This window comes from Rattus norvegicus, chromosome 9, assembly GCF_021556685.1.
Source record: "Rattus norvegicus strain SHRSP/BbbUtx chromosome 9, alternate assembly SHRSP_T2T, whole genome shotgun sequence".
Lineage (NCBI taxonomy): Eukaryota > Metazoa > Chordata > Mammalia > Rodentia > Muridae > Rattus > Rattus norvegicus.
The window spans coordinates 90221892-90366070 of record NC_141542.1 but is presented as its reverse complement, the minus strand read 5'-3'; the positions used below and the strand labels follow the sequence as shown (position 1 = coordinate 90366070).

Below are 144179 nucleotides of genomic sequence, written 5' to 3'. Positions count from 1 at the left end.
TATTTGCTTTCAAATACTTAACTTAAACTCCTAGGGAAACAGTTCAGGTGTGAAAAAGTTCCAGTGAGGGGAACACACATGTAGGAGGTGTTCTTTGCATCTGTGTTCTTATACCTACCAATGACTTAGTGAACATCCCCACTGTCCCAAGCATGCTTCTATACCCTAGGCCACAGGGGTGTGAGAAAGAAGTCATCAAAAACTCTCCTCTTAAATGTAAAACTTTCTCAAAATTTGTGCCCCATAATCCCTGGCCCCCGAAGAACTTTTTGATCAGGCTAGAAACACTGATGACAAGCCCTCTTAAAAAAAAAAAAAGACAGAAATATCAAAAAAGTGACAGTGCAGCAAGCATTATAATCTTCAAGAGGCCTAGAAGAGACTCAAGGTGAGAGCACTCTTCAGGCAACTGCCAAGGTGAAGGCCAGAAGGAAGTACAAGGAGGGCAAAATGCCAGGGCTATGTTCAGAGAGGGGAGTGAGGAAAGACAAAACAAGATGAGACAGAGTCAGGCCAGGAGGTTGGGGGCTCACAGATCAAGGCACAGATTCTGGGGTGGGGGTGGGGGTATAGGACAAGAGGCCCTGGGGATATTTGAGAGTCTTTGTGAGGGAGGAGATTTGGAGAAAGAGTATAAACTCTGAGGTGTTTGTCAGGATCTATTTCTGGATGAACTGACTTAAATAGTCTGAGTTTTGATGTCTCCTTCGGTAAATCTGGGGCAATGGGTTTCAGAGAGTTGTACTGGCCTTTAAAGAACCAAAGAACTGGCAGGTTGTTTGGAAAACACCAGCCTTTCCATAATGACGGTTATTTTTGTGCTGCATTCTTAGGTGACATTCAGAGCATCCTGTGCAGAAGGTATTGCCTCCACCTCCTACCTGTGGAAACTGCAGAGTTAAGGACTCCTGGCAAGGACTCTTTAATAAGTAGTTAAATCACAATTCAAATCCAGGCTTGTCTGACTCCTAAATCCTCCCTTGTTTTTTTTTTTTTTTTTTCCTTCTGCCTTCCTTGGTAATTCTAAGACTGCAGTTCTCTGAGGAGGCTGGAAGAACTCAACTCTAAAAGTAATTGGAGGTAGAGCAATTAGAATCACAACACAAATGGAATACTTTAATCCTGCCCCCTCAGTGGGGATTTCACAGCGGTCAAGGTCAGGGATGGAATTGTCAGGGCAGAGTTAGGAGAGAGAGAGACAGGAAACTTCATGTAATTCGTGACGCATAATCATGTAGCCTCCTTGCTTTGACATGCAAATGTCCAAAGCAGGACATCAAACAGGCTGGCCTCTCGGCCTCAGCATGCTGTCCTGTGATGCTAAGAAAACCAGCATGTGGCTTATTAGACTAGAAAGAACTGGAGTGAATACAGGGTTTCACTTGCCAGGGCTTGCTCAAAAGCCATGACCAACTTATAGCTTGCCTCCCCAGATCCCTCAGCTGGCCTTAGCACTGTAGCTCCATGGCTGTCAGTCTAGTCAGCCCCTATACCGGTGGCAAAATGGAGGAGGGACACAGCAAGACCAACTCTAGGATAATCATCCGGGAGTTTGGCTCTGTAAGAGGGAAGCCATAGGGCTTTGTGACAGTAGGCCAGGTTCCCACGGGACACTCTTCATCTAGTGGGAAAAATCTGGAGCTAAGTCAAGTCTTATGGAGGGGGCCTCTGTTAAAGATGGCTTACAGCCTTTGCCTTCTAGAAAGCAGCAAACCAGGTGTCTGGTCAAAGCTGAGAGGTTCTGTGAATATGCTTGGGTGTTGGGATGCTGCCATGATTTTTACAGCAGGACCAATGTACCAAAGTGGTTGTGGAGCTGGGGTCCCAGAGCTCTGTAAACAGCAGAGTTGTGATTCCCAGAGACCAATGAGGCAGATCTCAGCACCACGCTGGCCATGTGCACCTGCTCACTAAATGGAAAGAGAACGGTCCTGAGGAAAGCAGGGCCTTAATCTGAGTTTGCAGTGACCTCAGGCTCGGGTATCTGTTCCTGCTCTGTTCACATCTCTCAGGAATAATTCACCCAATTTACACTTTGGGTTACCTGCAAGTGGCTAGCGTTCCTTGAGGAGACTGGTTGTACTCCACGACACACACAGGAAGGCAGATGGCATGAATAACAGCAGTGTGGCTTCTTAATACTGTTTTTTGGTGTGTTATTGTTGGTGTATTTAGAATGTAATAGACATGTGACACATGGCCAAGCTTAATTCCCAGTATTTAACAGTCACCTCACATTGAATAAATAAGGGGAGAGAGAGAAAGAGAGAGAGAGAGAGGAGAGAGAGAGAGAGAGAGAGAGAGAGAGAGAGAGAGAGAGAGAGAGAGAGAAAGGAGGAGGAGAGACTGTTCTTTGGAAATCTAGACATGTGAAGATCTACAAAGCACTAGTAGAAGCTTCCTGGAGAGAACCATGTGGAAGGTATTCTGGGAGCCAGCTCTTGGGGTATATCACCTGAGGCCTGTTTCTGTCCAACATTTCTAAGCTGCTTCAGATGGGCTGCTCACAACCCTTGGGCACATTAGAGTTCACTCTGGTTAGGTCAGGATTCGAGAACACAAAGGGCTGGCCAGAAAATGAATGATTTAGGTTATTTTTTTGGGGGGGGGGAGGGAGATGGAGGATACTAACTTTTAGACAACTTAACAGTTTTCTTTTTAAATAAAAATCTATGCTTGGGGCTTGAGTTTTATTTTAACCATGGCGTGTTTTATGAGGCTCTCACAGCTGATGCATTAGCAGGGAATAACTTAGCAGGCACAGGACAAAGTTATGCAGTGTGGTGGGGGGAGAGTTTCTCTAGTTCCTTGTTTTCAGTCCCAGAAGAATTGAACCTTCTGTGTAGGCTGCCTGACATAGACCATGGCCTTGTCAGTGGCTCCGGAATTAACAAAGGGGTTTTTATTTACCCAGTGCAAAGCTTTTCTTACCTCCCTTTTCGTCCACTAAACCAGCCATGCACAGCAGCACGTACTGAGACCTCAAAGAAATCCAGTCACTGACTTAAAAGAATCCACACAGCCAGATGAAGGGGGCTGGGGGAGTTTAATAAGCTTGGTCTCTCCTTTTCTTCTTCTAGGATTTTTTTTTTTAACAAAACTCTCCATGTGTTTGCCACAATAGAATGCTGAAGCTCTGGGAGGCCATAGAGATGGCCCCCTTCACAGAGTTGGGGACAGTGAGGGGTGCTTTAGGAAGGTGTTGGGAAGTGTGGGTTGGCCCACAGCCAAGGAGTGGACAATTCAAAACCACTGAAGCTTTTCCTCGCTCACAGAAAACCCTTGGCAAAGCCACAGCTTGAAATATAGGCGTCCTTTCCAAACCCCAGGGCTTTACTGGCCAGCACATCTATCCCTTTAGCACTACGGTCTACTTTATCTTGCTCTCTGAGTCAGAGCTTGTCACAGGAGTTGTACCTTCTTCACCTGTAGGTCTCAGCCTCTGTAAACAGTGACAAAGTCATCTTTTGTTGTCTGATGTAATGGGTTGATCCTTTCTTCTGGTAGACAGCGCTGTTCATGGCAGGCATACTTAGATTGTAAGTAAGTACTCTCTGAACATTCTGGAGAGTGAGGGATGGCCTGTGTGTGTGTGTGTGTGTGTGTGTGTGTGTGTGTGTGTGTGTGTGTGTGTGTGTGAGAGAGAGAGAGAGAGAGAGAGAGAGAGAGAGAGAGAGAGAGAGCGCCACAGAGACAGAGTACCATGAGAGATTTTCTGTGGTCTCTGTCAGCTGAGTTGCTGCAAGGGAACCAGCCACAACACATCATATTAATTGCTTCTCTTGCAGCTGTGATCGGATACCCAACAGAAGCAACTTAAGGGAGGAAGGGTTTATTTTGGCTCACTGTTTTGGCCCATCATGTCAGTGAAGGCACCATGAGCTCAGGCAGTAGAAATGTGCAGTAGAGGCTCCTCACATCTTCGTAGGCTGGGAAAAGACAGCTCAGCTTAGATTGGAACCAGACATTGACCTAACCCTTAAGGCCTACTCCAGCAACACAGACACTGGAAGATGATCTAACCTTTAAAGCCTACTCTAGCAACCCACTTTTGATCCCTAGGACATTGCTCCAAAGGTTCCACAGTACCTCTACACAGCACCATCAGCTGGGGACTGGATATTGAGACATATGAGTCTGTGGATCACTCACATTCAAACCATAACAGATACCATGACTGTGGAGTAGTGTAATCCATTGTCTGTCAGGGAAGAAGGGAAAGATAATGACCATCTCCTCCCCAAGCTTACACTGCTTCTAAGCCCCATGTCTGCCTTAGTAAAGACATAAGGAGGGAGGGAATCCAGCACTTCCAGTCAGTCACCACAGTGTGGTTATTGGGATGGCCAGCCACAGGATCCTCAGAGCAGTGGTGACCACTGATTACCTGTGTTCTGTATTTAGCTGGATTGCAGTTCATGGCTGTGGTCAGAAATGATTCTTGCCAGCTTAGAGTCTGGGTGGAGAAGGACACTACGCTACATCCACCTCCCTTTAGCCTGCTGGGGCAACCATGAAAGGCCTGTGATGAGATGGAAAGGCAATGGTTGGAGGAAAACTTCTACAAAGTCACAAAGAGTAATTGGAGAGTGGAAAATGAGCTTTGGTTGTGTTGAAACACTGAGATTAGATGTCTGTCCTGGCCCCTAATGATTCTGGTCATGATGATTAGGATGTGTTCACAGGGGCAGTCTAGAAGACTGAAAGTCCTGATGAAGGCCTGCAACTTTCTATTTTAAATTTTTTTAATCAATTAATTAACTAAGTAAGTATTAACTATGTGTCCATGTATGTGTCTATGTGTGGTTTTGTGCCGGTGAGTGTTGTATTCATAGTGGCCATAACAGGGCATCGGAAATCCTGGTTCTAGAATTAAAGGCAAGTTGGGAGTGACCTAATAAAAGTGTTTAGAAACTAAAATCAAATCCTCAACAAAAGCACTCTTAACCACTGAGCTTTTCCTCTAACCCTTACCTTCCTAATCTTATACAGTCTCCACAAGTTTGTTCCTGTGTATATATGGTGTTTACATATATGTGCACAGGCATGTGTATGCATATGAGTGTGTGTGTGTGCGTGCGTGTGTGTGTGTGTGTGTGTGTGTGTGTGTGTGTGTGTGTGTGTGTAGGTCAGAGGCAAATATTAGATATCTTCCTTTATTGTTCATGACCTTATTTACTGAGTACTGAGTTAGGGTTTCTCATTGAACCTAGAGCTCACAGATTGACTAACCTAGCTGGCCAGTGAGCATCTATAATCCTCTTGTTTCTACCCACTAGCATTGAAAATACAGGTGATGACACCTAAATTTTTAAGCAGGGACTATCATTCAAACCCAGATTCTCAGGCTTACAGTAAAAGTGCTTTACCCACTGAGCCATCTGTCCAACCCATCTCCCCTACATTTGGCCTCACAAGAGTCCTGACATCTCTTAATTGTACCCCTTTTACTCCTCCCTACTCTAGGGTGCACAGGTATTCCAATTTGCCAAAATTCTGAATGCACCAACTGCAAAAATATAGTTCTGATGCATTAGTTCACTTAACAAATAGAGGTTAGGTACTACAAAGGTCCAGGTAGTTTTATGGACACTGGGATATAATGGAGTTTGGCTTCATTCCCTACCACCAAGTCACAAGAAAGTAATTATTTAAATTGACAGATAGAAAGTGACATGGTCGGAAGCTGAGCTAGGTCCTGGCAGTTATCAGCAGCTCCTTAAGAATCACTTTAGGTAAGAATTATTTTCCTGTATTTTCTTACTGATAAGGTGGTGAATAACCAGAGACCTCTGGGTCATGTGAGCAGGAATAGCAGAACCTGCTCAACTGCCTGATTCCATAGATCCTACACCCCTTTTATTATACAGGTATTCTAATATTCCTTCCCAGAGGGTCCCTTCATGGTCAGCTTTGGTCAGTAAGGAAAGACCTTCTCATTGGTCACAAAGTCTACTGATCAGAATTACAGGGCAGAATATGTTTTCCAAAGGACCATATATCAAATATTTATTTCTTTGTATCTGTTTTATCTGTGTATACATGTTTATGCACATTTTCTCTCTCTGTCTCTCTTTCTCTGTCTGTCTCTCTGTCTCTCTCTGTCCCCCCTCTCTCTGTGCGTGCTCTTTTGTGTGAAGAATGCTAGAAGCCAATGTCAGGTGTCTTCCCCTGTTACTCCCCACCTTATATTTTGAGACATGGTCTCTCACTGAACCTGGAACTTGGTGACTTAGCTAGGCTGGCTGACCAGCAAGCTCCAGTGAGATCCGCTGTGTCTGTCTCCCTAGTACTGGGATTTCTGACACACTTTTTCCTTGCCTGGCTTTTATGTGCATACTAGGGAATCTGGCTCAGGTTCTCACACTTGTATAGCATGAGCTTTATCCACTCAGTCATCTTCCCCAAATACTTGTTTCTAAGAGAATGGATGTGTGCTTCATTGCCAGGAGTTGGAGGAAAGTTAGGCTGGCTTTTGGCTTCTTCTGGAGCCATGCCATGTCTTCCTGTTATGACTACGCCTCTCCTGGTAGACTGTATAGGAGGAAATGGAATGTGTCTTTATACGTTTATTTGTCATAGGTTCCTCCGTGTTGAATGGCAGATAGATTTTGCTCTTCATTAAAGGTGACTTTCTTTTAATTTAGACTTTAGAGAGTAGCCATGAACTAACCCATCAAAGGAATGCTGTGAAATAGATCTGTGACCTATTTCTGGTGTGAGGTTTTAGTAATGATGATTACTAGAGTGTAGATGGGGAGAAAATGGGGATTAAAGGAAGCTGTCCAAAGCCAAAGTGTGTTCTTTAAGTCAGTATTGGAGAGAACAAACAGTCACGTGAAGAAGGCTGTGGAGTCATCCTGTTGCGTGGCCAAAGGAATTGCCGACTCAGTAGAATATTGCCTTTGATGCTCCTGCTCCAGGGACTTTCTCTTTAATGGAGGGTAATTAATTATCATCATCCACTCTTACTTAGTAATAATCTTTTTACAAGCACTTGGGCATTCCATATGCATGCTGTTGTCTAATATCCAAGCTGGAGGGAAGTGGTTCTTAGGAGGATGAGAACTACATCCCTGGAGAGCTTCTGCCTTGGGACATACCTCCCTCAAGACTCTGTCACTCACTAGCTGTGTGGATCACTGAGATCCAGATGTTAGCAGCAAGTATGGGGAATCCTGGACACACATGTGCAGAGTGACAGATGGAGACAGCCTAGCTCTTTGCAGAATCCTGGCTGTGGTTGAAGGGGGGATATTGTGAGTTGTGCCAGTCTTACTTCTGGCACATGAATGGCCATGAGGCAACCATTCACCTTCTTAAGGTGCAGCTCTTCAGTGTCAGTCGGGCTGTTGCTCTTAACCTCACCTAGCTGGTCCTGGAGAAGTCTGACGCCATCAACCTTAAAGGCAGAGAGCACTTCAGCAACTAGTGCAAAGTCAAAGCCAGCTATTAAGGCTGGGTTCATGTAGGCACCTTGAACTAGTGTTGCAGGAACTTGCTCCTATGCCTATGGCTTTACCCTTGACATTTTGCTTTTTAAAGCTGAAAGGACATTCTGTTTCATGAAGGTAAGTGAGGAGAAACAGGAAGGGAAGTGGAACTTGTGTTTGGAGAACATTGAACTCTTTGGGGCCTCTGCTAAGACACATCCCTGTACCATTCAGTTTAAGTCTTACTCTGGATCTTTGAGGCTGTACTTTATAGATAAAGAAAGTAAGGCTCAACAAAATCATGAGAAGTTAAGCCATAGGGGCCAAGGGCTTGGTCCACTCTATAAGACCCTTTTTGAAGTATGAAACTTAGAGGTAAGAGTGTGCCCAAAGTTAGACTAGTTCTGCCTGTTATGTCATTCTTCGGATGCCACCCATCTTTCTTTCTTTTTTTTCTCAAGTTGTTTTCAAATAAAGAAAAAAGAAAAAAATTTTTAGGTGTGCCCTCCTCTAACCTCCTGCCATTCTTGCCACAATACCCCTACTCTTCTTTCTCCCATCCTTCCTTCTGGGTGTTGTTCAGCTCCTTGCTGCAACCTTGGAGCACACTTCTCTTCTCCTCACAACTCCACCACAGCCAAGCTCCTGGTGACAGGAAGATTAGAGGAGGAGCCAGGCTGTGTCAGGTACCTGAGATCCATGTGGGGAAAGATGAAAGGCATGCCCTGCCCTGTTAGTCTCTTGGCTACTGCTAAAGTAAAATCCCAGAGATAAAGTCCTTGTCTTCTTGCCATCCGCTCTTCCTTACTGAGAGAGCCTGCTGGTTTCAGTCTCCAGGGTAGAGAAGAGAGTTCTTCAGGATGGCATTGACCTGGATGCTCTCTTACTAGACTAATGGTACTTGGTTCTAGAAGATACTTCCCTTCCCTCCACTGCCCAAACACACATTCTCTCTCTCTCTCTCTCTCATTACTGGTTTACCTCAATCATTCCTCATGCAAGGCAATGTCTTAAGTTGGAGTGTGAAAGAAGAGGGAGGCAAGGAAGGAAGAGGAGGGTGGGGGAGATAAAGGCAGAGAGAAAGATGAAGACAGGGATAGGGAGGTAGGACAGGAATTTTCACTTGGGAGGTAGGACAGATACTAAGGCTAATGATGGAAGTCAAGTGTCATTTCATAGCTTCTGGAACTGGTGCCACGGTGTGAGCAGCAAAGAGATAGAGGGCACAGAGATTCCAGACATTTGGAACCATTACACAGAGCATTATGGAACTGACATCCTTTTCCTTTTGTTAGTCCAACATCATCACCATCATCTGAAGAGGCAGGCTGTTTCAGCTCCTCTACCATGCAGGCAGATTTACACACTATGTGGCAATCTCTTAAGCAGAGGTGGAGTTGATATGGCAAGCCATCTCTCTAAATCTGAACCATTTATTATCTCTAAAGTCTAGCCTGCCAGAAGTTCTGTCATCAAAAGCCACTTTCATAAGCACACTGTGTCCATGGCCATGCCCCAAGATTTGCAGAGTGGATGGCATGTATGGCTGCCTCATTTTGATGTGTTTCCTTCAGACTTTCCTGAGTCAAGAACTCTGCTTAGGATTTCACAAACACTGTGCCATTGCCACAACAAGAATCCCATTTTGCAGAAGTCAAAGAGGTTAGGCATCTCATTTGAAGGCAGAGAACCACCGTGGTACAAACCTGAGCATGGAGCTCAAAGACCCATTCTTTTCACCTGGCTTCTCCATCTCTACATCTGATGTCTTGGCTGGGGTAGTGTCACTTAGAACATTTATTTGTGATGTCTTTGGAATGACAGTTGCAGCATAGTGGGACCTCTGACATGAACGTCCACTTTCCAAGAGGGAGACAGTGAATGACTTGGGTCTGCATGACTTTTTATGACCTGGCTTTGAGCATCATCAAGCCACATGTTCCCAATAATTACATACTGCTCATTTTATAGGAAAGGGACATTCTCCATCCCCAACTCAATAGCGCATTGTCAAAGACTTTGGACATATTTAAAAGCCACCAGATGTGATAAAATTGTGGGTCAGTAAATAAATGGGCTGGATGGATTGAGATCCTGATGTATGCTGAAGACTATGCTTGTTTGATTCTCATTTAAAGAGTTAAAAAGCCTAGGATGGCAATTTGTGCCTTCATTTGACTGAAGTCATTTAATCCCTCTGTGGGCAAGGTGATGGGTGGAAAAGTAGGTACCAGCTCAGGGCAGAAGGGCAGCTGGATATCACCCACCAATGGGATGTTGTCCGAAAGGCTCTCAAAATGCTCTGCCACATGAGATGTCATTCTGAGTCAGGGTCAGTTCACTGAATCTCAGTCTTTCACTTTATAGTTGGCAAGGCTGAAGCGACTGGAAGAGTCTTATCCAAGGTGATGCCATCCAGCCTGGTGGCCTGTAGCTCTGTGTATCTATAGGAGTAGAGTGTGTCTCTAGAAGCAGAAATAAACAGAGGTGGAGAGTTTATCTCTCAGTCACACTGGCTGCCTTTTAGGGCCCAAGTGCTACTTGTGGCTGGTGGGGACTCCACCCAGTAAAGTAGATAATAGTCAGACCCGCAGCAGCACTGATCTACTGGCACACAAGCTGCTGGATTTGGAGGGAACTCTAGGCAGGAAGGCCCAGTCCTCTGTTGACCAGGCCTTGGAACTTTCCCCAGGGACGCTGTGGGTAGCTGGGAACTGGCTGTCAGAAGAGGTTCAGAACTTCTCTAAAGCCCTAAGCCTGCCTTCTCCATTTGCATGTCCACTTTGGTCTGGCTCACTCTCATTAGATTTGTAGCAAGAGGCTAAAGGCTTGGCTGACTAGAGAGAGCCTGGCTGAATCTTTGGGGAGGGACCCTGTTTAGGGATTCAAAGGACCTAGGAGAGAAGCTCTCTGACAACAGCACTGTAGAGGCTGATAAGACCCCTGCCAGGAGAGGGAGGCTGCCTAGAGATCTACACATTCGCCACTTCTGACTACAGTCCTGGATCTCAGAAGAATACTACCCTGCTTCAGCCCCTCACCCTCTGTATTGTACCTCAGCTTGGATAAGAGACCAAAAGCCAGTGCAGTCCCTTCACAGTCTTCATGGAGGCCTTTGACATTAGCATTACCTCCCTTTTATTGGATTAGGGGCAAACACTATTTCTCCTTTCATCTGTAGTTGCATGGAGGGGATGCTAGCACCCACCTTCCCCATTCTACTTTCAGGCGTTACCAAGGCTGCTTTGGCCCCGTGCCTACTCTGGAGCAGGGCAGCAGAGGTTAGAGTCTTGGCTACTTACCCTGAGTCCTCTTCCAACCCCACAAGTGATTTAGCCAAGTTGTTCATCATTTTGGACTTCAGTTTCTCATCTGCAAAACGAAGAGGAAGTGACTAAGCCAGTGTTTCTCACAGACCACGTGATCAGGAGCCTCCCGAGGAGCATGCTGAAGGGCAGGTGTGACCGACTAGGTCTGAGAGCAACCTGAGACTCTGTGTTTCTTAGAATCCCGGGGCTGCTTTTGTTGCTTATCTATAGTGGCAAGGGTGTAGTACTGTGTGTGGGATGCTTCCTATATAAATAGGAACATCCTGTTTGTGCTCTTTAGTAGGGAAACCACCTACTGCAGGAGACTGCCGAGCACTTAAAGCCTAGCTGGTGAGTTCAAGGAGCTAGCTTTTCGGTTTTTACCTTGTCTTAATGAATTAGGGTATCCAGCGGCTACCATGTTGGATGGCACAGCGTGGGTATCCTCTAAGACATTTTACTGACCAGCTGTGTGGAGTTAGATAGGTGGTTTAATTTCTCAGACTCACAGCTTTACCACGAGTACAAGTAAAAACAAAAAGGTAACGTTTCCTGTTTATCAGGGAGGCTGGTCGGCTGGTAAGAATAGTCTGTAGTCTGAGCAGACATGTGCTATGTAGTTATGGTACTATTATTACTGTTACTACTCTTGGTATCTTACAGTGGAGCAGTGGGAAGAAAACGGTATTGAAGTTAGACAAACTGTATTAAAATCTCAGATCCAACTAGCTCTTGTTGTTTTGGGCTTCTGCAAACTTTGGTGGCAGCAGCTCTAAATAGCAGCTTTCCAGGATGGAGACTCTTAAACGCATCAAAAGTTAAGCAGCTACAGGTACAATGTGCAGGATACAGGAGGTAATCAATATGTTCGGTCAAACACTATCCTACCACTCTTAGATGCCAGGGTTCAAATCCTGGCCCTTCCTAGCCATGTGTTCTTGGGAACCTATTAGATCTCCTTTCCTTAGTTTTATTGTCTGCTAGAGGAAGATCAGGATCATATCCAGGAAAGTCTGGCTACTGATGTTGCCATTTGACAAGTGGTGAGTGAGTTCTCTCCGTATTCTGTTAGGAATCTGATAAAGAATGACAAATAAAACTGGAAACTCACCCGGCTCCTCCCATCTGTATGATTCTGTGCTAAGTCAGATTCATATGATGCTGAGGGTGGGTGGTGGTGTAACTGGGAGGACAGACAAGGCCTTGTGAAAAGAGGCATTTCAAGGGAGCCAACACACAGTTGATGACTGGATGTTGGGAGGGAGGTAGAGTCTGGGCTGCAGATGTGAGTGTATACCTTGTCTGTTCACAAGGTTGTTAAGAATCAGTAGGAGGTCATGTGCAAATGACCAAGGTGGCATGTTTGGGAGGAGCTTAGCACATGGGTGTCTCTTCTCCTCTGTGGTGCTGCAGAGCCATACCCCATGCTGGCTGGGCAGTCTCAGGCCCTGCACGGGAACTCGTCCTTCTTGTAGTTCAGGTCTCCCTAAATTAGGAACATTTCCCTGTTATGGTTGAACAGATATCACCGTAGGGCATACCCAGTTTACTATTTGATGGATATTGCATTGAGCCCCAAAAGAATAAAACATTAGCACAAATAGCCTATGACATTGGAGAATGAGATCTCTTTTTAACAAGGATTTTATTTATGATCAGTGTGTGTGTGTGTGTGTGTGTGTGTGTGTGTGTGTGTGTACATGCGTAGCTGCAGTCTTTGTGTGAAGACCATACACAGAACAACTTTCAGAAGTTTGTTCTGTCAATCCCATGTGTTGAGACTAAGACCAAACTTGCCAAATTTGAAGCAAGCTTTAATTAAATACTGGCCAGGTCCATACTCAGGTTCTTAGGAAAGGGCCATGAGTCACATTTTGCTGAGGCTTAAAATGGCAAAACCATCTGGATGGTGGTGGCCCACGCCTTTTATCCCAGCACTTGGGGGACAGAGGCAGGTGAATCTCTGAGGGTTCCAGGTCAGCCTCTTATACAGACCAAGTTCTAGGCCAGCCAGGCCTATAGAGAGAAACCCTGCTCAAAACAAACAAACAAACAAACAAACAAACAAACAAACAAAGACAAAGCCCAGAATTCACCACATTTCCCCTCAGATCCAATCATGGACGAGCATGCATCCTGACTATGTCCTGCCCATGTACCTCCCACCCACATGTGATCAAGCACATCCCAAGCACATGGGTCAAATAAGCTTGTTTAGGGGAGCAAAAACACGAACAATAGCCTCCATTTTGTCACGAGTGCTCTCAGGTCTCTCCTGCTGTTCGGTGGGTAAATACCTTTACCCATGGAGCTTCTCACTGGCCCTGGAAATGAGACCTGAGTAGGTTCTCTGTCTGGGAGGTTCTGCAGCTTGAGTGTAGTTGCTGGTTTATAGCTCCTTTGAGTTTCTCCTTTTACATTCTGTATTGATCATTGTCCCTATGCTATCAGCCCTGTCAATGAGAGAGCTTATTATGGTGGTGCCGTTTGATAGTTGTTATTATTTCAAATATCTAATTTCCTTCCCCAGGAGAGCGTTTGGGGTGGGGAACTTGTCTTGCACCCCTGTATCAGCACAGTTGACTTGCTGCTCATGTGTGATGTTAAAGCTAAGCCGTGTGACCGTCTTCAGGAGGAGTACCACAGGGAAGCAGCATCTGGCTCAGTCAGAAAGAACACCATTCTGAACGGTAATCTCCTCTCAGATGCAGACGCTCTTGGACTCTGTTAGGTGGGCAATTTGCAAAGTAACTGGTTAACAGTGGCGTACTGTGTCCCAAACCAGATACTTTGTCATATTTTCTCAGAGTGTTTAGCTGCTTCTTTGAGAACCTTGTAATAATTTAGTGGGGGTGGGGAGTGTCTCCTTTTTGTTACTCCTCCTTATAGCACACGATGAAACCCATTTTCCTCATTAGCATCAGAGTTTCAGTGGTTTAGCAGTAACCTTGAAGTTTCTGTTCCTAAGCATGGGGAGCTCTTCCCCTGATGGGTGCTTCTGGTTTCCTTCCCATACTCTGGGATACAAATGCTAGTTGAGTCTAATCCCAAACGAGGTTACTTTGTCTTCGAATTTAAATGTAAATGTCTGATTTTTCTTAATAGTGAAGATTTACTTTAAATTTACTTTGAAGTTCTAGAATGTTTCCAGTGCCTTTGAATATAAATGTAAAATTTAGTTTAAATGTCATCTTGCCAGGAATGGGTGATTAAGGCAGATGTGCTGTTTGGAGAACTGACAAATGCTATTAAAAAGAGCTTAATGTTTTTGAGAATGAAAAATGGCAATTTAAGCACCATAAAAAGCCAGAAATGACTAAAATGATAATTTCCATTACCAGCAACATGCCAATTTGAAAAGGAGCAATGGGGACTTATTGACTTGGTAGGTATTATCAGAAAAACCTTTATTCTACAACAAAAGTGAATTGTTCCTTTTTAATAGATCAGCAAAGCAATTATCATTTTTTAAAAAATTTCTATTAAAAAAATTAAGGCCTGGCATGGTCCACATGTCTTTAATCCCAGGCTTGGGAGGCAGAGGCAAGTAGATCTCTGAGTTTGAGGCCAGCCTGGTGTACAAAGGGGGTTCCAGGATAATGTCGGCTACACAGAAAAATCCTGACTTAAAAGCAAACAAATAAACAAATAAACAGCCAAAAAATAAGATAAAATAAATAAATTTTAAAAAGATTTGGATTTGGATTATAATAAAATTTTATAATTTCTTCCTTCCCTTTCTTCTCTCGACACTTTCCTATATACTCACATCTTTCTTTTAAATCCTTTCTTTAATTGTTGTTCACACAAAATGCACAAAATACACACACACACACACACACACACACACACACACACACACACACTCCTAAATACATAAAAACAACCCACTCAGGCTCTATAATGTTACTAGTATGTATGTTTTTAGTACTGACCATTCGGTATTGGATAACCAATTAGTGTGGGAAGATGATCTCTTCCCATGGCATCATTCCTTGACTGCCTGTGGCTCTTTGTCTAGGGTTGAGGCTTTCCCTATCCACATCAGCACGTCTATTGGTGCTGTCCTGTTTGGCACATGTTTAGACAGCCATGTTGGTGAGACGTCATGAGCATAGCTTCTGAGATTTCTAAGAGTCCCAGTCTCAAGGCAAATTCCTTATTCCTTTGGCTTACAATCTCCCCACCCTCATTACCCCAATTTGTCCTGAGCCTTAGGTGCAGGACTTGTATTACAGATGTATCGTCTGGTACTGGCACCCTCTGCATTTTGTTGCTTGTGTTTTTCTGTCTGTTGCAAAGTGAAACTTCCTTCATGAGGGGTGAAAAGGGAGTATACTTACCGGTGGGTGTAAGAACAAATATTTAGAATGTAGTTAGGGATTAGCATCACTGAGCTTGGTGGATTTTTAGTATTCTTTCTCAATACCACTCTACCCTGGTTTATTATACTAGTCATGTTTTAAAAGCAACTCTGCTTGTCTCTCCGATTTCTAATGGGCTCTCCCTCAGTGTGGAGACTCTCTTCTGGGCATGCTCAGATCCCATTCTCATTTTGGTTCTGCCATTTCCTGCTGCGAAGTTGATAAATATTTCCAATTAGCTCTTAGTTTAACTAAAATAAATTACTTTTAAACAACTACTCAAAATAAAGCAGAACTATAAACGATATTCATTGAAAATGTAATTTAAAATTTAATTTCCATTCAAGGTACCTAAAAGAAATCAGAATTAGTGAGAGAGGAGAAAATCCCCCTTTGAAAACTAGAATATACCAATGAGCTTTTGCGGAAGACATGCAGAACAATCAAAAGGCTTGCTGTTCTCATTAGCTGCTGGGATACTGGATTCTAAAAGCTTGGTGAATTGGTGACTTAGCAAAGTGGCCTTGAGAACTTCTTTCCTGGGAACTGGAAAACTGGCCTTTCAGAGAATTTGTTTTTTAAAACTGGGCATTCTTTGAAATTGTTTTTCACTGAGCTAAAGGATTCCACTCAGTCTCACCTTTTCTTCTGGGCCTCTCTAGAATCTCCATCCCTGGAACACTCCAGATGGTTCCATTTCTTGGATCCAGATTCACCTTGAAAGTCCAGATATGGGTGTAGGATATAGAGGTCAGATTCATGTCCTCCTTTCCAGGCTCTACCGTGTCAAAGGGGAGGGCTTTGAAAAGGTCCTAGAGACATGTAGCATCCTTGTTGCCCCTGTGACCCTGCTCTGAGAAACATTGGGTGACAAACTTAAATCCTATCTGTGAGTAAAAAAGAGACAAATCTAGGCCTCCAATTCTCACTCTGTAGGGACCTTAAGACCACCAAGGCCAGGGTTTCTTGGCCTCAGGACTGTGCATATTCTATGCCCAATGATGCCTTAACATGAGGGTGGTCCTGTGTTGGGGGAGATTTCCGGCAGCATCTCTAGTTTTGCCAATTAGATTGTTTTTCCTTTTCCATCCCTCCTTCTTCCCATTCTAATTCCTCCTGTGTCTCTGTCCACTGGCTATCAAATTCATGGTCTCTTCTTTAGCTATTATAGCTACACATGCATTACATACATGCGCACACACCTTCATGTACACACAGAGGCAAGTACGACCTATTGAGTCTATTTAGTGTTGCTTGTATGTACATGCGTTTAGGTTTGACCACTAAGCATTGGATAACCTACTGGTGAGCTCATTCCTAGTGAAGGTAAATCCCTGTTGCTGAAGATACTAAATATTTCATGTTGTGTTTATAAAAAGATAAGGGAGAGAGGGAATATCTTTGGTGGACGTGTAGTCAGATATGGGGAAAGGGGGTTACTCTGCAAGCCCATGCTGAAGCATTCCTTCCCCCTGAGGGATGATATAGTATAGAACAGAGTTTATTCAGGGCATGGGAGTAGAGAGGGTAGTGGAGACAGGGACAGAGAGAGAGAGAGAGAGAGAGAGAGAGAGAGAGAGAGAGAGAGAGAAGAAGGAGGAGGAGGAGGAGGAGGAGGAGGAGGAGGAGGAGGAGGAGGAGGAGGAGGAAGGACGTTGAGGCCAGCCATGAGAGGGGGAAAGGGAATGGGAAGAGAGAGGGATGAGAGGGACAGAGTAAGAGCAAGAAGGCAAACGAGCAAGAGAGAGCAGAGAGGGCGAGGAGGCCCTTTTATAGAGAGTCAGGCACACCTGGCTGTTGCCAGGTAACTGTGGGGCGGAGCTTAGACAAAAGGCTAACACTTCAGACATGGGACTTAGAAAAATAGAGCTGGAATGGACCTGGTAGCCTCTTCACTGAGACTGGCTGTCATAGTATATGAAGGTGCTGTGCCGCTAAAGGAGAAAAGCAGTCAATAGTCCTCCAGCTGTAAAGCCAGTGAACCACAGAGACCAGCACGGGAAGATAGCCTTCAGGCTACAATAGTGATATATCTTGGAGGTAACCAACAGTTAGCTAACTTGACTCTCCATTAGATTCAAACATGACTCCCTGATTCGTGACAATCAGCAGTCTCCAGATATGATCGTATATTTCTTGGAGGAAAAAGTAATTCGTGGGTGAAAGTCATCGATCCACTTTCCATGGAATCTAGACCTTACCTCTACATTGCACACCACACACCTTGGAAATACTTCAGGAGCCTTAGAACTCACCTCACTTCAATTGGTGGTCCTGGGAATAGTGCCACTGGTGCCACAAGACAGGCATTGGCCTGGATGTATGGACTTCAGGTCTTGTTTCTGTGTTTCAGCAGGTGTGACCTGGATAAATTTAGAAAGGTTCTTCAGCTTGTTTCTGACTGAATCCTAAACCCCATTTCACAGCTTTGCCAGGAGGACGCAGTGAACACGTATAGAAAACACCTAGCCCTTCAGTGTGTTTATTAGCTGTTATCAATTTATGGATCTCAGATTTATCAGCCTCCTCTCCTTGGTTGCAGTTCTCTGAGTCATACAGCTAGTTGGCTCCTTGGATCTCACTACTGCTCAGAATCTAGCCTCCCCTCCCCCATGGTTCCCTTCTACCCTTCCTCCTTCTCAGCAGATGAAACCCTATAGACCTCAATGCCTTCCTGGCCAGTTCCAAGATGAAAAAACATGACATGTTCAGGGGTGTTCACCATTAGGTCAGTGTGAAGATAGGTGGAAATAAAACTCGGGACTGGTACCACAATGAGGCTAGAGGCATCCTCACAGGCTTCATCAGCGAGCTTTGCTCCTATAGATGCTGCTGTGGCACTGCAGCAAGGTAGCCATGTTAGAAGTGGCAGATGAATGGTCGAAAACTGTGCTTTTCTTTTGCAGAGACACTCTATCACTGGGCACCCCAGGAAGGTCAGGCTGAAAGATGGAGGCCACACTGTACTTGACGTCTTTCTGTTTGCCAGTTGCTCTTTGGAATCAGTTCCTCACACTTTCCAGGAAGTATAAATGAGACACAAACCCTTGAGTCTCGAGATCTGAGATGCCACCTGACTGTTCAGAATAGCCTGGGTCTTCTGAACAGTTAAAAAAGGGCACTGGTGTCAGGGAGCTGGCTGGTGTCCCTGTGAGACTTTCTAACCTCTCCCTCCTTGCAGAGGTCAAGAGCTGGGCTTCCCTCGGATGCCTCAACTTGATACAGCTCAATTGCCCCTGAAGGTTTTATGCCTGGAAAAATTGAGGCCCCAAGGATTGCCACCTTATATTTGGGGGAGATATTATGAGTCAAAAAGCTGGGCAACCATCTGTCTGGTCCCAGAAAAATCTAAGACATTGATATCATGTTTTCCAGGGTGACAAGACCTAGGGAATTTTCTTCAGTAGACTTATATAGTTAACTTTAAAAAAAAAAAATAAGTGACAGAGCTGACTCTTGCTTCTTCTTGGGATAATGTAGAAGAAATGAGATCAAAATGGCTCTAATTTGAAACATCAGCCTCCTAGAGTCCTACTCAGGATCAATTGAAGCACTGGGCAGTGTTGTGACTTGCACACTAGGCAGCCCCGGCTGCCATTTCCCAGGCAGGAGGGCCTGTTAGCCAAGGGGATTAGAGAAGATTGTTTAAACATGGGGCTCTTGCATCTGGCCTAAGGCTCCTTGCAATTTAATTTTAGACAGTCTCTTGATTTATGGCTCTAAATTGTACCGAGTGCCCTGAATCACCAGTGCCTGTCCTTTGCAAGGTTTGTGAGATAAGAACTTCATGGGAGGCTTCTCAAGTCCAGAGACAAAGAGCAAGTCTGTATTTTCTAGTCTATGAAAAGGTGGGTAATGGCCCTGGGGGCCATCCCTGGGAAGCTTGGGATGTACGAAGGTGAGAGCAAAGACTCTTCTAAGGTCTGCTCTGTGCTCTGGCTCTGGGATTGAGGAGAAAGGAAAAGGAGGGAGTGGCTAGGCTGTTGTAGTTTGAGGTGGCCAGGGGTAGTCTCTACTTTCTCTGGAAGGTCACCTTTGTACTAAAACCCCTTCAGACAAAATGTGATCATTCTAGAATTGAGTCTTGGTTGGAGAGGATGTCCTACTGGCTTGTCTGTTACAGTGACTTGATCACACTATAGAGTGTAACCAAACATTTCCTCAAAAAGTGTTTGGATTTGTGGATATCCCCAGGGAGTACTGGAGGACTAAAGAAATCCAGAGGCAGGACAGCCCTCTTAGCCACCCTGAAGTCAGAACACTAGGAAACTGATTTTAACCTTTAATATTGATTGTGAGCTACGCAGAACAGTAATCATCTGTGATTCATGACCCCGAAAACTATAGGTAATGACTCCGTTTTAGGTCATGTAACCAAATGTGGGGATTGTGGGGTACACTTGACAATAAGTGTTTTTGAATGATCAACATCCAAAAATTCTTTGAAATTTAAACTACCAAATGGGAGGCATTTCTGGGGATGGTGGTTAATATGTGTGTGACCCCCTCTGTAGCTGTGGTTCTGAACATATAGCATGTACTTTGTTTTACATATGTCCTCATGTTATCCATTGCCTGCCTGAAACACTGTATGTTATGAATTGTGGTATTTTCACTGTACATATGAAGTTTGTGGTTCCCATGGAAACAAGATGCTTTAGGTACAGCAGGTAAATGAATGCTGGTAATATTTTCTTAGTATCACGCCTCAGCCCATATCAAATCAGTATTGCTTCATATTATATCCTGGCTGATTTTAAAGCTTTCTCTTAGAGTTGTTAACTTTTTAATATAAATTTGTTAAATAAATTTTAACTTGGGCTTTGGATAGAATTTCCAATGTTTCTAAAACGGCCCTAGAAAATTTGCTGTTTTCTACTACACGTTTATGTGAAGTGGTGTTTTCAATATTGATGATTATAAGACCTAAATACTGAGCCACTCTGGAAAAATGCTGATGATGCTGTACATCATGCAGTATCAAATATCTAGCCAAGACTTTGTTCTTTATGTAAAAACAAACAGGCAATCCATTCCACTAGTGTGCAAATTTGCACTAATCTTTGGTAAATCGTAAAATTATACGCATCCCAAAGAACAGTTTTAAAATAAATTTACTTATGACTTTGAACAAAGTGAATGCTTAGTTTTTATATGTGCCATGTGTACATATGTACGTACACACGCCTGAGGTCTCATAACATTTCTGTAATGAAAGGGGGTCACGAGTAGAAAAAGTTTAATAAGTCTGATGTATGTTTTCCTTTGGGTTTAATAATACTGGATTAATTACTCATCATTCATAACATTGACTGAATCACATTCGCTGAGTTATTCGCTCAGCAACAATGACTGAAGACTAAGATCCATCTGCCCAGGTAGGTGCTCAGAATTCCATATGAGAAATCCTCAAAGCCACACTTCGGGCTCTTTGTGCAAACAAGAGTAGAGTCTTGCAGAGATGATCTATCAGCCAGGTTAGACTTGCATTCAAATCCTCTTCCCTTGGTTTCCTATGGTTACCTGTCCTATTGACATTGACTATGATGTGCAACATTGTATTCTTCTGCCTAAGTCCAAAGTAGCTACGTCATGAGCTCGAACTAGCTCTAAGGTCATGAGTGGTTTCTGTACCTTCTATAGGCCAGCTGCTTGCAGACTGGCTTTTCAAAGTTTCACATTCTCAACACTATTCCTCTCCCCATCAGAACTTTCCCTCTTTAGTATCCCATGGGAGGTAGCAGCATGCCTATCTTCAACCAAACAGTCACTAATATTGTGTGTCGCATGAAGCTATCGGAATTCCACTTTAGAGAGAGATAAAAAGACAACAGTTAAAGGTGGGATGTTCTTATAAATCCCTGGGACTCGTAATGTAGGAAACATCCCCAGGCTTGTGGCATATGATAAGTACTCTAGGTACCAAAACTGGAGACCTCAGAGGACAAAGGCCACAGTGGTTCATGAAGTTTAGCATTCCACATATTCCTTGATGAGGTCCCACCTTACTTCTTTGCTGACAGTATCCCATCCATCTTCCTACACGTGTGCTTAACAGAAGCATTCACGTCCCATACACTATTGTCCACAAAGATTTTTAGTCTCTATGTCTCTTTGGGGTCTTGAATGTCACCCTCACTGTGGAGCTTTGCCCGGGCACAGTTTTTCCCCTCTCATTGCTTTGGAAGGATATTCTTTTAATTTGTTATCACACTCGGCATATCCCACTAGGTAGCCTCATATCTTTGTTTGATTGGCTTAGAAATTGGATGTTCATGCAGAATGTTAAGCCAGAGAAAAAGAGCTCTTTGAATTTTGGTGTTGGCCATTTTCCAGGCCAACAGGTAGCTGGAGAAAACTGGATGGAATCAGGAATCTGTATTGAACTTGAACTGGTGGGGGGTGATGAGTCTTGGTGAGGAAACCACCATATTTGGGCATCCTCGGAGGCTTACCTGTCTGATATTTGTCTCTTGTTTTTCAGTCATTTTAGCACATCTTCTTTCTACTACCACTCTACCAGATATGTTCATCTCTGTGTATGTGTGTCTCTAGGTTTGTGCTGACCTGGCACTGCTTCCCCGAGCTTTCTGGATGCAAATGCAGAGAGATGGAGAGCCTGCGAGCAAGTGTTGGCTGCAGTTTGGAAATACATAGTTTTAGAGCTGAATGCTCCTAAAGGAAGCCCATTTCCACTTGAGTTGGTGGGTGTTATAGTGCTGGGGACCATGAGCAGGTGGCTGAAGAAGCAGATTGGTCTCCCAACCTTGATGCCTTAAAAGTGTGTGAGTTTCTTTATCCACTAAAAACATGGATCTGTTTAAAATTGGGCGAGTACCCTTTCGATGCAAAGCAAAAACATTGCCAAAAGTGGTAAAGGACCTTCTGGAATTAATCGTCTGTGGTATTGTGTTTTCAGCCACTCCTTTAGCCACATGAGAACTAAGGATGTAACATAAATACACATTGTTAAATGAGAAAGCCCTGAGTGCTTTCGCATTTAGCTCTAAAGTTCTGACTCTTTACCGTTTTATTTTAAATTATGGTCTCCTCTAGGAAAGAGAGATTTCAATATAGTAGGAGTTGTTTTTGAGGCTGGACCCTGAGCCCGGAGGGCCATGGAAAAGAGGGAGGAGGTCGAAGCCATGGGTTTCTCCTTGGACTTGGTGCATATTGGGAGTTTGAAAGGGAACGTTCTGACCTTGTAAAAGAAATCTAACGCAGAGGAGTGACAACTCTTAACTGAACTCTCCCTGGTTAAAGGCTGCAAACAGAACCAACAGAGACCCCAGTCTTCTTTAAAAGACTTGGCAAGCTAGTCTATATTTATATTTTCCTAAGACTGTGTTAAGACAAGGCACATTTTCTTTCAATATTTTCTTATCGAGTTATGAATGCAAGCTAATTTCCTTTGTGTGCATGGGGTGGAAAGCAGAGGCAAGGACTGGTGAGAATGGAAGACTGGGTCCTGCTGCATTACCTGAAAGATACAAGTGCTCTTTTATTAAAAGAGAAAATGGATGTCTGGAGGAGTTAAATGATGGACTCAAGGAGATTTGAAATATTAAGGATAAAACTGGCTGGACACTGAAGGCCATGGCTATAGGCTTTAATAGTTAGTAACCTTAAATGCTACTTTTTCTTGTGTTCAAAACAGTTTCGAGAATTCTCTGAATCCTCTTTTTGTTCACTTATCTTTCCTGCTCTTCCTCTCTTCCCTGTCCTTTCTCTCTACCCCCACCCCTTCCCTCCACGTGCTCATGGCCGGCCTTTCCTCTCCTCTCCTCTTCTTCTCTCATTAAACCTCTCACGTTGGAAAAAAAAAAAGAATTCTCTGAATCAAAAATAGACTTCCAGATATTCATTTAAACCCTCCTCTCCTCCCAAATATATACACTCATATTACAATACAATAAAAGTAACCTCAGATTACAATTACATGCAAATAGAAACATGAACATAAGGTCCCATGGCATCAGAATGTGGAGAGAAGAATTGGGTAGAATGCTGGATAGAAAGCTAAAGAGAGGTATCTCTGGAGACATCACTGTGGCAAAACTTCAGATAAATGAAATCTTGGAAAATCAAGTTTCATACCTGAATGAAAAGTAACGTGTTGGGACCTGGTCACCCAAGAGCTGTGATTCTAGGGTACTGAACAAGAGAATGCTGTGTGTCATATAAGAAAGGTACCCTTTATGTGAGAGAGGAGGTCACGTGAGAGAAGGTCACATGGCAGAGGTGCAGCTGGGGGCTTCTTAGTGAAGAACAACAAAGAAGTGTCCAACCAAACAAAAGCGAACCTCAAAATTGGAAGACTAACTGCCAACCCCCCTCCACTCCACCCTAGGTGTTGTCAATAAAAGTAACGCAACGTTTTCACACCAGAAGAGGGCGCACTTGAACCAGGAAATGTCTCAGGCCCTTGGCTGCACAGCTGTACAGTCATTTGTGTTAAATTCTTACAGGTACATAGAAAATGGCAGTCAGCATCCATGCAGAGTCACTAAGAAGACAAACTGGAGCATCAAAGCCATCCAGAAAGTAAAAATATTTTGACTTGGATCACACAGAGAAGGCAGGAGAAAGCTTTTAACATGCATCCTGGCTGAATCAGTGTCTAAAAGCAGCATTTGAAAATATAAGACAAGAACATTAGTCCTAAGTTACAAAGTAAAGAACAAAAATAGCCCCCACCCCCTTATATATTCAAGAAAAACATGAAATAAGAATTGTATGAACACCAGAAAGCAGTAGAAGGAAAAATAAATAAAATAAATACAAAGAAATGCTATATCAGGAACAATGGGGCAGCAAATCTCATTGGGTGTAAGATCTTGAAGAAAATGAGAGAGGTTAAGAGAACAGAGATAAAGCAAAGGTAAGAACAAAAGTCATATAGAGACCACGTGCTGAAAGGTAGTCTCGGAAGAGTCTAAAATAGAAAACACACAGTAAGAAATAACACATACCTAAAACTACAAGCTACAATGAATTCTATCAGGAAACGAGGACCTGAAGCTATATCTTTAAAGATCCACAGGATACTTGCACAGAGAGTCCTGGTGTGGTGATGCCCAAGACTGGATTAGGAAAATACTGAAAGAGAAACAACGACAGAAACCCAGATCTCCAGGCAAAAAAATACCCCAAATATGCTGCAGGGGAAAGAAAATGAAGATTCACAGAACAAAAGGAAACGGGGATATAAGGAGTTTCGCAAGTACAGACCATAGAGGATGCTGTACTCATGGTCCCTCTGCAGGGCTCAAGGGTAGTTTTTTTCTATTGGGGACCATTTGTCAAGTTTAACTAGAACCCTAACAAAAACTGACCACTAAAAACTGACCACATGTCTTAGTGTGTTCAAGTTTAAACAAAGAAAAACACTGTAGACTGAGTAGGCTACAAACATGGGAAATTACATTCTCACAGACATGGAGACGGCTAAATCCAACATGGAGGTGCTACTGGATCCAATGCATTGTGAGGGGTCCCCTCCTGGTTGTATCTTTGTATGGAGCCAAAGACTAGCTATCTTCCTGGAAGCCCCCTTTGTAAGGGCAGAGCCTTAGAAACCTAGTCATCTCCTAAAGGCTTCCTCTCCTAGTGTTAGCACCTTGGGGTTAAGACATCAACTGCTTGATTTTTCTGGGACATGAGAATTTGGTAAATACTGAGAAATAGCTATTAGTGAGAAAAACTGTTTTTAATACTCCAACCTCAAAATTACCAAATACAGCATTTCTTTGTCTAACAACCTTTGCAAGGAGACATAAGCAGAAACTACAGGCAGTTCTGTCAAGGCAAGGATAGAACGAAAAGGTTCCTACCAGAATTTGTGGCATACAATTACAACAGTGATCTGAGGAGAAACCAAGCCCAACAAGAAATAGTTAAACAACCTTAGCTCAAAATTCAAAGATGTAGAATTATGAAGGGAATCAGAAGAGAGCACAAGAGCTAACAAAGTTAAGAGGAGAAAATTCTGTGCTAAGAGACAGGAAAAAGAACAGAATTAGGAAAGAAAACTCTCATGATATGGACAGAAGGAATGAAGTGTAGTTGAGCATTGCAGAGAGCAAAGCAAACTGCAAAACTATGACCATTGAGAGACCAGAGGAACATAACCCTGCACAGAGGAATGCCAGCCACAAGCGGGCACTTTACAAATGCAAGCAGACATCCTGAAATTCATTCTGTTTCATGAGAATGGACTTTTCTAAAATGAACAGCTTTCGATTTAGAGTTTAGGCAGGCCACTCTGCAGGGTGGAAAGAAGACAGAGGGGCTGGGGATTTAGCTCAGTGGTAGAGCGCTTACCTAGGAAGTGCAAGGCCCTGGGTTCGGTCCCCAGCTCCGAAAAAAAGAACCAAAAAAAAAAAAAAAAAAAAAGAAGACAGAGAAAATTCCTAACTTATGAACCCACATAGAAACTGAAGATCCTTCAGAGAGAAACTCTGCAGATGACTTCGTAAGCTGCTTCCTCAGTGTTCCAGACTATAGACATAAAGACCACGAAGACCCTTTATAAATGTAATACTGGAGTCCTAGAAGACTGATAGCACGAACAATGACTCTAGGTGTTGTTATATGAAATTATAAGCTAGTGCCCTTTGTAAACATATATGCAACAACGTTTGGTTTGCTTGCATTGTAAAGTGCCCACTCTCACGCTATACACAGTTACATAGAAATTTAGCAACTTGCCAAGAGATACCATTTCCATATGTAGACGGAATGATAGTATAGATTGAAAACCCAAGTGAGTTGGTAATGAAGTGAATTGGAATTAAGTAAGGAATCCAGTAAGTCCATGGGATGTACATTAACTTAATACAAGCTAACAACCTTCCTGAATACAAGATCATTAGCAAGTCCGATCTATAACGGAGAAAGAAAAACTCACTTATAATCTCAGGTAAAAAAGGAGAAGATTAAAAGGAAATACACAAATTCTCAATGAGGCTAATAATTGAAGTATTCCCCGAAGACATTCAAGCTGATTGGAGTCAATAACAAGATGTGTCAGTGTTGGACAATTCACAGCACCATTCAAGTGTCACTTCCTTTTGCTTCAATCCGTATTAAATGCAACGGCAATAAAAATGTCAGCAAGCTTCTAGATTTTGTGCTAAACAAATTAATTCTTAAAATCATGCTGAGAAGGGAACATATAAGAGCAGCAGGGAGATCCTGGGCAAGGAGGAGAGGAAAGCAAGAAACACAGACATAGCAGACATTACAGTATACTAAAACCTCTCTGTGGCTGACACAGCGTGGCAAGAAAGAACAGTGTAGAGACTGGCCCTAGATCCAAGCACAAAAGCATTGCTTGATAAAGTGCATTTCAAAACACTGGGAAAGTTGACTTTTTTTTTCCATAAATATTTGTGGGACAGTTAGGTAGCTACCTGGAAAAAGGTAAAACTAGATGCTCATTTTATACTAAAAATAACAACAATCTAATAGGTGATGACAAAATAAAACAGTTGTACACATCCTAGAGGGAAATGTGGAGGTGTGGATGAGTGTTTTATAAGTTAAATGTAGGGAAGGTTTTCTAAATATGATTATTCTAAACTCATAGACACTGAGAAAAAGACCAATTATTCTATATAAAATTAAGACTGAATTGTGTGATGAACATAGTCAGATAAATAGTGGCTCTGTGGAAGGTATCAGAGACCAATGATTAACTCTTTAAAGTGCAGAGTTTTAAAAATTGAGAAAATGATAAAAACCACACATTTCTTTAAAATTCCAAGAGCATTATTTTTAAATATAGGGGAGCATGTTCATTTATCCTTAATTAACAGTTATATAGACCAACACTATACTTTTGTCACTGATTAAGTTGGCAAATATTTTTTTTAAAAAAATGACAATACTTCTTGTTGATATTGTGGGAGAGACAGATTGCATTATTTTCCTTGGGTTTGTACAACACACGCTAGGCATTTGTGTTTACACTCTAGAGCCTCCCAGTACAAGGCATCTGAACCTACCCGTCAAGGATCATCTCCAAACACTACTAAACTCTGAAATACCTTTAGTTGTAAGTTCAACATGTGAAATTGTAAGGGACACAGTAGTACAAGCATATTCTACCTTACTTTGGAAGTTTAAATGGTTATGAGTCATTTGGATGGAATTCTGAATAGTCAAAAATTTTATATGGAGTGTTTGTCTTTTGACTCAGTGTTCTGGTTGTTTTCTGTCAACTTGACATAAAACTAGACATATCTGGGAAGAAGAAATCTTAATTTAGAAAACACATCTATAAGATTGGCTTAAAAGAAAATCTGTGGGCCTCGTTTTTGACTAACGACTGATATGGGAGGGTCTACCTCCTTGGAGGCGGTGCTGCCCCTATGAAAGGAGGTTCTGGATGGAGTAAGAAGTGGGCCGAACATGCCATGCGGAGTAGGCTGGTAGGCAGGACTCCTCTGTGGCTATAATGTGGAAGGATAAACTCAGTAAGCCTCTCTTCCCCAAGTTGCTTTTGTCCCAGGTGCTTTATCGCAGCAGTAGAATCCCTAGCTACGACACTCAAGAGTCTAACTTCCATGTTTATTCTGAAGCTAAACTTCAAAAACCAAACAAGTAAACAAAGCAAACAAAAACACGCAGTCAAGATCATCCATCAGATTTGTGGGAAGGAACCAACCGTGTTCTGAGTGCACTTTTCTAATACAGTTTGACGTTTAATGTCTGCTAGAATTATACGAAAATGCAAAATAAAATCAAATAAGCAAAGAGCTATAAGAAAAAAAGGCCTCAACTTCAACATAAAGAGAAATAAAAGAATTCTACCACTCAGTCAATTAATAGCACAGACCATGGAAGAGTTTAGTATGACATGTGGTTCTAACTGGTATATATTTAGTGGCATACAGTCAAAGGGGAAAAGCAACATGAAAAGAAATTTACACTTTGCTCCGGTTGGTGTTTGTATAATAATTTACGCAGAACTTGGAGAAAATTGTAGGATAGAAAATGAAAGACTGTTAGCTATTTTCAGCCTCTCTGAGAGACAGAAGCTATTATGAATAGGGACGGGGGAGGCAGGAAGAGCCTTCTGTATGGAATTCAAAGGTACTAGAATGTATTCATGGTTTAAGCACTTGCATGACTTGGCTGTGGTCAAGGTCTGAGGAAAGGAAAATATGTTTAATGTAATAAGGAAGAGTTTAAAAATTAGGGTGGACATACCATATAAAGAGAAGAATAATTGAAATCAATTCCCACTGGCTGAATTATGAACAGATTAAGCATAAAAATGGGTAGGAAGCACTTCAGAACACAGAGTTGTAAAACCAAGATAAGAAAGCCAACTAAACAAGTTCAAGCAGGAGGGAAGAGAAAGGTTCTGGTAGAATGGAAAAGGGACGACAAAATTAGAAAACAATAATTATGCCGCCATTGAAGTGAGGAGGTGGGGCATGAATCTGTAATATGTCAGTAGAGCAATGTGTGTGTGCGTGCGTGCGTGTGTGTGTGTGTGTGTGTGTGTGTGTGTGTGTGCAGATGTGACCAAAATGCATTGTATGACATTCCCAATAAATTCATATAAATATCATACAAAAACTCATTCTAAAGAAAAGGGAAAGAATTCTTAACTAGGAATGAAGAATCATGCCAACGAACAGGTAAAATGTATAATAGTGAAAGATTCTAGAATAATATAAAAAAATAAAAATACACCATTTTATAATTGTGAGAGTTTGAGTGTTAATTGATTTCTGGATTTAATTAATACTTACTTATATATTATTTATATATTTATTTCTGATGACATATTAGTCAATAAATATTGGTTATATACTTTTGGTAGTATTGGAACATTAATAAGAAGCTGTTGAGTAGTAATAATACTGTGAACAGGTGAGAGCAGGGCCTTGCTCTCAGGAGATAAATGATGGGAAATTTAGAGAAGAGGGGTCAGGATAACTGTAACTTTCATCCCAGTGGTTAAAAATGAAAAACGAATCCAAACACACGACTGGCAAAGTGTTCAAAACAAATGAAGAAGAGCGGTGGAAAGAGTGAATCTAAACTCTCACAGGGAGGGGCTCGCACGCCTTTGACAGTAAGAACCCACAGACAAGCATCCCACAAATGCTCATAGGAGACTCCCCAGATTTATGGGTGTCCATGTTTCATTGTAAAGATTGAACTTCAGATGAAAACGAGACCCAGTGAAGACTTGTTTTTCATAGCCAAGTGGCTCAATAGTGAGTCAGTCAATGGAACAAAGAAGCCATTAGCACAGTTTCTTGTGACATACATTCCCTTGGAAAATAGAGATCTGTCTGCTTAAAAGAGGGAGCGAAAGCTTTTGGTACCAGTGGAAACACTTAGGACTATTGCCGCCATTATCTTCAGGGTAATTTTCAAGTCATCATTTTGTCTAAATTGTTTATTTCATTTATTTATTCATTCGGTCATCCCTTGTGCACACACTCTTCATCTATGTCAGACCGAAAACGTTGCCTGCCGTTGAAGATTAAAATATAACCTAGTCTCTGTTTCCAATTCTACTGGGACAGACATGATAAAACATAAATACAGGACTGTGGGAGCCAAGGGAGAACAAGTAACCCTCGCCTGGGGGATTTCAGAGGGCTTCAGAGAGGACCCGATGGAGCACCCTATAATTTTCCTTCGTGGTCCTTATTTACAATTATGGCTATGGAGCAATTTAAAAGATTATTGAGTTAACATTCATTTCCCCATTAGACACTGGGTCCTGTGGAAGCAGAGACTAAGTCTGTCCTGTTCACCATTATATGCCCAACATAGTGCTTAGCACATTTTGTGTTGTCAATAATGATTTGTTGAATGAATGAATGAATGGTTTCAGACCTGGAGGATGAATATTTTTTGGGATTAAAGAGCAACATTGGTACTTTTATTTGCAGAAGCCATGGTGGGAATAAAATTACAAAGGCAGAAAAAGAAAGAAACACTATATGGCTAGAGAGTTGTACTCAGGGTGTATGAAGGCCAGTGAGTGGAGAGTGAGAAAGATGAGCTGTAGTCTGATTGGGAGGGTATTGTGTGGCATTGACAGGTCCAGAATTTAACTCTAGAGACAGAGAGGAAGTAAAGAATGTTTTGGAGAGGGGACAATATGATAAATTTCTTCAAAAGATGGAAGAAACATAAAGACAGTCTGGGTCAAGAAGAAATCAGGAGTAAAAATATTTTTTCAAAGGATGGATGAAAGAAAAGACCTGGGAATAGGAAAAGCTGTGCCTTGAGAGTCTCCCTGAAGTTAAAGAAGGCTTTGAAGTTCTTTTGGACAGTGAGAGAGTAAATTTGAAGTTAATGTTGGGGAGTCGAATTTGGCCAAATGCATGAATTCAGTACAAAGTAGAAGAAACCACTGGCACTGAGTTATGTATTAGACACTCACTGGAAAACCTTAAGCACATTGTTTCAAAGGTTTGTCTAGGGCATAGAAATCCATTTAGAGCTAAAAGTCTCAAGTTGAAGGAGTCGAAGAGTTGGCTTAGTGGTTAAGAGCACTTGGACCAGTGTTTAGTTCCCACCATCTACATGGTGACCATCTATTAACTCCAGCTGTAGAGGATCAAATGCTTTTGCCTAACTCTACAGCACAAGGCACACATGTGGTACACATACATGCATGCAGGCAAAGCTAAACATAAAATAAAACAACTCCAAGAAAAATTAAAACTCCATATAGAGTAATAGGCACAGAAAGGAACATCTGAAGTTTACATAATAAAATTCACTATTCTAAAGTTACAATTCAGTGGCTTTTAGTGTGCTTACTGTGTAGTACCACCAGCATGACTCCACAATTCCGGAGCAGTTTCATCATCCCCAGAGTCAGCTTGCAAAAGCTTTGGATGCCTTGCTAAGGAGTTGGGGATTTATCTGCAGGCAGAGAGGAGGCAATGGAAGGTTTGAATGGAGAAGAAGCAGAATCAGATAGGCTTCTCAAAAACAAAAAAACAACAAACAAACAAACAAACAGAAACAAAAACAAAACAAAACAAAATAAAAAACCAACATAGGGAACACTCAGGGCCAAGCAAACATCCAGAGCTCTAAGAAACCTTTTCATTGTCTCCTTTCAGCTCTTGGAAATCACCATTTCTGCATCTGTGCATTTGCCATTCTGAACTATAGGCTTTGATCTTTTTTAAAACCTACTTTAATAAGGGTTCTTAAATGCTTTAACATCCCTTCTGGCCCACCACCCACCTGAGGTAGTAGAAAGGAAAGGTTAATAGGGCAAAGAGGGATGTGGACCTATTTGTAAATAAATAGTTCTTTGGGGTGATTCTGATCTTTGTTGTCAGGATATCAGCAGTGCAGCTCACATGAATCGTTTGGTCCACTTGCAAACACCAATCATGAATCAGCAACTACAACTCGATCCAGGAAAAACACCAGGAGGCTTTGCCAATTGACCCGAGTCTGCGAAAGTGGCAAGAAGCCACCAGAATATCATGAGAAATTCTTTGGTGCACTTCTCTCTACAAAGTCACAATAAGTGGTGATCAATGAAGACCAGCAAAGAGTGGCAAGGTGAACCAATGCCAGAGTGTCTGTTGTTCAATGTCTGTTGCGTTATACTTATACCCTTTCCAACCATTACATGTCCTCTCGAGTGTCCACCCCAACAAATCATCCTCTCATGTGTCTGCTTCAGCAAAATATCTTCTCATAGGACAGTTTCTAGAAAAATATCACATGACACAACTGAGTCTCTGAAGAAACTTGAAATTTCCACCTCACTGAATATTTCATATCCATTGATTATACAACTTGTGTGTTTCTCTTTTTAGTTAGTGTAGTGTTTTTAAAGTTAACCTATGAGCACTTCATTTCTTTTGAGGATGAATAATACTCTATTATATAAATGTGCCACATTCCTTGTGTATATGGCTATGTGTGTGAGTGTACATGTCAGAGGACAACCTCGGGTGTCTTTACATCTCAGACATTGGCCATCATTTTTTCAGTATTTCTCTTATTTTTGAGACTGGCATATATTTTTATTATTTCCTCCCTTTCCTACCTCCAAAACATTCTGTAGTACACCAGTGTTTTCTTTCAAATCTATGCCCCTTTGTTCATTCATTTTGTTATATAATACATAGTCTGAAATATATAAATAACTGTAACATGCCCAGTCGGTATAATGTTGTTTCCATGTATACTTTTAGAGCTGATGATTCAGTACTGGATAACCAGTTGGTGAGTGCTTCCCTGGGGAAGACTATTTCTCCTGCTCTCAGCATTCCTTAGTTGCTAGTAGTTCTTTGTGTAGGGTTAAGTCCTCATTGGCTTGCCCCTATCCTCTTACTTAGGGTTTCTATTGCTGTGAAAAGACACCGTGACCACAGCAACTCTTATAAAAGAAAACATTTAACTGGGGCTGGCTTACAGTCAGAGGTTTAGTCTGTTATCATCGTTGTGGAAATTGTTACAGCACACAGGCAGACTTGACGCTGGAGAGGTAGCTGAGAGTTCTACACGTGGATCAGCCAGCATCAGGAAGAGAGAGTGACACTGAGCATGGTTTGAGCAATTGAAACCATGTAGCACTCCAGTAGCACACTTCCTCCAGGAAAGCTGCACCTACTTCAACAAAGCCACACCTCCTAATAGTGCCACTCCCTATGGGGGCCATTTTCATTCAAACCAACATACCCATTTACACTAGCAAAATAGCCCTTTTTTAGCTCATGTTTATGCTGTCCTGTTGTTGAAAGTTTTGGGGTATAACTTCTGACATTCCTACGAGACACGATTTCACAGCAGATGCTGTTTTTCTGGCTTTTGTAATCTTTTTGTGCCCTCTTCTATAATGACCCTAAGATTTACGGATGAGAGTTGTATTGTAGATACAATTTTTTGAGGTTGGGTTCCACAATTTATACTTGGCTGTGGTTTCTATATTGCTCTCTGTATGCTGCAAAGTTTCCTTGCAAGAGAGATAAGGTCTACACTGACCTGTGGACATAGGAGAAATATTTAGGATATAAATAAAGATTGTGCTACTACCTTGGTGTTCTCTTTGTCAAATTTGGCTATCCAGTGAGCACCAGGCATCAACTTGTCTCTGTCTATTGGCATCTGCAATTATGAATGTATGACACTGCCTTTTTATGTGGATTCTGGGACTCAAGCTCATGTCCTCAAGCTTGTGTGACAAGAACTTTAGTGTCTGAGACATCACCCCAGTCACATATGACTTACTCCTTAATCTTTCACTGGTATTCAGGTTGTTTCCATTTATTTATTGATGAGAACCTCTGGGGAATCCAGAATCTTCTTAGGTTTTTCCCAAGTATGCGACACAATTCCAAGCACAGGTATGAACTTCTTGGTTTCCAGGAATGTGTTAGGACCTTCTCAAGCTTATGTGGGTGGGTTATTGCTCAAAGTTTCCTTCTAAACTCTTTGGCTAGTTAATTGTTTCTAGTTACTATGGGACATTGCCTTAGGAAATATTTATGTAAAAACACAGGTAAATGTTTTCAATAAATGCTTCCTTCTCCAGGGCTTTTAGCACTATGTAAACCCTGAGACAGAGAGAGCCTTGATGTGGTCAAAAAATTAATCAGGTTTCAGAAAATAGTCACTAAGGTACTATTTATCCAAGCATTTTAATCTCCCTTTATCCCACTGCCACCCCTGTCTTCCAATCCATGTGAAGCAGATGGGTAGAAAAATGTCCATCATTTAGGTAATGAAGTTCAACTAATCATTTTGCATTTTGGAGACCACTACTCTGTATCTACTATAGAATAGTACAAAGATGCTACTTGAATGGTGTCTGTTGAAGATGTCTGGCATTTCTGTTAGGTTCTTGGATCATCAAATCCCATTTGTTTTCCTCCTATACATTGCTCACAAAGAGACTTTGCTCCATGAGGAGGTCTAGAATAAGACATGTCTTTGTGGAGGTGACATATCAGTGTTCCAAGCATAAATAGAAGGTTACAGGCTTTTTAACTGTTTTATGGACTCCAGGAAAAGTTGTCAAGTTGCCCTTATTTGGAGATTCTTGTCTCTTCTGCATTCTTCTCCTACAGCATCCTGCGTGACTTCCCCAAGCTTCAACAGTTAGTATCCACACAAAATGACTTTTCCTACACACTGAGTTCCATGCTCCCATTTCTTTATCATTGTGGAAACTTACTCTTCTTGTGTCTACATTATATCTGAATGCTAAGCTACTCACTAACACCTATATGTGGAGATCAGGCTATGCCCTGCATAAAGTAACTGGGTGTCATAAAACAGCGGTGTTCAGATTGTGTGCCTCTGTTTTGTAAAGCAGGAGCTGGTTCCAATTTGAGCACAAAGGAAGAAGAATTACTACATTTCATTTGTGCATATCGACTCCAGGACCTGCCAAGCACTAACCACAGGCAGAGACTGATAAACAACATGCATACAAGTAAAAAGTACCACATACAAACTACCAAAGCAGACTAGGACACAGGAACACACAAGTGGGTTAAAACCATGCCATAAAAATCAGGCTTGAGAACTTGAACATATTGGACCAAAGAACTGTGTAACATCCTCCCCTTGACCTCATAAATCTAACATCACATTGGAATGGCCCAATTGAACTTGTGCTCTGACCATCCAATGCATGCATCAGGGGACTCTGACTGACAGGTAGAGTGCTCTCAACTGACTTCAGAACTTCAGCTCAGCAAGGTCCTCATTGCTTGATGTAGTCTGCTAAGACTACCATATTTCTATCCATTGGTTTGTCTGACCTACTGAACCAGTTCTACACTTTATCTGGATAGTTCTGGCCTCCTTGACTCTTCCCCAAACCCTGCCTCCAGTAGCTCTCTAACTGGCTTCATGAATCACTCTTCTAACAGCCTGCAGTGACTCTGCATTAGCTTCTGCACTCAATAGGGTCTGATGACCTCTGTGGCCCTCAGCAGTCCTTGTAGTCATTCTATAACCCATGCATGTGGTAAGTTAAAATGTGTGATTTGAGAATTAACATTAGTAATCAAGATTAGAACAAAAGAAACTGTGATTAAAAATGGCCATACTCTCAAGGGAAATTAGGACTACTTGGTAAGTTACAGTTAATGAAGCAAATATAGTTTAGCAATTTATTAGTATTAGATTCCAACTTTGTGAAAAGACAGTGTTGTCTTTGCTTATGATATTTGGTGCTTATGACAATATAAAAAAGGTGATAGATTCTATTTTTTTCTAGGTCCTATATCCAACTTTTAATAGTAACTTTAGATCACTAACTACACAGAGCAGCCAATGAAAATCCCAGGAAAGACAGAGAGCAAGGTCTGGTCCGGGCATTTCACAACTCCATGTCCTTATCTTTCACTCTGTTGTTTTACACGAAGCATTTTCAATCTATCCTCCACTGGGTTTTCACAACAATTCTATGAAGATCTTCCACACTTCATATATAAAAATTTTCTCCTGTAGACAGGAGAAAATACAAATTGCAAAGGTGGAGTTGTCTGAACCCAAGTCCATGTGATTTCATAGCTGTCATAGTCTTGTCATAGTTCTTAGTCTGACATAAGTTCTTGGAACTCATCAGCAAGGATTCCATTAACCATCTAATCTGATAAAGTAGCCTCTTCCAAGTCAGGCATGTTCTTCTTTAATTTTCATTTATCTCTCCATATTTCAAATTAATGTCTGTTTTGTGGGCTTGACACATGAAAATTTGACCTTTCTTTGTAAATGATCCAGATTAATCAAATTAGTCAAATTCTACATATTCCCATAATGCATGCCCTCAGGCTCTAAATTATAATACTCTCTTCTCCTTCACTTGATTCCCTTTCTCTTAATCACTTTCTATTTTTTCATTCTTCTCCACTAAATTTTTTGAATGACAATAAATTTAAAATCTTAATTTGTGCATTTTTTGAAACAATTTTTTGAAATTTTATACATACATACATACATACATACATACATACATACATACATACATAATCTTTGGTTACAATTACTTTCCTTTCTTATACCCATCACTGCTGACAACTCTATTCTCTTCCCAATAAGTCCCCCACTCCTACATTATCATATCTTTGAGTTTAACTTGGGTTGCTTTTATGAGATTCTCCACTACCCTTTACATACAAACAAAACCAAAACCCAACTGTAGTGAGGGGTAGGGGAGGGTTGTCTCACCAGCACTGTAGGCACTGAGACCTAAAGCCAAGGGCCCACACAGAGCTCAGCATTTATTGGGAGCTGGGTCTCAGTCTGGATTTGTTGGCTTTTCACATAAACTGATCCTCAAACCTCAGGTTATTGGCAAGAACTAAAGATAAGTCATGGCGATGTGGTTCAACATAGAATGTGTTGGCTATGGCAAAATTATGGGAGAAAATTGAGCTCACGTCTTGTCCCACTGACTATATCCACTAAAAATAGCTCCCCATTGTGGTTTGTGAGACTCAAAGAAAGGGGGGGGTGTCTAAGTGGTTTATTTCAGAACACTTGAGAGCATCAGTTCCCACCAAGATAGATTTTGATGGGTTAAATGCAAGTGAATTAAGAGCATAAGGATTAAATTTCCTTTCCCGTAACATAGTTTTAAGTGAGAGGGAAAGTTGCATAGGGCATAATGCATTTACTTTTCCAAAGTCAAAGCATAAAAAAGAAAAAAAAAAACACCTAAAAATGCTCAAGATGTCTCAGCAAATCCAGGCAACTTCACTATTTTCCTTCTCTCTGGAATTGATTGACTACTTATGCAAGAAAATAAGTATATGACTAGGTTTCTGAACTTCTGATATTCAAGGTTTAGATCTCCTTTTGTCTGATATACATTACTCTAAATTCCTAGATAGTGAGATAGTGAGAGTGTTACTGGTCTTTCCCTCAAATATGATGCAATGTCTCCTCAACATGTCTAACCTCATCCAATATCTTATCAAATACGTATCTTCATGAGGTAGTTTTAAAACCGTGAATTGCTTTATCAAATTAGGCCAAAGGCATTCACTTTACATGTCTCCTCCAGTTTACATGTGGTAACATATTTATCATTATCTGTTGGTTTGAGGTGAGACCTATAAATAAGGAAAGTGGGGATCAATTTTTCTGGAATGTCAGTAAATTAAAGAGGCTGAAGTGTAAAGGAAGGGAAGAAAGATGTAAGCAAGGAGGTTCTTTTGGGCTCCTGGGGTGAAGAAATGAGAGAAATAGGACTTGGAGTTAGAAATAAGATAAAACCTTAAGAGATTTTGCTTGTGTCTACCTCTATGAGGTCAAACAGATGGTGACAAATGATGCCACCAATCTAGTTTGTTTTGGGTAATTTGGATAGGGAGGAGTGAAGGTGGGAATTTAACCTTCATTAGTTGCATGTCAAAAACCTTAGGCTAAATGTGGGCCACTGAAGCATGCAGATCAGATCTGACTCTACTGTAGTAATCCTTTCTTAGTGGGCTAGCAGGGTTTAGATATGGAGTGGAGGTGGTGGTGAAGGAGGGAAAAGATTCTTTTAAGTTACAGTCTGATATTAGGCATACAGATGTGTCCTTGGACACAGACAAAGATACCATGTAATTGAGGCCGTAGAGAGGTTTGCCACAGTATTAGCACCACAGATGTAGTCTGGAATGATCTGCACTGTAGATATGTAAAATCTAATGTAATATAAGTTATACAAATAGTTGAATATGTCTTTAATTCCTATCCCACTTTCTAAGAAAATAATACCACTTTTTCTATGATCTGGGTAGTGCTGGGACAATCTCAGTGAGTTCTTTATTAAGGATTTACATCATCTTTTTTATTTTTATGCGTATGAATGTTTTGCTTGCATGTATGTAAGGTCATCACACATAAGCAGAACCTACAGAGGCCAGAATAAGGTGTTCTTGAACCTGGTGTTACAGATGGTTGTAAGCTGCCATGTAGGTGCTAAGAAACCAAACCTGAGTCCTCTATAAGAGCAACAAATACTCCTAACCACTGGGCCATTGCTCCAGATCCAAGTTAGTTGTTAAGAGAAAATTTAGCAGACTTTTGCATATATATATAAGGGGCACAGTAACAATTTGATACATGTCTGCATTAGTGTACAAGGGTCAAATCAGGCTGATTAACACTTTAATTTTCTTAAAAATATTTTTAGATCTTAGGAGACAGACCTAAAAAATTTCTAGTTATTTTTAAATATATTTAAAAATTTTAAATATTATTAGTCATTAGGGAAATGTACACAAAAGCCCATATTTTTTTTTTACTTTACCCTCATATGCCATGAAACACTAAGCCCAATTCCTCCTGTCTACTCTTTGGCACCTTATCCCCATGATTCCACCCCTGCTCCATCTTCACTAGAGAAGCTCCCTCCTTTCTTCCTTCCAATGATGATTTTCTTATGTTTTGCTTCAATGAAGTCAACTTTTCAAATTTCCATGAATGGTAAAAACTGCGCCTCATTTGGCTTTCTGTGATTGGTTTATTTCACTTAATGTGATATCTTCTAGTCATGTGGCTACAGATGACAAGGCTTGATCTCTTTTATGATTGTATAAGCCCTCCCCCTCTCTCTGTCTTTGTCTCCCTCTCTCTCTCTCTCTCTCTCTCTCTCTCTCTCTCACTCACACACACACACACACACCACACACACACACACACCACACACACACACACACTACACACACACACCACACACACCACACACACACACACACCCCCACACACAAACACACTTCTTTGTCCACCCATCCATTGATTGACACTTCGGTGGCTATGCTACTTGAGGTATTGTGAATAGTGCAATAAACGTAAGAGAGTGGGCATCTTTTGGTATGATGACTCCTTGTCCCTTAGATACCCTCAGTAGTAGAATTGCTATGTTATACAGTAGATTTTCAGTGTCTTGAGGCGCCTCCCAATTCTTATCCATAACAACTTCACTAATTCATACCAACATTGTACAAGATTTCTCCTGACTTCACATCCTTCCTAGAGTGTTTTTTTCTTCTTTTTTATATCAGCCATTCTAACTTGGACAAAATGATATATCACTGTGGTTTTAATGTACTTTTCCCTGTTGGTCAGTATATTAGAATGTTAAAAATCTACTTGTTGTCCATTTAAATGCCTTTTAAAAGTAATGTCTATTCAGATAACTTATCTTTTAATTGGATTATTATTCATTTTGTGGGCGAGCTGCTTCTGAACATTAATTCTTTGCTAAATAAATAGATTGCAAGTGTTTTATTTTTCTGTTTAATTCTGTCAATCATTTCCTTTCAGATCATCTCATTTGTTTTTGATGTCTGTGCCTTGGGATCTTATTAAAATACAATTGCGATGTCTTTAAGAGTTTCCCTTGTGTTCCTTCTAGTATTTTCTTAGGATGATTTTCTTAGGTCTTTTATTTAATTCTTCGATCAATTTTAAGTTGATTTTTGTACATGGTGAGCGATTAGGGTCAAGCTACATTTGTCTTTATATGACATTTTCCCAGTACTATTTTTTTTAAAGAGATTACCACCAGTATAATAAATGCTTGTGCCTTTATAATTATAATTTTATGATTTTAATTGTTATATGTGTGTGGATTAGCGTCTAGATTCTGTTCTGTTCCACATGTTGTTTTTTTTTTTTTATGTTGGTACCATGTTGTTTTGGTAATGGTAATTTTGTTGTCTGTTCTCAAGTCCAGTATAATGTCTCTAACTTTGTTCCTTTTGCTCAGGAAGCAACTGGCAATTCTGTAGTTCTTGCTAGTTATTTCTCTGTTTCTTGGAATTTCCTTTATCATCTATGTATTCACTGAAATGTAACTTTTTACTTTTTCTTTAATTTTAGAAGCAATAATGAAAATTTTATGTTAGATATTTTTCTCCCCTAAATTGCCATAGAATCTTCTGCCTGTAAAGAATGCTTGGTGCTTCATGCCTGTAATCCAAGCCTTTAGTGGAGGAAGAAGGACCATCAGTTCAAGGCTAGCAATAACTGGTATAGCAAGTTAGAAGCCACACTGGGCTACACAATACCCTGCCTAGTTAAACTCCTTTGCTCCCTGGCCTCCCTTCCTCCCACCCACACCAAAAAATTTTTGGAAGACATTTTTCTCTTGTGACTATTCAGGTCTCCGCTTTATTTTACAAGTTGAATACTCACCCATAGTGATTACTTTCAAAAGACCTGACTAAGTTCCTTAGTGAGATGCCCTACTATATCCTTCTGCAAATAGATAGAAGTTACTCAGTCATTATTGTAGTCACAAAAATTACAGTAGATAGATATTATAGGTAGATTTTGAACATAGGCAATTCAATAGACTCAATACTGAGAGGAAGTAGAGAAGTTGGAGGACATTTCTTTGTTGTTAATGAACAGAAGTTAGGAGATTGAGTATATGGCTGTTGTTTTGCTTCAAGGCTCTTCTAACTGCCTCTTCTTACTGTTGTTTCTATGCTCTGAACCCCTCTTGGGTCCATGTGGAGGACCCTTGATCATTCATTTCCACTCAGGTCATACCCTAAGAATGTGTCACATGGATGTGCAGTGTTTCCCTTTTTCTGGAACCCTTATTAATAGCTGGCACTCACAGAAATTAAAGATGAAGGACCAGTCAGTGCAAGGTTAATATGTCATCTTGACTACTGCAGACAACAATGGACTTGACAACATGGTTACAGGGAAAACTGGCATCTTCAAGAGAAGAATTCAAAGCAAGCCTAAGCTTGAATCAAAAGTAGGCGAGGAAGTCAGCAGCTTGGTGGGAACACCACAGCTGGGTCTCTGGGTGCAATCCACCATGCTGTACCACTGGTTGCTGAGCGTGACCACTCTGCTTTGTGTGATCATCATCTTTGGGCCTCCACACCCAACCCATCATTTGAAGGAAGGTGATGGATGTGGCTTGCAGGCAGAGCAGCTGCAGACTATCATGGCTTTGCTCGTGATTTGTGTCATCTTTAGAAGTTACATCATTTCTCTCAGACTTAGTTTTCTCATCTATCAAATAGACTTGTCTTGAGATTATGTCAGATGGTTTTTGCAAAGCATCCACCAACATGCCTGTCATGCAATGGATAGTCTGGAGTGGCAAAAGCACAGAGTCGGGGACAGACACCCCGAGTCTGAGACTCCTACCTTGCATTTGCTCTGGGAATACAAGGCATATTCTTCAACTTCTTGTGTCTTGGCTTCCTCAACTACAGTGTGGGACTAATAAATACACTAATCATCATGGAATGGTCAAGTTAAAATGTGGTGGAATATGTACAAATGAATAGAAAATCACCTTGTAAGTGATCCAAACTGTCAAGATGATGGTGCTTGCCTCTGTCACTCAGTGGACTGGAAAGAGATGGATCATTTAATTTTCAAATTTAGTCTACACTTAGATTCAAAGTTTATTATGATAATCAAATTCCTTCAAAAAAAAGAAGAGAAAATAAACACTAGCCAATGGCTGGATGTTCTTTGCTTCCATACGCTGTCAGGGGCATGGGAGAAAGGCTGACTAACTTCTATCCCTTCATGAGACTGGGTAATCCTGGAGCTGCCCTCCTTTTACATTTGTAGGGCCCAGGAGGGAGGGAAGGTCCAAATGAGTTTGCTGTCTGCTTTTCCAGCATCCACATTGATTAGCCTCATAGCTCTGTAGTGACCATGCAGCTCCTGGGCTGAACTGAAGGCATCTGAGGTGGGAGAACCTGGTTCCCAAGTGCAAGTCAGCAACTTTGAGATACTGGCTTCTGGAAGAAGGTCTGTGGTCTGAAACACTGGAGACTCAATAGCTAAATGGGGTGAGAAGCAGAAGAAACCACAGTTAACTATGTAAAGATTGCCTGCCGACATCAAGCTGCTACAAGGTACTGCAGGAAAGGTAGGTGAAGTGGTGTGTGTGCAGGGGCACACATACATTGCACATGCATGTGCCCATGGGCTCTATAATGACTTCCACAGAAAACTCCTCCACCATCCTTCCCATCCACAGTGTTGGGAGCAATTAGGTAGACTTGGGCAGAATGATTCATGCTTCAATAAATTCAATTTCAACAAAACATAATTATGGTGAGTCACCTAATCGCAGCTATAATCACGGCACGCCCCTTCAGAAGTCAAAACAGTTGAGGGCATTCAGGAAGGGTGTCTGATCCCTCACCATGACAAGTCTCCATCTTTTGCCAAAGAGAGGTATTTGGAACTTCAGCTCTTTTCTAAGTTCTTGGATAATAGGATATTTCACACATACATAGCGGAATACTTACTCAGATGTATCATCAATCCTGAAAGTAGACATTGCAGACAGGATGGAGATGTGGTCTTTGCAGAGGCATCTTTAGCCTATCCTGGTTTCTCAGGAGAGATGATGATGTTTCATTATTTACCGTTCTCATCTCTTTCTTATTACATAGCTACTCTCTTCTGTATCCTTAAGATTACATAGCTTTTATTTTTAAAATATTTACATATTAAAATTTAATTAATTAATTAATTAATTTACCCAAGACAGGATTTCTGTGCCCATTCCTGGCTGACCTGGAACTCTCTGTGGAATAGGTTGTCCTCAGACTCAAGAGATCTGCCTGCCTCTGCCTCTGGAGTGCCTGGATTAAAGAGCTATGCCACCACACCTAGCTACATATCACACACACACACACACACACACACACACACACACACACACACACACCTACTGGAATATTAAGTACATGATCTTATATGTCTATCTTTCTGTGACTTAGTTTTCTTTGCTTAACTTTTAAAGATTTATTTATGTAGAGCATATACCTTTGAGTTTTATCATACTAACATGATTTTAGAATCTCACAGATGACTAGATCAAGATGTGTGTGTGTGTGTGTGTATGTGTGTATGTGTGTGTGTGTGTGTGTGTGTGTGTTTAATTTAGAATCATTGTAATTAGGTCCATGCAAAAGGGGGGAGTAGAGGGATGGGACTCATGAAAGGGACAAGGACATGGCCAACGGTAGGGCTCTTGATATCTAGAAGAGGAATAAGAAAGGATGAGGGACAGAGCTGGTGTGGAAGAGGAACCATCACATGATTCCTGCACGTACCAGTGAGTTTCCTTAGGCAGAAGCTGGAAGTCGAGTTACTGGGCTATCACTTCACTATAGTTTATTAGGTCTTCTATTTCTTTATTTTTCCTATTTTGGTTCCTCTGGTCTTACTTTGGGATACTTGAATATGTTTAGTACTCAGCTTCAGCTCATATTGTATTAAAGCTGTATATTGTTATCTCTAAGTGATATATTGTCCTTCATCAATCATCTTTCTATTCTACTTTCACAGTGTAGGAGGGAGTAGTATGACTCATTTAACTCACCAACTCAACGGGCTTCTTTACCGTCTTTTATCTCATAGTTGTCTTATATATAACATTTTCATGCATCGAATAGCTCACCACTGTTGAACCTTTTAGTGTAAACAATTGTGGCTGTTTTAAAGAGTTTAAGAAAGGAAAGTACCATTAGAACCCAGGTATAATGGGGTTCTAATCTGTTCACATGGTTGAGTTGATAACCATCCCCGTTAGTCAATCAAAACAGATTCAGATCTTATTAGATGGAATTTTATAGATGCTGTTAAAGTCTCTAGTCATGACTGGTTACTCCAATGAATCAAAAGAGAGACATTTAAAAGAGAGAACTCAGGTTTTTCCTGATTTCAGAGGCTACAAATCTGGGATTGTAGCTTATTTGCTTTCCCTTCCTTGCTGATCACCTGCCTCTGTCAGACCCCATAATTATGTAAACCAAATTCCCCTGTGATAATCGAAACTCTCTAGCCATGCCCCTCCCCTGATACTTACTTCTTGGTTGAACTATGACTTACATACTAAATATTTAGTTTCCATATTTTATTTTTTCCTCAAGGATATAAGATTTACAGTAGTGTCTTGTTTTGTCCATACATTTTTAAAGAGTCTCTCTCTCTCTCTCTCTCTCTCTCTCTCTCTCTCTCTCTCTCTCTTTCTCTCTCTCTCTCTCATAGTGTACTTGTTAACCATGAAGTCATATATTTTCTTTACCTGAAAATACTTTTATTTTACTTTTGTTCATGGAGAATATTTTTTGCTGACTATGAAATTTTGAATTGATTGATTTTTTTCCTTCTTAGAGCTTGAATGATGCTGTTCTGTGCTCTCCACAAATCCTGATGGAAAACCACTGTCACATGCATCAGAAGCTCCCAACCTGTGGGTTGTAACCCGTTTGTGGGAGCGATGGAACAGCCCTTTCACAGGGGTCACCTATGAACATTGGGAAACACAGACGTTCACATTACGATTCATAACAGCAGCAAAGTATAGTTTTGAAGTAGTTAATCTTTGCCTCATTGTATGATTTCAGTATTTTCGTTAGATTATTTCTTCTCATTTTTGTTTTTATAGTGTCCTTTATTCTATATAATTGACATTTACTTTGATGTACATAATTTTACCAATCTTCTTTAAAGATTTTGTTTTGGAAAATTTCATTTTTGTTGTAGATCTTGAAGCCCTTTTAACACCAAAACTTAAAAAAATATGCTCTGGATTCTTTATAAGGACTGTTTTGGATAGATTGCTTTCATGCCTATGCAGTTTGCTGACATTAAATACATTTTGCCAAGGAGTAGTACACAGATGTAATTAGAATGTTTTTAAATATTAATAAATAATTATTTCAGCATATATTCTCCCTCCCATCCAGTTATATTTTCGGATATAGCTAGAAATGTCTTCACCATCAGAGAAAAGAAACACTCTATGTTGGAGGACTTTCTGGCATTCAAACAAAATCAAAACGGTGGGTGCATAATACACCACTGTGTGCTTTAAGACTTATAGGTTCTAGGATGATCCTCAAAGGGTTGGTCTGTTCTTGTCAGAACCAAGTGACACTTGTGTCAATGGATGGTGCCATTGATCCTGGCCAGCCTGTGGCAGCCGGTTTTTGCCTTAGAGAGCAAGTGCTCACGTTGTGTTACCTTCAGGTTCAACTTACTGCTTTTTCCTAGCTTGTGACAAGTCATGATTGTCACAGAGTTGGTACTTTTCCTGACAATCAGTCATGTTTTTAGAGACACAAATAATTAAATCATTTGTATACTGATACTAATGAACTCCTTTAACCATTTCATAAGAAATAAACTTGCCTTTTCTTTAAAAAAACAAACTGACTTTTGATTTGAATGGCCTCTTGTAATCATCCGTTTTGCAAATTTTGTGTTTTTTTTTTTTTTTTTGGATAGGCAAAACTCTCTCTCCTACACTCCCTTCATATTTTCTGTGAGTCCCTTCTTCATGTTCTCTGGCCTTCCCTCCAGAGTTATAAACGAGCATGCCACCTTTGTCCACTTTGTTCTAGATGAAAAACATTGAAACAAACCCAGAGACAAATTACACACATCCAGGCACAAATGCATCCCCATCTTGTCATAAAAATGATGCTAGGTCTTCAAAACCTTGGCCCTGTGTCCTAGATCAGTCAATTATCTTCCCTGATTATCTTCCTTCACATTTTGTAGCAGACAGTTCTATAAATACCCTGCTGAGTTGACCCAGGCGCTACCAAGAACTATGAGACCACGGCAATCGATCGTAGGCTTTGGCTTTTCTGATGTCCCCTCCCTGCTTTGTGTTATTTTATTCCCTTAGCTTGTCCAGGTCAGCACAGAGAGCGCTGAAGAAGTGTTTCTCATAGGTCAGGAGGCCTGCTGAGGGTGTGCTGGTCATTTCAGGTCATAGCTGCCAAGAGCACCTAGTTATTTAGGGTCAATAGAGTCAGCTGACCCGGTCTGCTCTGTGGTAAATTGGGAAGTTCATTTTTTTCCCTTACAACTCCAATCTGAAGAGCGCTCCAGTGTGTACATGGCTGCCAAACTGGGATCATGCCGGTTCCAGGTCTTGCGGGTTCTCTAGAGATATCAACCATATGTGATTTTTAAAGAAGAAACTGTTTTGATATTTAGATATTAGCAACTAATAAGAAAAACAAAACAAAACACTGAGAACTAAACTTTCTATGGCCCTGGTAAAATATGTCTCAATCTCCGGGTCACTAGTGGTGACCTCCAGACGAAATGGTATTTAAAACCCCTTCCAGGACTGAAATGTTACACTTTAATTACCCAAATGTTCTGGATGGAGGAAAGAACTTGTGTTTGAAAATGAGGAAGATTTTCCTGGCATTCGGCTCTTATATTTTGAAACAGGTGACCAAGGAGAATTGCAAAATACCCTCCAAATAACCTTGAAGAATAAGGCACCTCATTGCGTCTGGGATTTGTTATAAACTGTTTCCGGGTGGGGGATGGGAGATACATCCCCTTGCTATTCTTTTCAGTTGGGACATGATGAAAATGGTCGTTTATGAGTTTCATTTCTGATGTTCTCAGAGCCTTTTAGGGGAAGAAGGGGGTGGTAGTTTGGTTTCTAATTCCCAGGACCCTCCCAACTCAGTTCCTGGAATCATCCTGGGGGACTCTGTAAACTGAAATTTAAAGTTCCAGCTTGCAGCCTCCTCTCTAAGGTTTAGATTGGGTTTCATAACTTGGAACTGAAGTCAGGGCAGCAGCAGTTGGAGTGTGGGTGAAAACGTCTGCAGCTCTGCTTGTCAGCACACTAATGCAAACCAGAGAGGCAGTAAATACAGAAGATGAGTGACGGACAGTGGCAGACTTGCAACCTCACTTGATCTTCCATGAGGAGTCTCTCCTTAAGAAAATTGCCTGGGATAAATGACCCAGATTCATTTTGCTTGTGGATTAAAAACACCTAGGAAACCTGCAAACATCTTTTATATGCGATGTGTGCTCAAGGCCGGAGTCGACAGTTCAACAAGCAGAGAGAATCCAGTTTAGTTACTGACTGTATCAGGATAAATACTAGGTCTCTTACTTCAAAGTAACCATAGCAAAGTAAACACATCGCCACCCCTAGAAAGACAGAACACAAAGGCCGGAATGCCAGACAGAAATGTATTTGCTAATTAATCAGAACTATTCCAACCGTCACTAGCATGCATATTAATGGGCAAGAACAGGTATGGAACTTCAGGAAAGCCAAGCTAGAAAGACAATCTACTTTTGTGTTTAAATAAATACTTTGGGTCATGATCAACGAACACAAATGCTTCTGCAGGTTAGATGGGAAAGCAGAGCTGTCTGGGATTGGATGAATCTCTACCACCATTATAAGTAAGCAGAACACCAACCTTGATTAGATGGTTGAGGATAGAAAGATCCAGTTATGTCTCATCTATGGAGCCATCTGTTCAGGCTGCCTCTCCACCATCACTTCTCCATTCTGTAACAGCAGCTTGAATTTCCCTTAGGGTACCACTCCTATGGCATTGGTATACGGTACATGGTTTCATTGGGTCTCTCTAAGCTAACTGACAGCATTGCCAAAGGCTGTACCTAATTAAGGGACAACAATTTTCTCTCAAAGGAGTTTGGATCTGAGAGAAGCTTCACAAGGGGAAGCCTACCCACCATCCTCTTACAGACCATTGGTAAGTCTCCCACTGGCCTTCTGGGTCTTGTCTTTTTCTGAGGTCTGATATTCTTTCCTGTGATGTGCAGAGGTATCTAATGTCTTCTACTTACATCTGTTATGTGAGAGTTAGCCAGTGGCTTCCACAGAGTTTAATCTCAATGACAAGTGGCCTGGGGGTAGCAATAGGAAGCCTGGGAACAGAAGGAAGTTCTTCACTGGAGTTCCTTCTGTCACTTGCAACCTAAAAAACCTAAGATTATATGCTAAACATCTTCCTGGTGATGTCACTAGCTGAAACCTGACAGTGAGAAGACATATTGATACTATATACAAAAATTACTCAAATTCCTAAGTGTGTTTGGTGAGGTTACTATATAAAATTTAATATATAAAAATTGATTTTACTTCTACCTACAGACATAGTTAAAAACTAAATTCAAAATACATCTTTTAAGTATATCAGAAATATCAAATAATTTGCTTATATCTATTAATGAAGTCATATATAACCATATAATATATACAATCTCTCCAGTTATATATACACAATTATCTAAAATAACAGTGAAATAAATGAAAGATCCAAGCGAGTTGACAGTTGCCATAAGTTATTAAGTTAAGTTACTATATGAGTTACTACAAGTTGTTAAGCTTAGGGTGGCAAGTAAGAACATGTGTCTAGAAGAATAGAATAGACTACACAAGTTGCCCATTAATTTTACCTGTAGCTAGGGCTAGACCCATTTCCAATCTCCTAGAACAATGTTTATACATTACAGACCATGAGCTGGCTCTGCCATTTTCTCAAGGCATCCTAGTACCATGAAAGTCAACAGGCTGGGCTCACTGTCTAGTGGAGTCTCTGCCTTGAATTCAATGTATTAATGTGTGTTGATTTCTCAGGTCAGTAACCTGCCTATTTCTGACTCTGGAAGCAGCAGGATCTTGCTGGGAGATTGATCCACTGCTACTCAAAGGGTCTCATTCAAACAGGAGACATCTTTATGTTACATTTTTCCAGTGTTTGCTCACAGACATGGTGTAAACTTCCACCACTTCTCTTCCTTCTGGGATAACCAGACTTTATTAACCAAACTCAGACAGAGAATTGCAGAATTCCAACCTACCCCCACCCTTGATTTTTCCCTCTGCTGTTTTTTCCTTTCTTCCACGGGTTATTTTTTCCAACTAGGGAGACAAGGAGAATGTGTATCCCAGGTAAAGTGAGGAGGGAGGGGGCGGGGCAATGGCACAGACACATCAAAAGGGCCCTTTGTGCTCTGGGCACATTATTCCTGGAATCCAATCAAGTGCCCAAAAAATCTAACCAAGCTTTTCAGACAGCCCAGAAACCAGTCATGCAGGCCTCTTGGGCTCTGCTTTTTATAAAGCTTTATAGGGTACACTGAATTATTTGGTTGGGTCTTTTCAACCGTGTGACATTTGGGTTTTCAATGGCACAAATGGAGCTGATCATTAATTATTTGGACGCTTTAATTAAAAACAACAACTCATTGTGGATTTATGAGGGTCTGCGGGGGGGCAAGGACAGGGACCCCTTTAGTGAATCTCTCATTTGAATGAGAGTGAGTGTTGGGAAGGTCTAGAAAGGGAGGCTATAGAATCATCTTCCAAGAGGGTCTTAAACTCAAGTTAAGGTTTATTTGAGGGAGGGGGGTTATAATGAAGAAAAAGGGAAGGAACATGAGGGAACAGAGCTCCGACCTGCCAAATGCCCAGAGAGGCGGGGCCTTGGATAAGAATCAGTGGTCTAGTGGGGAGCCATCAAGAGTTCTTGAATCAACACCTTTCACATCAAACTAGTAAGGCCTCTGGGCCAGGAAGGGAGAAGGGCTGGTTTCTGGAACCTTTTGTTAACTGAAGACAGAGAGGGTCTCCAGGGCGAGAAGTTTGTAGATGGAATGCTGAATGCCCAAGTGAACAGGGGCCATGCCTTCCTGCTTAAGTTTAGAGAGTAGAATATCTATTCTCTTCCATTTCTGGTGCACTCTGCGACCTCAGCCTTTCATCCCTTGATTGTGTGTCCCTCTTGAGCCCGACACACTCTCTACTTCCTGACATCCCCCCCCAAATTCCCATGTCCCCAGGGAATATGACTTTTGGGTGTCCTTCCACAAGGGTTAATCTCAGGGACAGCTGGTGTGGAAGTAGGGACAGGACACCAGGGGAAGAGAGGGAGTTCTCTGGAGACAATGGGAAATTCCATCTGCTCAATCTCCTGAATCCGGGAGTCTCAGGAAACACACGGCACATTTAGAAAATATGGAACACCATGTGTCTTTGGTCTAACAGTGCATAGTCTTTCAGTGCACGTGAAACATGTTAATGTTACGTGTACAGATCTGGATTTGGACTTTACAGACCCATTGCCTCTAGTTGGACAAATTTAATATGGAAAATAAAAATAACACAAACTCTTGGGTTTCCCTTGGACTTGATCCTTCCAAACTGCACAAAACTATTTCAGGAATTGTTGTTATGGTGCCGGTAGATAGGATGGTATTATCTAGCCTACTTTATAAAAGAGAGAAACCGAGTCTGAAGGACCTCAAATATGCACTCCTCCCAAGCAATAAGATCTTAGCCAGCTGGGATTCTGGCAAAGGGCATTTCACACAAAGTACGCCTAAGGTTCATGCACAGGATTGCAGTTCTAATGGGCTGTCTGGATGATGCTTCAGAGAAACGTTCAGGCCATTTACAAATGGACTGTTTTTTCTTCCTTTTGGCCAACTCTTTCCAAAGCCAGCCTGCATGCATCCAATTTAGAGAGGAGGAAAATGAAATTTATCCTGGTTTTTATAGCCAATTCATCTGGGATGTTTGGTGGTGGCTGCTGTGTCTAAAGTCTGGCCAGGTCATGTAACTCTGAAGATAAACAGGTTCTAATTATCTGGCACTAGAATAACAGGACTGCAAGACCAAGAGGCATGGTATGATGGATTCACTCAACATGAAAGCAATAGTAAGTTTTCATGTCCCCTCCCAGCTTCAATAGATCAGGTTGGATTTGGTTTGGGATTTCAAATCTGAAGGGGATGAAGGACATGTATCATGGCTGTAACAGATAGACAGGAGAGAGGACAATCATCTCAGAACAGGTGGGCTCCATAGGACGGTGCTATCTGCTTCAATCATCTGAAAAAGGCATCAGGATATGGTTAGTAGGTTTTAGCAGAAAAAGGTACATTCTCAGGGGCTGGAGAGATGGCTCAGTTGGTGAAGTATGTGCCATACAAGCCTGAGAAACCAAAGTTAGATCCCTGGAGCTTATAGCAATCACCCATAATCCTAGCACCAAACAGGCAGAGGCAGGAGGATGCCCAGGGCTTTTGTGGACAGCTGATCTGACTGAATTTGTGAGCTCCTGGATCAGTATAAAGCTGCGTTTCAAAAGTAAGGTAGCGATCAGTAGAGGGTGACACAACCCCATGTGTTCAAATGTGAACATGACATTTCATATAAGCACACACAGAGACACGCCCCAACCCATTACCAAGAAAGTACACGGAATAGAGAAGGATGTTCCTTTACCTTTGCTTTCTCTGCAGTGAGAAGCACAGTCTCTACCTGAGATGGCTACCACTGAGGGAGATGAGTAATAGCTAACCACACGCTCATAATTTGCACCTAAATTCAAGATAGGATGTTTTAACAGTTTCATCATCTTGCAAGGTTCAGGGGCCAACAAATTTGAGGCTGTCTAGTGATGAAAGAAGATACTCTATTATTATTATTATTATTATTATTATTATTATTATTATTATTATTATCATTATTATTGAGATAGAACAAACCTAGCCTCTTAAGTGTCTTTGTCTAGGACCCACCTTCTCTACAACTTCACCCAGTGAGTTTCCTCCTTACATCTTGTCTCATCTCAGCGTCAGAGTTCAGAAGTGTTTTCTTGTACCTCCCCATCTAAATTATGTCTTTACATATAGGTCAATGCACCCTACACATTCCCTTTATAGTACTTAACTGCAAGAAAAAAATGGTTGCAAAGTGTGACAAGCTATTTAATATTTTCTTCCATTAGACAGTAAGGATTCTAAGGACCAGGACCATGTCATGTTTACAGTGATTTCCAGTGTCACAGAGTATAGAAAGTGACTGAATGAGCAGCCTAGATAGAAAACTCCAGTTTTACTCTGTGTTCTTCAATGATGCAGCTGAGTAGGTAGGCCTGGCCTTTCTGAGACCCAGTTTCTTCATCCGTTAACATACTCTAGATCCTTTGGAAGCCCCTTGTGCGTAAATCTTTTTTCCCCAGTAGTTACATCATTCTTCAATTCACCCTTCAGATGGCCTGACTTTTCATTCCATCACTAGTAAGAGCCCTTATTACCATTGGTTCCATAGCTCCCTTGGAAGGAGCCATCACTCTTGTCTGTCCATTTCGCTTGCCAAATTCTTAGTTGTTGCCATTTCTTCCTCTTTTGTCTTTTTGGTTCTCTGGGGCTTCCTCTTTCCTACTCTGGTTCTCTGCAGCCTCTGAAAGCTCTCTGTTTTAGACAGAATGAAGCAGCATGTTCCCAAATGCCCTTCTATGTTTAGTTGCTCCAGGGCATCTAATTGTAGATGCTCAGATATTCAGTAAGCTGACAGGATTGCTTAAGTTCACTGTATGTTTATTTCCAAATCCACATTTGGTGACATCATGTTGGGAGCTTGAATTCAACCATGGTGAGAATATTTATACTATGAAAATTGGAAAGTGCTAGAAACTGGGAGTGGTTTTTCTTTTCTCTTGAAGAACCAAATGTTGAATATTTATCTACGCACTGCAATCTAAGTTCCTTTCCCAGCAAGGCTGTGACTTAGTGTATCAAGCTGGTTAGACTAATTCTTTCATCCTTAAACATCACTAAGTAGTGCCTTTCTAATGAGAATTTCTGTGGGAAAATAGATCCAAAAGCCAGGTAAATAAATTGAGAAAGAAGTACATAAAATTCCAACTGTACTTTTCAAATTTATGCCAAGAAAATAGAATCTGTGCTAGGTAAGCTAGAGAAAGGATGCTGGTGTCAGAAACTTGCTAGAAAAGTGATAGAGTTTAAAGGTCAAATGGGAGAAGGAAGCCCTGGGTTACCAGGAAACCACTACTGTTCTTGCACTGGAGTACCCAAGAGGTGTGGAGACCAGGAATGAGGCCAGCAGAAGGAAAGACCTTGTAGAAATGGAACTTCTGCAACAGATTGCTGCTTCTTCTTTATCTCTAAAACCAGGGGCAAGCAAAGAAATAGCTTGGCTTTTTTCTTTTCCCAGTGGTCTGCTGAGAACTTCCATTGGAAACCAGAATCAGAAGCCGAACAGAATAGGTGTTTGGGAAGTACAGCTAGTGGGGTTCAGTCCCTCTGAGACAGAGGGGACCAAACAAGAACTGGCAAGGAAATGGATGATCAGTGTTGCTGTAAAATTATAAAAAAAAATTGCTGTCTTTTACTCCACACTAGGTCTGGCACCATAGTGTCACACTATGTCACACTAGGTCTGGCACCAGTCAGCAAAGCCTCTCACCTGCTTTGCTCCCCCCCCCCCATATCACATTGCCGATGTCTTTTCTCTGAGCCTGGCAATAATCTCTCTACACATTTAGTTCCCAAAGCAGGTTTCCACCATGCCAGAAAATATACATCCCAATTCCGTGGTGGCCTCGTGTCTCAGCCACCACGTACACTCTTGAACATAATTCATCACATGAAATAACACACAACACAATAACCTCTGATCCAATTGATAAGATATAATTTCCCACCTAGACATACAAAGCCCTGTACATATCCATCCCTTAAGAATATTTGTAACAACCTGTAAATGTGCAGAGAGGAATCTTAACATCAGCCTCCATGTTCTCTCTGCTGCTTTTCCCCTCTTGCTCCAGTCTCCTCCTCTCTCTAAAACTTTTCTCCCACCCATCCTTCCTTCTCGTCCAATGACAGGCCTCATTCTATCTTGTACCTGCCTTCACCTGTATGATATCATCCTACAGATCAGTAGGTAAATCAGCATCAAATAATGACAATTCCCAAATTAACTCTTGAAGGCCTTTAAGAGACCACCAGCCACTAGTTTCACAGCATCCAGAAGCAAGCCCTATTCTAGGACCTTAAACAATCACCTTGGGTTTAGTTCCCCAAATCCATTTTACAGTGAACTCTGATAAACATCCAAAAATTTAACATATTGACAACTTTGTAAAGGTGAATTCAAGAGTTTTGCCAAAATATAGAAGCTTTCTTAAGTTTTATCCTGGCCCATAACTAACAATAATTATACATTTTTTTGTCTCTGTTCTTGTTTTCCCCTTCCCTGCCTCCTCTAACTATTTTAAGAGAATCTGGGTAGGATTTTAGAAGACAGGATTACAGAGATGTCTTGGAATTCGCCCACATGAACTTAGTACTGCACAGGAAGTGGGGGATCATAGGTTGGCCATAGTAGGTATGATAAATGTAATATTCACAGATTAATTCTAATGGAATAAAAATGGTGCTTGCTGCAGGGGCAGATCAAGGTAGATGAGCTCTCTCTGATAGCTTCAGTGGTTCTATCACACAAGTGCGTGGGACACTTAGGGGTTTAACCTCATTTATTTAAGACTCTTCTCTTTTATTGATATATATGGACATTTCCATAGATATAGTTGTCATTAAATATCTGTGAGAGGAGGTTGATCTATACTCAAGAAACCAAACTCTAAGGATGCTCAACTAAATATCTTATCATTAAATGCTCAGATGAATATTCACCGGTGTTCGTGTACAATCTATATAGCATCTCATAAATTCTAAGTTATCTCTGTGGACATATGTTATCCTGTTTTCATTGGGAAATCATGTTTAATACAGATACAGTTTGAACAATACCTTTTTCTATCGGTGGCCAATCTCTTGGATAAAGAGCTCAATGGATATTGAAGGCTGGTTGCATTTTCTCCCCTTCATGTGCTCATCTCCAACACAGGGTACTTGTTTTAGAATTTCACACTATCTACTATGCCTTGTAAACATAGGAAGTATATCAGGATTTGTTCTGGTTCGAGAAGGTCAGTCTATATTTTAGACCTGGTTGAACCCAGTTCCAGTGATTTGATTAGAGTGCGTGTTCACAGCAGCACTGTCCTGTGACCGTGTGTCTGGCATTTACACATTGTCAAGGGATGCCAGCATCACCCGGCACTTCCAAAAACTCAGGTTTTCATCTGCTGCTCAGGGGTGAGGGTGTGAACAATGGATAGTATGGAATGTGTGTCTGCAAAGGGCACAGGAGTCAGGGGAGGAAGACAGATGGTTTGGGAATCATTTTTTGCTGTCATGAACAGCTGTGGCAAATGCTGGTGAGGGAGGAGATAGCTACAGAGGTCTCCGAGGCTGTCCCCTTGTATTAAAGACTTACTTACTTTTATCAATTAGAAGATGGAATGCATCTTTATTCATTTTTATTGATCAATGATAAGATACCCTGCCTAAAACAACCTGAGGGAGAAAGGGTTTATTCTGGCTTACAGTTTAAGAGTACACTCAGTCATTGCAGGGACTCAAGGTGGCAAGAGTTTGAAGCAGTTGGTCCTATGACCTCACAATCAGGAAACAGAGGAATACACGTGTGTTAGGGCTCAGCTTTACTCTCTTACTTATGCAGTCCAGGATCCCTGCCAACACCATTGGTCGGGTCTTTCCACTTCAATTAATGCAATCAAGATAACACACTGGTGGGCATTCTCAGAAGTCTGTCTCCCTGGTAATTCTTCATTTTATAGACTGGGCAATTAACACTAATCATCCCAGGGATGCTTTGCTTTGCTGGGGAGGGATTCCTAAGTATCCACTTTCATTCAAGTCAAAGGGAGCTTGTACTTCAGTAGGTCTGCCATATTATCTGATGTTCTGATTCTGAGGAACTGTGAGTTTCTGCAGAAATCGGATGCAGACACTGAAACATGCATAGAAGCCTGTGGAGGGTACATGGTGACCTCAGCTCGTCCCAGAGTCACTGATGAGTACAGCTGTAGCTTTCTCATCTGCACACATCTACTGCATTGGTAGGCTAGTCAACTCCGAGGGCTTATTATGAATCCCTCATAAGTCAGCCTACTGAAAGCATTTTATGAATTGGCCATATTTCAACCACATGAAGAAAATGACATTTCTTGGTAGGATTCAGTTGCCTCTCCCAAAGGAGAGGTCAGCTTACCAATGCCGCCCTCAGTGCTGAAAGAGTCCCACACACATTTTTTCTTCTTGCCTTGGCTAAATTGGAAACAACCCCCTCATTGCATATAAGTGGGAATTACTAAATGCTGTATCTACCTGAGAAATGCCTATAAAACTTCTGTTCGAGTTGGTTTGAATTGTCTCCAGTGTGGAGGAGGAAGCTATAAAGAGTTTCTCCAGGAGCCAGCTTATGACCTAGGCCTTGTGGGCTGTGGGGTTTTGAGACCACAGAACCCTCCAGAAATCATGGGTGTGCTCTATAGCACTGCTACTGCGTGCTTGTGTGTACTTGCGTCTCAGTGCAAGGGAGTGCGTTTATGAGAGGATGTGGTGGTGGCAAGAGCAGGGTGGCTTCCACTGCCAACAGACTTCCCGCTTTTTAGAAAGAATGGAGTTTTCCTTGGCTCCACTGCCAGCTGCTTTATCTGTTTTCGTTTTAAAGATGTGTTTCCAATGCACTCTCCTGAAATCCCCTGGCTCAAGCCAGGTATGCGATTCTCAGGTGCAGGTCCAGGGAGAATGGAAATTGCCAGCAGAGGCCTGTGAGAAGGAGGGCTGTTAAGCAGAAAGCCAGCTGAGGTCTCACCATGGGGTGGAGAAAGATCTGGAACCAAGGACCCTCCATGGGAAAAGTTCTCCCTCCAGCTCTGGCAGAAACTCCTGTCTAAGAATTTTGATTTACTTGGCTAAACTAAGTTCTTGTGATGAAGAGGGAATGTTGAGCCCAAGTTGAATAGAATACAAGTTGAGGCAAAGCCTTTCGTAGGGAGGCTTTTTATCAACTCACTTCACGATGTTTCCCCATGGACAGTAGCCACCATGGCTTATCTTGCTTTTTGCATGTTTATGCTCACCTCATCTGCCTCAACAGAATTTGAGCTTTGAGTTCAAATCAAGCGATGTGCCAACTGTCTAACCTGTCACAGCACATAGGTGGTGCTTAATAAATCCTGGTTATGTGTATGATCAAATGACAAAATTCTATAGTTACTAGCAAGGATCAAATTAAGGATTCCTTCTTCCTATATGGATTTACTGAGCATCAGATATAGGCTAAGCCTGTTATAAGTGTTAAAGCTGACAGGTAATGATGCAGGTAGAGATAATAGGGCTCAGAGTAGGAAGGATGGGTAACATTAGTTACATGTTCGTGCGTGTTCATATGTGTGTTTGAAGATGTGATTTCAACAATTCTGCTAGGCTACCCAGTGAGCCCCAGGAGTCTGCCTGTCTTGTCTCCCTAGCACTGGATTACAGATGTCAGCTGCCATGTTTAGCTTTTCATCCGGGTGCTGGGGATCCAAACTCAGGTCCTCATGCTTATGTGGCCACCACTTTGCCAATCAGGCCAATCTCTCCTATCCCTTTGCTACTTCATTATGCTTTTGACTGTTGGGAGCTTCTCATCTGTGTTTTGGTCCTAGACCTAGACTTTCCACATTTATGGCCACTTTCACATCTTTAAAGCCCATCCTCAAATGGCCTTCTGAAGGCATTGAAATGACTCCAGGCTACTCAAGAAAGTGGGTTTCTCCCATTTGTTTGTCAGTTCTCTTCTCTGACCTACATATTCAGTAACAGCATTTCTGTCCCCACTTCTTCCCTCCCACATGTGGCCTCAGGCTTTACCAATGCAGGTTCCCAAGGGGTAACTTTGATCTTAACTTGATGGAAAACATTTTAAAGATGTTTCAGGACCATGGAAATTTTCAAGAAAAAGGTCAACTTTCACAAGAAGGAAGTTTCTAATGACAGCCTTAATGGATGCTTGAGGTGTGAAAGAGACTTCTAACCTTGATGAGCAAAGAGATCTCAGCACTACCCTGTGCCCTTTGAATCTGAGGGGAAACATGTTCATGCATCCCAATCTCTGATCAGGTCCTGGTAATTGATATGACCTCAGATCAATTTATGACATCACCCTCAAGATATCAGAGAAGCTCTTAGGCTCTTCTCTAGCTTCTGCATGATGGCTCTGAATTTGACAAGTTCAAACTACTAGATGGCATAAACTCAACTTACCTGCCAGCCAGTCAACAGTGGCATCTTTTGGAGGCCACTGTGGAAGGCATTCTGAGGTAGCATGGGAGTTAGTGGTCACTTAGCTGGCAGCTGATCAATGTGAATCACTTTCCAGTCTCCTTGTCTTTTGCTTCCCTGAATATCATAAAGGATGCTTTTTGTTCTAGCCATGACTCTTTTCCCTCTTTTGCTCTCTCCTAAGGGTTCTCAAACATTGCTTCCTTTTCCTCTATAAATGAGACTTCTCTAAGGAGCGTACTGTTCAGATATGTTACCTCCATAGGCCTTGGGTGGTGAGAAAGATAAAAGTGTCTAAGAAAAGACAATTCTTTCTTTTGTCTTTCTTTTCTTCTACCAGTTGACTGGGTAATGAAGCTGTTGGGGTCTTATTAAAATGTTAAAACTCACAAATTCCAAGTAACAAGGCAATTCAGATTGTGGCACATCTGTTTTGATCCTTTCCTGTGACTACACAGGATCTTGGGTCTGAAAATTGAGAAGAAAGAGATAGGGTTTAGGGTCTTGCTACTGAGCTGAAAGGGTGCTGTGTGGCTACATGGGCAGTTGGATCCACAGGTCTGAATACCCTTCCAGATGAAAGGAGACTTGGCGATCAAGACTGAGTTCCTTGTTGGGGAAATCAGTGATTGAAGTGAGGAATAGACATTCCCAAAGACACAGGTGAGAGAAACACCTTCATTCAGCTCACCTTTGGAACTCCCAGGTGTTTTGAAGTGGGACATCTCTGAAGGAAGCAACTTTCTTGAGGCTGGAACACTGGCCAGGTGATTTTTTTTCTGTCATTTTATAGAGTAAAAGAGCATCATTGAGCATCAGGCCACTGGAACCATATCAAGGCTTAACCAGACCCCTTTCCTTTCATGGTTAACATATTTGGAGAACCATTAATAAATAATAATTTCTTACATAGAAATCTTGTGAGTTCCTCTATCATACATTTTCTCTGGCCCTGATCTTCAACAGTACTATTGGTAGATTGCCTACCACAAAGTTGGTACCCCTAAATGCTTTAAAAGTAGGATGAATATTGACTGTTTTCAGTTGTGGATTTTTGTATATGGAGGAAGAGAGAGAGAGAGAGAGAGAGAGAGAGAGAGAGAGAGAGAGAGAGAGATTGACAGATAGAGACACAGACTGAGAGATACAGACACAGAGACAGAGAGACACAGAAAGAGACAGAGAGACATAGAGAGACACAGGAAGACCCAGAGACACACATAAAGGCAGAGAAGAACTTATATACTAGTTTGTGGATTCCTTGGACAGCTTATACCTCAACTTCACAGACATAATGTAATGGGCAGATGTTGGGCTGTTAGCTCCCTTTCCAAGGGTTCAGTGAAAGAGTAGGTAAGCGTCTTTCTCTGAGACTAAAATTTTCCTGTGTAGCCACATTATCATAGGGAAAAAAAAAACACAAAAGGCCCAAACTGGTGCTATACTCTCTTTCCTTTTCAGGGAGATTGTCAATGTATTTTTCAACACTTTTAAATTCCCAGTTGTTTATGGTAACTGGAGATGGTAGAACCTGGCTGAAGTGGAAGGCTGAGTTTTATCTAACCTCTAATTTATTTCTCTCAAGTTTGTCCAAGTTCCTGAGACGCCTTTACCCTGTAAGTTAAACCATTGTTTGTCGAGGGAAATATAAATTAAGAGCTCTGTTTCTGAGTTAAATGGAAACTTGGGCTGAGGAAGCAAAATTTCACTCTGCTCCTCAGATCCTCAATGTAATATAGGAGTTGGAATCCATGCAAGACTTAGATGTGATGGATTCTGGAGGAGTACTAAACTCTGAGAATGTGGGAGGTGAATAGAGCCAGAAGCCTCGCCGAAGTTTGACTCACTAGAGCTCTTAATAATCAGTTTGGAAATTCCACGGCATTATTGAAAGGGGGGAATTTTCCTTACCTCCACACAAAATGGAGTCTGAAACCATCCATATTCTCTAATTGGAATCCCTATTGTATGAGTCAAAAGCTGTGCCCAGACCCACAGCGGTGACGCCATGGTCATCCCCGTGTTTATTGTTATAAGACAGTTAACCTTCTAGTACTACATGAGCTGTCCAATTATGGATCTCCAGATTGTATGATTTGGAAGACACACAATTAAGGAGTACCTCTGGCCAAAACTGAGTTTGCCAAGCTGGTCTGGAGCCAATGAGAAGCAACACGAATGTCCTTTGGTTTTTCTCCGCAGTGCTAGAAATAATGATTGCAAGTTTGAAGCCTTTACTGTGAAAGACAAAGGTAGATGGGAACCCTGTTCTATAATAGACACTCACCAGGTACTAAAGTCCATCTTTCAGCATCTACCTTGTCTGACGGCCATCAACCTGCTTCCTGTGGAACTTCATATATCTACCTTCACAGACTCCAGAAGATATTAAAGAGAGATGCTGAGCACAGATAGTACAAAGGACCAACAGCTAAGACATGACAGTCCCATCTAACTGAATTATGAAGCATCACTAGTACGCAGAAAGGCAATTCAAAGGAGACCCCATGCACGATGTTTCATGAACACATCAGAGTTGCAGTGCAGACTCCACACTCCACTTCCATCTCCACTGGGTCAGAATTTCTCAGAGGGGAACTCAGGAAGCGTCATTTTGATCAACTTATTACATAAACTGTAACATAGCATTATGTATAATGATATTTATATATAATACATAAATTATATAAATATACAGTAAGTTTTTAAGCATAGTAGATGCCTTCATGATTAGTATATGTAGGTCTCATTCAAGGGGTATAAAATTTATATATCTTTAGGTTCTGATGTACTAGCTTTATATGATAAGGACAGTAGTTCATAAAATTGCTTGATTTTGAAAATGGTATTTGTGTGTGTATGTGTGTGTGTGCGTGTGTGTGTGTGTGTGTGTGTGTGCAAGTACATGTGCACTGCACATGTGCAGGTAAACAGACACCTTTGAGGAACTGATTCTTTCCCTTGTGGATTCAGGGCCCTGGTGGTCAGGCTTGCACAGCAAGTGCTTCTACCTGCTGAGGCATCTCACCTACCTGGAACTCACACTTTGAAATGAAGCTGTCTGCTATGCTCTACAGCATGTGAGCATTCAAGTTGTGAATCACTGGTAGAATCTTCCCGGGATCATAGATGGATCTAAAGTAACAGGAGGGCTCCCTCCACTTGTAATGAGGATTCTCAGAACTGTCCAGTGACGGACAAGGCTACAGCTCCAAATTAGGTCTCAAGGTTCCTAGTTCATTTTCTTGGTTACCATTAAGGATGAGAATAAAAATGTCTTGGCCCTATGGCAAGAGAAAATACCAGAAGGGAATATTGAGAAGATGCTAGAAGCTGGAGACCTGGACTGGTAACATGCAGATTAAAGGTGAGGGACACAGAACAAAGAAAACTGTGCTTGTAAGAATGAGTTTTAGAAAAACTCTCCATGGCTGAGATGGGGAAAGTGTGGAACAGGTACAAGATGAGAATTTACCTTTCATAAGAAAGAGAGGCCCTACTTTCAACTCAGAATCCTGAGAGGAAATGTCTGTGCGGTGACTCTCCAATAATGGAATGTTGTGCAGAGACTAATTCTGCCTGCAGACCAATTTAGCAAGTGGTATTGTGGGGGTGTCCTGGAGCTAATAGAGATGGAGGAAACCTTGGGCTGGTTAACTTGAGTGATTGGAGAACTCAAGGTGTATGACGTATAGATGAGGTAGAAATTGGCATCTCATACCTTGATGAAGTTATTTGACTTATGCCTTTTCTTTCTGGATGCCAAATTGAGAGATTGGTGGTAGCTTTGGGGGTGGGACTTGCTTCTTTGGAAAGCAGGAAAGTCCTTAATGTTCCAGTATCACTGGGCCTTCCCCACTTCCCTCTTGCTTGTTGGCCACCCAACCTGCCGGCACACACCACCTACTGCTCCCAAAACAATGACATGGCTTGAGTCGCACAATGAAGGGCTGAGAAGTCCTCGATAGAACCTCCTCTGAGGTTACTTCAGTGTAAGCCTCTTCAGTCCTGTACTTGGGGGACTGCAGGAGAAAATTCAGGACCTTTCCAACTCTGCCTCTACTTAGTTTACCAAACACATAGATGTGCCATAGCTTCACGAGGAGCTATGTTAGAGAAACAAAACATATTTCCTTCCTAGATTCATCTTCATCTTCCTCTTGTCCCCCTCAAAGCTTGTGATAACTTTCTACAGTTGTTGAGTCATTGTCTCGATGTTAGGAGTATGGGGGTTGTTCCTTGCTCCCTCTCGTATATTTGTCAGTATAAGAATTTGAAGTTAGTAACTGGTTTTTAGTAATAGTTTATCCAGCTTCTGGTATCCCTAGGTGTGAGATTGTATTCTCAACACTGCAGTGTTCTTGGGGGAGGGTCAAGGTAATGCCAGATAAGAGAAACAAAAGGCTATTTGTAGCTGTTGATCTTTAAAGTCAGCAAACTTAGGGAGACGAGGGGGACACAGAACAAAGAAAACTATGCTTGTAAGAATGATTTTTAGAAATACTCTCCATGGCTGAGATGTAGAAAGAGTGGAACAGGCACATGATGAGAATTTACCTTTCATAAGAAAGAGAGGCCCTACTTTCAACTCAGAATCCTGGGAAGAAATGTCTGTGAGTGTCCAATGATGGTGTCTTACTGAGACTTCCATGCCTTGGTGGAGTCCCAGAGACAGCAGGATGGGTACTGTATGTATGAAACCAGTAAAGGAGTTCTCTGAGGCTGTACAGCAATGCGATCTTTTGGCAAATCAATAGTAGTCTCTTTGGGTTGAGGGCCACTGATGATCAAAATGTTAAAGGGCAGCAGAGTGAACATTCATGTGGATGTTTGGCCTAAGGTCCATGTGGGTGTTGGCCTTTTGTGAGTACCTAGACTCAGTCTCTACCTTTGGTAAGGTGAAGGATCTCTCAGAGTCAAGTTATGATCCTATCAGACTAGTACCTCAAACTGTAAAGTTAGCTGTTTCCATTTTTCTCTTCTTTATACTTCTGCACCCCCAAATAGCAAAATTTCTGTATACGGTGAGGGTGACTGTCACACACTACACAGGAAAAGCTACTGAGTCAGGAATGCTGGTGGCCACTCAGGCGTCTCATCCATGTGTGTTAGACACCTGAAAGGCATCCACTAACCTTCTGGTTTCTTGGGGCTTTGTGTTGTTTGTTATTCAAAGGTTCAGAGGTGGGTCCACAGAAAGGGAGCAATTATGTTCTCCAACACAGTATTTGCTCCTGATTCTTCATGATATGGGAATGGGTCAGAACACATGAAAAAAAATGGAAAGGAATATAATATTGGAAAACTTCTAGGTTCACTCATTCTGGAGTAAATCCTCAGCCCCACAAATGAGCATTTATTTCAATTCTTTTATTTTTAGTTTGATATGTTCCCTTTGAAAGCCATTTCAAAGATGGAGAGGGGTAATCAATTTGTGCTGTACTAGGGCAGATCCCCACCTCAGACGTCTAAGAAATTGCTTAGGAATTTCAAAGTCTTTTTAACCTTTCCCGACACTTAAAACTGGAGATTGTCAGATGCAGGTGAACTGAAAACAAGGAGCAAGCTGACGTCCAATGGGAAAGAGGTTGAATCTTCCAAATTCCTTCACTATTATACACTAGACTTTATAAAATGGTTGAACACGAATACACCTCCCCCACAAACTCATACTCACACCAACTCCTGGATTGTCATGGCTGAAAATGAGCCCAGGGCAAACTATCAGGAACATGTCCAGATAACATTTTATTTTCTTCACTATCATTAAGGTTTTAATGGTTGGATTCCACACTGGAAGGATTAAAGCTGAGCTGTTGGGAAATTTATAGCCTGTCTTAGACTCTGACTTTCTTTTCTCTCTCTCTTCTCTCTCTCTCTCTCTCTCTCTCTCTCTCTCTCTCTCTCTCTCTCTCTCCCTCCCTCCCTCCTCCCTCCCTCTTCCTCTCCCCCCTTCTCCTCCCCTCCTCCTGCCCCTCCCCTCCTCTCCTTCCCCCTCCCACTTCTCTCTAGCAAGTTAGCAGCATGTGTTTTGCTCTTGTTCCAGAAACGATTATTAAAATAAAAAGCACCTTTGACCATAAACACGAGTGAAAATTGAAGCACGCTTATGAAAGTTTATTATTTTTTGCTTCAGTAACTTCACCCTACATGGAGAACTTTATTTGCCTCAGGAGGTCCTTGGGTTGGGTAATGAAAGTGTGTAGGGGTGGGCATTCCCAAATAATCAGGATCAGGAGGCAGCTGAGGGCCTGTATGCATCTTGGCCTTGGGCCTGCAGAGCTGCTCAAGTGTGAGGCCCACAATCTCTCCTCTCTTTCCTTAGGGCTGCCCTTCCATTAGGGTCATTTAAAGGAAACTGGGTATTGAATTGGTTTCAAGCCAACTGCTCCTCTGCTGACTTGGCCGATGTTCCTGGAGCTTTGCTCTGACTTTAGGCATTTTGAGCCTCTGTCTGGGATCTTCTGTCCTCAACAAAACATGAAGGAGAGGGAGAGGGAGTGGGAGAGGGAGAGGGTGTAGCTGAAAGAAGAGATGGAAGGAAATGGTGAGGAGATCCACTGTGGGAAAGGAGTCCTGCTATAGCAGACGGGTGGTCTCACTGGAACAAGGTATTTTTGGAAAAGAGAGGATTGACTGTGTTATCTGATAATGGCCCTTATTTCTAGAGAAAGAGGGGAAAGGTATGAAATACAAAGATTTTTATAAGAACTAAATAATACATTTCTATACCATTTATGTGACAGTTATATGAAGAATCCTCCCCTTCTCTTTTTCTTCTGTCAGTCTGTCTTTCTCTCTCTGTCCCTTTCTGTCTCTCTCTCTCTCTCTCTCTCTCTCTCTCTCTCTCTTTCTCTCTCTCTCTGTGTGTGTGTGTGTTTCTGCATTTGCAGGCAAAGATGGTTGCACATCTACAAGACACTCACTCTAGGGAGTAGCTCAAAGGGAAAACCTAGGGTTTGGAGATGAATTTCTTGAACTGGTGTAAAAATTCTGATGTATGGATCTGTATAAGAGTCTCCCTCTCAAAAAAACTACTTAAAAATAGAACGACCATATGACCCATTTATATCGCTTGAGTTTATATGCCTGAAGGACTCTAAGTCAACATTCCACAAAGATACTTGCATGTCCATGTCTACTTTCCTGTTGGCAACAACCCCGGAATGCAAACACACTAGATGTCCATAAACAAATAAAATAAACAAATAAATACAGAAAATGTGGTTTAAATACACAATGGAATTTTATACAGGTGTGAAGAAGAATGAAATCACAGTTCCAGAAAACTGGATATAACTTGTTATGACCATATTAAACAAAATTGAAATAAGCTAGATTCAGAAACACAAAAGGTGCATATTTGGTTTTATATGCAGAACCTAACTTTACAATTATTTCTGGCTGTGTGTGTGTGTGTGTGTGTGTGTGTGTGTGTGTGTCTATGTATGGATGCCTATGGGGGATATTTATGTGTGTTTGTAGGTCATTAAAATAGAAAGGGGTTCATGAGAGAGGAGGAAGCAATCTTAAGGGTAGTGGGAAATAGAGCAAAGGCATCCATCTGATAGGAAGGCAGAAAGAGAGAATAATGGGTAAAGAACGGGAATTTGCCAGAGGAGGCCCAAGAGGGAGAGCAGTGAGGAGGAGAATGAGTGAGAACAAGGTACAATGGCACAGAGATATTAAGATACTGTGATGAAACCCATTACATTGTATCTATAATAAGAAGAATAAAATTTCAAAATAATAAATATATTTTAGAATAATAAAAATTTAAATAAAACATTCTTAGTAACCAAGACTTCATAGAGTTAATCACTACACCATCCCTGGGATGTGGCCCTTGTTATCAAGTCCAAGATGGTACCACCTGTGTTTAAGCAGCAGGTAGAGAGTGGGCTGATGACCACACTGAGGAATCATGTCGTTTATCTCACATGTGAGTGTTTTTGACCAGCAAGAAATTAGCCCTTTGACCACACATACTGCAAAGAAAGATGGAAAATTCATTTGAAGTGGGGACGTCTAGTTTCTTTGGAAAGATAGTTATGTCAAATAATGTTTTGCCAAAGCAGACATAGGTGAAAGGACGTCTTATTAAAACAGACAGCTGAAAGAATGTTTTCCTGAAGTGGACACAGGTGAAAGGATGTTTTGATATAGCAAACATGTGAAAGGACGTGGGATGAAGAGTATAAATACGACCCCACAGTCAGTGGGAGATGAGCACGGAGCATTGGTTTGCTTTGCTCTGCCTTGCTATTCTTTGCTAAAGACATGCATGCATTGGTTCGAGATGTATTGGTTTGCCTTACATAGCATTGTTGAGCTCAACTTGTGGCAATGCAACTGTTGAGAGAAACTTGTCTAAAAACTGCTTGTAAGGCTCCTGTGGCAGCTTGCTGTTTCGGTAGCCTTACCTCAGACTGGTTGGTGTTCATGCCTGGTGTCTTCTGCCTGGTGAAAGGACTGGTCTGTAGCTGCTAGTTTCTGTGTGCTGTCTGCCTGCTTAGAGCACTGGTCTTCAGCTACTGAGTTGCATTTGGTGTTTGTTATGGTACTGAACTGCTGTCAAAAAAGATCGAGCTTAAAAAAAAAAATCGAGCTTGTCCCCAAAGAACTATTGCTGAGCAAGTCCACTTCTCCCATATCCCAATAACTTTTCTCTTCCACTACCTATCCTGGGTGATGGGTTAGAGGAGAGGTTGGACTCTTATTAAAAGTAGGTTGCAAAAAAATTTATGCCCACACTCATTTCTTCATTATTAGTCACTCAACTAAGCTTTTTTTTTTATTATTGAAGGGCAAGAGAAAAGATTATATGGGATGATGAGAAGTATCTGTTATAGCAGTCAGTGGGATCTATGGCCCAGACTGTGATGTGTTGGCCTGTGTTCGGTTGGCCATTCTGTTCTCCAATGTTCCTCCATAGAGAGAGACACACTCATCATTTCCTTGTTCATCTAGCCTTTTCTCTGTGCTTTCCCCATGAATTCTTGTCTTATACCCCATCAACATTGTCCTTGAATTAACTTTATACAAACCCCACCAGCATCATATTATAGATTTAAAACTCAGCTATATGACAGACCCCAATTATAAGTTTATCACATTATTTTAAAATTGAGGACCTGAGCATAAGACTGTACTATTTTCCATAAGTTATTTTGTGCTTGTTTGTGGGGAAATAAACCCAGTCATTTCCCCAAAGCCTTCCTCGTAAAGGATTAGGGTTATAATTGTCTTTGGATACTATCTGGCTCAGGAATTGTGTTTTTTTTTCCCCCACTAGGGACCTAACGTGGCTTCAGTCTCTCACCCTGGGACAATGACTAAGAAGCATCAATTCTTGCATTTTCTTTCCCCCCACTGCTTCTCATCTGAGCCATGTAAGATGTTTCTGGTTACTGTCTTTCCAGCATAATTAAATCCAGTTGGCCTTCTGGTTGACCTCAGGAGTGTCAGTTAAGCCTATTTATTAAACATGAAATGATTCCAAATGCTCATGATCCAACTTTCCCAAGGGGATGCAAAAACAGATCATACGCTGAGAGCATCCTGCTGGAAATGCCAGAGAGAAGGCAGATGTGGTATCTCTGGAGTTAGCATCACCATCCATGGACGGAACTCTCAGTTCTGTGATGATCCTCAGTGATCCCAGAGAGTCTTCTTTTACCTCCTTCTTTTACTCCTTTTTCCACTTAAGAGGACTTGTTCTTGTTCGGAATGCATCAGGAAGACTAAGATAAATGACATGTCATAGTGGGCTAATATTTATTTTGATTGGTGACTTGGGAGCAGAGATTCCCAGACGTAGGATAGGGCTACTTCTATCCATTATTCATGATTCTCTTGGTTAGAAGAGGATATTGAGGTGTGTGTGAAGGACTCATGACAAATCCGCTTCATATAGGAAACAGAGGGCAAGGGGCTTGCTGTTTTTGTGAGGTATTGTACATAGGGATAGTCAGGAAACATATTGGTATTGGTAGATATCCATAATTCTGCTTTTTTCACTTCTGTATAAAAGGAGGAATATTCAGTTTATCCATTGGGAGGGAAGAGAACTAGAGAAATATTTTGGGGTCCATATTTCTTTGTATGTATAAATGATGTATACATATGTTCATTTGGGTATACAACATGGTGTGTGTGTGTGTGTGTGTGTGTGTGTGTGTGTGTGTGCGTGTCACTGGTCAATGTTGTGTGTATTCCTCTATTACCTTCCTTCCTATTTTTTGTGACACAGTCTCTTTTGGCATTAATTATACCACTGCTCTCTGAGCCCCAGGGATTACTTCAACTTCTATCCAGTTCTGGAGTTTTAAGTGCTCCTCCCCCTGCCTGAATTTTATGGGAGCTGATCTCTCTCTCTCTCTCTCTCTCTCTCTCTCTCTCTCTCTCTCTCTCTCTCTCTCTCTCCTTGGTCTCCAACCATGCCAGCCTCTCATGCAAAAAAGAATAACTCACCACCTTTGGGAGACATCATTGGTGGCCCTTCTTTTACAGTAAGGGTCTAAGATGGGTCTTTTTCCAAGACACGCCCATTCGTATAACTGATGTTTGGTATGTGGGAGATGGGCTGGATCTTTCTGGATGAAAGAAGGTTTAGCCTTCTAACCCAGTTTTGTTTTTGTTTTAAGAACCCTTATATTTTGGGGTTGGGAGACTAAACCTAATGACCTAATGCTTACTTTGATCTTTCTCTGGGTCTTGGTTTCTATTTTTCAGACACCTGATGATCAGATAGGGGAGGAGAAGGAAGGCAAGGCATTAAACATGCTTGGCTCTTCTTTTCTGTTCACTTTTTATGAAGCATTCTTAGAGTTCTTTCTCCATTGGTTTTTCAGATCCCTGGTCATCTTTGCCCTTCCCTATTAGGCCACATGATACTGTGACTAAAGAGGGTACAGGATAGAGGTAGCCAGGAGACAGAGAAAATCAAAAGAGGCAACTCAGTAAGGATGCCATGTGTGCCAAAACAGTGATATACTAAAATGCACGGTAGTATGCTCTGGAAATCAGCTGCTTTTTGGGTCTTCTGCCTGTCCTAGAGTTGAAGCCCATTTCCAGAACCTTCTAGCAACATGAACTTATACAACTTCCATGACATCTGTGTGCTCAAATTAAATTATAATAATGCTTGTCCCATAGGGATATTTTGAGGGTTAAATAAGCTCTTACGTAACACCACAACAGTGAATATTGAGTGGGTAGTAATTATCACCACTCCTACCAGGATCGCCACCATCTTCAACCTCCTTCTCTCTTCCTCCTTCTCTGTACCACAATCAACATAGACTTATTAGAAGCAGCTTCACTTCAGGGCTTGCATAGATGATAGATAGGATTAGTCCTCATTTGTGCTCTGAGGGTAATTGTAAGCAGAGTGAGAAGGGTCTGGACCCAGCAGTCAGGTGTCTGACAAAGCACTGTCTCAGACAAGCAGGGGGAATCATCTCCAGCTTCCTGTTCCCAACACTTCCATATCCTTTGCTTCATTTGATTAACCAGAATCTATGGTGACAAAAACAGAAAAGAGAATCCATCTTGTTGCCCTAAGATAGGCTGAGGCTGTTTTTCAGCTGTCCCATCTTTGAGTCTCTGTCCTTGGCATACAAGTTGCCTTTGCTACAGTCCCACGGTACGTCTTTCTCCCTCCAAAGAATGAAGCAGAAAAACAAAACAGTTCCTTCTACCATATAAAACTGGAACTTTTTTCATGCCCTGAATGACATGGTTTCTCGCTTCTTCCCTTCACCATGGGGACAGGGTGGAGCCCACATTCCCACAAGGAACCAAAGGTCACAACATTCATGGGCAACCACAGCTACTACAATGCATTTTCAATTCACACACACAGAGTACTTCCTCCTATCTCTTAAATTATGGTCCTATATTTATCACTGACAGCACACCCCTCCTTCCCACCCCAGCTCCCCAACCCTTCATCCCTGCTCCCCCTTTCATCAAGGTTCCATTCTTCTTCTTTTCATTTACAGAGCCAATTTTGTGATAAGAAAAATGTGATCGTTGCTAACATTGATTTCCCTGCCTACTGAGATTTACATGATGCGGAAGGCTGAGATTTGTGGTATAATTCTGCCTTTGCTTCCAATTTTTCTCCTGCTGGAAGCAGAGTTTTATTACTAGTTGATTTGCTGTATTCACAACAGGAGAGATTTTTTAATGTCAACTTTTTCCTCACTCCATTTTTTCACTCTGCTATTTTCACTTTCAATATATACATTGAGTTACACACACACACGCATACACATGCATGCACACACACGTGCACACACATGCACATACACAGAGGTATGTGTATAGATGTTTTCTTTCTCTCTTTCCAGCTCTGCTCCACTTATTTCTACATCCTATCTTTTCTTGCCTTGGTAAGTTGGCACCTTGGCTTTGCCCTCTGAAAGGGAAGGGATCATCCTCTCTTGGGAGAGGCATATTGGGGATCTGGGTACTATATTCAAAATTCCTCTCCAGTTCTGAGACTGTGAATTGCAGACTGGGTCTGGCCCCAATTCTTCTGGAAATTGACAGGATACATCAGCTTCCCAAGAGACCAGCCAGAGTCAAGGCAATCTACATGACATGATTTTTATATAATATTTTCATAATTAGATATCCAAAATGTATATAATCTGTGTGTGTATGTGGTGTGTGTGTGTGTGTGTGTGTGTGTGTGTGTGTGTGTGTGATGGACAAGGCAGGGATTCATGTGAGATCAGGAGTGAGACTTTTCCCTTGCTCATTTAACTTATTTCCTAGTGTGTGTGTGTGTGTGTGTGTGTGTGTGTGTGTGTGTGTGTGTAAAAGAGTTTAAATGGAGTTATTCCATAATGGGTGGTCAATAGCCCAACTGAGCACTACATCCTAGCAAATAGATTCTCATGTACTAGGAATGAGTTACTTGTTTTTGAATTGTTGGCCAAAAGGTTTCTATAGACCAAACATTACTGGCTATTGCCAATGCTAATAATTATCCTCCAGAACTTGAAAGAATAACTGAAGATACTTGAGTCATGGAACAGAAAACAATCCCTACTGGCTAGCTCTCATAATGCTAGAAGGTACTATGCATTCTGCCAGATGAGAAAAATAATTAGCAATCTCACCCAGCTGTGAACTCTGCAAGCTACAGTAACAACCCACCTGGCAAGATATGCAATAGTGGCACACAATCTTTTTTTATTGGATATTTTATGTATTTACATTTCAAATATTATCCCCTTTCTGGATTCCCCCTCTACCATTCCCCCTAACTTTGCTTCTATGAGGATGCTTCCCTTCCCACCTACCCACTCTCATCTTACTGCCCTTACATTTTCCTACACTGGGGAATTGAGCCTTGACAGGACCAAGGGCTTCTCCTGCTATTGATTGATGCCAGACAATGCCATCCTCTGCTACATATGCAGCTGGAGCCACGGGTCCCTCCATGTGTACTCTTTGGTTTGTAGTTTAGTCCCTGGGAGCTCTGAGGGGTGGGATATTGTTGGTTGTTATTGTTGTTCTTCCTGTGGAGTTGCAAACCCCTTCAGCTCCTTCAGTCCTTTTTCTAACTCCTTCTTTGGGGTCACCATGCTCAGTCTGATGGTTAGCTGTAAGCATTCTCATCGGTATTGGTAAGGCTCTGGAAGAGCCTCTCAGGAGACATTCATATCAGGCTCCTGTCAGCAAGCACTTCTTGGCATCAGCAATAGTGACTGGGTTTGGTGGTTGCATATGGGATGGATCTCCACATGGGGCAGTCTCTGGATGGTCTTTCCTTCAGTCTCTCCTCCACTCTTTGTCTCTGTATTCCTCTGGACAGGAGCAATTCGTGGTTAAAAATTTGAGAAGGGTGGGTGGCCCCATTCCCTTAACAGAGGCCTTCCCTAACCTCTGGATATGGTCTCTACTGGTTTTCCCTCCCCTTTGTTGGACATTTCAGCTAATCTCATCCCTGATGGGTCCTGGGAGGCTCTTGCTTTCCTGGCATCTGAGACTTGCTGGTGGCTACCCCTAATTCCCAATCCCCCATTACTACACACCTCTGGTCAAATTCCTGACCCCTGTATATCATCCCTGTCTCCTCTCATACCTGATCCTGTCCCCATTCCCCCCCTTCCCTTCTCTCTTTCTCCCAAGTCCCTCCCACCTTCTACCTCCCATGAGTATTTTGTTCCCCCTTTTAAGAAGGACTGAAGCATCCACATTTTGGTCTTTCTTCTTCTTGAGTTTTATACGGTCTGAATTGTATCTTGGGTATTCTGAGCTTTTGGGCTAATATCCATTTATCAGTGAGTACATACCATGTGTGTTCTTTTGTGACTGGGTTACCTCACTCAGGATATTTTTAGTTCCATCTATTTGCCTAAGAATTTTATGAAGTCATTGTTTTTAATAGCTGAGTAGTACTCTATTGTGTAAATGTACCACATTTTCTGTATCCATTCCTCTGTTGAAGGACATCTGGGTTCTTTCCAGCTTCTGACTATTATAAATAAGGCTGCTATCTATGAACATAGTGGAGCATGTATCTTTGTTATATGTTGGAGCATCTTTTGGGTATATGCCCAGGAGTGCTATAGCTGGCTCCTCAGGTAGTACTATGTCCAATTTTCTGAGGAAGCTCTAGACTGATTTCCAGAGTGGTTGTACCAGCTTGCAGTCCTACCAACAATGGAGAAGTGTTCCTCTTTCTCCACATCCACTCCACAATCTGCTGTCACCTGAGATTTTGATCTTAGCCATTCTGCCTGGTGTGAGGTGGAATCTCAGGATTGTTTTGATTTGCATTTCCCTGATGACAAAGGATGTTGAACATTTCTTTAGGTGCTTCTCGGCCATTTGATATTCCTCAGTTGAGAAATCTTTGTTTTGTTCTGTACTCCATTTTTAATAGAGTGGTAAACAACTTCAGCAAAATTGATGGACATAAAATTAACTCAAACTAATCGGTAGCCTTCCTTTACTCAAAGGATAAACAGGCTGAGAAAGAAATTAGTCACAAATAATATAAAATATTTTGATGTAACTCTAATCAAGCAAGTGAGAGATCTGTATGACAAGAACTTTAAGTCTCTGAAGAAAGATATGGAAGAAGATCAAAGGAGATGGAAAGATCTCTCATGCTCATGGATTGGCAGGATTAATATAATAAAAATGACCATCTTGCCAAAAGCAATCTATAGATTCAATGCAATCCCAATCAAGATTCCAACTCAATTATCATAGAGTTAGAAAGAGAAATTTACAAATTCATTTGGAATAACAAAAGACCCAGGATAGTAAAAACTATTCTCAACAATACAAGAACTTCTGGGGAAATCACCATCCATGACCTCAAACTGTACTACAAAGCATGGTATTGGCACAGAGACAGGCAGGTAGATCAGTGGAATAGAATTGAAGACCCAGAAATGTGAACCCACACACCTATGGTTACTTGATCTTTGACAAAGGAGCTAAAACCATCCAATGGAAAAAAGACAGCATTTTCATCAAATGGTGCTGGTTCAACTGGAGGTCAGCATGTAGAAGAGTGCAAATCAACCCATTTCTATTGCCCTGTACAAAGCTTAAGTCCAAGTGGATCAAGGACCTTTACATAAAGCCAGATACGCTTAAACTAATAGAAAAAAGGTAGGAAAGAGCCTCGAACACATGGGCACCGGGGAAAATTTCCTGAACAGAACACCAATGGCTTATGCTCTAACATCAAGAATTGACAAATGGGACCTCATAAGATTGCAAAGCTTCTGTAAGGACACTGTCACTAGCACACAGTCTTTAAAATTGGATTTTAGATGTCTTTGTGAGATGGAGTCTATACCTGGTACTGTCAACAAAGCCAAGAACCAGTGTCTAGACAGGAAACAGGTCCTAATAGATAACCTATTACTTTTATTCTCCTAAAAGTACAAAGCATCAAAATGACTCCTAATGATTTCTCCTTATACTTATAGATCAATGTATCTCTCAACCCTCATCAAATAAGCTTCTTGCAGTAAGCAGTGGTTAACACAGAAATGAACACCAGTATGCAGAGATTTTGGGGTGCTCAGCACTAAATGGGGGTATCCATATCACACCAGTCAAGGCCCAGGGATCTTTGCAGAGCTGGGGATGGTGTAAGAGCCAGAGGTGGTGGGTTATTCCCAATAAAATTAGAGCTGGGCTTTCCATGGATTAAAGCTGGACTTCAACACCAGAAAACACAGAGAGCCTACATATTCACTGAAATGGAACAACTCTCTACTCAGTGGTTACTGGGTCAGGGAAGAAATAAAGAAATTAAAGACTTTCTAAAATTCAATGAAAATGAGGGCACTACATACCCAGATTTATGGGACAGAATGAAACCACTGCTAAGAGGAAAGCTCATAGCACTAAGTCTCTTCAAGAAGAAAATGGAGAAATTTCATTCTAATGAATTAAAAGGACATCGGAAGGCTCTAGAGAAAAAGGAAGCAAACACACCCAAGAAGAGTAGATGGCAGGAAGTCAAACTCAGAGCTGAAACCAATCAATCACAAACAAAGAGAACAATGCAAAGAATCAATGAAACCAAGAGTGGGTTCTTTGAAAAAATCAACAACATAGGCAAGTGTTGTGGTTTGCCCTGAAGTTATCTGTATTTTGATGCTAATTCCACTGCCCAAAGGACAGCTGCCTAGTCATGTACTCAGAACTAAGGTGACTTCACCAGAACCACCTCCCCATTGAATTTGTAAAGTACAGGTGAGGGGCAGGTACAGGATAGAAGGAGGCCTGTCATTGGAGGAGAAGGAAGGATGGGCAGGAGAGAAGTTTGAAGAAAGAGGAGGAGACAGAAGAGGAGAGAGGGGAGAAGCCATGGCAGGTGGATGTTAAGACTCCGCTCTGTGTATTTACAGGTTGTTATCAATGTTCATAAGGGATGGATGGTACCAGGCTTTGTATGTTTAAGTGGGCAATTATATCTTACCAATTGGGTCAAAGATTATTGTGTTACGTGTTCTTTTATGTGAGGGTTTGAGTATAGGAAAGTGTGCAGCGGCAAGAGACACTGGGCCGCTGCGGAGCAGATATCTTGGGACGCCATGGTGCTGGACCAGCGAGGTAAAAGACCAACAATACCCATTTTTTATTTTTTTTTACTTTCACAACAACAAGCAAGCCCTTAGCCAAACTAGCTAAGAGAAAGACAGTACCCAATTTAACAAAATCAAAAATGAAAAGGAAGACATAACTGACACCGGGGAAATTCAAAGAATAATTAGGTCTTCAAAGGCCTGTACACCACAAAATTGGAAAATCTAAATGAAATACTAATTACCAAAGCTAAATCAACAGATAAACCAGCTAAATAGTTCTCTAACACCTAAGGAAATAGAAGAAGTCATTTAAAATCTTCCAAACAGAGCTGGAGAAATAGCTCAGTGGTTAATAGTACTGACTACTCTTCCAGAAGCCATGAGTTCAGTTCCCAGCAATCACCTGGCAGTTCATAACCATCTGTAATGGGATTTGATGCCCTCTTCTGGTGTGTCCAACGACAAGCTATAGTGTACTCATATAACAAAATAAATGAATAAGTCTTTTAAAAAATCCCCCAACAAATAAAAAGCCCTGGGCCAGATGATTTTAGTGCAGAATACTACCAGACTTTCAAAGAAGAGCTAATGACAATATTCTTCAAACTATTCTACAAAATAGAATTAGAAGGAACTCTGCCAAACCCTGATGCCTAAACCATACAAAGACTCAACAAAGAGAATTTCATACCAATTCCCCTTATGAACACTGATGCAAAAATACTCACAAGCCAAGAACACATCAAAGACATCTTCTACCATGATTAAGTAGACTTCATTCTAGCGATGCAGAGGTGGTTTAATATATAGAAATCTATCAATGTAATCTACCATATAAACAAACTGAAAGGAAAAACCTACATAATCATCTCACTAGATGCTGAAAAAGCATTTGACAAAATCCAACATCCCTTCATGATAAAAACCCTGGAAAGAGCAGGGATACAATGGGCATGTCTAAACACAATAAAGACAATATACAGCTAGCCAATAGACAATATCAAATTAAATGAAGAGAAACTTAAAGCATTTCCACTAAAATTGGGAACAAGACGAGACTATCCAATCTCCTCATATGGCTGGAACAATAAGATAACTAAAGTATATCAAGGAGATATAAATTGGAAAAGAATAAGTCAAAGTATTGCTATTGACAGATGATATGATAGTATACATAAGTGACCCCAAAAATCTTACCAGAAAACTCCTCAGCTGATAAATACCTTTACCAAAGTAGCTGGATACAAAATTACTTAGACATCAGTTGCTTCTACACAAGCAATGAATGGGTTGAGAAAGAAGTTAGGGAAACAGTACCTTTCTCAATAGCTACAAATAACAAAATACTTTGGTGTAACTCTAACCAAGCACATGAAAGACCTGTATGACAAGAACCTCAAGTTCCTGAAGAAAGAAATTGAGGAAGATATCAGAATATGGGAAAATCTCCCTTGCTCATAGAGCAGTTGGATTAACATAGTGAAAATGGCCATCTTACCAAAAGCAATCTACAGATTCAATGCAATCCCTACCAAGACTTTAACATAATTCTTCACAGATCTTGAATGAACAATTCTCAACTTCATATGGAAAAACAAAGAAACCAAGATAGCCAAAAATGATCCTGAACAGTAAAAGAACTTCTGGAGGTATCATCATCCCTGACCTAGAGTTGGACTACAGAGAAATAGTAAAAAAAAAAAAAAACAAAAAAACAAAAAACAAAAAAAAACCCCAAAACAACAACAACAACAACAACAAAACCAGTGTGATATCTGTGTAAAAACAAACAGGTGATTCAATAGAATCAAATCAAAGACTCAAATAAACTCATATACCTATGGATACTTGATTTTTGACAAATAAGCCAAAACCATACAAAGAAACAGGGAGAGCATCTTCAACAAATGGTGCTGGTCTAACTGGATATCTGCATGTAGAAGAATGTAAATAGATCCATATTTATCACCTTGCACAAAACTCAAGTCCAAATGAATCAAAAACCTCAATGTAAAACTAGACACACTGAATCTAATAGAAGAGAAAGTGAGAAGCAGCCTTGAATGCACTGACATAGGAGAAAATTTCCTGAACAGAACACCAATGGCTTAGGCACTAAGGTCAAGAATTAATAAATGGGACCTCACGGAACTGAAAAGCTTCTGTAAGGTTAATAAGACAAAATGGCAGCCTACAGATTAGAAAAAGTATTTTACTAGTCCTTCATCTGATAGAGGGCTAATATCCAAAATATATAAATAATCCAAGAAGTTACATGCTGAAATACCCAAATAACAATCAAAAATTGGGTACAGAATTAAACAGAGAATTCTTAACAGAGGAATGGCTGAGAAGTAGTTAAAGAAATGTTGAATATCCTTAGTCATCAGGGAAATGCAAATCAAAATGACCCTGAGATTCCACCTTATACTAATGAGAATGGCTAAGATCAAAAACTCAAATGATAGCACATGCTGGTGAGTATGTAGAGAAAGAGGAACACTCATTGCTGGTGGGATTGCAAACATGTACAACCACTCTGGGAATCAATCTGGTGGTTCCTCAGAAAATTGGGAATAATTCTACCTGAAGACCCAGCTATATCATTCCTGGGCATATATGGTGCCCATTATGGGCAAAAGATGCTCTACTATACCCCAAGGACATGAAATATCCAGAAACTGAGAGCAACCCAGATATCCTTCAACTAAAGAATGGATACAGAAAATGTGGTACATTTACACAATGGAATACTATTCAGCTATTAAAAAGAAAGACATCATGAATTTTGCAGTCAAATGGATAGAATTAGAAAATATCATTCTCTTTTTTTTTTTTTTTTTTGGTTCTTTTTTTTTTTTCGGAGCTGGGGACCGAACCCAGGGCCTTGCGCTTCCTAGGTAAGCGCTCTACCACTGAGCTAAATCCCCAGCCCCCAGAAAATATCATTCTCAGTGGGGTAACTCAGACTCAAAAGGACATGAATAGTATGTACTTTCTTGTAAGTGGATGTTAACCAAAAATTTCAGAATACTCACAATACAACCCACAGACTCAAAGAAGTTAAACAAAAGGGAAGACCCAAGGGGGGTGCTTGAATCCCATTTAGAAGTGGGAACAAAATAGTCATGGGAGGCAGAGGGATGGAGGGGAGGGCTAGGGGAACAGGGAGGCAGGATCAGGCATGGAGACAGGAGAGAGTCCCAGAGAACCAGGAGAATAAATGGAAATCTTCCAGGGGTTGGGGGTGGGAAAATTCTCTAGCAAGTCCAAGAGACCCAGGATAGGGAGGCTCCTAGGAGTCAATGCCGGTGACCTTAGCAGAAATGCCCAACAATTGGGATATGGAACCTGAAGAGACCTCCCTGTAGCCAGACAGGACCCCAAGTGGATGGATGAGGACACCAACCTTCCTACAACACTTTTGACTCAAGATTGGTCCTATCTTCAGGGACAAAGATGGAGCAGAGATTGAAAGAATGGCTCACCAGTGACCGGCCCATTTTGAGAGTCATTCCATGGGCAGGCACCAACCCCTTACACTATTAATGATGCTATGTTTTGCTTGCAGACAAGAGCCTAGCATAGCAGCCCTCTGAGAGGCTCTGACTGAGACAGATGCAGATACCCACAGACAAACATTGGACAGTTAGGGACACTTCTAGAAGAGCTAGGGGGAAGGATTGAAGGCTCTTAAGGAGATGACAACTGCACAAGAAGACCAAATCACCTGAACCCTTGGGAGCTCCCAGAGACTGAGTCCCCAACCAAAAAGTATACACTGGCTGATCTGAGGGCCTGGACACACATGTAGCAGAGGGCTGTTGTGTCTGGCCTCGGTGGGAAAGGATGAGCCTAATTTCGTAGATACTTTATGCTCCAGGGTGGAGGTACCCTCTCAGAGGCAAAGGGGAGGAGAAACTCTGTGAGGGGGGCAACATTTCAGATGTAAATAAAAAAATTTAACTGGAAAAGGAATTATCCTGAGATTTCTATCCAAAATCTTCATTTCTTTGCGACCCAGGTCTAAAATGGCACACTTCTACGTATGGTTTCTGTGGAGTACTCCCTGGTGTGGAAGTTCTTTGGTCCTGCTCTTTGGTCATCAGTTCTGCATATCCAGTAGTAGCTCTGAGATGCAGTATTCTTAGCTTAAGCTTGGTAATCCCTGACACATCTTCTGGGTCAGTTGATATCTCTTTTCCTACGAGTCTTCTCTGGATTCAAGGGTGAGGCTACTTTCAGGAAAATCAGCAGCAAATGACGGAGATGGGTTTGTCTCACATGACCTCTCTTCAGTCATTGTCAATGCTGTCCTCCAGTGGGATGAGTGATTGGACTCAGGCACTGCACTTGGCTTAGGGAACCACTCCATCTGTGTTGGATGTGAGTGGGATGAGGGAATAGTCTATCGGTTTACCACATATTCAAGAGCGAGCCATTCATGGCCACCCCAGTCTCTTACATGTAGACTGAGATAAGTGAAGCAAAATAGTTTCTGCTTGGCCATTGAGGACCCTGAGCTATAAGGACCTGAAAGCAGTATGGTTCTCCACCCTGTCAGTAGGTCATTCTCTAATCCCATCCCCCAAATTCTGAGCCTCTTTCTGGCCTGATTCAGGGATCTGGGTGATATTTCTCTCCTTGTGTAGGATCCAAAGAGAACTTGTTACCGAGTGAGGAAAATCATAAGAAGGATTCCCATCCAGCCAGGGAATGCTTAGTCAGTCAGTTTCTCCTGAGAAACAATTAATTGACTCCAAGAGAGAGGAAGCAGGCCAAAGTATGTTGTGAAACCAAAAGCAAAAGGAGAATAAAAAGACGATGGAAAAATTCATAAAAAGAGTTGGAACTTTTATAAAAGCCCAGCCCATAAGTAGGAATTCTAAAAGAGACGTCTCCAATGCCACAGTTTCAGCCGTTTGAGCTGAGTGCGCATGGGCACAGGGACACACACACACACACACACACACACACACACACACACACAGACACACACACAGACACAGACACAGACACACACACAGACACACACAGACACACACACAAACACACACAGACACACACAGACACACACACAGAGACACACACACAAACACACACAGAAACACACACACACGAACACACACAGACACACACACACAAACACACACACACACACAGACACACACACAGACAGACACACACACAGACACACACAAACACACACAGACACACACACACAAACACACACAGACATACACACACACGAATACACACAGACACACACAGCGAGACAGACACACACACAGAGTTATGTTAATGTCTTTTATACTTAAAAAATTATACTTAAAAATTAATATATATTGATTTTTCCTGTTATTCATTTGGGTTTTTTTGTTTCTTTGTTTGTTTTGCTGTTGCTGTTCCTCTAAAAAAATTCTTTATCATTCAAAACAATTCATAAGGTATAGACATCCAGAGAATAAAAGTAGAAGAATCAGACAACTTGCGTGCCCCCAAAAGCCAAAGAAACACAGACAGTTCCACAAAAGATAAGGCCAGTCTGCAGCTGGTAATAGTACTTAGGTCAAGGAAGATCTGCAGAGCAAGACTCTTGATAAGAAACATTTACATGGCGAGCTAAGGGGGATTATCTGAGGGCTAGTAGGTTGAGACCTGCTTGGTCTTGGAGCCATTACCATAAAGGAAAGACTCTAGATTCAAGGAGGGACCTGAAGGGCTCATTACTCTCTGTGACTATTTTCTACTTGGGGAAACTGAGGTAGTAGAGAACATTTACGTGTCAGGGCATGCTCAGGCCTGAACTCCTTCTGATACTATGGCATTGGAGCCTACACTTTCAGAATTCCTTCTGGTGGGCTGTTTATGAGTTCTATCTATTTTTCTGATCCATTTGGATCTAATTGTTGCACAGAGTGATAGATAAGGATCTAAATTAATTCCTCTGCATGTGGACATGTGCACACACATGCGCATGCCCCCCCCCCCACACACACAGCCTCTTTGTCAAGTATCAGGTGGCTGTAGTTATGAGTATTCATGTTTGATTCTTCTGTTTTATTTTGTTGATCTACATGTCTGCTTCTGTGCCAGTACTGCATTGCTATTATTACTATAGATTTATGATATATTTGAAGTCTGGAATAACAATCCCTCCAGCATTCTTTTTGCTCAGGACTGCTTTGACCATTTGGGGGTCATTTATGGTTCCCTTTGAATTCTAGATTTTTTCCCTATTTTTGTGCAGAATGCTATGCATATTTTGACTGGGATTATATGAAATCTGTACAGTCCTTTTGGTAGGATAGTGATTTCCTCATTAATAACTCTATTAATTCATGAACATGGCATATCTTTCCACTTTCTAGTGTCTTCCACAATCTTTCTTCAGAGATTGGAGGTTTTCATCAGAGAGACCTTTCACCCCCTAGCTTAGGTTTTATTTAAAGATATTTCATTGCAGTTGATGCTATGGTAAGTGGGAGTATGTTCATTATTGGTATATAGAAAGGCTACTGATTTTTCTACGTTGATTTTTGTACCCCACCACTTTGCTGAAATCACTGATTGTTTCTAGTCTTCTGGTGAAATATTGGGTATATATATTGTATATATATATATATATATATATATATATATATATATATATATGAGATATATGGCAAGGAGGGATAACTTGACTTCTTCTTTTCCTATTTATATTCCTTTAGTTTTTTCCCCTGTAACTCTTTTTACTCCAGCTAGTACCTCCAGCCCAGTATTGAAAAAGAGTGGAGATAGTGTGCAGTCCTGTCTTATTCCTGATTTTAATGACATTTCTGTAAGATTTTCTCCATGTAGGATAATGTTTGCTATTAGCTCATCATACATAACTTTATTATCTTGCAGCATTTTCCCTCCAGTCCACTGGCTCTAGGACTTTGGTATTCAAAGTGTGTTGGGTTTTGACATGGGGTTTTTCTACATCTATTGAGACAATCATATAATTTTTGTCTTTTAGTTCACTTATACGATTTATTCTATTTATTGATTTGCATATGTTGAACCAATCCTGCACTACTGGGATAAAGCCACCTTGATGATGTGAATGATCTTCTTGATATGTTCTTGTACTTGGTTTAAAAGCATTTTATTAAGGACTTTTATATCCATGTTCATCAGAGACTTATGTTTTTATTTATTTCTTTTCATATCTTTATCAGGTCTGGGTATGAGAGCTATACTGGGTTCATAGAATGAGTTTGGGAGTGATTCCTGTGTGTCTTTCTGTGTCTCTGCCTCTCTCTCCCTCTCTTCCTCCCTCCCTTTTACTGCCCCTCATTCCCTTCCTTTTACTTTTTCCACAAGAGTTTACGATGGATTGGCCCTGAACTTTTATTGTTTTCTAGGAAGGAGGTCTTTCATTATAGTGACAATCTTGTTATGAGTCTGTTTAAGTGGTTAGTATCCTCTTGGTTTAACTTTGGTATTTTGGATTAATCTAGAAATTCATCCATTTCTTTTACATTTTTTAAACTTAATGAGGCATAGGTTTTGAAAGTATTGCTGTATAATATTCTGTATTTCTTTGGTGCTTGCTGTAATGTTTATCGGATCATTTCTACATCCGTTAATATGGGTCGTCTCTTTTCTGTTTTGGTCAGTTGGGCCAAGAGTCTGTCAATCCTCTTTATCTTCTCAAAGAACCATCTTTAAAATCTGATGATTTTTAGTATTGTTTTCTTTGTTTTTATTTCATGACTTTATGTTTTGATTCTTATTATTTCTTGCCATCTACTTGGGTTGGGTTTGGTCCATCTTTATTTTTCCAGTCTTGAGTTGCATCATTTATTTGTTCTCCTTCTGATTGTTAAATGTAGGCACGTAGGACTATAAACTTCCCTCTTAGAACTGCTTTTAATGTGCCCCAGAGGTTTTGTTGTGTTGTGTTTTTCATAGTTCCAGGAACGTTTTGATTTTTTTCCCTTGATTTTGTCTTTGACCTATTCATCATTCTGTGATGAGTGGTTCAATGTCTGTGAATTTATCGGACTTTGCTGTGATTTTAAGTTTTATTGCATAATGATCCAATGGGATATATGGGACTATTTCAATTTTTCTGTTTTTTGCTAAAGTTTTCCTTCTGGCCTAGCATGTGATATATTTGAGAGGAGCTTCCATATGCTATTGAATAGAATTCATATCCTTTGACAATTGGGTAGAATACCTATAGAAATCTGTAAGGTCCTTTTGATGTAAGATGTCAAGGTCCTTTTGATTTGATGTCATTTAATTCTGTTTTTCTACTGAAGAAAATAGGGTGTTAAAATCACCTACTGTTATTGGGTTTGTGTTAAGCTATATCTTCAATCCCATGAGTATGTTCATTTATGAATTGAGTTCACTAGCGTTTAGTGAGTATATGTTTAACATTATATTTTATTGATTTAATTAATCTCTTGTTTAGAACGAAGTGTCCTTCTTTGTCCCTTCTGATTAGTATTAGCTTGCAGTCAATTTTGCAAATATTAAGATGGCAATGGCTGCTTGCTTCTTGATCCCATTGACTGGACATTTCCCCTTATCTTCACTTTAAGGTCATATCTGTCTTTAAAGCTGTTTTTGTTTGTTTTGTACACAACAGATAGATGGGTTTTGTTCGTAATCCATTCAAATAGCTTGTGTCTTTTGGTTGGAGAGTTGAGACCATTCATGTTTAGAGTATTGAAAAGAATGTGAAGCTTGCAGTCATTTAGATGCTTTGTGGTTTATGCTTGTAATTTTGGTTCGTTTTCATTAAATCATAGCATCCTTTGTTTTCCTTTGGCTATCTTTTGATCATGTGTATTCTCTTCAGCTTGAAGTATTATTTCCAATACTTGCTTTATTATTATCTGTTGTTGTTTTAATCATGTTTGGATCATGGACAGTTTTCTTTTCCCTTAAAGTATGAAAGATAGTTTTGCTGGGTATAGTACTATAGCCTGGCAGATGTGATCATTTAGAATTTGGAGTGTATTTCTCCAGGCTCCTGGCTTTCATAGTTTTCTATGTGCATCTTGCACTTGTATGGCTATGCCTTTTCTTAGTTTGGGGAGAGAATGTTCTTCTATGGTCTTGTTACAGATCTGGCCTATGCTACTGTCTTGAGAGTCATCTACCTCTTCTCTGCCTTTAATTCAGAGAGTTGGTCTTTGATGATATCCCACACTTCCTGCTTGCTTCTGTCCTGTGCTTTTTAAACATTTTCATTTTCTTTGCTTATTTCATCTTAAAGAAATTCTCTAGTTCAAGTCCTTATATTCTTTCTTCAGCTTGATTCACTCTACTTATAAGGCTTTCCCCTGAATGTTCTAACAGGATGTTGAGTCTTTAACCTCATTTTCATTTGGGTGTGTGTTTCCTTCAATGTTCCTATCTTTTCATTGAATTCAGTTTTCAAATTCTAAGTTGACTTTAGTTATTTCATTAAAGTATGCATTTGTGTTTATTTTGGTCATCACTTGAGGAATCATTGTTATCCTCAGAGTTCAGTGAAATATTGACCCTTGTCTTCTTTAAGTTTCTTGAATTCTTTGATAAAATTTGTTTTGGTTATTATTTTTTTTGTTTGTTTTGTTTTTTGACCTCCATGTCTTGAGGTTTGTCTAGGTGGTTCGCATTAGAGAACCATTCTATGAGACTTGTGGGTTTGAGGGGAGACATGCTGTTTTGGCCACTCATGTGGGTTTTGTTTTGGTGTTATGACCTGGGCATTTGCACTTCTTTCTTTAGTTGCTCGTCTGGGGTGATAATCTGGTCTTCCTTAGATGTATCAGTACAGGGATACATGACCTGAACTAGGACAGGTAAAGCTTGTGGAGAAGCTCTTTAATTGGCCTGGGGAAAGATGGTTCCCAACTAGTCTGTGGCAGGCCATGACAAGGGCATTGACAAATTCATGGCAGATCTGGAACCTGGCTTCTCTCTGCTTCTTGATTGCAGCTCGAAGTGTTAGCTCTAAGCTATTTCTGCCTCTATGTCTGTTGCCTGCTGCCTTGGTTTCTCACCATTTCTCACCCATATCCCTCCGGAATCAGAAGCCCAAAGAAACTCTTCCCTATAGAGGTTGCCTTGGACATGGTGTTTTAGCATGTTAATGTTAATGGCTGTGCTTATTTTATTGTGTGAGAATATCACTCTTCAGTCTGTAATTGCTGGACTTTTGGGGTGTTTCTGTGTTTCATTTACAGCAAATTATAAAGGTGTTCCTTACTCTAGTCCTTATCCATAATCCGGGTTAGTCTTTCTTTTTATCTCCACCAACCTGCAGCAAAGACAGGGGGTACCATCAGACCACTAGTTTTGGGGTGACTATTTAACATTGCTCTATCAACTGGATCTGGCTAGCCAAAAGTTGCACTTTCCTGCAAAGGTAATTTTACAGCAACCTCTAGGGGCTCATCAAAATGAATTCTTGACATTGAATTCTAACAGAATCAGAATCTTGCTAAAAGGGGGGCTTTTTAATCTGCAGAGAGTTCTACAAGAAAAAGGCCACCTCCTTGGCACTCTCTGAGTAAGTACAGACCAACATTTTGAACAGAGCAGAGGAACTGACCTATGTTTCCATTTTACTTCTTTGTGTCAGTTCATGAACTATTCGTATGCTAAGTCTTGGCAAAAGCCTTAGAGGTTTGGGCAAGCTTCATTTTGTGGTTAGGAAGCTTGAAGGAGGGGAGAGTAAAATAGTAGGGGTGTGATTTTAATTACTAAAACACCTCAGCTACTACACAGCTCATCTCCACCATACTCATGTGCTGAAATACTCAGAGACCACTGAGCAGCACATAGGACTTCTAGTCCTAGAGCTGTGACTACAGGCATGGGGAAACATCTGAGAGATTTCCAACTTTCCTCTTCTCCAAAATCTGATAGCACTTTCCATTCCTGTCATTTGAGATCATATGAATTCCTACCATGAAGAGCTTTCATTTATGGGCATCTGCCTTATTTCTTTGAATATTGGGGGAGGAGGAGGGAGGAGGAGGAAAAGGAGGAGAAGGAGAAGGAGGAAGAGGAGGAGAAGGAGGAGGAGGAAGAGGAGGAGGAGGAGGAAAAGGAGGAGAAGAAGAGGAGGAAGGAGGAGGAGGAGGAGGAGGAGGAGGAGGAGGAGGAGGAGGAGGACAGAGTAATATCGCTGAGTGCTGTACCACATCTTTGTGAGCCATGGGACCTAGACATACAATCTTTCCTTATGCTTATTATTGTTTGAACACTTTCCTTGCATATATGTTGATATCCCAGTCTTCATTAGTTTCTCTCCTTTCTATCTCCTTGGTCTTCAGAGCCTTTTCTTCCACTCTCTATGTCCTCTTGGTTTTCTATTGTTATATCTAAGAATGGTTGATGTACGCCCTACAGCACTTGAGCTCTAGCCCTTGGTTACTGCAGATTTTCATCTCTTGGTCTTGAGATCAACTTGTTTGTATGGAGTTCTCGGTGATGCTATCTGTAACTCCAAATCTGAGTTCTTCTTTAGATAGAAGTGGGCAGAGATCTGCCACAGGCCTGGATCTTCCTATCTGTAGTTCTCACCATCTTCATACTGGTATACTTGTCTCCAGGTTGTTTAAGCACACATACCCAGCTGAGTCTCTTTACAGGATCTGTCTCTTAACAGCACACCCAGTGACTCTGTTCTGAGCCTGAATGCTTCTATAGGAGCTCTGTTCTTCTTGTTCTGGCCACTGCTGTGGGTTCCATTTTCACAAGTGGCCCTGTGTGTCATAGATGCCCTCACTCTCATGTATCCAATCCCCACTTCCTGTCTCCTGTGAAATACTCTTTAGTCTTTGGGACTCACATCAACTGTAGACTTCTCTATGAAGGCTTTCTCATAGAGAAAGAAATATATGTATAGAAATGTACAAAGTGAAAAGAATTCTCCCCATATCAGCCCCTTTCCTCAGAGGTAAACACCTAGGGCTATTTCCATTTTTAGAGCTTCTGTGGGTATCTTTATGACTATTTAAAAATACTTTGCCTTCATTTAAAAATTTCAAACCTGAAACAGCATCTTCTGACACTATTTATGCAGGTACTACTTATAGTCAGGATTATTCTTGGTATCCCATTCATTAGATCTATTTATTACTTCAATGAATATATTAAATTCAGTTTTGTCACTGAAAACACTTTGGACATAGGATATACCATGGTACCCCAGTATTTAAGAATGGACTTATTGTCCAATCATTTCCCTTTACCCGTCTCACCTTCCAGTATCACCATCCCTTTAGAATTTAAAAGTTTGTAGCATTTATGGACTACTTCAGTGGCCATAAAGCCTTGTCAACAGATTTTATGACTACTCAGAACCCATAAACAGAATATTGTTTATTTCAGACCTCACTATGTATTTGGATCTGAGAGAAAAGGTGGATGTCTGGTACTGTCATTTAAAAGAAACACTTCAAAGGTTAGCATGAATAGATGTTCCTTGTACACTCCCTTAACTGTTCAAAATTTTGCCACAAGATATGATATAAAGGGAAGAACGCAGAAGAGTCCTATGTTATCTCTGAGATGAGTAGAGAATGTAGCAGGATACAACCATCACAAAAGACACCTATGTACTCTAGGGTATTGTGGGGAAAGAGATGAAGACTAAGGAAGAAGAAAAGGTTGAGTGGGAGTTGGGGCAGAATGTGGGAATAAGCAATTAAACACCACATTTCCAGATACTGGAGTTAAAAGCCTCTGGACTGTTTCTCTCCCTCTTAGAGGAGGTCATCTGAGGAACAGCCTGCTGATGATAAGCCCCAGAACTGGGAGAAGGAAGAATGAGTGTTCCCTCAAAGAGGTCAAGATTTCTGTGAGTTGGCTAAAATGCTGAACAGGACCTCCCTGAGGTAGTATGAGTAGACTTCTGGGTAAGGCTAATGAAGTCTCAGTAGCCATGGGATTATCAGAAGACTCAGTCAGCTCTGAATATAGTGACCACAGGAGTCTGGGTAAGCTGTGTCATACATGGGATGGGATGCCAGACAATACAAAAAAAATCTCATGGGTTCTATCAGTTAAAATAGCCAATATTAGGAGAGTTGCCAGGAAAGATGTATTTCATAAAGGTCCTAACCTATAGTACTGAATAGAGGGCACTGTGAGCATGGAAGGGTCTCCTCTCCCCACACTGTGCAGAGGACGTTGGAAGCTATCCTCATGTGACTAGAAACCATACCAACAACAGAAAGAGTAGCGGAGTGATGAGGTATGAAAACATGAGCATCTATAGACATCATTTGTTGCATTTAGCTGAAATTGTATGATAGAATCATATCAGTTTTTCCTCGTCCAGTACATGTGGACATCTGGAGAGAATCATACCAGTTATAGAGATGTGGAGAAGTCACATTATCTTTGTGAATCTGGGTATGCATGAGTTTTCATCCCCAAGAGGAGTAAGAACATGGCTATTATCATTTTTTAATTGTGCAGAGTTTGAACATCTGACAAACAAGCTCTGGTCTAAGAAAGCCTGAGTGTCCCATAAAGGCTGAGATTATTCATAGTCATGGGGGACAGGGAGAGGCTTGGTCTTCGTGATTTCTCACAATAATTCAAGAGTTTCATTTGGGCTAAATATTGACCATTGATCAAAATTTCCAGTTGCTCAGAGATTACCAAGTGAACTGTGTCTCTTTGTGTGGGCCCTATCAGAGGGATGGTGGTTATTATTAAATATGATTTTCATTCCCTGTTGGTGCAGAGACTGGGCATGGGGATGGCATGAGAATGAACTAAATCTCTGAGTCAGTCTAGTATAGCTCTAAGCTTTATCTCAAGGTATCTCAAGGCCTTCCTATGGTACCTTTCTCTTCAGTACCTAGCCTCCCAATGCCCTGGGAATACAAACTTCCTCTCCAGGCTCTAGGACTTGCATGGTCTTGTTGACCTTTGTCATTCTTTCTCAATTCTGTCTACTTTCATCTTGTACCTTGCTCAGTAAACACCAGTTTTATGTTACATGTAAGCTAAAAAAAATTTATGAAAATCTTAAAACAAAACAGCCTCTTTTCTTTTGCTTGAAGACATAAACATGTTTGCTGCCCAGTACCTTCCTCTTCCCATTCCTTTAGTAGCTACCCACCTGCCATGGTTAATTTCTCAATTTAAATATCTTTTTGACAGAATGTCCCTTTGATCTTATATACTCTTCTGTGACTTCTCATCATAACCTTTCATGAACCCTTAGTTTGCTGACTTATTACAAGTTGTGACTTTAGCTATTGATTAGTTCCTGTATTGTCTCTCACTTTGTAGTGTAAGCTTTAAGAGGGCCATGCATGTCTTGGTGATTGTTGTGTCTCCCTAACTGGTAGAGGTCTTATCAATGGTCTTCACTCTCAGGGAGGAAGGGTTGGATGTATGAAGTAGATAGGCACTGAATGCTCTGACCTCTGTTCAGATACACGGTATCCAGTGGGAAGAAGAGGGACACAAGGCCTTCATATAGTCTGTAAGCCAGATAGTGTCCATTCCTCAAGGGGGCTGTGCCTTGGTTGTCAACAGGGAATCACCCATTCTAACATACAAACTTGAGACTGTCCTTCAAGGAGACTGTGGTTTCATTACCCCTGGGGATGTGAAGGAACAAGCTTCCTTATGGCGCAGTGAGAATTAAAATGGAGGAGAATAAAAAAGAAAGACAAAAGAAGCCTGTTCAAAGTCAAACAGATGTTTTACCTCAAGTCCACTGTGTTTCATGAAGAAAAGGAGGAGTAGGAACAGCTGGGGAGATAATAAGGAATATTTGCCTGGCTTCCTTCCTGAATTGCCCAGTCACTGGTGACCTGGGACACTTTCATAGCTCCCTCCTCCCCATGTCCCCTTGCAGTCCAATGAGTCATTGGTGATATGCTTGTGGAAACAAACAAACAAACAAACAAACAAACAAACAAACTAGCAATTGGCAGAGAGGAGGGGCTTGGAGAAGAAACACAGAGCTGACATTTGGGAGATCCTATAACCATTCAGACTCTACGAAGCATTTGTGGTTGTCTTCTGGGCCACCAGGAAAGCAGTATGCCAGAACTTTAGCATTCGTGGATGCTGACTATGATGTCTATGGATACACAAGTTCAATAAGTTATGGTCATGGGGTCAGGAATGGGGGCAGAGCTAACCTCCTAACCTCAGGTGGACAGAAATTTTACTTGAGCATGAAAGGGTCAATACAGCTGGCCTCTGGCAGGCTGTTGGTGGCTAGGAAAGGATGCTGCCTGTGTCACTCTGGAGTGCACTACAAATTCTCCTGCTGCTCATGTTTACATGCAAGAAGAGAGTATTAGGTACCTACATGTGGCAGAAATTTGTCTTGTTGAAAATCAATGGAATGAACACATAGTGAAGATTTTTGCCTAGTCTGTATAAAGATTATATGGATTTATGAAAAATTATGTTGTATGTACCTATATTTTAGGAACACTTCAAGGCAAGAGCAAAACTGCCCTATCCAGAAACCTCTTGAATTTGATAATAGTGGTGACATTCAATAATGACAGTCAACAGAGAGAAAAACAGAAAGGAGGAATGAATTAAATTTACCACAGGAGACTGGCATCCAAGAGCTTCTAATGAGCAAAATGACAATGGTCATCAGGGTCAGGAAGACTCTGGGAAGGGGAGGGGCAGCCCTGGGTGGTTTGCAAGTCCTCGGTAGACATGGGCATGCTCTCCTAGGCCTCACTCTCTATTTCTGCCTGCTTGCCATATCTTCCTTTGCCTTCCATCCTCTGGCTCCTTTTCTTTCCTGGCTCTCCCACCTGAGGCACAATGTTCCTGAAGGCCATGCTGCCCTGCTCTCACCACTTCTGTTTCTTCTCTTCTAGCATTCTAGTTGAGATGTATCTGGTAAAGAAGGAGGAGGTGGGAGCCTCTAGGGGATGCTGAGAAAGGACCAAAGTACAGTCATTATTTTCCTTGCTCTACTTCCACAGCCTCGGGGTCACACTGAAGGTGTATTCCTGCTCCCCAAGGTCCTCATAACCCTTGACAGCCTCGGGGTCACACTCAAGGTGTGTTTAGTGCTTCCCAAAGTCCTCATAATCCCCTGGACAATGACAGTTCTTTCCTCAGCTCTTCCTCCCTTGTTTGCAATAGAAACACCTGGTGTAGTCATTTTCTTATCCTTCAAGCCAATGTCCCCATAGTCATCTATTCTCATTTCTTTTAAACTCAGCATAGACCATGAGTTACAACATTTTAGTTTATCCGTATAAGAGAAAATAACATTTTCACTTAAAGTACTGTTTGCTACAGTTTTAGTAACTTGTGGCCAAATAATTGATTAAGCGTATACCAGAACTCCATGGTCCATTTGACCAATTAAATTTTATCCTTTATTTTATTTTGTATTGTATCTTATCAAAATGAAATGTTTTATATCTTTATACAGCATATATACTGTATATTATTAGTATGCATATATGTATTATTAATATATATCTATATATATGTATATACTTATAATCAAAACAGGGTTATAAGCATTTCCATCTCTTCATTGGCAAATTTTGTATGTCAAGAATCTCAGACAATTTTAGTAATTCTGATATATATCTATATTGTCTGGATCTATTGTGACCTCATTGTTCAAGAAGGACCAGAAGCTCCCTATCCCCAGTCTACTGCTCTTGACTCAATTTCTCTCTTCCCCCTCCCACACCTTCCTGCTCTAGAGTCTGTTGTTCTCCTCTATTCTATACTACTCCAGTAACAAGGCTGACTCCACTAGTTTCCACAAATGAGTGAACATTGTCTTTCTGAACCTGACTAACTTCAGTTCATTGTAAGAACCTCCAGCTTCATCCATGTCCCCACAAATGACAGCTTCTCATTCTTTACTATAACTAGGTGATTAGGCCATCATGTAAAGCTACAGGATATGAAATCAACATGCGTAAAACAGTCATATCTTCATGCATCAATGGTAAGTTTTCTACAAAAGAAATTAAGGAATATATTCACGAGAGCCATAGAATGAAATTAACCAAGGAAGTGAAATATCTCTACAGTGAAAATTACAAAGTGCACCAAGAGGACATAGTAAATGGAGAGATACCCTGTGTCCATAGATTAGAAAAATTGATATTATTAAAACAACCACATTACAGTTATCTGCAGATTCAATAGCATTCCAGTTTGATTACCTGCATTGTCATGCTCTGGCTGATCTTACCCCATACTTCTCCTGTAATGGGGAAAATAAAATCCACAGTTTCACAGACGGAAAGTAATAGGGCAATCACTGGGGCAGGCACCTCAAAAACGAGCCCAGTATGAGAACCTTTCTATCTCTTTGATCTGAAATAATAACAAAAGGTAGAGGTGGGAGAAAGAACCACTGTGACCACAGAGGATGCACACTGGCTCTGATCCCATGGGCTCACGGTCCCCCCCAGGCTCTGATCATCTTGTACAGACACAGACTCTGAAAACAGGGGCAGCCCTCACTGCCTGGGAGAGCTGTGCAGCCCTCGGCACCTGCTCCTGGAGTTTTTCTGTTTGCTTCTCTAAATTGCTTGCCTGGAGACAGATTCAGCCTCTGCTCATTGGCCCAGAGCATCATTCAGACTGGAGCTGTTGGCAGCACACTCATGAATGCATGCTAATTAGCTACAAGAGGCACACACAGGAATCATCGCCGCTCAAGGCCGCCCAGCCCTCTTTGTGTGCCTCCTTAATATTGGCCTCTGTTGAGTCCCATTGAAACCCTCAGCAGTTGCTTTCCTTATCTCCGTTTTTTATCTCAGCACAAAGCATGGTAGTCACAGTCTTCACTCTGAGCACCAAATACTTTAATTCCCTTTTCTTTTTCTTTTCTTTTTTTTTTCCGGAGCTGGGGATCGAACCCAGGGCCTTGCGCTTGCTAGGCAAGTGCTCTACGGCTGAGCTAAATCCCCAACCCCAATTCCCTTTTCTTAAACCTCAGCAGCAGATCAAATCTCAGGATGTACTTTCCCTTGTTCCCGTTCTGGCCTCACTGCACACCCCAGCTCCTCTGCGAGGCCCCGTGGGATTTGCCACCCAGGCACATGCCTTCATTTCCAGCATGGCTTGAATATGGCTTGACCTTCCAATGGTATCGGGCACTAACTAAGCAATCACATTTGTATGTTTGTTGGATTAGTTTCCGTGTTTTTCTCACTAGAAGTCAGATATCTCTTCTAGAGCAGAAACATTCAATTTTGTGGGCACTCATGAAATCCATACCTGGCTTGAAATAGACATTGAAAAATCACGTGTTGAACAGAGGTGGCTTGAAGATGGGCCTTTGTTTGGTCTCTGTCTTGTGAGGACGGAGAATATAAAACAGCATGAATAAGCCTTCCCATTGGCTCCCAGGTTCATATGCCCAGGATAATGAAGGAGAGCCACCCAATGACTGACCTTTGTGGCACTCGCCAAGGTCTATCCCACATTCTTGATCCAACAGTGAGTTTATTCCATTACTGCTAAATCGGGCTCCTTTATATCCACTCCAAAGCAGAGTGGCTGCCTTCCTCCTGAGTCACTTAGTGAGAGGTTCATGCCTGCCTGCTAATCCCCTAGTCCTGCCTTCTGAGTTCCTGGGTGAGTATTTCTCTTTTTCTGATCTCTCAGCCCTGGAATTCCAGAGGCATCAGAGAGGGTCAAGAGTCTCCTGGAGAGCCAAGAGAGAGGGTGACTTATTTCATGTTTTTATAAATGTTGGGGTGGGTTTCCAGTTTGGATCTTTTGTCCCACTCGAATGTATTTGTTCTCATCTGCACATGTTAAATTTCAAGGCTCCCTGCCACACCCCCCATCTTAGCCATATCCCCACTTCCTGTGCCCACTTCCTGTTATTTGCTAGTTCTCATAAATGTTTCCCAGATCCTTTTCCACATGTCTCAGCCCTGCCCCCTGCATTCAATCCTTGAGGCCACCTGTAAAGACCTGTACCTGTCTCTCTTTGTTCCAAAATTCCTCTGCACCCACCAATAATTACTCAAAGCTTTTCCTGTAAGGGAATATTCTGGGTTTTTTTTTCTACCAGACTTATTCCAGTCATCCTCTGACATACTGTCTGTCTGTCTGTCTGACTGTCTGCACGAACCCACCTTTAGGAGAACCTAACATGTCCAGATATGATTAGGCATCATGTTTTTGAGCCTCCCTCTAAACTTCCCATTTGGTGAAAAATGGGAAAAAGAGGGTGTCTATATTTTGTTTATTTGCTTAGATTTTAAAATTTTATTTTACGTGTTAATATTTTGCCTGCACGTGTGTATGCACACCACATGTGTAGTGTGCCTGGTACCCGTAGAGGTCAGAAGAGGGCATTGGATCCCGTGGAACTGGAGTTGTAATTCCAGTTGTGAGTCTCTATGTGGGTTTTGGGAAGCTAACTTGAGTACTTTGTGTAAGAACTACAGGCGTTCCTAACTACTGAGCCATCTTTCCAGTTCCTATTCTTTGTTTAAATAGTTTCTTTTCCCTTTCTGGGGCATGCACGTAGAGTAGAAATTGAAAGGCCTTATTGAAGTATCATGGCCCTGTACTAATTCCCAGTTGCCCCCTCCCCACTCTGACTTCTGTGCCTCCTTTCCATAGCCAGGCGGCTAACACGGTTACAACTCAGAGAAATGACCTCCAAACCCCTTCTGCTGCACAGCGTGGCTGAGGGAACAGGAGGTGGCAGAGCAGAGGAGAAAGAGCCTCTGCCCTCAGGGGTCTTACAGTTTATTAGAGAAGCAGACGTAAAGGAAAACACAGCAAGGTGGTGGAAAGAAATGACTTGGCAGGTCGGAGTCTTGGCTCTTGGGTCTTTGTTTCACCCACCACTGACTCTCCTGGCAACTGTCTAGGAATATTTCAGAATTGCTTGGGTAGAGCCTGAGAATGAATCAAACTTCATCGACCCACCAGGGCTGGCTGAGAGCTATGACGGTCATTCTGTCCATTCCTGGCCCCTAGGCCAGACCACATCAATTCAGCCTGCTCAGCCAGGGCTAACTCCTGTTTCCAAACCTCACCGGAGATGGTCCTGCCCAGTACTGTCTACTTTTCCTGCTCTGGTGGTTTTTGAGCCTTGGAAATGAATGGCTAAGCCCGGCTGCATTCCTTGGACGGCCTGAAGCCTTGCATAGTTTTCAAGCCCTCTTGGAGAGGGAATTCAAGGGGATCTAGAGGCAAAGGCTTATGTGGGGAGGTGCAGCCAGAGTCAGCTTTTTCCACTGGGCCATTCAGCTACATCCTGACTGTGCTCCAATGAAGGAAAGTGGTTCCCATTTGCAAAAAGATGAATGTCGGTGTTTGACTTCTTGCTGTATTGGGGCCCAGAAGCCCTGGCAGAGAAAACCTAATTTAATTTGGAAAAAAAAGCCTTTGAATTCCACCTGCCTGTTCAATCGTCAGCACTTTTTCCTCTTCCACCTACCTCTCTGTGTGGGATCACAGCCTGCCAGGACCGGCTTCATGGAGAGAACTGTCTCTGCTTGGGTCCCCAGGTTCTACTGTTTGTCCTGCTGAATGAAATGCTGACAGCTGATATCACTCACTGCTGCTGTACACTAAGGCTTTATAGGGAAGGGGCAGTGGTCTTGGGTGAAGTGGTCGTGTCAAGGGTGTGCATGGAAGGCTAAGGTTTAAGCATCTTTAAAAGAGATCCTTTGATATCTTTTTTTAGATATCTTTGTTGTGGAAAATTCCATTCCTTCCAGATTATTTTAGTGCCTCCAATTCTGAATGGAGGAACTTTGCGGAGCTTGATGACCAACCATCATGGAAAGCGTGTAAGAACGGGGTCAGCACATGATGTTGTGTCTTCAACCCGGGGAACTGGTCCTCTGCAATACTGGCTGTGCCGTCTCAGGCACTGGGAGTAAGAAAACAAGTGCCTGTGCCTTGGCAAGGCTCCTAAGGATCCGAAAGCTTGTGCTGGGCTTGTACGTATCAGGAAGTCTGTCACTTCTCGGGGAGAACTTCCAGGAAGGTTGTAAAACCAGAAACTAGACAGCAAATGCCTAGAGCGTACATGAGAATGAAGAGTGGACAGTAGGTATATCCAGACGATGTCGGCAAGAAATATGTACCTCAAAAACAAAAACGGCAGGAAGTTATCAGCTAAGGAGACACGGAGTGAGAAGGGAGGATAGCTTCTGCGTATGTTTCAAGACGGAAGGAGCCTGACTTGGCATGTCCATGCTCTGGGTCTTCTTCTACTGAGGTCCACTGTTGCCTTCTACTTTCCTGGCAGGCTGACATTTCTTGATTGTGCTGAGTGGTCCCTAGCTTCCAGTTGGGTTTGGCTCATAGGGGTTGGTGAGGACGGGGGCGGGGGGAGTTCTGGATGCCTTCCTCCTCTCCTTTCCCAGTTTGGGGCTCAGCCGTGTGCCATGTTGTTTTGTCAAATGCTGGGATCCTGCAGCACAGATGGAGTGCTCTACAGTTCTGTTCCTTGTTTTCTTTCTAGCTGTTTCTTTGGTCCTAGGGGTATTAAGGGATCCCCACTCTTGTTAGTCTTGCGACACCATGCTTTTCTGATTTCCCTTGACCCAGTCCACATCCTGGCAAGCCCCTCCTATTGTTAAACTCTTCTCCCCCGCACCTAAGTGTGTCATCTGCTTCTTACTGGGGACCTGAAGGGAAATGAGGGACAATTAAAGATTGTGGTTTCATCTCAAGGCTCCAGAGAATGTCAAGAATATTGAGCCAACACATTAGAAAAAAAAATACAACATTTTTGTGGAAATAGGGGAGTTTCGTGTTATTAGTTCTTATCCTGAGATTTTTTTTTTCTGCTTCTGAAATACTGTAGCAACCAAGAGAAGACTGGACATGCAGATGTGGCTGAATCTCAAACACAACAGAACCATAGGTGGAAAAGCAAGCAGAGAGAGTAGTGGGCTCAATCAACTCTGCCTTTGTAAATGGGTGGAGCCGAACCATACCTATCAAGTCATGAACAGGCCAAGGGATGATGCTACAACCTACATCCCTGGTTATTAGAAAACTGATGCCGGGGGCTGGAAAGATGACTCAGCGGTTAAGAGCACTGACTGTGCTTCCAGAGGTCCTGAGTTCAATTGCCAGCAACCACATGGTGGCTCACAACCATCTGTAGTGGGCTCTAATGCCTTCTTCTAGTGTATCTACAGTGTACTCACATGCATTAAATAAACAAAATCATTTAAAAATCTATAAAAAAAAAAGAAAAAGAAAACTGATGTCTAGGAGAGGGGAAGAAGGCAGAACTCAGTTCTGGAGCAATGCCCCCGGTTAAGATGCCTGCTGCCTTAGACACTGAATGTGTGATATTCCTCATATCACAGGATGGAAATTCCAAGCTTGTCTCATTTAATCTAAGATCAAGTCACATAAAGTGGGGCATGAAAAGCAAAATTCTGAAACACTTGGAGAATATTAACAAGCCAGACATCTAGTGAAAAAATTTTTAATGGGGACAAACTTTACCTCAGATGAAATTAAAATGATAGAACAACTTGAAACTGATTTGGATTTGATTAGGATTACTGTTAATTAAATGATACAAGGAATGATGGTGTAAAGGAACAAAAAATGAAACCCACATAAAAGTAACAGCAATAAAAGAAATTGTGGCACTAAAATACGGCTATTAGGGGGAAAAATCACATACCAAGTAGAATACATTTTTAAGGCATAGAGTCAAGTAGTAAATAAAGAGGTAGATGTGGAGATCAGTTATATGTCAGATTGATCAGGCCTGCGGTGAGTAACATCTGGTCAGATTTCACCCTGAAAAATTCTGCATGGATATTTGGGATTAAAATGAATATTTTAACCAAAGCGGATTGTTCTCCCTGGTCATATAATTAAGTTACTATTTGGATAGTACTAAAGAAATAGTCAACTTGAAATTTTAAGCTACTTAAATTAATGATTCTGAGTCCAAAACGAAGATACATTTTTGTACATAACACTATGGATATTTACCATGCACAGAACCCTTGTATTAATTCAGGTGAAGGCCTAAAGACAGTTTTAAAAAAAAAATCACAGACTCTCTACTTAAGAATTCTCTGACAGGCCTGCCCCACATGTGGCCCCTACATGTACAGCCACCCAATTAGACAAGGTGGATGAAGCAAAGAAGTGCAGGCCGACAGGAGCCGGATGTAGATCGCTCCTGAGAGACACAGCCAGAATACAGCAAATACAGAGGCGAATGCCAGCAGCAAACCACTGAACTGAGAACAGGACCCCCGTTGAAGGAATCAGAGAAAGAACTGGAAGAGCTTGAAGGGGCTCGAGACCCCATATGAACAACAATGTCAAGCAACCAGAGCTTCCAGGGACTAAGCCACTACCTAGAGACTATACATGGACTGACCCTGGACTCTGACCCCATAGGTAGCAATGAATATCCTAGTAAGATCACCAGTGGAAGGGGAAGCCCTGGGTCCTGCTAAGACTGAACCCCAGTGAACGTGATTGTTGGGGGGAAGGCGGCAATGGGGGGAGGATGGGGAGGGGAACACCCATAAGGAAGGGGAGGGGGAGGTTTTAGGGGGATGTTTACCCGGAAACCAGGAAAGGGAACAACACTCGAAATGTAAATAAGAAATACTCAAGTTAATAATAATAATAATAATAATAATAATAATAATAATAATAAAAGAATTCTCTGACAGATTATCTTCACATCCCTTCTGTATAATTAGAAATCTAGGTCCTGCCGGTCTACACTGCGGATTTGGATTTGACAACACCTTGTGTTTTTACATAGTTCCCTCTCACTGCCTCCTCACACGGAAGCAGGGCCAGGTCGCACCCGGGACTCATTTAATAAGGATCTTCTATTCATGACCTATTGAATTCGCAGACCTCCATCCCCTGAACTCTTGGTTGTGAGCCTTAGCCTTCAATGGCTCAGCCACCTCTCTATCCCTCTATTGCTTAATATCATCACCCACTGCTTCCGTGTGTGAACTTGGCACAGAACAAACATTAACAACCAGTAAGTAAGACTGTGGTAGCTATTTTTATGCCAGTAGGTGAACTAGCCCACAGAGAGTGAGTTGACAGACAAAAAAGAACATGGGATCTGTTGATCTTAGTGGGCTCTGAGCTGATCATGCCTGGAGTTGCTCTACCCCAGGACTTTTGTTCTAGGGATAATCTGCTTTCTTAATTGGTTAACTCAGTTCAGATGCTTAAGTTTCCTGTTACTTGAAGCCCAGGGCATTCAAATCCATTCAACTACCAAATCAAATTCTTGCCATCAAGGGAGAAGAAGGACCATGCAGTTTCTGATCTATGGTTTTCTCCTGAGAGTGGGGAGCAGTGGGATAGGGCAGCCAGGGATGGCAGCTGGTCTTGGTTTCTCATATTATGTTGGAGAGGGGGAAAGGCATTCTGTGAGGAGGGTCATGGGTGGCTGGGAAAGCAGGGCTTTCAACTGAGACACTCTCCTACCAACCAAACAGGCAGGAATCCAGCAGGGCAGATGACAAGGCTCTTGGAGCTTCTTGCTACTCAGATTAGATGCATGGAGGTAATAAAAAACCACCCAAAAGAAACTGTAAAAGGAGGCCTTGGGAGGCGCATCCGAAGGAGTGAAAAGAAAGGAGAACAGAAGGAACCCGTGGAAAGAAAATCTTCCAGACCAAAGGACGATCCAAAAATAATGAGACCAAAGTTCAAAGAAGTAATTTAAACCAAATAAGGCAGGGAAGACCTAGCCAGCAAGGGGCGGGCTGGCTCTGCAGGGAGTGGGTGAGCATCAGGCAGTAGGATGGGGCTAAGCAGAGTTCAGTTTAGGACAACCAGTGGGTCAGAGGGAAGGGAGACAGGCCGCCACAGCTGCCAAGGTCAGAGAAGCAGGACTAAATAGTACTTTTCACCATCCCGGCCCCACCATACCTGGGGCACTGCCTCCACCCTCACCATTAGCAGAACTGCTCCAATTAGCAAAGCATGTCAGACCACTGGACCAGACCAATAAAGCAAGCCTCGCTGGCTTATAACCTGTTTAGGCATTCATTTATATTTGATTGCAGCAAAGAATTACAGGGCCATTCCCCATGCCTAGGAAGATGGAAGTTAAGTCTATTAACTGCCCACTCTGTGTGGACTGAGGCTCTTCATGGTCTTAAAACTCAGGTAATGGCCCAAAGACGTAAACGTAGACTATACAACTGGCTCACTTTTGCATTCTGTGTGTGTGCATGTGCATTTACCCATAAAAACACCTTCCTATTCACTTTTCCATTTACCACAAGCACTATTCCAAACGTGTGTGCTCTATCATCTACCACAACTTCTTAAGTCACAAGAATGAGCATTTCATGTGTGCTTGTGGATGTGCACATATGTGTATGTGTGTGTGAATGCATATATATGTGTGCACTTGTATTTATCTGTGTGTATGTGTGCACATGAATGTGTGTGTGTGTGTGTGTGTGTGTGTGTGTGTATGCTTTTATTGTTGTTGTAGTTGGACCAGGATTTCAGCATTTAATGAGGTATTGATATTTGAGGAGAAGTTCTAAAAAACTATCACTCTGGGTCCTTCATTCAGTTGTGATGCCCAACACTTATTTCCTTGACAGAGGATGAAACCAAATGGAGCACCATGCTCACCAATTGACTCCTATTGTACTCAGAAACACAAAGAAAATGTTCTTCTTGCCTTTGAGTCTTTCCTCTGACCACTCTAACATGAGTCCTAGCAGCACTAGCTAGGAGGTGACACTGTTCATTAGTATCCCAATCTCACGTAGCTAGGTAACAGTGCGTCTTACATGACTCTGAATTGGCTAGAAATTTCTTTCTTTTCTTGCTCCTTTATGAAGATACTATCTGAAAGCATGTCCTGTGGGAAGAAGAGAAAGATAGACCAAGGCAACATGTACTATAAAGCTTCCCATTTGTCTCCATTGGGATGGAAGTTTGGTCTTTAGTACCAATGACCCTTAGGGGCAATACAATTTCTTCTTAATCTGGGGCCCTATCAATGCCATTTTGGCCATTCTATGGCGCAAATTGAGCTTCTGGGTTCATTGTTAATCTCTAAGGTCTTACAGAGTACAGGAAGTAAGATTCTAAGATACGGAGGTGTGAGCTTAGGCTTCCCTCCCTGCTCACGCACCTTTGAGCATGCAGTCATGTGTTGATTGTGCCTTTCTCTGGGACTCTTCCTAGAGGCTCACATTTTGTGCAAGTTTGGCTGTTTAACCTCACTGCTGGTGACCTCCAACAAATATTTCCAGTTCCAGTTCTATACCTACTTGGAGATTAAACTTAATTATTTATTAATTCTTGTTCTTTTGGATCCATTCAAGCGGGAGGAGATAAAGTCAGGTGAGTTTAATCTCTTTGATCTACAACTGACTGCTTCCTTTAGTCTCTCGTGTCAGCCAGGCCATTTTTCTGGCAGTCTGATCTACAGGTGTGTGTGTGTGTGTGTGTGTGTGTGTGTGTGTGTCTGTGTGTGTGTGTGTGTCTGTGTGTTGTGTGTGTGTGTCTGTGTGTTGTGTGTCTGTGTGTTGTGTGTGTGTCTGTGTGTCTGTGTGTTGTGTGTGTGTCTGTGTGTCTGTGTGTCTGTGTGTTGTGTGTGTGTGTCTGTGTGTGTGTGTCTGTGTGTGTGTCTGTGTGTCTGTGTGTCTGTGTGTTGTGTGTCTGTGTGTTGTGTGTGTGTGTGTCTGTGTGTCTGTGTGTTGTGTGTAGGAGCATCCCTTTTCAACTGAGATAGGGTTTTCCTTTCCTAATTTCCTGAAACTGAAAGGCTAACTCTGCAAAGGACTTGCCTTCAATGAAGTAATGCATAGTTTTGAAGTATTTAAAACTACAGCCATTACATTAGCATATGCAGCCCCTGAGGCTGAGCAGAGACCCTGTGTAGAAAAGAACCTCTATTAAAGGCTGCCCAACTTTACCAAGGTTCCACATATTCTTTTGGAAATATGGGACCATTGATTTCTTTTTCTTTCTTTTTTTTTAAAAAAAGTATTATAAAACCTTCGTCTGTCATTGCTCTGTATCACCCTACAATGGCACTACAGGTCAATCTCTAGCAACCATATGGACCCTACTGAGTTGTGTGTTAATAAGTACATATCCCTAGACAGTTGTGGATTGCATATCCATGGACCCATTTTTAAGTCAGTTTACTTATCTGGAAAATGGATCTATACTTTTATTCTTTCTCCTCAGGCTGTTCTAGGGGATTCTAGTGAAGCAGGTAGTCAAGATGAAGCAAATAGCAAGCCCTCTTTATAACAGGCATACACAGTAATTAATATCCTGTGTAGAATCCCGAGTCTCTGGCCAGTTTGCTCTAAGTGAATCTAACCGGGTTAACTCTGTTTCTCAGAGCTTGTCTCTAAGAATTTAGAATTTAGACTGTGCCATGCGGGCTCATGCAGATGCAGTCCACTGGCAGAGGAAGCTCTAACCAGGATGTAAAATGGCAAACTAGGAAGCTCAGACTTCAGGACTCACAGGTCCTGTTGGTTGGCAGGGCCTGTGGATGTTCAGAGTGTGACTTTGCAAGGCCTGCAGGGACCTGCCACAGTTCTGTGCCTGCCGGATCACAGCACAGAGCATTTACCATAGGCTCATCCTTTGCTCGGTTCTGCCCAGAGCTCTGTTGCTATGCTCCCTCTCTCTGACTCCGGTCACAGCTAACACACTGTTTGCAGACCTCTCTTTGCTGCTGTTCAGACTGATGTTCAAACACTGAATGCATACTTTCCTTGTCGTGCCCCCTGCTTCCCCACCATTCAGCCTTGGAGACCAACAGCCAGGCACACAGGCACACACAGAAATCAGACTCAGAATTATTAACCAAGAGGCCTTGGCTCAAGACAGAAAACGATATCTATAAAGATCCTTATCCCAAGCTATGCAATGCTGAGAGAATCTGCTGCACTGGTATTTGGGGACACTCATTAAAAGGGTGCCATGGCTACAAGTTCAACTTTATGTTCTTTTCTGCTTTCAGAAGTAAAGAAATCAGTAGAGGAGAGATAAGTACTCAGTGGGCCTGGCCTCAAAGCTAGTGTGACCATTCACAAGGTGTCAGTGAACTGGGGCCTCTCTGCCTTCCTCCTCTTTTGCAGAACATCTGGATTTTGTTTGCTCATCTCCACCCCACCCCAGCCCCATCTCACAAGAGACAGGATAAAAGCCAGGCAAGCATGTACTTGAGAGAGTGATACTTGCTGCCAGAGTTCAGGACAATGCCAGAGCACACTGGGAAGGGAGAAATGGTGGACAAGGATAGCTGAGTGGCCAAGACAGTCAAACACCATGAAAGAAAGGAGAGTGCCACTGGAATAGGGTCACACAGCAGCTTAGGAAGTTTAGGATTCTAAAGGAGTGTGTGTGTTGTATGTACACATGGGTGAGTACCTACAAAGGCCAGAGGTCATCCACTGTAGCTCTTTAGGAGCCATTCACCTTGGTTTTTGAGATAGGTTCACTCACTGGCTTGGTGGTGCTGATGAGTCTAGGCTGGCTGTCCAGTGAGCCCCAGGCCATCTTCTGTCTGTTTCTCCAGCATAGAGCTGTCAAATGCATAGCCCCATATCCATCTTTCTATTTAGATGATGGGGGATGAATTAATGTCCTCATACTGAGGCAGCAAGCATTGGCTGAGTTAGCTCTCTAACCCTGAAGATAAAGGTATTAACAGGCAGCTTTGGCCTGTTGGTTGAACTTCCTGAAATATTGAAGGAGCCATGTGAGCACTGGGTTAGAACAGCAGTGCAGCCAGAACCAATGGCTCTTGGGGATAATACAATTTCTTCTTAATCTCGGATCCTATCAATGCCATTTTGGCCATTCTATGGAGCAAATTGAGCTTCTGGGTCCATTATTAATCTTGAAGATCCTACAGAGTACAGGAAGTAGAATTCTAAAATACATAGGTGTGAGCTATAGGCTTGGACTTGCTCTGTCACAATATATCCCATGGCTTCTATGCATTGTGCTTGCTTGTGGATAGTATTTTCTACAGCTTTATAAGAACATGCATAAGTCAGGAATCTTAGTAAGGGTCACAATGGAATAGAGCAAGTTGTGGTAAGAATATGGATTTACTACAGACCTTTAGTAAATAGTACTCTACTATTTACTAAAGTTACTTAAGCTACTTTGTAAACTGCAACTGCTTAAAGGAGTTAAAGAGAAAGATAAATTATTTTCCTTTGGATGGGTTTCTCCAGGAGGTTGATCCCCTTCCTTCTCATTGATCTCCCTCAGCTTCTCCAAATTGTCTCCCTTTCAAGACAGTTGGTCTAGTTGGAGGGAAAGAAGGCTATATACATACATACACACATACACATCACATGCACACACACACACACACACACACACACACATACACAGACACAGACATACATAGACACACACAGACACAGACACACACCCCAAATGCATACACAGACACACCCATACCACATACACAGACACAGACACACACACACCACATACACAGACACAGACACACACACATACACATCACATGCACACACACACACATACACAGACACACACACAGATGCACAGACATACAAACCCACACTGCATACACAGACACAAACATACAGACACACATAGACACAGACACACACCCCAAATACATACACAGACACACCCACACCACATACACAGACACAGACACACACATACAGACACAGATATACAAACACACCCACACCACATACACAGACACACACATACACAGACAAGGACACAGACACAGACACACCCATTCCACACCCACACAGACACACAGACACACAGACACACCCACACCACACACACACACACAAACACATCAGGATGTAAAGAATAATGGAAACATCTAGTGAGTCTGATCTTATTTTTGAAGCATGGAGTGTAAAAATACAAGCCGTGCTCTTAACACTCAATACTAAAGTTTAAAAAAGACTTAAAAAGTAATCGTCACATCTTAAGGTTTTCGGCAAGGATAATTCTTTCAATATTTAATATCTGAATCAGTAAATAAATATTTTTCAACTATTAGGAATTCTGTATGGTCATAATAGCCTTTCTTTTAAAAAAAAAGCCAAGCAAACATTACTTTTAATTTTTATAAAGTAAAACCTAAGATCTCAATTTTGTAAAATCACACACACACACACACAAAGATGACACCTAAAGGTGATAAAGGCTATGTTAATAATAGAATACTGTATTCTTTCCCTTTTTTTTGTACTTTGAAGCTTTGTATGTTTTTTAAATACCATTTTAAAACAATACTATATCATGAATTACAGATACAATGCAGTTTCCTTTAAAAGCAAAGGACTCCAGGATGTATCTTGAGAAGTAACTCAATGGTGTTTACTGTCAATCTGTGAATCTCTTGAGGTGTGCCTATATTATTGTGCATATGTGTGATGAGAATTGTAGTGTCTCAGTCACTCTGGTCTATGGGGACACTGTATGAAACTGAAATTCAAGGGGACCACAAATATGGGATGTGACTTAGCAAAAACATACTATAGCATATTCAGAAAGCTCAAAATCCTTGCAGCTTCAACATAGAATAGTCTTGGTCTTTCCAAGTTCAGGTGGTGCTTCAGCTTCAGCTGCATTGGTGTTGAGAGGAAGGTGGGGAAGAAGAATGAAGGGAACGTGCCAGCTTGGCTGGCTCTTCTCCCAGCAGGCAGACCGGTGGGTGGGCTGTCCATTAAGACATAAGCAGGAACAAGGTCCTTTCTGTAGCTAGATTGCACTGAGGGAGATCAGAGGCCTGGAGGAACTTCTCAGTTGCCAGCAGTTCCCAGAAACACAGTGGAAGTCTCTCAGACAAGGTAGACAGGTTGGCATAGTCAGAAGAGCGGGAGAGGTGAGGCAGGCCAACATACCAGGAACAGTGGTGAAATCTTGGGTGTCTGGGGGTCTGCCAGCTGTGCTTTCATAGCAGCTCCAGTCCAGCTTTCAATACCCATTCCTGGAAAACAGATCGGAATTGGCTGTCAGACCATGTAGGGTCAACTCTGGCCTGGAAGACCCAACAGTGCCTGAATTCACTTCCTGGCACCAGCTCTTAATTGTAAGGATCTGCGTCCATCTGGGTCTTTTGTTTGTTTGTGAGACTCTTATAGGTCCAGTCTTATACTGTCAATTCTATGTTACCTACTGCTTTGCTGTTTCCTTGTGCATCGCTGGGCACCATCCATTTCTTACCTATTACTAGACACATCTGGTGTAGCTAAGTGCTCAAGAACAGGGTTGAAATCCTGTTCCTGTACTCTCAGGGTCAATAGCCTCTCTCTTTTACCTCAACTCTTCATAATTCACAAAGAAGAGAACAACAGAACATAAATAAACAAAAGTTAATACAAAACAGAAAGGCAATTTCCTGGCATCGGAATGGGAGGCACAGCACGAAGCCGTAGCCGCACAAACTTTTCTCCATGACCAAAGAATCATATGTCATGACCTCAGGTTGAGCAACTACAATGTAATACCAGGGTGCCGAAGTGCTGAAATCTCTTGCCCTCCAGTAGGTTGGTTCTTAGCTATAATATAATTTTAGAACTGTAATATAATTTTACAAATGGAAAATTCCAGAGAGAAAATGATTTGCCCTGTGCTACAAAGAAGACGTTAGTCAATTGAAAAGAAACAGCCTAGGCCTATTCCCAGTTGTTTGATATCCTCAGATCTTCTCTAAAGTGGCTTGGCTGAGATGAGCAAACAGCAAGTTTTTATGATGGGAAGCAAGACTGTCTTTATCTGCCTCCATTACACCGACCTTTTCTATCCTATTACATGATATTGGGCTAGAAAAGGAGAAAGGCCTGTTGGGTTGAAGTAAACAGAAGATGCTCTTTTCAACACTGCTGCCCCTTCTATCATATATAAACCTAGTTAATTCACATGTCTCAGCAGTAGTCTAATGGATACTCTACTTGACAAGCTTTGCTCCATCACAAAATAAGGTTTTCATCGGAATCCCCAAAGCAAAATGAAAACCCAAAAGTGTGTGGTGAGGTCTTTAGGATGGTGGGAGCTGGCTCTAGGCATGACAGCCCAGAGGTTGTCCACTTACATACTAAGAGAGCAAGAGTCTCATCCAATCTCTTGCTCAGTGCTTGTGGGATGCACCCTGGCTATTCTCTCTTCAATCTGTGTGACCTTGGTCAGGGATGAGAAGTTCTAGACTAGACATGCAATTGTTTATCTGGAACTTTGCTGTGTACATTCTAGGCCCCCAACCAAGAAATAAGGTTGTGCTTAAATGATAGCTCTCCACATTTCTTTTCATTTGATGTATAGTTATGTACTGAAATATACTGCTTCCTAATTCAATGAGAGGAATGGGAAATAACTGATTTGTGAACTTTGGATCCAAAGGGTATAGGGCTCATTGAGTTGTGTCTCAGTGCCCTAAAGTTGATGGAAAAATACCCCATGAAACTCAGTCAAGAACCACTTATAGAATACATATCAGTGCTGATTCAACTGAGCTACTCCTCTTTCGATTGGACTTCTCACCCTGGGTGAGGGATATGGTCTCTGCCCTCAATTTGCCAATATAGAAATATAATCCTTAGAAGTCAGATTCCAGATGAATTCTCAGGAGCGAACGAATGATAGAAGCAGAGACACTATCTCATCCTACTTTTCAGACATTTGATCTTGACCCCACTGTCATACATCATGGTATAGAGGAAATATGGTCCTTATGGGACAAATGTAGATCTATCTTTGTCTAGTACTCAAGAAGAAAGTAGACTGTGAATAGACCTTTCTTTGTTTTCCCAGGTAGCCGCCACAGACTGAGTGAGCTGAATCAGAAGGACAAGAAGCAACATAAAGTATTTGACTCTCCCTCTTCCTTGAGACTGCATGGTATTCATGCTTGGCATAAGCATCCTGCCAAAGCCCAGGAGATCCTTTGAGGGATGCAGTGTTGGGATGCAGGGTAAGTCCTACCAGTCCTTGGCAGTGCGCAGATCGGAGGTCCAGACTGCAATCTTATTTTCCAGGCCTCCTGAGGAGCTGGTTTGGCATGAAATGGAATAAATACGAAGATGACTGAGCCCCATCCAACCCATCTTGGAACTTTCGTTGGAAAACCAGGGTGAGGGGCAAGTATGTTGGGATAGTCCCTATTTCTGGAGATCAATGGCTACTTGGGTGCTTTTCTACACTTTTGGCACTTTTAATTTAGAAAAAAAGAGGAACAGGTAATGTTAAGAATGACTGCTCATTCTTAAAATGCTTTGGGGAATGAAAACTTTGGGAAAACCAAAGCAAGAGATGGTGGAGGCTGCCAGGATTGAATAGCATTGGAATGAAGAATCCAAGAGCTTGGCATTGTTTTCTCATACCTGTTTACTAAATATCCAGGTGTCTTGTGCTTGGTTTTTTTGTGACAGCCGTCTTTAGGACCTTTGAATGCACCCTATCCTACTTGACATCAAACACGGGAAAAATGAGAAAGATATGACCTTTGCACTTTAAACAATCTTAAAAACAGTATGAATTGTTGGGACAACCTTGTAATGCAATTTTTAAAAAGTAGCACAGAGAACTGTTTGCCTGGGTTCAAATCCCCAGCACCACAGTAACACAAATACTTTAAAAAAAATGAAAGGACAGGTGTGGTGTGCATACTTGGGATCCTAGCACTTGGTGAACAGCAGAAGGGTTCTTGGAGCTCACTGGCCAGTCTTTCTGAATCAGGGAGGTTGAGGTTTACTGAGAAATCTTATCTCAAAGATAAGGTGGGAAGTGGTAGAGGAAGACACCTGACATCAACCATGGGCTTCCACATTTACATTTACATACACACACGTGCAGCGCGCGCGCGCGCGCGCGCGCGCACGCACGCACACACACACACACACACACACACACACACACACACACACACACACACACACACAGGCCTGCCAAATTCTCCCATTATGGCTTTTTCCTCTCGTGAGAACCTAGTTTTTCTCCATTTTCCCCATCTAGTTAAACGTTGAACAGCGTGTCCACATAGGCTGGAGTCTTGTGATAGCAGTTAGCTCGGGCTCTCTCTCAAGGTGATGAAAACAAAGTCCGTAGACAGCGAGGGGCTGAAGCAGCCAACTTGGTGGCCTCCCAGTTTCTCTCATCTCTCCTTTTGCTGAGTTAGCAGCACCAAACATGATCTGACCTTTACAAAGGCAGATTTCCCTCTATTCATGGGGTAGAGCCTGCCCTGGCTTCCCCAAGTGCTCAGTCTGCTCAGCTTTTTTTTACCCATCTCCAGCTTCCGGGTCTCTTCCTGTGACCACGTGTTCCCACCTGATGGTGAAAATGAAAGCTCAGACCTTTCTGCCATCTTGCTCCTTTCCCTGCACGTTGCCTGAGGTGACAGTTACATAACGACACATCTTAAAACGTATGTTCATCTTCTCAACCCTGCTCTTCCTTCTTCCCACCTCTCTTTCCCTCTGTTCATTCAGCTCTCTTGTTTTGTCATGCAGGGCTTTCTTCTCACTAGCCATGGTATCTCACTTGCTGTTCAACTCTAACAGTCTTGGCCGAACTTTCACTTAGGACATTTTTTTTCAGTGGGGACACTCCAGGGTTCACTACAGTCAGGACCAGGATTAGGTTTCAGATCTCATTACTTTGAGCCCAGTGGTTTTTATTTTCCCCCTTTTGTATTGGATATTTTATGTATTTACATTTCAAATGTTATTCCCTCTCCAGGTTCCCACCTTTCCCATCCCCCCTCCCCCTGCTTCTATGAGGATGCTCCTCCTCCCACCCACCCACTCCCATCTCACCACCCTGGCATTTCCCTACAGTGGGCCTCCAGCCTTCACAGGACCAAGGGCTTCTCCTCCTATTGATGCCAAACAATGCGATCCTTTGCTACATAGGTGGCTAAATCCATGGGTTTCCCCCATGTCTACTCTTTGGTTGGTGGTTTAGTCCCTGGGAGCTCTGAGGGCTCTGATTGGTTGATATTGCTGTTCTTCCTATGGGGTTGCAAACCCCTTCAGCTCCTTCAGTCCTTATCTAACTCCTCCATTGGGGTCCCCGTGCTCAGTCCAATGCTTGACTGTGAGCATCAAGTCCCTCTTCCTCTGACTCTTCAGTTTGCAGAGCTCATCTGAAGTCCTGACCCTGTTTGCTTCACAGTCACGAGTTATACCTTTCCTCAGAGCTTCAACGTGTCTGAGGAAACACACAGTTTCCCTTGTTAATTGAGCTGAGGTGTAGAGCAGAGCAGAAGCACACTGCCTATTTGCTTTTGTCAAGTTGAGAAAGAAACTGGTGCTTTGAAAACACAGTGGTGTCTACTCAGGTATTTGCTGGAAGTGTCCCTTCCTTGCTTTTCCTTGTTCTTTTCCTGTAGATATTTGTGATTTAATAAACATCAGCATATCTACCAGCCTGAAGAGACACACCTGCATGTCAGGATCTTAGTGGAGGACGCTGAGGCTGGGGTGGATGGAGTGTATGGGGGAGCCAAGTGATGGGGTGTCCACGGTGGTTTCCAGCTGAATACACTGACTTCTCAGATCTCATAGCCTCACACTGGGGCTGAGCAGAGCAGTGCCGGACAAGAGGACTGGAGATGTTTCTGCCTCATTCGGACCAGGGGAGAGTTATACTCCAAAGTGTGGGCAAGCTAGCATGGCCTCCTGTCTCTGCATCCTGGAAGAATGGCTTCCCTTGGCTCTACATGCCATGCTGTAGGTTGTCCCCAACTCCTTTGTGACCCTTCAGCTTCCCCAGTTCACTTTCACTCTGTTTCTCAAGCACCTGTGTGCTCTGTTCTCCATTCTCCTGTATAATTCCTTTCTGTAAGGCTTTCATTCACTCCCAGAGCTTTGATAATCACTACACATTGTTTTGAGCCCTTTTTCTTAATGAAACATACTTAATTACTCATTGGACATTGTAACTGAACTTTCCTCTGAAATAAGATGTGGAGTCTCAAACTATTGACCTATTTCCTCTCCAGTGTCATTTTAACAAATGACATCAACATATACCCAGGCCTGACAACCTCCATTTAACAGGCACCAAACTCATAAATAATTGGTGTCCAATAATACAATGGCCTATGTTCTCTGATAGCCTCCTTTGCCCTGCCAGCCACCCTGCCAATGAGGTTTTAACCAGGGTTCAGAACCACTATGTGTTCATGCTGGGGTGAATGCATCCATTCACCTAAAAGTGCTATTTCCTTGTCTAAAACAGGGAGGTCTTGAACTATATGAGTCCTTCTGTTTCTGAGATATATATATGTGACTTATATAGATCACAGTCCCCAAAGGGGGAGGCGACTTGTAAAGTTCTTCTGATCCAATAGGCCAAAAGATTTTTGTTTGGATTACAACAGCCCTCAGACCTAAACCTATAGCTAACATATAATTCCTCAGGGATTCCCCAGGAAGACAGGCTCCTGTCCTTTGCTTTTGCCACCACAGCAGGGAAGGGAGCTAGCTGCTTGGAGGCATGGCTCAACTGAGTGGTCATTATTTTCCAGTTTCCCTGCTTGTTCTACTGAGACAGAGGCAGGCACACAGATGGAAAATTCTCAGGTGTTTGTTCCCTCCGAAAATTAACTAGAGGGCAAAAGTAACTCCTGTCCCTGCTCAGTCCTCACCACTGTCTGTCCTCACCACTGTCTGTCCCAGCAGACAGGACAATGAATTTAATGAGGTTGCTCCTAAGGCCCCAGAATTCCCTAAAGACCAAGGCTCCTTAGTCCTTAGTCCTCACTGAAGGGCACCAAGGAGAGGAGTTCGAGATTCTATGAGCAGATGGACTGAACAAATGTCCCTGAGCTAGCACTGCTCTAAGTGTAAGTACTTTCTGCTCTTGACAGCACAGTGGCTCAGAGGAAAGAAACAGCCAGGAGCCATATTCCTTAAGTACCAAAGTTCTTCACATGTCACTGAAGTGAGCAATTTGTCTTTGATACTTCTAACCTGCGTGTGTATGTGTGTGTGTGTGTGTGTGTGTGTGTGTGTGTGTGTTTCTTTTATTCGATGTCTACATCCAATTGTCTTAGACTTAGATGAGAGGGGGGGGGGGGAGAGAGAGAGAGAGAGAGAGAGAGAGAGAGAGAGAGAGAGAGAGAGAGAGAGAAATATCCAATTGTACATTTGTACACATGACAATGCTCACTACATTTCTGGTAAGAAGTTGGCAAAGTCTCTTCAAGAGATGTTAAGATATCTTTGTGCTTTCTAACACAATCCAACCAGAATAGGAATGTGAAATTATCTCTACCCTCATCAGTCTGGCTGGGTCTTTTTATAGGTATGGAAAACCAGACTTTCTGTAAATCAGTAATGTATTTTGGTTTCCCAATCCTGTGTACTTTCCATTACTGTCAGCTTCCTCATTGCATTCGGATTTCCTTTTTCTCCAGAGCCAAGGAACAGCAACATTTTGCTAAAAATGCTGCTAAATCCTGAATAAATACAAGTCAGCAAGGTATCACGTGAGGTCTTTTATTCCTAATTTCAGACGAAGGCTTGCATGAAACTCTGGCTCCAGGCCATTCTAGTACATTGTGACCTTGAAGAACTGTGGGCACACTAGACATATGCTACTACCCAAGGCCCCATGCTGATCCTTGAGAAGAGAGGTGAGATTGTGTTGTTGTTGTTTGTTTGTTTCCATGTGGAACAAGGAAAGAATTTCCTAAGTTTTGGTTAGCAGAGATTGATCTAGTCTAAGTAGTAGGAACTTCTTAGGGAAAACTGTGAAGGCTCTCATTTCCTCAGCTATTATTGCATGGTGGCTTAACAGTAAATTATAATTATATTAATATTACATTATTAGAATTCCATAAAGATAAAGTTTTGGGCAATGCATCAGGTTTGGAACCATTGTGACTGGTTTCCATGCCTGGCTGTGCTCCTGTGCCTCTTTACTGGACTCATATTCATCTGATCAGGAAACCAGGCAGTCACTGAGTCAAAATCTCCAGGAACTACTCTAGATATAGAGTAGTTAGTGTGGAAAATGCAACAGTCCGGTTGTCATAATGATTGGCAAGTAGATATAATGATAGGAATGTTATACTGAAAACACAAATTGAAGAAGGCAGTAGAGAGTACCAGACAAGGGAATGTGTTTATGTGAAGTGTGTTGTCAGGTTCTAAACTGGGCTTCCCAAGAATTTTTTTAACCCTCCCCTTGGAAAGTAGGTCCTAAACGCTGTCCCCTGGAGAGCAGTGGCTGCGTTTAGTGACTTCTATAAAAAGGTAGAGGAAGAGTGATACTTAACTCTGGGATCTAGGAGAGTAAAAGTGCCATCTTTTACATCTTTTCTTTGGGTTGTTTGCAGTAGGGCAAGTTAGCTATTCTGTTGTGAGGATACACAAGCAATTTATAAAGAGGCCCATGTGGCAATAATGGAGAACTCTTGCCAACCCCATGGAATGGAGCCATTCAGGAAACAGAGCTCAAGTCCAACTGTCAGATGCCTGAAGCTCCTGCCAACACCTTGAGCTTACCACAGTGGAATGAGAACCTGGACCGGGCCACCCAGGTAAGCTGACGCCAGGTCCCTGGGCTAAATAAAAACTGAGACAATACCTATTTTTTTTTTGTTTAAAGCCACAGATTTTTCAGGATATGTTGTTAAATAACAATAGATAGCATATACGTCTGTGCAGACGGAACTAGTTAGCTGTTTTCAAACTACCATGATGAGGTGTCTGACAGAGGAAATGTGAGGAAAATATCTTGGCTCACAATTTCAGATCTTATGGTCCATCATGGTGGCGAAGACACCATCATGTCATCATGTCACAGGAGCATATGTTGGGACTCCTTGTGTGGTGGCAGACTAGGAAGCAGAGAGAACAGCTAGAACCAGAATCAGATCATCCTTCAAGCCCTGCCCATGGGGGCCAAGCTCTACCAATGAGGGCCCTCACTTTAGAAGTTCTCCAACCTTTGAAAAACAGTGCCAACAGCTGTGAGCAAGGGTTCAAACACATGAGCCTTGGGATGACATTTCACATCGGAATCCTGGCAGAGAAGTTATATTTAGATGGTGGTTGTTAGGCAGAAACAAAGTAAAAGGAGGGAAGAGGCCTTGAGGTGGGAGAGAGGTGGCAAGATTGCCGTGGGGGGAGACATGCTTGAACACTGAAGGCATCCAAGACCTATACACCAAAGTAAACCAGCCTTTCAAAGGACAGCTAGCACAACAGACACCCCCACCCTGAACCACCTCACTGTATTGAGATGTTCCCCTTAGGGAGCATATATCTATTGTTTCAGTAACTTGATATTCTCAAGAGTTAGAGTTCAACTCATGGTAAGACAATTGATCTTTCCCAAAGAAATGAAAGGACACATAACTGAATTCTATCCCATAGAAAAGATGGCCTCCAACAACACATTTTAAATAGTCTATTAAAATCAAATTCACACCACACACACACACACACACACACACACACACACACACACACACACACACACACTTCATTCAAAGTTGACAATTCAGTATCTTTCAGAAAATTCATAGGATAATAAAAATAGGGACACGATCCAAGCATAGACTATTTTTGTTCCCACCCTCTATCTACAAAGATCCCACAATTATCACCATTTGCTTTTACCATCTCTTCCACCAACGTGCCTTAGGCAACCACTAATCTGCTTTCTGTCGCAGATTTCATAGACATATTATCCTATGTGTCCACTTTTGGACTGCTGCCTTTCCTTTGTATAATGTTTTAAGTGTTTCTCCATGTTGCACCATGCTCTAGAAGTACAGTCTACATAGTCAGGTATTGTTGACTTGTGTAGATATGCCTCGTGGTCAGTTGTCCATCACTTGATAGATGACATGATGCTTTTTATTTTCTGGATATCAGGAGCCCTGTTGTAGGCATACATTTTTTGCACACATGCGTATCACAACTTCAGTTAAAGAAAACTGAATCACTAGCCGGTAAGTCAGGGTCCATGTTTAATAACTTGAAGGGGAATTTTAAATATTGTTTTTCTTCCAAGTGGCTTCACCAGACCGCACACCTGTTGGCAAGGCAGGAATGGTCTAATTTCTCTTTACATTTATCAGCACTTACTATTGTTAAGTGTCAAACCTGGGACAGGTGGCTGAAGTGTCTCTTTACAAGTTGTCACCCATCACAGAGTGGAGCCATTTCAGTGGTGTGGGTAATTTCCTGGTTTGCTCTTCATTTGCATCCCCTTCATGAGTAACAGCAGAGAACATTCTTGCATGAGCCCAATTGACCATTTTTAGATTTCAATTTCCTTTTAGAACAATGACTATTTACATTCTTTGATGCTTTAAAATGTTTCTCTCATTCTTACATCTTAAGAATTATTTATATATCCTGAATAGAAGCCCTTGATTAAATCGATGCTCACAACTATTTATTACCATCTCAAAGCTTTTATTCCACAGTGTGTGTGTGTGTGATTACTTGAGAACCAAAATTTCAATTATATAAAATAATTTATATATTTATACCACATATAAAATACATATTTTTTGTTACTTATGCCTTCAAAGAAAATATGAAAGGAAATCATCAAAGAACATGCTGCTTTGAAGGAAAAAATAACACAGGATCACTTACTAGGTTTTTTTCTCTGAGTTTTTGTTAGTCAGTTCTTCTCAGAGTCTTTTTGTGTTTGTAAATCTTGTGTGTCTAACGGGGCGGGGGGGGGGGTGGTCGGGGGCACTGCTGGAGCAGAGCAAGGGGCTGTGAAACAGAAGCTTAGGGGTGTTAGAAAGCAGCAAGGAGTAAACACAGGTGCACAGCGTCACAAAGGAACAGAGGGACAAAGGAAAAGTAGCTCTTCTGGATAATTACTTCTTGTAAAAAGGATGTTCCAGAACCCAAACTGGGCTAGAAAGCAAACTGGTGCAGGAAAGTCATTTGGTCTTTATTCTAACACAGGTCATAAATTGTGTCTTTACCCCCAAACTCAGTGTTTCGCAACTGGTTGGTTCTTAAAGAACCAGAGCAAAGGAAAGAGCGGAAGAGGTCCACAGCTCCAGGCTGTGAAGTTTCAGAAACGCGAGTGTAAACAAAAGTTTTACCAGTTAGTAATGACTAAGATTATTTAGTCATTGTTCTGTTGCTGTGAAGAGACACCATGACCACGAAACTCTTATAAGGAAAACATTTAACTGGAGCTGGTTTACAATTCAGAGATTTAGTCCATTAACAGCATTTAACTGGAGCTGGTTTACAATTCAGAGATTTAGTCCATTAACAGCATGGCGGAGACGCAGCCGTGTGCAGGCAGACAAATGGTGGCGAAGAAGCTGAGAGTTCTACATCCTCACAAGCAAGCATCAGGAGTAGAGAGACACTGGGTCTGTCCTGAGTTTTTTGAAATCCTAAAACCCACCCCGACAGCAACTCACTTCCTCTGATAAGGCCACACCCACCCTAAGAAGGCCACACCTCCTACTAGTGCCACTCCCTGGTACCCAAGCATTCAGATCTCTGAGCCTATGGGGACCATTCCTATTCAAACCATCACATTGGGGGAGATTAAAATATCTCCATGGTAGTTTTATGAGGTGGTGAAGATAGAAGAAATTCACCAGATGCTCTCTGCAGGCAAGCTACCTTTCATAGGAATAAAAAAAAAAAAAAAAAAAAAAAAAAAAAAAAAAGGAAAAAAGAAAAAAGAAAAAAAAAACATTTCTTACAGGAGGATGATCAATGAAGACAAAGAATGAGCAAATGTGGCCCAGTAGACCCATTTCTCTATGTGCTCATTATAAAAACCAATAAAAGAAAATTCTTGCATGTACTAGTTGGCAAGAGTTCAAATTCACTCTTTTTCATGTGGAGATCCAGATGTCTCTCTGCCCAGAAGGGTTTTCTTTCTTTCCCTACTGAATTAGCTTTGCACCTTTGTTGCAGGAAATTGTTGATAAATGCATGGTCTTATTTGCTGAGTCTTGATTTTATCTCATTGATCTCTGGGTCTGTCTTTGTGTGAGCACTATGGTGGTTTGTTATTATATATTCATAGGAAATTCTGAAACTGGGGAGTCTGGGTTCTCAAAAAAAAGAGTACGGATAATTTTCATGATTTTAGTTTTGCCTGAGACTTTTGTACTTCTACCTGAGTTCAAGGATCAGCTGACATCCTGATGATTTCATGTCTGTAAATGTAGCTAAGCAGCATGGTCATCTGAAGTCTTCTGATTTATGGACATCCATAATCATTCTGCTCTCTTAGATCTTTAAATTGTCTCAGTGATGCACTATGATGGTCTTCTACTCCTTTCATTACCTGCATTTCTAAGTGTCTCTAAGTGTTTATCTTTACTTTGTTATTTTATTCTTTGTAATAACATTATAAGTGACATTAATATCCTAATTTAACTTTCAAAAATTTCAAAGCCGTTTCTTTTTCTTGGCTATTGTACTGGCTAGCTCTTTTATCTCAATGTTGACTAGAAGTTACAAGAATGAGCATTCTTGTTTTGATACTGACCTTATAGAAAAGAACTTCAGCCTTTTATCATTAAGTTATCATGAGATGTGATCTTGTAGGTTTGTCACAAATGGTTTTCCCAGATTGAGAAAAAAATTATTTTCTACTCCTATTTGTTTGTTATGACTTAAAAGGGTTGAGTTTTTTTCAGTTTTTTAAAATGTATGTGCTACTCTTTTATTCTGCAATACGGCACATTTAAATTAACCTTACATTTCTAAGATAAGTACCCATATGTTTGGTGCCTCTCTTTTTATACACTGTTTAATTTGCTGGTGTCTGGTAGGTAATACATTTCTAAGCATTTTTGTTCCTTTCTTTATAGGAATTGTTGGTCTGTCATTTTCTTATGATGGCTCTGAGTATGGGGTCTCAATAATTCAGGCCTCCTATAATAAACTGAGAACTAGTCTTGTCCTTGTTTGAGAAATATTCCTGAAGGTTGATTTTTTTTTCTTTGAATGCTTTAACTAACCAATTAAGCTGTATTCTGTATCACTGGTTTATTTATTATCTCTGCATCTCTTGAGCAAGCATTAATAATTTGTGTTTTCTGGGGATTTATACATTTCATGCAAGTTGTATAATTTTTTGATAAGCAGCTGTTCACAATATACCAATACCAATCTTTTTATTTATGTACTATTAATGTGACACTTCTTCTATTCTTGGTTGAATGAATTTGAATCTTTTTTTTCTGTTTTTTTTTCTTGGTATTGGTCATTCAGCATCTTATTTTTACTGACTCGGCATTTTAGTAATCTTTTGCACTGTTAACTAGCTGTATGCTTATTAATAGGCTTGTAGAAACATGAGTCTCTCTCTTTGTGTTCATACCTCCGTTCTCCAGATTCTGTTTTCACTCAGCCTGAACAGTTTAGTGCTTCTCTTGATAAGGGATGATGGATAACTGTTTTGATGAAAGTTAGTTTTGAACATTTGGAAATTATTCTTTAGGGAAAAAATGACGAAAATCAGAAATCAATGAAGAGTTGTAGTTGTAGGAAATGACACAAGAGAGAAGAATTACACAGGGCAGATGAGTCTTGATCCATGCTAAGGAGGCTTCTTTTGCTCTGAGATGAAGCAGTGGTCATTATGGTAGACAAGACATTTCCTTAACTGGGACCTCAGCAAATTGAAATGTCTCTCTGCTTCCTCATAGGGTAACTGTGAGAAGAAAAATAACACTGTGGAACAGAAAATCCCAGGTCAGGTTGGAGGTCAGTTTCCTGGATCCATGATTTGGCCTGAATTGTTGTTTTTAAATCCTTATCTGTCGACAGATCCCTGAGGAAGGAAGGGCATAGAGACTCATAGAAGGCTTGGCCTTATATCTCAAGAAAGGTTTATTTTGTCCAAAAAGACACTTGGGAATGGAACATAAATATGGGACACAGCCTATATTCATAAAGGCCATCAGCCCTCCGGAAGAAAGGATAGAGCTGGAGAGACCTGAAGCTCTAAAGACAGAATTGTCCCTTCCTAACTCTACATTAGGCCAACCGCAAGGGTCTGATGATGGAGGGGCAAGAATGAGGAGTAGACCCAAGTCATGAGATGGTATGTGTTATAAAGGTGACAGAAGGCCTCAGGCAAATTCAAGGTCTAAACTTGAAGAAGAGAGCAAAATACTGAACACAAATGCCCACAGAACACATTTGAACATGAGTGTGTTATAGTGTTTGGGACAGAAAGAGACAGAGGCCAAAAAGAGGGATGACACAGATTCACCTGAGGAGATATGCTTGAAGAGGGTTTGTCTTGTTCAAATTAGTGAGTGTCTTTCTTCAGTTTGCCTCCCACCATGCTCCCAGATGAGAAAACAAATCAGATCTTTCATTCAACTGTATTTATGCCCCATTTTATTCTGATCATGGCTTGACCTAGACATTAAGTCATTACAGGAGGTTTAAAAATATGTTTGCAATGCTCCAAATCCTCCCTGACACACTTTGATCTATTTCATAAGCTCAATTCTTGCTGTTTGCAGGGAACTCCTACTTTCTCTGGTTTGTTCCTCAGCTGTCTTCAGCCTTAGATGGTTAGGCTTGCCTGAGAGTTTAACTGAAGTGCTGAGAGAGGAGGGAAACTCCATCTGTCCTCCAAGAGAGAGAAGAGGTGGGATTCCATGAAAAGGATCCAGTAGTTGGCCAACCACCCTACCCTGTTTCAGGGAGCAGAGAGAAGTTACTCTGTGTCTTCAAGACTTTGGGGGCAGGGGCTTGAGTTCTTCCTTTGTTTCTTTGCTTCTCTCTCTTTTCCTTCTTTCCTTCCTCCTTCCTTCCTTCCTTCCTTCCTTCCTTCCTTCCTCCCTCCTTCCCTCCCCTCTTCCCCCCACCCCTTAATCATGAGGCTACACAACATGCTCTTCAAGCAACTTCCTTCCTTCCTTCCTTTATTTTCAATCAGCAGCAGAAGCTCCTGGGAGGAGCATTGTCTAAACACGAGTACAATTAAGACAAATGAGTTTCTTTTCCCTAGGAAAACCTCCATGATGTATGAACACTCCTCTAGCTCTTACTCAGCAAGTTCAAGTATTGCCTCTTTAAGGAAGATTCATTTCCCCAGAGCTGAGGCAGCGGGCTGATGCTGGGTCTGATAGGACTCTAAACTTGAGAGATAAAGCATTTTTATGGACAAAGAGACCTTACAGGACCAGCGCTGCTCTTTCCCAAGAGGGTTTTGCTTTTCTGTCGTTTCAGAACATGGTCTCCCTGTGATTGCCTGTGACCTTCTCCACAGGTGAGAGAGCACTTAATCTAATCTCACCTAAACTATAGCTATCACGGTGAGGAGCATGGTCTTTTTAAGAATCCATTTCTTATTATTACCACTAACGCATTTTCGCCCTACAGATTAATGTGATTCATTATACTCATCAATACAAGCTTCTTTAATAACATTCAACTTTCTACGACTTTCTACCTCCTTTCCTCCAAATCCGGAATGATCAGGTTCTACTCTCAGGCCATACCTCCACCACTCCGTGCCCACCCCTGCCACCCCCACCCTTCCCCTGACTATTGTTTTGTTTCCTTGTAAGAATGCAAACTTATCTTTCAGTGTCTAAACACTTTCAGACCAAGGCGCTGTGCTCCTCCCAGATGGCCCCAAGACACCCATTTCTTCATTTGCAACAAAGAGTGAGCTGACATTGCAGTTGGACTTCATAGAAAAATAATATCAGTTGACTTGGCTCCCTCCCTGGCTCTGTCATTCAGTGAAACTCAGAGATTGTAACTGAATGGTGTGTCCAGAATCTCTGGGCTAACTTCACAACTGATTGATTGACAGGATTGGATCAAACTCTTCAGAGTCCATTGAATTCTAACATTCTGGGTCTGACCGTGACATACAGAGACCTCTCAATGCTCTCAAATATTTACCTATTTTATCTTATTTCCCCCTCTCATACCTCGTCTTCCGTAGAGATTTTTAAAGGGCTTAGATTGGTGGCTCGTAAAAGAAACGCTACCTTGAGAATTTTATTTATAGTTTATGACATAATATTAATTTTAAAATCAAGTAAGAATGACAGGATTCTTAGTGCCTGGTGTGGTAATGTATACCTTTGATTCCAGCACTCAGGAAATGGACAGGTTGCGATATAATTAAAAAATTTGGCAAGATCAATTCCCGTGCATCACCACTCCCTTCTGGGTCCCTGATACTTCTCAGACCCGGGTGGTCACTCCCTGGTGTTAGTCCTGGCACTATAGGGCCATATAGAACTAACCTTAATTTCTCTTGGCAGCGGCTGGCTTCAGTGAGGCATCACACCACAGTAGCCTAGCTATCATCTGGCCCCAGCAGCCTCTCTGTTCCCACTGCCAGTCACCCTGGCCACCCCTGGCCAGCTGGAAACTCTGGTCCCAGCTACCGGTAATATCAAGACTCAACAAACTGTAACCCAACAACCAGATTTATATATGTTAAATACTCAATTTATAATACATCCACAAAATAAGCTTACAACCAATTGATAAGGATATAAACCACCCATGTAGATAAGATGAATTTTTCTACAGACTTGATAATTCAGGACCACCTGGATCTGGGTCATCCTTCTCAGTCTCCATTTTGATTCTCCCTCCTTCTCCTTCTCTCTCTCTCTACAAAAACTTTGTCCCCGCCTTATTCTTTTACTGTCCAATCATGGCCTTGATCTAACTTGGGCCAGCCCTCGCCTGCATAATGACATCAACCTACATGGGTAGGTCTATTTGAGTTCCAGATAAGTCTGGTTTATACAGTGAGTTCCAGGTTAGTCAAGGCTACCTAGTGAGATTCTGTCTCACAGATCAAAACAGTAATGACAGGATACAGTGTATAGAGTGGTTGATTGCCCAGAATGTCAAACACCATGCATACCCTAGAAAATGATCTTATATGAGAAGATGACCTGGATGGAACCCTGTTGGTCTTGTCTTTGGACCTGTGTTCACAGCATGCTCAGTGAAGAGTGGTACCCTGGGAAGCATAGCAGGATAGGAAGACATGAGCTGAAAGCATGAAGGAAAATAGTTCTACACAATAGGCTAGCCTTCTGTCAACATACCCAAAGCTTAGTCTTTGTTTTATATAATAATGATGATAATAATGATGATAATATGAACACTTTCCTGACCTTTGGTATTGTTCTCATTTATCCTTAACTACAGTTGATCCCTTTTGAGTATAGCTAGAATCTTACATTTAAAGTGTTTCTTTCCACTCAAATAGCACCCTTTATCAAAACCCAACTTTTCAGAAACTTTTACACTTCCCTTAAACTTTTGGCCACATTTCCACACACACACACACACACAAAAATCATCTCTCAAAAATGCTCAAATATTTGGCAGTGGTCTCTTAGAAGAAACCCAGTGATAGGCAAAGAGGGGAAAGTATGACTCAATTTTCTCAGAACTATCGTTTTTAACTAACCAGTCCAGGGTGACAGGCAAAGGGACTTAGTTAACATCCTGTCTGCCAACCATCTTCCTTTTCATCATCTGTACCAAGTTATCTTCTTTGTTTAAGAAGATGTCACACACTGACAAGTCATAGAATTATCCACTGACCCTGCCTCCAGGTCTCAAGGTCCTAAACAGGCTGTATGTGAGTTCTTCTTCTTTTAGGCTTATGAAATATGAGCTAATAATTTCTATGTTCATTATCTCACCTTCCCAACTCACAGTTTGGTGCAATAAAGAGAACACTAGTCTGGGCTGGTGGACAGTGATGGAAACTGGGAATTACCAGAAGTCCTGGGCCCTTCTAGACTACTTAACTTCATGTACTAGTTACTTTGTATAGCTATAGAGCTCTTTCTCTCTCTCTCTCTCTCTCTCTCTCTCTCTCTCTCTCTCTCTCTCACACACACACACACACACACACACACACACACACACACATACACACACACACACACACACACACACACACACGTCGTTTTACTTTTTTCTAGATTTCTTTTTTTTTTCTTTTTTTTGGAGCTGGGGGCCAAACCCAGGGCCTTGCGCTTGCTAGGCAAGCGCTCTACCACTAAGCTAAATATCCAACCCCTTTTTCTAGATTTCTGTTCGATCTTTATCATTTCCTTCTGTTATGTCTGTTATGGACTTTGGTTTAAATTTACTGATTCACATCATATACTTTTTTAAATTTCTTCTCTTAGTTTTTGTTTACATATGTTATGCATGTGTGTATGTGTATGTGCATGCATGTAAATATGTATATGTATGTGTGTGTGTGTGTGTGTGTGTCTGTGTGTCTGTGTGTGAATGCAAGTGAACTCAATTGTGCTCTTACACAGGCCAGAGGAAGATGTTTGGCATCTTCCTCTATTGCTCTCCACTGTATTCCCTTGAGACAGAGTCTCTCACTGAACAGGAAGCTCCCTTTGTCAGCTCCACAGGCTAACTTGTGGGCTTCAGTTGTCTTCCTGTCTCTACCCCCTGACAAAGGGGTTATAGCACGTGTGGCCATATCCTCCTTCCTTATTTAGTTCCTGGGTATTCAAGCTCAGTCCTTTGCCTGTGTTCCCACTCAGGAACATATCTCTCAGCATTTTGTTCAAGTTGCTCAAAGATGAAGCTATCATAATTGCCTTGAAACTATTACCCTATTTTTCTAACGTAGACACTGGGTGCCACATAGTTCCTCAAGAGTTAATTTAACAGAGCACAGAACACAGTATTCTAAGGATGAAACACTGTAACAATTTAATCAGGATGGAATCCCCAGGCCAGGAGGCCTTCCTCAGAGACAATTCAGGACAGCTGTGGAGATACTCTGACTCTGGTGACTATGGCTTCTCCTGTCCTTCTGGAATCAGTAGGTTCAGCAGATAGATGTTAGAACAAATGAAGGAATTTTCAGTGTCACACAATTTTTTTATTTTTCTCTGTCATTTGTATCTAAAGTTCTTTTGTTTGTCCTTTCCCCTTTTGTGATTTTTTCTTTGATAATCTGATGATCAAGATTTTGATAATTCAAGTATTATCATGTAACTATACAGGAAAATGGATGTAAAAGGAGATGTCTTTCTGTGTGATAAGCCCTGCCCACAGGAAAACCTGCAGGGAGAGGACATTGTAGTGAGTACCAAAGGCATGGAAAGGAACCAGTAAGACAAAGAGCAGATCCCAGAGGGTTTTCAGAAGAGCAAGTGCAAAGGCCCTGCGATAGGAGCACAAGGGAAAGAATCCAAAGAGAAGAAATGCAAAAGGAAGTTTGTCCTGACATCTATCTTCTGAACCTACTAGTTCCAGAAGGACAGGAGAAGCCATAGTCACAGGAGTCAGAGCTCCTCCACAGCTATCCTGAATTGTCTCTGAGGAAGGCCTCCTGGCCTGGGGATTCCATCCTGATAAAATTATTACAGTGTTTCATCCTTAGAATACTGTGCTCTGTGCTCTGTTAAACTACCACTTTTGTGACTAAAACAGAGACTGAAGGAACACCCATTCAGAGCCTGCCCCACATGTGGCCCATACATATACAGCCACCCAATTAGACAAGATGGATGAAGCAAAGAAGTGCAGACCGACAGGAGCCGGATGTAGATCGCTCCTGAGAGACACAGCCAGAATACAGCAAATACAGAGGCGAATGCCAGCAGCAAACCACTGAACTGAGAATAGGTCCCCCGTTGAAGGAATCAGAGAAAGAACTGGAAGAGCTTGAAGGGGCTCGAGACCCCAAAAGCACAACAATGTCAAGCAACCAGAGCTTCCAGGGACTAAGCCACTACCTAAAGACTATACATGGACTGACCCTGGACTCTGACCCCATAGGTAGCAATGAATATCCTAATAAGAGCACCAGTGGAAGGGGAAGCCCTGGGTCCTGCTAAGACTGAACCCCCAGTGAACTAGACTATGGGGGGAGGGCGGCAATGGAGTGAGGGTTGGGAGGGGAACACCCATAAGCAAGGGGAGGGGGGAGGGGGATGTTTGCCCGGAAACCGGGAAAGGGAATAACACTTGAAATGTATATAAGAAATACTCAAGTTAATAAAAAAAAACAAAAAAACAAAAAACTACCACTTTTGTGTTGATGGGGATTGAACCCAGGGCGTCACACAGGCAGTCTACCATTGAGCTCCAGCCTTAACACAAATTAAATTCTTTATCCCCTGGACATTTGAACGAGAAACCACTGGATTGTCTTTCCTTTTTTTTTTTTTTTTTTTTATAATGCTCCAAAGAAACTTCCCAGATTGACCTCAAATAACTGATTCATATCGAATCCTCTTTTTTTTTTTTTTTTTGCCTTTGCTGTTGCCTTCTTGAATGGGTTTCTTTGATTCGTGGTGACAAGATTAAACTGATAAATCATGGACCCAATCTGGTGCCATCCGTTTTCAACTTTATTCTTTTTTCGCCGCCAAGGGTCTGTGATGGAAAAAGTTCCTCAGAAGGCCACAGCTGGCTTGCTCCAGCTCAGAAGCGAGTTAATAAACATCTGTTGAAGAGCCTCCCTTACCCTCTTCTCCCCAAGCTGCCTGGCTGAGGACCTGGTTCTCTTTATCTCTGAAATCTTTTCCTGGATCTCTTCTCCCCCTTGGCTCTACAGACCTTTCATCGCCTCCCTCCACATGGAGTGATTCATAGCATTTGTGTTTCTCTTGAGTCAGCCTTGGGAAAGTCTAGAACAGGCCCTGCTGTTTCACCAGTGTTGGAGACCGGCTTCTGGGCCACAGACTCTCACTTTACCTTCCAGGGCAACATGGCTTCTTACGGCAAAGAAATTGTTCATGGCCCTTGGTGCCAACCAAGGAGATGACTGGATAGGTCAGTCAGATCAGTACTGCACGAAAGAAACAAAGTCTGTCCTATGTGGAATATATTAAAGGCAGAACCAGGTAATCCTGTACTGGTTTTTGTTCTGTTTCTCAGTTGTCCCAGTCAGGAACCCTATCCTGATGATGGCGGGACAAAAGGATCTTCTCTACCATGATATTTCCTCCAATGAAGGAAGAGAATCCTTCTATTGTGTCTTTTACCCGGTGTGTTTGCTGCTCCTTGGAGCAGGGGGAAGAAGTAACTTTCACTGAGCCACATTTAATAGTGGGTAGAGTGACAGTGTTTAACGCTATGCACAGTTCACACATGGTACTGTTTCTGAGCTCTTTGGCTCTGACATCTCTCTCGGGAAATGCAGGCTCATAGTCTTGTGTCTTCGCCTCACTGTCAACTCTGTATGGTCAACCCCTTTGAGTCATATCTCCTGACCTAGAGGCCATGGATGGGGGATGGTCTTCTTTATGTCTTCCAGTTGGGTCAGAATGCACGGCCTGTCGCGCCCAACCTCGACCAGCAAGGAAGACACGACCAGCGAAGATCTTCTTCAAGCAGTTTTTGGTTTTTGTTTTTTTGTTTTTTTTTTTTTTTTTGGTTCTTTTTTTTTTTTTTTTGGAGCTGGGGACCGAACCAAGGGCCTTGCGCTTCCTAGGTAAGTGCTCTACCACTGAGCTAAATCCCCAGCCCCAAGCAGTTTTACTCAGGAACCTTGATACAATCTTCTGACCCCAGGAACTCCCGTACCACACTTAAATAGCTAGCGCTGGCCAATCCTAGCAAGCCACGTGGGTCATGCAGATAGGCTGTCACTATGCGGAACCTAGCAGGCCAGGCAGGCATAGCCAAATAAGGACTTGTTTACTATAAGGAGCGCTCATGGTTGGGAGGGTGGAAGGCAGAAACCAGCGCCATCTTTGAGGCGAGGCATGTCGCAGCTCCCTACACGCGGATCTCCGTTTCCTTGTAATTTCACTGCAGAGAGCTAGGCAGATGAAGATCAAAGACTAGGCTTAAGATGAAGGTCTGAGTAGGTGAAGCAGGAATTTTATAGATATGCCAATTGTCTCTTCCAGAACTCTAGGGAGTCTTGTGCACACATCTATTTTCACTTCTGGTATTCATGCCTGTGAAATTTAGATGTGTCCGATCCAACCACCCGAAGAAGTGGGGACTCAGCAAGGTTCAGCTGCCTTGCTGTATCACAGACATGCGGTTAAGGCACTGTCTTAATCACATCTTTCCCTGAGTTATTTTAACTGGCATTATAAATCAATGACATCTTTTTTGCTTAATGCTGGAGAGAAGATGGCATAACCAGGGCATTAAAATCATGTCTACATCTCTGTGCTTAGGAAGCACCTTGTGATACTTAATCTTGACTGACAATTTGCTGGGATTTAGAATCGCAATAGGAACAAGTCAGTAAGGGAGTGAGGGATTATTTAGATTATGTTATTGAGGTGGGAAGATTCACTCACTTGCAGGGTACCAGTCTATGGACTAGGATCCTACACTGAAGAAGAATTCCAGCTGAGGGTAAGCCTTGTCATTCATGAAAATGAGTGCAGTGCTGCCAACCGCCCACTTTAGACTCCTGCTGCCTTGACTTCCCCATCACGATGGTCTAGATCCAGGGACTTTGAGCCAAAACCAACCTTTCCTTTATTCATTTGCTTCTGTTGGGTGTTTTGACCCAGCAACAAAACAAGTGTCTGACACATGTTCTTTTGCTGTTACTTGGAATTACCCATTCCTAAGTCTTAGATGATAGTCCCAGGAATGAATTCATTCCCATCCTGAAGGGAACTAATTGAGCCATCATCTACATATCCCTTCATCTTGATGATCCAATACCTTTTCACCAGCCCTGTTTATCACCCTTGGCACAAAGGCTACAAATGGAATGGTGATTCTAGTCAAGCTGAGGAACGTTCTGGATATATTTTGTTTCATACCACACTATAACAAAGACCTCACTTCACATCTTTGTGACCAAATCTCTGTCACTTTACAAGATCGGAATGTATTGGGCTAGGGATACTCAAAGTCCTTGTGTCATTTGGGATGTGGCCAGGGCAGTTATGGGGTCTGAATGTTTTCATTTTACTTCTGCCTTAATGCCCTGCCTATTTCTCCCATTTCAAAATGTCGTGGAGTAGGCTGGTGTCATTTGTTTTCATAAATTAATGTCGATTGCAATTTATGGCCAGATGGGCCACGAAAAACAGGAGCCTTGTGAGCCTCTTGGAAAGTCCAAAGAAAAGCAGTGGGCATTGCTCTGGTGAACTTATGCACTTTAGGACCTCATTCTGGGCTGAGTAAATACTTATGAAAAATCTTGTTCTTAAACAGTTGAGCACAAAGGATCCCTTCTTAGGATTATTTTTGCCACTGTTTCTAATTTCTGTAGCAACTAGAAAAAAATGTAAATACAGTGAATTCTTCATGCTGGGAAACTGTGTGTGTTAGGGACTAACTTTATTCTGCTTATAATCCTTCAGAGAACCTCCATAGCCAGCATATATCGTGGGGTGCACATTGGATCATAACACATAAAGGCCCTGACCCTGTATGTACACCTTTAATCATGTCTTCATGGGTCAGTGAAGAGAAATGGATCAGTAAGAGGGGAAAAGAAAAAGTCAAAAAACACTGGAGAATTTGATGATTCGCTGCTTCTATGAAATAATGGCTCGTGGGAAGCTGGGCAAAGGTCACCTTGGCAACAGCCAAAGAGGAGGCTGCTTGGCAGCTGCGTGGATTCGAGAGCACATGCAGTAAGATTGCTTCTTCCCACAAGGCTACATGCCTCAGGGGATGTGAAGAGCAGGACTCAAGGAGACTGAGACAGGCAATCCTAGGAGGCAGGCAGGCGCCACTTGGGTTCTGCATACGCCTTCACTTCTAATAACCATCTTGGTAACCTATTTCCTTACTTTCTGTACTAGGTGTATGGCGGATCTCCCAAACAAATGTACCTAGCAACCCAGAACCCCCACCTGTATCGGGCTATGTGTATATCCCTTTCTGAACAAAACTGTAAAGGTTATTTTTCTTTTGCCTTTAATAACAAGCAAACAGATAATTTCTTTTCTATTCAAATATACTCTCAATATATGTGGATATGAAGAATAGAAAGTCTGCTATGTCCTGAATTTCATTTTTATGCATAGGAGGGCAAAACTGTGTTCTCTACTAAGCTTTTTGGGAGAATCTCCTGTTTAACATCTGTGCCTATGCATAATTTAGTGCCTATGATTAACATCAGATGCATTATGGAAAGGGACATAGGCCACAGAAAAATGATTGTACGATCTAATATATCAATCAAAATAAAACATAACTCCACTCTTACTATGTCCACTAATAACCAAAATCTTCCTTCCCTTGAATGGCTTTAAGGAAACCCCAACAAAATCTGAGCCCCTTGAGTACCCCCAGTCACGTGGTCTGCTGTGGACCTTGACAATGTATCCCTTTCTGACCTGTCCTGTTACTTTATTCTGAATAAGGCCACCTTGCTCTGTTTTCCCTTCTTTTCTCCCTTTTACCCTTTTCTTTATTTTTCTTTTCCCACACTGCAGTAACTAACTCTGTTGGCTCAAGAGCTCATAGTCTAAGCGTCAAACAAGCCTGGGCTTTGATCTGTGAGCTCATCTCACAAATCAGGGAAGAAACAAACTGTGACCTATATACAAGGCTATAGTCTAAAGGTTCATGATTAATCACATTGTAGGCTCTTGGGTTTCTACAACCTAGAAATTGGCAGACATGGGCCTTTTAGATTCTTCTTTTAGATGTTCCTTGGGGTTTCTGCAACCTCGTGAACCTTCAACTTCTGGTTTGATGGTGCTGGTTAATCTCTGAGAATTAAGGATTCAAGGAGACTGAGGAAGACTTTGTTCTTAATGCCATATATTTCTATCACCACTGTTGACATAGTCTGAATGCAAGGTGGGTTTTTCAGCATGGGTTTAAGGAGGGCAGCCACATAAAACCCAACAGCACAGTGGTATATCTTTTCACCTTAATTATTTTATAGGTACTTTCCACCACCATATCATGCTCTTCCTTCCAGCTCTCCCTTACACTTTTCATTCTCATTTCTGGGCTTGATTCCTGGAGAGAAATGCCTACCATCTTTACCCTACTCTACAGAGCCATACTGGAGTCACCATGTCCTCCCAGAATCCACCCCTGGCAGCCACTGGGATAAAGGGCAACCTTCTCTGCCAGCACATAGCAAAACCTAGCAGAACTCAGTTTGCGAACATTTCTAATCACATGGTGCACAGGAAACACATTGAGATTTCAGGTGACCTAAGTAAGATTGTCCACTGGGTTAGAAACTACAGTGATGGTGCAGTCAGGGCTGTACTTGATGGTCTGAGGAAAACTGGACTTGAATACACTGGCATTTTTCAACCCTGGTTGAGTGAACTCTTTCCTTCTGGTGGTAGACTCTTTCAACCAGCACCGCAATCTTAGAATTGGCTATCACAGAATGACCTTTATTGTCACAGTTTTGGGGATCAGAAGATATAAGTTCTCATGACTCAGCATTTCTCCTTTGATTTTTTCTTCTAAAATGTCTACAAGGGCAGGTTCATTAGCCAGAGACTTTCCCAAAATGCTGATAGCCCGTGCCATACCAACGTGTCTGAACCCCCTCTCTCCATGGTGATCTTATTGTGTGGGCTGGCTGCTGCCTCTTCTGCAGCAGGTGTGATGAGCTTTTCTTAAGGGTTGCCAACTTAGACAAGAAAAAGCTCTGCAGAGCATGGAAGCAGAGGAACCACACAAATTTAGCAGTCTTGTGAGCCCTTATTTTCAATTCTTTGGATAAGAGGCCAAAACAATGTGGAAGCTTCTGGACCACCCTGCTACCTCCCATCCACTGAGAGCAAATGTTCTTTGAGTTCTGTTGGGCTATAGGTTTGTAATTTGAGCTAGTTGCACCAATTCCTAGTCAAGTTCTATTTCAAGTCAAATAAAATATCTAGACAGAACACTCTTCCGGCTCTCTTCCGTCACCAGCATCCTGTTGAGCACAATCTTTGACTTAAGAAGTTATCTTAGGATCTGAGTATTATTTTATCTGCTCTCCAACAGTTAGCCTTTAAATCTCTCTTAATAGGCAGAATGTTATCCAAAGATTTTTACCCACTTAATACTCTTAATATATCTTTTAGAACCTTATAATTAAAAACTTATTTCCATGTATCAAACTCTGTGATGAAGGCGATGCGGGAACTATACTTTCCCCAAGTCCCCATAACTGTACTAATTTAGACTTGCCTCCTAGAAGCACAGCTTGTCCATCACTCAGCAGGACAGGTGAACAGCACAGGTGCGGCTGTATCATAGGTTGCTTGTATCTCGTTGGGCAAAACAATAATTACAATAAAGTGAAGTATGTGATGACAGAAGACTGGAGAGGGGGATCTGTTCCAGAATGGAGGAGAATGAAAAAACTTCTAGAAATGTTACCTACAATGTGAAAAAAAGGAAAAGACTTCTTCCATCAAGCCTCTGATGGACATAGGGAAGAATGACGAAGCAAGAGAAATGCCGTTCCTTTACAAAAGATAGGGTTTCCCCAGTAGCACATTGGTAGAAATAAGGCAAGAAAGAAAAGAGGTGCCAAAGACAAACATGGAACAATAGCAGACTATTTCTATCTCCAGAAGTAGAACGAGCCTTTGGATTACTGTTTCTGCTGAATATTTTTAGCTATCTTACATCAAGGCAGCTAAGTTTTGGTTAATTTAAAATAAAATGCTGAATGGATGAATGGATGTATATGTATATGTTCTCTCGGGACAATCTGGCCAATACCACGTGACTCTCTGTACCCTGGAGACTTCTTTCTGCTCCTGTATAGCTATCAGCACCAAAGACAACCTAAGAGGCAAGAACTCGGCCTCCTTGAATTTTATTGGATAATAACCAATGGAGACAGTCACAAAATTTGTAGGTAAAGCAGAAGAACAAGGAAGTTTGTTGAATATTCTTGTTCAGAAAGCAATAGAAAGTCCTTAGTTGGTAGAAGAGACCAAAAGGAATGGTAAGGACAAAGAGATGCCATGAAAGCGCAAGTGAGAAGTCAAGGCAGAAGTGGTGACAGAGAGATCTGGAATGATTGCAATGGAGTAATGACTAAATGACAATTGTATCAATTTGTATCAAAGTTGAGAGGCAGCAGCAGCAGCATTCTCAGAATGCAATGTGGACTTGGGATTTACGCTCTGTGCAAGAGAGAGAAAAAGGAGCCTGGATGAATAGTCAATAGTTAGACACATCTGTAAACAGTTCTAGAGAAGAATTAAGGAGTACAAAACGAATACAGTGGTACATACCTTTAATCTCAGCACTGAGGAGACAGAAGCTGGTGGATCCTTATGAACCTGAGGGTAGGCTAGCCTACAGAGTAAGTTCAGGTCAACTAGGGCTATCCAGTGAGACCCTTTTTTATTGAAAAGAAAAATAAAAATCAAGAAGCATAACGATACAAAAAATACTATTTTCCAATTGAAAATATACTAGGAAATAAATGTTTATAAAGAACACAAACAAATCAAAAAATGAATATAAATTAAGCCCATTGGGAGTGGTTGCCTATAGGGCGGAGGAATAGAGGAGGAGAATGAGGGAATTGGGGTAAAAAGAGATGAATAAGCAAATTAAAAAGGTTAATAGATAGATCATGGTTGGAGGAATATAATGTATTCTTATCTCCTATTTACAAAGTGATGGAAAGAAAAGCAGGTGAAAATTAGCAGCTGGCATAAGAATTTCTGCTCTGCAGTGAAGTACATGAAACCCTGGGCTAACTATGCATTGGAAGCAATGGTCTAAGATAAAAAGCATGCTTTTCCTGATCTGGGGCACTCTACCACAGAGAGTTTCTGGACATCTTGAAAACCATATCTTTATAATACCCATCCTCCGCCACCTGATGTCATTTGAGCACCTCAATGTACCCAAGTCCCATCAGGTAAATGACAGATTAAGATACTTTTATCAGACCACTGATAAGTGCTAGTTGTCGCTCAAGGGTTTTACCTATAAAATAGCTTTTGGTCCTAACCACAAGTTTGTGCATAGGTACAATCGTCTTTGTCCTGCAAGTGAGAGCAACTGAAGTCACATCCCCCAGGTCATACAGCTAGTAGTAAGTGGCTAACTGCACTTCAGACCCAGACAGTGTCAACCTGAGCCTGTACTTAGAACCACAGAGCTGTCAAAAGAGTCTCTGGAGCAAAGCGGCTAGGCTCTCCCAGGGTTAGACCTTGCTAATTTCTCAGACTCTTCACATGATTTCACTCACCAACCCTGGCATTTCAGTTAATATAGCACCAGATTGGGAAAACAAAACAAAACAAAACAAAATAGAAATGTTGTGTCTCCCCTCCCTCTTCCCACTCCACTAATGGCACTAGATTTGGAACCAGCCATTCCTTCTCTCTGGGATAGCGTGACCTTGAATTCATCATTAAGCCTCTGTAGTCTGCTCCTTCATCTGAAATACTGAGGATGTTGACAATGAGCTCTTAGAGATATGGCTCTAGGAATCTAGTGAGATGACAGAAAATAAACAACTGTGAATATGTCACAGCCTGTGATTGGGACAAAAGTTGTTCTTTTCCTTTTCTTTTCTTTTCTTTTCCTTTCCTTTCCTTTCCTTTCCTTTCCTTTCCTTTCCTTCCCTTCCCTTTCCTTTCCTTTCCTTTCCTTTCCTTTCCTTTCCTTTCCTTTCTTTTCTTTTCTTTTCTTTTCTTTTCTTTTCTACATCATGCCTTTTGTGATCCAGCCCAAGAGAAACAGGACACTCACTGTCTTGGGCATCTTGTGCGAGCCTTCACCTGAGAGGAACGCAGTGCCACTGCTGTGTAAGACTGGCATTTTACAAGCCCAAAGCAATAGGCAAGTGACTGTGGACTGAAGCCTCTGGACCCACAAGCACATAGGAACCATTCCTACCATAGGCTGCGGGTGTCCGGCATTTTGTTACAGCAGTGAAAGGCTCACTGATTCAATGTTCTTAGCAACTGGAGCCTTCAGCCCTGAAGTTTCCCAATCATTTCCATGGGCTTAACCCATTTTTGTTGGTGAAAATTATGTCGATCTAAAATATTGTTTTTATTTTGCCAGGTAACCCACAAGTTTGCCTTTAACGGCAGAATTTGAATCCTTCTTCCTTAGAAGTGCTTCCACACTAGGATCGCCTTTGTCTAATGAAGTATCCCATCGTAACTTCGGCTATACAGGGGCATGTTTGCCTTTTCCTGTGAGTTCTGAACTCCTTGAGGGTGGCTCCATGCACATTTTTGCCTCTGTATCATCCTAAGCATTGTTCCACCATGATAGAGGCATAAAAAGTTGTCTGATGACCTTACATACATGCGTCTGTGCCCAGCCTCGTATTACAAGGGCACTGGGACACCTCAGGCTGCCCACAGGTCATTTGTTGTTACCTAGATGGCATGAAGCATGGAATTTGACTAGTTGGGCATTTTATTGTGTAAGGAAAGAGGCACTGGTGTCTGGGATAAAATTTGAAGTTCTTTATTCAGTTTCCCCCTAGAGCCAACAGGAACCAGGCAGTGTTTCTCATACTTAAAGTATTTATTTTATTTTTTATTTGTATTGAATTTTATTTATTTATTTATTTATTTATTTATTTATTTATTTATTTATTTTTACTTATTCACTGTTTTAGTAAGGGTTTTATTGCTGTGAATAGACACCATGATCAATGCAAGTTTTGTAAAGGACAGCATTTAATTGGGGCTGGCTCACAGGTTCAGAGGCTCAACCCATTATCATCAAGGCGGGGGCATGGCAGCATCCAGGAAGACATGGTGCAGGAGGAACTGAGTTCTACATCTTCACCCAAAGGAAGCCAGGAACAGACTCAGCATCCTAGGAGGAGCTTAGGAGGAGAGTCTCTAAGCCCGCCCCACAGAGACACACTTCCTTCAACAAGGCCACACCTTCTAATAGTGCCATGCCCTGGGCCAAGCATATGCAAACCATCACATTCACTTTATATCCAGCTCACTGCCACCATCCCGGTCATCTTCCCCACAGTCCTCCCCCCATGCCCCATCCTATTCTCTTCTGAGTGGGTATCCCCTTGATATTCCCCTCTACCCTGTGACTTCAAGCCTCTCTGAGGCTAGGTGCTTCCTCTCCCACTGAGGCCAAACAGGGCAGCCTAGCTAGTAGAACACAGCCCATGTGCAGGCAACAAGGTTTGAGAGAGCCTCTGTTCCAGTTGCTTAGGATCCTCATGAAAGCCAAACCGCACATGTGCTACATAAGTGTGGGGAAGACCTAGATCCAGTCCATGTATGTTCCACACTCATCAGAGGTGGCTGTCTCTTTGAGTTTTTGATCTTAGCCAGTCTGATGGGTGTAAGTTGGAATCTCAGAGTTGTTTTGGTTTGCATTTCCCTGATAACTAAGGACTTTGAACAGTTTTTTAAATGCTTTTCAGACATTTGAGATTCCTCTGTTAAGAATTCTCTGTTTAGCTCTGTACCCCAGTTTTTAATTGGATTACTTGGGTTGCTGGCGTGTAACTTCTTGATTTCTTTGTTACAGTTTGGACATTAGCCCTCGGGGTTGATGAAAATCCTTTCCTAATCTGTGGGCTGCAGATCTGTCCTATTTGCAGTGTCCTTTGTCTTACAAAAGTTTTTCAGTTTCATGAGGTCTCATTTATCGATGGTTGATATCAGAGCCTGAACCATTGGTATTCTGAAATTTGTCTCCTGTACTAATGGGCTCGAGGGTATTTCCCACTTTCTTTTCTATGAGCTTTAGTGTATCCAGTTTTATGTTGAGGATTTGAGTTTCATGCAGGGTGATAAGTACGGATCTATTTTCATTCTTCCACATGTAGACATCCAGTTAGTCTACCACCATTTGTTGAGGATGCTTTCAATTTTTCACTGTATGAATTTGTTTTCTTTATCAAAAATCAAGTGTCCATAGGTGAATGAGTTTATTTCTGGATCTTTGATTTGATTCCATCGCTCATGGTGTCTATTTCTGTACCAATACCATGCAGGGTTTTTTTTTTTTTATTACTATTAGGCATTATTTTTAATGTCCTGTAAAACATGGGTCTTTCATCTCTGCTATTCACTGAGTTTGAATTCTATTTCTAACATGCCTGCTTGCATCTGAGGCAAACAGTGAGAATATGTTAACAAAAAGGAATGCTCCACACCCTCGGATCCCGGCCCGCAGCAGCTCTCTGCTCCCAGACCCGGTGAGAGAGAGACCCAACTGCCTGGTCAGGTGGGCACTCCTGAGGCTGCAGAGCGGAAGAGACCACCAACACTGCTCACCCCTGCCCACATCCCTGGCCCAAGAGGAAACTGTATAAGGCCTCTGGGCTCCCGTGGGGGAGGGCCCAGGAGCGGCAGGACTTCTGCGCCTGAGACACCGCCAGAACCTGAAAGAAACAGACCGGATAAACAGTTCTCTGCACCCAAATCCCGTGGGAGGGAGAGCTAAACCTTCAGAGAGGCAGACAAGCCTGGGAAACCAGAAGAGACTGCTCCCTGCACACACATCTCGGACGCCAGAGGAAAAAGCCAAAGACCATCTGGAACCCTGGTGCACTGAAGCTCCCGGAAGGGGCGGCACAGGTCTTCCTGGTTGCTGCCGCTGCAGAGAGCCCCTGGGCAGCACCCCACAAGCGAACCTGAGCCTCGGGACCACAGGTAAGACCAAATTTTCTGCTGCAAGAAAGCTGCCTGGTGAACTCAAGACACAGGCCCACAGGAACAGCTGAAGACCTGTAGAGAGGAAAAACTACACGCCCGAAAGCAGAACACACTGTCCCCATAACTGACTGAAAGAGAGGAAAACAGGTCTACAGCACTCCTGACACACAGGCTTATAGGTCAGTCTAGCCACTGTCAGAAATAGCAGAACAAAGTAACACTAGAGATAATCTGATGGCGAGAGGCAAGCGCAGGAACCCAAGCAACAGAAACCAAGACTGCATGCCATCATCGGAGCCCAATTCTCCCACCAAAACAAACATGGAATATCCAAACACACCAGAAAAGCAAGATCTAGTTTCAAAATCATATTTGATCATGATGCTGGAGGACTTCAAGAAAGACATGAACACACTTAGGGAAACACAGGAAATCATTAGTAAACAAGTAGAAGCCTACAGAGAGGAATGGCAAAAATCCCTGAAAGAATTCCAGGAAAACACAATCAAACAGATGAAGGAATTAAAAATGGAAATAGAAGCAATCAAGAAAGAACACATGGAAACAACCCTGGATATAGAAAACCAAAAGAAGAGACAAGGAGCTGTAGATACAAGCTTCACCAACAGAATACAAGAGATGGAAGAGAGAATCTCGGGAGCAGAAGATTCCATAGAAATCATTGACTCAACTGTCAAAGATAATGTAAAGCGGAAAAAGCTACTGGTCCAAAACATACAGGAAATCCAGGACTCAATGAGAAGATCAAACCTAAGGATAATAGGTATAGAAGAGAGTGAAGACTCCCAGCTCAAAGGACCAGTAAATATCTTCAACAAAATCATAGAAGAAAACTTCCCTAACCTAAAAAAAGAGATACCCATAGGCATACAAGAAGCCTACAGAACTCCAAATAGATTGGACCAGAAAAGAAACACCTCCCGTCACATAATTGTCAAAACACCAAACGCACAAAATAAAGAAAGAATATTAAAAGCAGTAAGGGAAAAAGGTCAAGTAACATATAAAGGGAGACCTATCAGAATCACACCAGACTTCTCGCCAGAAACTATGAAGGCCAGAAGATCCTGGACTGATGTCATACAGACCCTAAGAGAACACAAATGCCAGCCCAGGTTACTGTATCCAGCAAAACTCTCAATTAACATTGATGGAGAAACCAAGATATTCCATGACAAAACCAAATTTACACAATATCTTTCTACAAATCCAGCACTACAAAGGATAATAAATGGTAAAGCCCAACATAAGGAGGCAAGCTATACCCTAGAAGAATCAAGAAACTAATTGTCTTGGCAACAAAACAAAGAGAATGAAAGCACACAAACATAACCTCACATCCAAATATGAATATAATGGGAAACAATAATCACTATTCCTTAATATCTCTCAATATCAATGGCCTCAACTCCCCAATAAAAAGACATAGATTAACAAACTGGATACGCAACGAGGACCCTGCATTCTGCTGCCTACAGGAAACACACCTCAGAGACAAAGACAGACACTACCTCAGAGTGAAAGGCTGGAAAACAACTTTCCAAGCAAATGGTCAGAAGAAGCAAGCTGGAGTAGCCATTCTAATATCAAATAAAATCAATTTCCAACTAAAAGTCATCAAAAAAGATAAGGAAGGACACTTCATATTCATCAAAGGAAAAATCCACCAAGATGAACTCTCAATCCTAAATATCTATGCCCCAAATACAAGGGCACCTACATACGTAAAAGAAACCTTACTAAAGCTCAAAACACACATTGCACCTCACACAATAATAGTGGGAGATTTCAACACCCCACTCTCATCAATGGACAGATCATGGAAACAGAAATTAAACAGTGATGTCGACAGACTAAGAGAAGTCATGAGCCAAATGGACTTAACGGATATTTATAGAACATTCTATCCTAAAGCAAAAGGATATACCTTCTTCTCAGCTCCTCATGGTACTTTCTCCAAAATTGACCATATAATTGGTCAAAAAACGGGCCTCAACAGGTACAGAAAGATAGAAATAATCCCATGCGTGCTATCGGACCACCACGGCCTAAAACTGGTCTTCAATAACAATAAGGGAAGAATGCCCACATATACGTGGAAATTGAACAATGCTCTACTCAATGATAACCTGGTCAAGGAAGAAATAAAGAAAGAAATTAAAAACTTTTTAGAATTTAATGAAAATGAAGATACAACATACTCAAACTTATGGGACACAATGAAAGCTGTGCTAAGAGGAAAACTCATAGCGCTGAGTGCCTGCAGAAAGAAACAGGAAAGAGCATATGTCAGCAGCTTGACAGCACACCTAAAAGCTCTAGAACAAAAAGAAGCAAATACACCCAAGAGGAGTAGAAGGCAGGAAATAATCAAACTCAGAGCTGAAATCAACCAAGTAGAAACAAAAAGGACCATAGAAAGAATCAACAGGACCAAAAGTTGGTTCTTTGAGAAAATCAACAAGATAGATAAACCCTTAGCCAGACTAACGAGAGGACACAGAGAGTGCGTCCAAATTAACAAAATCAGAAATGAAAAGGGAGACATAACTACAGATTCAGAGGAAATTCAAAAAATCATCAGATCTTACTATAAAAACCTATATTCAACAAAATTTGAAAATCTTCAGGAAATGGACAATTTCCTAGACAGATACCAGGTATCAAAGTTAAATCAGGAACAGATAAACCAGTTAAACAACCCCATAACTCCTAAGGAAATAGAAGCAGTCATTAAAGGTCTCCCAACCAAAAAGAGCCCAGGTCCAGATGGGTTTAGTGCAGAATTCTATCAAACCTTCATAGAAGACCTCATACCAATATTATCCAAACTATTCCACAAAATTGAAACAGATGGAGCCCTACCGAATTCCTTCTACGAATCTACAATTACTCTTATACCTAAACCACACAAAGACACAACAAAGAAAGAGAACTTCAGACCAATTTCCCTTATGAATATCGACGCAAAAATACTCAATAAAATTCTGGCAAACCGAATTCAAGAGCACATCAAAACAATCATCCACCATGATCAAGTAGGCTTCATCCCAGGCATGCAGGGATGGTTTAATATACGGAAAACCATCAACGTGATCCATTATATAAACAAACTGAAAGAACAGAACCACATGATCATTTCATTAGATGCTGAGAAAGCATTTGACAAAATTCAACACCCCTTCATGATAAAAGTCCTGGAAAGAATAGGAATTCAAGGCCCATACCTAAACATAGTAAAAGCCATATACAGCAAACCAGTTGCTAACATTAAACTAAATGGAGAGAAACTTGAAGCAATCCCACTAAAATCAGGGACTAGACAAGGCTGCCCACTCTCTCCCTACTTATTCAATATAGTTCTTGAAGTTCTAGCCAGAGCAATCAGACAACAAAAGGAGATCAAAGGGATACAGATCGGAAAAGAAGAGGTCAAAATATCACTATTTGCAGATGATATGATAGTATATTTAAGTGATCCCAAAAGTTCCACCAGAGAACTACTAAAGCTGATAAACAACTTCAGCAAAGTGGCTGGGTATAAAATTCACTCAAATAAATCAGTTGCCTTCCTCTATACAAAAGAGAAACAAGCCGAGAAAGAAATTAGGGAAACGACACCCTTCATAATAGACCCAAATAATATAAAGTACCTCGGTGTGACTTTAACCAAGCAAGTAAAAGATCTGTACAATAAGAACTTCAAGACACTGAAGAAAGAAATTGAAGAAGACCTCAGAAGATGGAAAGATCTCCCATGCTCATGGATTGGCAGGATTAATATAGTAAAAATGGCCATTTTACCAAAAGCAATCTACAGATTCAATGCAATCCCCATCAAAATACCAATCCAATTCTTCAAAGAGTTAGACAGAACAATTTGCAAATTCATCTGGAATAACAAAAAACCCAGGATAGCTAAAGCTATCCTCAACAATAAAAGGACTTCAGGGGGAATCACTATCCCTGAACTCAAGCAGTATTACAGAGCAATAGTGATAAAAACTGCATGGTATTGGTACAGAGACAGACAGATAGACCAATGGAATAGAATTGAAGACCCAGAAATGAACCCACACACCTATGGTCACTTGATTTTTGACAAAGGAGCCAAAACCATCCAATGGAAAAAAGATAGCATTTTCAGCAAATGGTGCTGGTTCAACTGGAGGGCAACATGTAGAAGAATGCAGATCGATCCATGCTTATCACCCTGTACAAAGCTTAAGTCCAAGTGGATCAAGGACCTCCACATCAAACCAGACACACTCAAACTAATAGAAGAAAAACTAGGGAAGCATCTGGAACACATGGGCACTGGAAAAAATTTCCTGAACAAAACACCAATGGCTTATGCTCTAAGATCAAGAATTGACAAATGGGATCTCATAAAACTGCAAAGCTTCTGTAAGGCAAAGGACACTGTGGTTAGGACAAAACGGCAACCAACAGATTGGGAAAAGATCTTTACCAACCCTACAACAGATAGAGGCCTTATATCCAAAATATACAAAGAACTCAAGAAGTTAGACCGCAGGGAAACAAATAACCCTATTAAAAAATGGGGTTCAGAGCTAAACAAAGAATTCACAGCTGAGGAATGCCGAATGGCTGAGAAACACCTAAAGAAATGTTCAACATCTTTAGTCATAAGGGAAATGCAAATCAAAACAACCCTGAGATTTCACCTCACACCAGTGCGATTGGCTAAGATCAAAAACTCAGGTGACAGCAGATGCTGGCGAGGTTGTGGAGAAAGAGGAACACTCCTCCATTGTTGGTGGGATTGCAGACTGGTAAAACCATTCTGGAAATCAGTCTGGAGGTTCCTCAGAAAATTGGACATTGAACTGCCTGAGGATCCAGCTATACCTCTCTTGGGCATATACCCAAAAGATGCCTCAACATATAAAAGAGACACGTGCTCCACTATGTTCATCGCAGCCTTATTTATAATAGCCAGAAAATGGAAAGAACCCAGATGCCCTTCAACAGAGGAATGGATACAGAAAATGTGGTACATCTACACAATGGAATACTACTCAGCTATCAAAAACAACGAGTTTATGAAATTCGTAGGCAAATGGTTGGAACTGGAAAATATCATCCTGAGCGAACTAACCCAATCACAGAAAGACATACATGGTATGCACTCATTGATAAGTGGCTATTAGCCCAAATGCTTGAATTACCCTAGATCCCTAGAACAAACGAAACTCAAGACGGATGATCAAAATGTGAATGCTTCACTCCTTCTTTAAATGAGGAAAAAGAATACCCTTGGCAGGGAAGGGAGAGGCAAAGATTAAAACAGAGACTGAAGGAACACCCATTCAGAGCCTGTCCCACATTTGGCCCATACATATACAGCCACCCAATTGGACTAGATGGATGAAGCAAAGAAGTGCAGACCGACAGGAGCCGGATGTAGATCGCTCCTGAGAGACACAGCCAGAATACAGCAAATACAGAGGCGAATGCCAGCAGCAAACCACTGAACTGAGAATAGGTCCCCTATTGAAGGAATCAGAGAAAGAACTGAAAGAGCTTGAAGGGGCTCGAGACCCCAAAAGTACAACAATGCCAAGCAACCAGAGCTTCCAGGGACTAAGCCACTACCTAAAGACTATACATGGACTGACCCTGGACTCTGACCCCATAGGTAGCAATGAATATCCTAGTAAGAGCACCAGTGGAAGGGGAAGCCCTGGGTCCTGCTAAGACTGAACCCCCAGTGAACTAGTCTATGGGGGGAGGGCGGCAATGGTGGGAGGGTTGGGAGGGGAACACCCATAAGGAAGGGGAGGGGGGAGGGGGATGTTTGCCCGGAAACCGGGAAAGGGAATAACACTCGAAATGTATATAAGAAATACTCAAGTTAATAAAAAAAAAAAAAAAAAAAAAAAAAAAAAAAAAAAGGAATGCTGCCTTAGAGACAGGAGCCAATGGAGAAGCTGAGCAGAGATGAACATCCCAAAGTTCTAAAAAATATCAACTCAGTTCTAGTGGTTATTGTGTGGTGGGCCATTCTCCGTAGGTCTCTGTTTCCTCACCTGCAGTAGTGACCTAGAATATCACATGAGACAATGGATGAAAAGAGCTCATGTGTGCAGAGTCCATAGGAATACTTAACAAGCAACCTGTAATGTTAATGTGATGTTAACCACTGCAATGCAGTTTTCTTATCTGCAAAATAAAGGTAATAACTTCAGTGATTACATAAGATTTCCACCAGGATCAAGTTATGTGGCACCCAGAAAGTGCTTGGCATAGCACTTGACTATAAGTCCTGGTAGTTGTTAGGCATGGTGCTTATTTTGTGTGACAGAAAGCAGAAGGGAACATAGAAGTGTTCAGGTACATCATGTGCTAATGTGTGAAATTTACATTGATGTGTGTAGGGCACAATGGATTTGGTAGATGAATAAGGATATGGAAAAAAGACTAGAGAGGATTGAACCAGTCTTAGCTGCTCCGTCTCACAGCGAGCACATGCGCGTTCCCCCACCATTCTCCAAGTATTTCTGGGTATTTGGAATCACTCATGATAAAATGTGGTGAGGGAAAACACAAAATAAAGCAGAGATCTGAACATCAGAATGGTCTAATAACCAGGATTCAAACACGAAAGTGATATGTGGGGGACTGACGGGCCACAGTGAACCTTCTTGATGCCTTTCCTTGCCACAGAAGACAGCACCAAGCGCCAAGGCTTTGAAACACGAAGTGTACACCTCTGAGGTGTAGTGGTATAAAAGTGTTTGAGAGGAAAGAGACCCTGTAAAGACCAAAGGGAGCAGAGCGGACCCTTTGGATTCATATTCCAGCTCTGTATTTTCTAGCTTTGTCACCTGGGAGAAGTTGCTAAGCTCACAGCCCTTCCTTACCTGTGAAAATGGACGTCATTTACCTCCTAAGCCTGCTTCAGGGATTCCTTCATTAATGTCATCTCCATCTCCTCCTCTCACGGAAAGGTATTGTCTCAGCCCTGACCCTTACCCCAAGGCATCTGGAGAGACTCAATTCCAGGAGGTGTGGTAGGCAGGGTTAAGGTCAGAGAGGGGGAAGTTAGGAGAGGAGCTGAGTGGGAGTTGGCTTCCCAGACACACATATGTTCAGGCTCTAGTTTGATGAATAGGAGAAACCTAGGCTGACTATTCTGTGTCAGGCATGTGGCCTCTACTGTTATATTTAAAGCACTGAAATTATAATCCTGCTGTCATTCCTTTGAAGGCTCTTCATCAGCCTGGGCAGAGTGTGTGGCTGGCAGGGAGCCAGCATCATCCCCTGACCTCCTCCTCCGAGTGACTCAGCACAAATCAGACATTTAATAGCTTCTGAGTCTGAGTTTGAACTTGCCCCAAATGCAAGCCTCCCTCCCTCTCTACACTTTCTCTTCATTCCTCATTCCTACTCTCCATTTCCAATTTATCAGCTAGTAAATTCTGAGTTGAACTTGGAGCCGTCGGTGATTCATTTATTTTTTTGGCAAAAGTTCAAATTCTTCCAAGAAAAGGAGGGGTGTGGTTCAAGGGGGAAAAAAAGCTTAGTTAAACAAAAGGTCTCCTGGAGAGTGTTCCATAGCATTGAGTAGCTCAGCTCAGTGAAGAGAGAACCCTTCCTTTTGATGTATTAGGAGTGCGTGAGGTTGAAACAGAGTTTGAAATGAGTTGAGCATCCAGTGATGCCAACCG

The 144179-nt window shown here is 41.8% G+C and overlaps 1 long non-coding RNA gene and 1 pseudogene across 1 annotated transcript; both read right to left on the bottom strand.

Annotated features, from left to right (window-relative positions):
• Positions 1-41491: 41491 nt before the first annotated feature.
• Positions 41492-92456, bottom strand: LOC148003790 (uncharacterized). The gene is made up of 4 exons (XR_015629644.1): positions 92135-92456; positions 58574-58661; positions 42366-42446; positions 41492-41891 (listed from the first exon to the last, which is right to left on the bottom strand). It is a non-coding gene; the product is annotated as an uncharacterized LOC148003790 (long non-coding RNA).
• LOC102554721 (L-lactate dehydrogenase B chain-like) lies at positions 129282-130537 on the bottom strand (annotated as a pseudogene).